The sequence below is a fragment of the Drosophila hydei genome, unplaced genomic scaffold (assembly GCF_003285905.1).
Source record: "Drosophila hydei strain 15085-1641.00,03,60 unplaced genomic scaffold, DhydRS2 tig00008124-arrow-arrow-pilon, whole genome shotgun sequence".
Lineage (NCBI taxonomy): Eukaryota > Metazoa > Arthropoda > Insecta > Diptera > Drosophilidae > Drosophila > Drosophila hydei.
In genome coordinates, this window is record NW_022045834.1 from 1,572,441 (window position 1) to 1,674,316 (window position 101,876).

Below are 101,876 nucleotides of genomic sequence, written 5' to 3' on the forward strand. Positions count from 1 at the left end.
CCAGCACAAAGGGCAAGTGCCACCAGAACAAGTGTAGACGTAGGCGTACTCGAAAGTAGACGACCAATAGATACCCTTTACTCAGCAGCAAGCTAACATAATTGACATAGATAAATGCTAAAAATATAGGAAATAGTTATAATACTGTGCTTATGCTATGAATATCTTAATCTATATTTTCGTATAACATACGCAGACACATAATTTATAGTTAATTGCTGAACTTGTTACATACTTCAACACAATTTCAGCTTACCCAATGCAAGACATAGAGGACATAACTAGGACCTTACATGTTAAGGGTCTTTGCTTGGTTGAGTTTTGCAGGCATTTGGGCTTTGCATGAAGTGCAAAATATTTACACACACTAAATCAGTTTTGAGTGTATGTGTGTGTTAGTGCATGTGTGGGCGTGGGATTGTTTGTGTATACGCGTGGGCTATGAATGCATAAAAACATTGACTTTTCCAGCAAATTACTTCAAATGAATACCTGAAGAGGTACTAAAAGCTATTACATAATCCCTAATTTACTTAGCAGCATTACCTTTTCACTGACTTTAGCGCCCATTTCTTTGCACTCCGACGATCGTTACACAAACCTTCGACACGTCCACCACCTTCAAAAATCCCACGACTACTAAAAATGTAGAGAAACGGAGAATGTCTAACCAAAGCGAGGGGTAGCATAAGCGCAACACTTTCTCTCTCGCTCTCTCACTGACATTCTAGTTGCTTATCTACTTTTCTCTTACTAATTGTTAAGTAAGCGACGCTGTGTTGAGTAGCGCTCGGTGTGGTGAGTAATTTAATTTGCCGGCAAATTGTTGAGAAAACATTTTGGTGGATCACAACAATAGCATAGAACACGAATTGCAGTTGAACACTTCTGAGAGAGCAGCTTAGTACAGCTCTGTGCTCACTCTCAGTTTTACAAGCTTTCATACATGTGGAATGCAAAATTTTTGTACAGTGTGGCAAGATGGCTCAATACGTAAAATGATGTGATATAACTGAGTAATATCAAGTAGAAGACATTTTTTAATAGTTTTAATTAACTCGTATTTGTGAAGGGCTTTACACTTAAGCACTGTTCAATTTTTGTAAATATTAGAGCTATTTTGAAACAATATTTGCAACTTTACTGTATGTACATATGTGCGACAAATGACTTTATCATAAGCTTAATAAGCGGCATGTACATACATCTCACACACACATATACCAACACTCTATCCACACTCATATACAAATTAAAGTTGACATTGCCGACCTACTTAGAAAACATCCCCCAAATCTTATTTTTGTAGGTTTCATCTGCTGGACATATCAATGGCATTCGTCTAGTGTACATGTGTGGGTCTGTGTGTATGTTCCTCACAAATAGCTGTGCCATGTGGAGCAAACTGTAACTAAAGACGATTCGACCACAAGTCGCACACAAAATTGCATGTCGAGTGCTGCATAAAACTCAAATTACACGAAAATTATAAGAGAAGAGCAGGAGGAAGGGCATATTGAAGTCTATAGAGAGTGCGAGAAAAACGACTTCTTTTATTTGAGACGTATTTTATGATCCTGCCAAAAGTCGACGAATGATATAAAGCAGAATCAAAATACATAAAAAAAAATGAGACTAAAGTTGAATGGAGACTAAAGTAATTGAAAGTATATAAACTATATAAGCTTGCTAGATCATGTAAGAGATGTGTATAAAATAATCAATTGTCACTAGAGAAATTTTAAATACAACAGCTATTTAGACTTGACAAATTTAATTAAAATACTTTTAAAATTCTATATACGAAACTGTTTAATTTCGATGCCTTTGGCAAACTTTAATCAGGAATTAATTGAGATTTTCTAGATTTTTGAATATATTCTTGACTTTTTTTGGAGCAATTGAAATGTAACTAAAGGATTCGATAGTATCTTTAATCTTAGCTTCATTTTACCTAAGTTAACTTTACCTGAACTAACTCAACTTAATCCAACTTAACCTAACTTATTAAAAATTTTTGACTTCATCTTTTCTTTCCATTTTCTTTCTTTCTTTCTCTACTTTCCCATTGCTTTCCTCAAACGCCTTTTGACACACAATTTAAGTGCACAATGCATTCATCCATCCGTCACATGCTGTTGACCACTGAGCTCTAGTGGAAATCAACTCCAAATGCTATCACTCCCCCACCCCTCCCCTTCCTGCAGAGCCCCCAAAACACACAAAAGCCAAACAAGTTCGCGCGCTGTCAAGCAGCAATTAAAAAGTGTAAAGCGATACGAACTTTGGCAACTGTCCTTGGCGCTCGTACTGTCCAGTGTTTATAACATTTCTGACATTTTAATTGCCCAGGACATGCATGTGTGTGTGTGTGTGTGTGTGTGTGGCACAAATGCAATAAGGATACTTTCCTCTCTCACAAGGACAGTCGCTTTAATTGCAATTCACACTTTGAACTAATATTATTTAAACAATTACGATAGCGAAGGGTAGCAAGAGCAGCTGCTGTATGTGTGCGTATGCGTGTGTGTGTATAACAGTACTTTAAGCTCAGCTACTGCTACTGCTGCTGCTGCATTCGCAGACGCCATAAAATGCAAATTCCTGTTGATCCTGTTTGCCAATGCCAATACATGTGCCTGGCCTGCCATTTAGACAAAGATGCGCTAGTTGCCACCGACAAGCCCAACATCCAGCCCCTGCCACCATCCTTGCTCGCTTGTCATGACTGTTGTGTGCCAATTTCTTGTACCACGTTCCGTGAGCGCTTTAGCACAAACCAATCTAAGGATATTGTCGCTGCAATCCCCAAAGCGCACTGCCACGCCTCCACAACCTCAACTAGTGACCTGCCCACTGAGCCGCAGCAAGCGCAAATATTTGATTTCAGTTTTTTCTGTTGTTGTCAGCACACTGAAAAAACTCAACTACAATAAAAAACATTTAAAACTTATAAATTATAATTTGAGACGTAATTAATTTAATATTAATATTATTTTATATGAAAAATATTTTAAAATATTTGTAAAAATTAATTTTATTTAAGTATATGTTAAATAAAATATTTTAAGCCTATTTCTTAACATTTTTATTAATTAATTGAGTTATTAAAAATTTTAAATAAACAACGACACTTATTTGTAAAAAAAATAACTTAAAAATCAAAATATAAATATTAACTATTTATTTTTAATTTCTTGCAGTGCATTTTTCTGTAATATTATTTAATTTTAATATTGCTTTTCTTTCCATTTCTGTTAATATTTAAAATATTTGCAAAGAAATCGTTATTTTTCAATCCTCCCACAAAAGAAATTTCTCTCAGTGTATTAACTGTTTAAATGCGCCGGTTCAGTTAGCAACTGCACGCAACTGGGCGCGACATAATCCACAACTATTTTCACGCTGCCAATGCACCTTTGGACTTTATAGATGCCACGCCCCCAGTCCCTCTCTTGTGCGCCTCATGAAACTGCGATTACTTTGGCCCCTTAAGCAAATCCGACATGGACTGTTCTGCTGTCAGCAGTTGCTTCTACTGCCTGCCTGCCTGCCTAACCGAGTTAAGGACATTAGATAAATATGCAAATAGAATGCGAGGCTTGGAACCAGGTCTCTGGCACATTAAGTATACGACATGTTATTTACGCCAACACACGCGTTCACAACTTGCGATTGGCCGCGTCCTTAAATTGACCAGTTTAATAGAGATATATATATATATATATATATATATATATATATATATATATATATATATATATATATATACATACATAAATGTATTCCTATGTACCTATATGACAGCTTAACATGCCAGTTCATAAATCATGTGGTGTTCCCTAAATGATTTTCAGTTTATTCATTAATTGCAGGGCTTAATGAACTCGACCACAACCACGCCCACGCCCAAGAACTTTTTGTATAGTTATATGTGCTAACCCTTTTTTATATCCTAGAAGTATAGCTTACCTAAGAGGGGTATACTATGTGGCTGTTCGTGTGCGGTGACTAAGTGAGAGCTACACAAAGAGAGATTGTAAGTATCTGAAAATTACAGAAATTATACTAGATGTTATAGTATTGTCTTGTCTCGCCTTATATATGAATACAAATGATTCCTCGCATATTGCTAAGAGTTCGCCCCATAAGCCCTTATCTGCTTTTCGAGCACCTCTCCAAAGGCAATATTTAATCTGGGTATCTTCCAGTCAGGCACATTCAACTAAGCCGCTCTTATTTTTTTTTCCTTACAATGCCTATCCAAACATAATTTTTATCAGCGTCCACTCGTGTCAACTTTAACCTCTCTCAGCTATAACATTCGCTTTTTGTTTTGTTTCAACTTTTATTTATTTATTTTTTCTCGTCTTTTTGTCTATATTTTAATTTAGTTGGCTTTTGGCAATTTGGGTTCGGCTCATAATTCAAAATGAAAATAAATAGAAAATTCTGTTTTGGGGCATGTGCAAAAGTCAGTTGGCATCGAGATAACTCTTAGAAATGCCCACAACATTTTACATATAAATTGCCTGCGAGTGCAAAAAGTGAAACTAGCAAAAGATTTATATTTAATCGGAAAACTGAAATCTGGGTCGGGCGCCTAAAATATATAGGTAGAATTTTGCCGCTAGGCATGACAGGAAAACAGCTTAAGAAAATTCTTTGCAAATATTGTCAAACAAATAACTATGAATAAGCATATTTCTTTCCAACTGAATTAGATGATGGAATAGAAAAACTTGTGGGAATAAAAACATGTGATAAATATTAATGGAATAAATTTTCGAATTTATAACTAAAAATTGGGACTTGAGAAACAAAAACTACGTTATGAAATGGAAATTAACAATAAATATATAAAATTATTCAAACATGCTTCAAAATATATAAAAAAATAAAAAAAAAATTTAATATTAAAATATATAATCTAATATGAAATTACTTAAAAATAAATAACAAATACAAATATTTAAAATAATTTAATAATATATGAACATTTAAGTATAAGAGAAATAAAATATTTTAAAAATATATAAATATATTTAAAACTTTTGTAAAATATTTCGGAACAATAATTTTAATATTTTAAAATATGCAAAACCAATTAATAATATTTAAAATAAATAAATAATTAAGTCTAAATAAATAAAATATTTTTGGTTTTAAGAAAAATTATATTTTTTTATATTAAAATTTTAAAATAAGTTAAATATTTTTGAGGTAAACAATTTCAAAAATACACAAATTTATACAAGCTCAAAAATTCATTTAAAGAACTAAACAATAATCCAGATCAATTATTTTATGCTTTTGTACAAATGATCTGAATAAATTATTGATAGCTTACTCGAGATGATGCCGCTTGATGCTGTTTGTGAGGAAAATTCAGTCAATTTTTAGTTGATTTCAAGTTAAATGTAGGTCCACAGCAGAAACTTGGCTATTCAGCATGTGGCTTGTGGCCCATTCTGGGAATCAAATGCTTAATGTGCTTCCTGTTGACCAGGCCAAGAGAACGTGTCCACAGTTTGTTCAGGCGGAATCGAATGACATGTCAAACACGCAACTGGGTGGGATTTTCGGTGGCAAGCCGTACACAAAGGTCAGAGTGCCTGCCGCTCTTCCTCCCACACCCAGTGACTGTCTATGTCTCCCCCTTTTGTCTCACTCTGCTGCTGCTTGGCTGTAGGAATATTGATTATTGTTGTTGCGGGCAGAGCTTTCCGCGGGATTTCGACCAGCTTAGAGCATTTTGGACAATTTTGTTTTCTTTGGTTTGCCCCTTGGCCATTGACCTTGTCCCAAGCCAAGCCAGAAAAAAAGCAAAAATGTTATGGCATTAAACCAAATGAGACCACATTTTTATCTTCCACTTCTACTTCTTCTTCTTGTCACTTCTGCGGCTTTCAAGTGCTACAAAAGGAGAGAGAGCAAAAACAAAATAAATAAGTCAGGTTAGGCGTTAATTTCGTGATAAATTTGCTCCACTTAAAGGTCGTCTCAAAAAAAAAGGAGGATCTTTAATTTAGGTAATGTGCCAAGGCCCCTTTGAGCCTATTATAACATTAAATTTGACACACTGATTATCTTCTATCTTAACTTAATTAATTTTAGTTAGAGAATCACTTCCAACAAACGAGGCTAACATTTTTTTTTAGTATATGATTTGAAGATATTTAGCAAGGACGAAATTTACTGAATCTGGGGAATAAGAAAATGAATAAAGCTCAAGTTTTTTTTATTCTGCATAAAAGAGAATAAAGTACAACTCAGATAAGTGTGGCTTAATTCGGTTTAAATGTATTAAATTAGAATTAAAAAATATTTTTAGTACTTGCCAAAGCTTAATCAATGTTAAGAAAGGGAATATAATTGAAGTCAAGTCAAAAACTTGTCTTAAAACTTGAAATATGTAATATATTGATATAACAATATTATCTATAAATATATATAAAGCTTAAAATACGTGTACATCTTAGAATCTATTACAATGTCAAATGGAATAAATTAAAGTGAGATTATATATGAAATAAAATTTTAATATAAGAGATATATGTATATGTATTTTTAAGATGTACTTAAACAACATAAAATACTGAATATACAAGCATTTTTCCAAAAAAAAGTGAGGTTAAATACAATCAGACACAGCTCTTTGATAAGTAAGGTTAAATATGAACAGTATTCTCTATAAATATATATACAAATATATATATATATATATATATATATATATTATATATATATATATAAATAAAAAAATTGAAATCGCAGCCTGTGCTGGCAATCAAAGGGTGCTCGCTCGCTCGCTGTCCGAACAATTTGCATAAAAAATCGCACAAATATTTATTCATATGCATTCACTTACATGCACTCAAAAAAAAGTAGAAGAAGAAGATGCATCGCATTTTTGGCATTCATTTTTTATTGACGGCAAAGAAAAAACAAACAAAAAATAGATGACAAAAATTTTGATTTTCTCTGTGAGTTTTTTTGGTAACTTTTTCTCAGCGATTTCGTGTTTTGTTTTGGATACGCTTCATAAAGAAAATCTCAACGATTTATCAATGCGAAATACGAAAATGAGCGAGAGACTGAAGAATAAAATTAATTCCGCTGCATGTTTGCTTTATGCAAAGCGTGTGGCACTGGCGACCCTATATCGTGTGAAATCAGCGCAAGATTTTATAAGAGCAAATGGAATGCCATCTATAATGTCTGTGTCTGTAAAAAATATGTGAAAATTCCTTTTGCAATTGATTAAGCGTCAATAATCTACAAAAATCTGTCAGTCCGCTGACATTACAGGGTATTTACTGGACTATCTTCAACCTTTTATAGTAAGAAACGTAGTTGAAATAGAATTAATTATAATTTTATAGTATATATGAAAATGCTGCTTAAATTACAGGGTGTTTTAGTCTATCATATGCATAGAAGCAGTATAGATCAAAGTAATTGAAATAGTCCGAGCATAGTTGACTAGGCCAAATATTTCTGAGGCACTGAAAAACGTCAAATCTAAAGTGTATTAATATTCTATAATCTATTATATGTATAGTATTGCAGAGTATTTTGTAACTCTATCATAAATATTTTAGATATAGAAACGTGATCTGCATAAACTCGCGGAATATGTAGCAAAACATAATTAATAAGAAAAACAAAATACCCTAGAAAAGTGTGCTACATAAGGTAGGCCTTGCAATATAACTTTCAGTAATTTGTTAAATTTTTTTTTTCGACTAGTTGTCACTGCATAAAAAAACTTCAAACTGAACGTATTGGATGAGTTAAAAAAAGTATAGCTTTTAATTTTTTATACAAGCAGCTTACACCAAAATTTTATGTTTGACTTAATAAAACACTAATTTTTTTTAAGCTCTCATCAAAGAAACAAAAAAATACTACAAATTCAGATTAAATATGGTTTCGGTATTTTATAGTCCCTCATATCATCAAATGATCATTTCGAACGGCATGCTCAAGCTCTGTACGATGCCCAATGAACAGATCGCAAGCCAATCATCCAATCTGCAAATGGCCACATCTTCGGCACTGCACAAGTGCGATTCGCACAATAATTGCAAACATTGGATGTTTACCAGGCAATCGACGCGATACTTGTGTAATCAGTCGCAGGTATTTGAAGACTTAATGACGGAACCGTGGAAATGCCCGAATCGAAATTGTTTAGGCTTGAATGAGACTTTGCCCATGCTGATGCGCAATCAGACAGCGTTTGCGCGCTTAAGTCCAAACATAGTGCTAAGACAAGGGATTCAAAACGAATCCAAATTCTCTCATCGAAACTTCTCAATCGAGACAGATCGAGTGCCGTTAAATAGGCAAATGAAGGATTTGCCCAAAACTGAACCGTCTGTGAAACAAATATCCGTTAAGACTCCAAAGAAGCTGCTGTCCAGAAATTACACATGGACAATGCTAAGCCAAATTTATCTGAAAGAATGTATGCAGAACTTTCTTGGCCTCGTGCAATACGTGGCAAACCTAATACTTGACATCGAGCCTATACAGCACTTGACGTGTGCATTTAGTTTTTTCAGTGCAATATTCGAATACTTTTCGATACGTATCACGTATGTGTTGCGTCATCAAGTTATGCCTGGGATTAGACGGTTTGTCGAGCGAATTTTCCAGCGGTTGGCGGATCTAAGCGAGTGCCTGGAGCACAGCCGTGTCCCGGACGGTTCACTTGGCAACGAAGTAGACACTACTCAAAAATCTATTTTTTTTATCAGGACAACAACGTGTCAGAATTGCCTGAAAATGTATCCGGGACAATATCCGTCGCTGGCCGATGCATTGCCACCGAAGCCGTTCATACCCCAACAATCGAGAGAACGTTTGCTGCCGGACTGCTCCTTTCGGCAACTGCTGGTACAAAAAATAATTAAAGTAATTCCCACAACGCATGTAAAATAAGTCAACTAAATTTGGAATTACAACAAGAAAACTTCGGCTAAAGTTGCACGATGATATGTGTTGGTCGAAATTTTATGTTAAATTTGATTCCGATTTATATATGAAATGGAATGTTTTGGAATGTTTTCTATTTTGTGTAGCGTGATTTAAAATGTTAGTCCTGGGAAATAATTTCACTTAAATCAACAATAAACTACTGAAATTGAGATTGGATCAGATTTCATATATTCTTATGCTGTTGTTGTAGATCTGATCTTTTAATACTATAAAAATAATAAATAATGTTAAACTTTTCTATAATGAAATATTTATTTAATTAATAAAATATTTAATTAATCAGATCAGTTTGCAGTTGGGTTTGCGCAGCATTTGCTTCTAAATTGTATCTCGAAGTTATAATTTCTTAACTCTTTAATATGAAAAAATAGTATCTTAAAGATATAATTTGCAAGAATGTGGCAGCATAAATACATACCCAAATACCAAATACCAAAGCTTAGAATCAACTTATATAAAATAAAGGATAAAACTTTTTGTAAAATTCATTAGAAATTAATCAAATATTTATGCTATATCTCTTATATTATATTTGACTATATAATAAATACTCTTCATATAAATTGAGTGAAATTTAACTACTTTTGATTTTGTTTAATAGCCATAAAATTCAACTAAGCCAACACACTTCGAAGTGGCCAAATGGTAATACTCCTCATATGTATCGCTATAGCTGTCAACCAATTCCAAATTCCCATTTCCATGCCCATTCCCATTTCCATTTCCATTCCGTTCCGTTCCACCCCTATTAATCTCGGCGTCAGCTGAGATACTTGTGATTAAATTTAATAACCCATGTGATGTTTGAGCTATTCGGTGGCTTTAATGCGCCTCGCTTATTCTGATGCCCAACCGCGAATGTTTATTGCATAATATACGAGAAAGGGGCAGTTGGGCTGCATGCCGTGTGGCTGTGTGGCTGTGGGCGTGGCGCCATAACAATTTACCTCGATGTCACCTCTGCGGCGTTCGCGACGAAGCTAAACTTTCGGGGAATGTTTTATAGGAGAAAACCAACGAGGCGCATTAAATAAACGCCACGAGACGAATCTCATTTAATTTTACGTTTACAATTTCAGAAATTCTCGAACAACAACAAAAAAATAACAAAAATAATAGTTACATGTAAGAGTAAAAAGAATGTTTGCTAGAGAACGAAAAGTATATGCACTATCTATGTGAGGAACCAGCTAAAAAAATTTAAATAATATACAAAATTTATGAAAAAAATATTTTAAGATTTTCAATATTCATTTAATTTTAATTTATGACTATGCTTAAAATTAAAAGAAAAAATATATACATATATTTAATGAAAAAGAAGACAAAAAAAAATTATATAAAATGTATTTTATATATATAAACATTTAAATTTATATATAAAAAAAATTAGTAAATAAAATAAATCAAATTTTAGCAGAGAAAAAGATTAAATGAATAATTAAATGTAAATTAATGAAACTAAATATAAAAATTCTTAAACTAATTTAAAAATATGATAAATTTATTTCAATAAAATATGATAATTAAAATTAGTATACTAAAAGAAAATAATAATAAAAATGTTCATTTTAATTTTAGCTTTAATAAAAATAAATAAATAAGAATAATGAAATAAATAAATTTTATAATAATATAATAAATAAATAAATATAAAATATTTCTATAATAAAATAATTAAATTTAAAACAAAAAATATACTTACCCCTAATAAGCAACATCGATAAAAAATACCTATCAAAATGTAATAAATCTGGAATGTTTCTAATTGATGAATATCCTCAACGCAATGATCAAGTGCATATACTCTAACTTGCTATGGCACTCCAGCAAGTGTTTAAGGGTTAGCCAAGAAGTGGAAAGTGTTTGGTGTTTGGTGTCTGGTCGTCTGTCGGTTGGTCGTCTCGGCTTATCGTTGACAGCTTCTGTCTGGACAGATTCGTGTGCTAAATTATTGAAATTTAACAAGTGAACTGAGAGATTGAGAGACCGAGAGACCAAAAGAGACAGAGTCAAGCTGAGGCATGCTGGTCAATTGGCCAGCAGCTGCAGTCAACTATTTTCAGTTTCGGTTTCAGTTTCGGTTTTGGTTTCGGTCTCGGTTGTGCGTTTGCAAATCCAATTAATTAGCTTTGACATTGCGACACTTTGTGGCATGAAATTAAAGTCAAGCGTTTGCCAGTTATCTACGCAAATGTTGCCTAATTTGTCAATTATCGATTATTGATTATGTTGCCCCACTATAGACGACGCATTTTTCTCGTATCTATTATTAGCCTCAATTGTGGGCAGCTATTGCGCATTATGGCATTTGAACTCTTGCAGCTAAAGCTGAAAGAGCAAAAGCTGGCAATTGAGTTTAGTCTATGCTTGGCTATAGAAAGGGTTGAACTTTAAAGCACAAATCTAAGACTTTATTTAGTTACATCAACTTAAAGGTAACATTATTTCGGTCTACTTTAAGCTCAAGCAAACCTTGACCTTAGTTACACCTATAATAGTTCTGAAAGATACTTTTTTTAACTGTTGAACATAGGCTGCACTCTAATCTAATATATATTAAGCTACCCTTTCTTTATTTTGTAAGAGCTTGGAGTCAAAGATTAAAGTGCTCAGCTAGGCAGCTGAGTGTTATTTACATGTAAATTGTATCCATAAGATACTTTTTTAAGTACTTTATAGAAAGTTGATTAAGAAAGGTTAAACTTAGTTAAGTAAATATAATTACACAAACTTTCAATCAACAAACAGCTTCTAATCAACCTGTTGCACTGCACGCTTGTATCTTTAAGATACTTTTACTTAAGCCATAACCTCTTGCCTCACAAATTAATCAAACACATTGTTGCGGCAAATGCCACAGTCAAATTGGCTCTGTCATTCATTTATCTCTCTCGTTGCGCTCTTTATCTGCCTCGTGCGCGCTCTCTCACTCTCAATCTCTCTCTTTTCCGGCATTTCTTGCTGCTGGGATTTGGCTTTCATTCCGTTTCTTGCTTTTATGGCCAATAGCATTTTATTAGAGCCAACAAACTATTTGCCGCAGTTAAAGCCAACTCACAACACATGCAAATGCAACTGTAGCTAAAATAGAAATAGCAATAGAAATTTCCAGCAAGTATTGCAAATTGCCAAGATAAATGCAAGGCTGCCAAAGGCTGGCACTAAAACAAAAGCCACTCTCAATGCCTGCTGCACGATGAGCTGCGCTCAATTTATGAGTCCACTAATTCTTTTGGCACAGCCAAAATCATAAAACTCTTTTTAAAAAGTAAATAAAAAAGAAAGAAAAAATGAATTTGCCAATTAGGTTCTACCGAGATTTGAACTCGGATCGCTGGATTCAGAGTCCAAAGTGCTAACCATTACACCATAGAACCGGTTGAAGATGGCAGCAAAATTGAAGTATTTGTATCTCTCTCAGATACACGTCGTATGGCCCTTCATTGTGAGTGTGAGAAATCACTTCGGGTGAATGTGTGTTCCACAGTGGCTATTTATAGATTTGATAATGTATTTTTAAGAGCGTCGTGCGTGTGTGGGTGTGTATAGCTGCGCGCGTGTGTTTCGGAATTTATTTCGCGGCGGTCAGCATAAAATTTGATGAGCAAACGTATTTAACATATATATATATTTATATACTTTTTGTTGAGAAATTCCATATTAAGTGTTATTTTCATTTTAAATATATACTGAAAAGATAAATTGTTTGGCGAGCGTTTGACACACGAAATATATTTTATAATAAATATTTATGCAATATATAAATTTCAATTAGTTTATTTATTTGATAATAAAAATAGTAGCAATAAATTAATTAATTAAATTATATATAATACACAAAATATAAATTTATGTATATATAGAAACATTTAAAAATGGCAGTTGATTAAAATATATCTATTTTAACACAATTATTATATTGTGCAGTATACAATAATGTTCATTACTTTATTTTGCATTACTTTTATTTGTGAAAATACTATTTCTCATGCTAATCAAATAAAAATAAATTGTTTTATAACTATATATGTATATGAAATGAATATATAAGATAATCTAGTAAAACATTAGTATTTCGATTAAATAAAATAAATCAAATTAAAAAGTTAATGAGTTAGAATATTTTAAACTAACAAATACAATACAATATTAGATATTTAAACATATATATAAACAAATATGAATTATAAATTATATAGAAAATAATTTTAATGCAATATAATAAATAAATAATTTTTTAAATTATATGCTATTATATTTAAAATATTTCTAAATTAAATTGGATTTTGTATTTAATCTGTCTCACTTAGACTCTCATCCCCTTTCTTCCCATTGTCTCTCTTAATTTCTCTCTGTATATATGTTTGTTTCTTTTTTTCTATGTCACTCTTTATTTTTCTGTCTCTCTCTCTCTCTCTCTCTCTCTCTCTTTTGCTCTCTCTCTATTTTTTTATGTAGCTTTCTTTCTTCAGCTCTCTTTCACGCTCTCTTTTCTCCCTTTCTTTCCCTCTCCTAACCTCTATTTATATATATCTCTTTCTGTCTCTCTCGCTTTTTACTTCACCTGCATCTTCCGCTCCCTCTCTCTATAGCTTTCTATGTAAATTGATCTCTCGTGGCCACAACACATCACATCCTCTCTCTCTCATCCCCATTCGATTTACAATTAAGCACAAGCTTTTCAAACACAATTTGAGCTGAGGATAATATCGAGTGCAATCATAGAAATCGCATAATAAATGCCACATTCGTAAGGGCCGTCAAGTGTGATCTTTTTATGGTCAATTCTAAACAGTTCAACTTTACACTTAACTCCTTTTGTTATCCTTGCTGGCTGGCTGCTTGCTAGAGAGTGGGCGTGGCAGAACAATTATCTGCAGTACAAAACGGTTCATTGTCTGGCTCAATTTCTCTGCATCAATGTGTGTGTGCGTGTGTGTGTGTTAATTAGCCAAAGACTTGTTATCCCAGCAGAATGCTGTTGTCCTGTAATTTGCCCCTTTGCGCCACGCCCCCAGCCCACGGGCTGCCCATTTTAAGCATCATGAACCTGCTCTAACCTGTGCTTAAACGATTTTCGCGTTTATTTTTAAGTCTTTCGCTTTTAGTCCTTGCGACACATCAGCACATCATTTGCATGTGCTTAGTGTGCGTGTGCGTGTGTGTGTGTGTGAGGGCGTATCCTGGGCGTTATGAACAGACAACTTTGTGACGCGTAATTTGATGCCGCTGACGACAATCTCATTAACATGACAACGCAATCGGAATCGGAATCTGAATCGGAATCGAGTTCAAAATAGTAGTTCGAATCAGTATTCATTTCGTCCTATTGACAGGACGTCCAACTGTCATATAAAACGCACTTAAGCCACAAACATATAAATGATGACTGTCACTGCAGTTGCTTGTAGTTTGCAGTTTATAGGGCAACTGTCTGCCTGCATTCGTTCAGCGTGGCTAAAATGTTAACCAGCAATTGGTAAATTGATAGCCCAGGAGATGTGCATGTACTTATGTATGTCAGTGTAAGTCGTCAATTTATAAATCTATATACATTTATGTATATATGTATATATATATATATATATATATATATATGTGTATATAGACGTAACTGTTATTAAGTTTAATTTGTCATGAACTTAGCAAAAGCTTTCACGCAACTAAGCTTTTGCCTGGTTGTAGTCTTTGATAAAAGCTGCAAGCTTCTTGGTAAGCTTTTACAGTCTGTTGGAAAAATGTTTGTACACGCCCAAGTTTAATTCTCTACAAATATTTTTATATGCAATAAGTTTGTATAAAAATAAAATAAAACATTATATAAATAAAAACTATCAATTAAAGTTATATAAAAATATTTTTCATAATATATTTAATAATAATATATATATACATTTATTTACATATTGATATATATGTTTTATATTATTTATTTATTATTATATATTTGATATTTATTTAATTGCTAATGCGTATATACAAAATGAATACAATTCATATTTCAACTGAAAGATTTTTGATAAAAGAGTTCAAAATTTTATTTTTATTTACATTTTTCGATTATTTTCTATTAATTTATTAAATGCTTACATGACCTTAATTAATTCTTAATTGAAGCTTTTATTTTTATTAAATGTATTTTTCTAGGCTCTTGACGTATTCTGCTTTTAATTAAAAATAAATAACGTTTCCTTTTTGGCTTGATATCTTAAAATAATTTTCAAAGTAATAAATTACTTTTGTTTGGCAATTTCTTGCAAATAAACCAAAATATATATATGCTACTTTATATATATTTTTGTTATTTAGTAGGAAAATATACTCTACTTAAAAAAAAATAAAATAAACTTTTAATCAAACTTAAAATATCTTCAACGTCGTACGAGATTCTAATTGGAATCCACTTGAGTTAGTCTAGGAACTTTCTATTTTATTGTCATCATGAGCTGATTATTGGGAATTAAAGTTATCTTTAAGAGAATTACCTGGTATTTGCAAAAAAACAACTACAATTAAGTAACATATGGTGGCCGACTTCAGGTAGAGCCCATGAGGCGCGCGAACTGAGTCAAAACTTGTTTGTCGTATAGACAAAAATCGCATCTAATCTGGTTTTCGGCATGGAACACTCGTGTTTGCGCACTGATAAGAGCTAAGAAAGCTACAAATTAAATACTTAGAAATTAATGCATATTATGTCAGCGAAAGAAATATATATAAGTGCTTTTATATAATATGTGTATGCAAATGAAATCTGTTTCTATTAAACTAATTCGTATCAAAAGCAAATCTCTGCGAGAGATGATCATGGATATCAGCCATATGATTTATATTAGCTATATAGATGTATATATATGTAATCTTATCGATTGTAGTGCGCCAGGGGCAGTTGCATGCGATTCCCAGCCGTGAATCAGTAGTGGTATCTTGCGGGTTTGAACCTTTGGCCTTTTACGGCAGGTTGATTTGCCTGATAAGATGGCCAAACGACGGAAGTGTGCCCAGGCTCAGGCATAAATTTTAAGGTATTTATATATATATATATATATATATATATATACATAAGTATGTGTATTATAAGTGCAGTTCAACTACTGAACATGTTTATCAGGTCATAAAACGTAGCTAATTTTTGATAAGACGCCAACTCAACAATTGGCAACAGTCAAAAATGTTTTTGGTATTTCATGAAATTTTCAGACACACATATATATAGACTATATATACTTAGAAATCAGCACGTATCTTAGTTATTTTTTCTATATTTTTCCGTCTTGTGATAAAAAATGTAAATTCCTTATTCATTTGAAATTTGATTCGATAATGATTCATGGGAGTTATTCAAATTGTTGCCAGATTAATGCAACAGGTGTTTGACTTTTGAACCAGATAAGCCAGGTTATTATCTTAGGATTTATTTTTAGCCGACTTTATTTATGGCGGAATACTTGGGGTTTTATCAGTTTCGACTTATTTATAAACAAATGGGCCAATTGAAATTAAAAAGAAAAAATATTTAATTTAATATTAGGAAATCTTATTAACAATTGCCAACTGAAGTTCATGACTCAAGATTATAAATAAAATAAAATGAGTAGAATAAAATATAATTATTATTAACTATTTAATCAAGAAGCATTACTTAGTCTTGTGCCGTGCCTAGCTTAGTCTAATCGGAACTCGCACATTATATATATATATTATAAATATATATAGAGCGTGTTTTTCTCACTTTCTAGTTTTACTCATTTGCTCAGAATACAAATTGCGTTTTATTTTAAATAAAAAACAGCTGTGTTGTTAATTCTTATGGAAGATTTGCCAATTTTATCTATTGCTTCCTTAGAATGGGCCTAAACTTTCAATGTGGCTTAGATCTTTTGAATCATGGAATCTCTATCCCATTTTTGATTACCAAAAATTTAATGGAAAATTTTTGTGCCTTTAAAGAAAATAGAATTTCAAATTCTTCTGCACAGAAAAAGTAAATTTATAAAAAAAATGTATATAAATAAAGAACCCATATTTTTGTCTATACATATATTATTCAAGTCATTATAAATAGTATTTGATTCCTCAGCAAAGCACAATAGAATGCCAAATATATATTATAAACTAATTTTAAAAATAATCTATATTAAATAAATGTAAATAAATAATAAGTTAACACAAAAGCCAACAAATTTCCGCATTTTAATTAGATACAACAAACAATTCAATTTCGAAGCGAAGACATTCAAATATTATACAGGAATTCCAACTGGAATATTAAATGTTCAAATAAGAAGTTAGAGGCAACAAGTCGAGCTTCTTGTAATTCGAATCAAGGTCCAGATTTCGATTTCGAAAAATGTATTCCAATTAGAATTGCAGTACTAGAATTCAAACTTATAACAGAAAAAAAGAAGTCGAGTTGGAATCCTAGCCATTCCAATGAGACTTAGCAGTTCGAAGTAAAAATTAAAAATTCGAACGCGAATTCTTAGAAAATACAAGTACAAGATCTTGACATAAAAACTTATGAAAACAAAACAATAATCTCTGCCCAAAACTTATGTAAATATTAAAAAGAACTTGAATTCATAAGCCAAGTATTTAATATAGAAACAAGATCCCGAATTCTATAAATAAAAAGCAAGAAGAAATCTATGAATTGAACTAAAAAACAATAATTCAAGAGTGATATACATATATATATATATATATATATATATATATATATATAAGATAGTGGAAAATTTCAAAAAAAAAACCAATATACCCTACGCAATTCAGAAATAGAATGGAGATAAGTGCAATAAATTTGACAATACAATGGCTAAATCTTCAGTATGACCCTTAACCCAATGAGATTAAATGAAAAATGAACCAGTATAGAAGAACCATTATGTAAAATACAATAAACAATAAGAAACAATTACACAAAAGAAAACGATTCAAGTACAAAAGTGCATCCAATAAGGGTGCTAACGCATACAGAGAGTCAGCTAACTGATAAGCAACAACTATTTGTTACAGTTGCTGGTGTTGTTGTTGTTGTTACATTGCATGATTTTGTACCCAAAGATCAAACAGATTTCGAACTCAACGTAAGTCCCGTTTCGAATTCGATTTCCATGTCTAATCAGCGTGCGAGCGAATGCGCAATGTGGGCGCCTCCCCAACTGATAAGAGCACAGCGAGCAGGTAGCTGGTATAAGTCGTGTTGCTTTAAACCGCTTTGAAGACTTATCGACAGCGACGTCGCGTCGAAAGCGGCAGCGCCAGCAACGCCAGCAGCGACGATCCAAACGATTTCTATAGCAACCGATCCTGTTCTGCTTTCAGTTTACGCTTTGGCTTCGCTGCGTGCGGTCGTTTTTACTTGGCTCGTGCTTCAAGTGAAAAGATATCCAACAAAATATTAAGAAAAACCAAATTCAAATTACGCAAAAAACATATTTTGTGTCGTGCTGAATAACCAAAATAAATTATAAAAAAAAACCATATAAATATATATAAATTATGTAAGTTTTTGGGCAAAGTTAATAATATTTAAAATAAATACAAACTGCCCGCGTCCACGCCCCCTTTTTGTAAACACGTGTTTTTTGCCGCATTTCACACGCTTGCCGGCAGTGTTTTTTTCGCATTGGCTCATTTCCCAGTTCGACCGGCCAGTACATTGTGTCTCTGTGGGTCAGTGCACTGTCCTCGCGAGTTCATTGTCACCCTTTAACTGACAGTTGTCGGTTGCCCCACTCTCTATCTCTCCACCTCTCGCTCTCTACCGCTTGCTCTTGCTGGTACTCTGTCTCTAGCTTTCGCTTGTCTTCTATTTTGTCTTCTTTTGCTTTGATCGCTTTTTAAAACAATCTCTCGCATTTGGCACATCTGTTGCTTTTATGCTCATTCCGCTTTCGAAAAAGATGCAAGAAAACCGCATTTCTTCAGTTATATGTGACATGGCATTCTCTTTTACTACCAACTGTTTCGAAAATAACAACACACACACGTGGACACGGACACATGCACGCACACATGCTCATACTGTAGGCGAATATTTTTAGAACTCTCAATTATCTGTTTTGTTTTCATACGCAGCTTCTTAGGTCGCCCTGTCAGCTCTTTGATATATATATTTATTTATATATTACACAGTTGCTCTCTGCAATTTACACTGCTGACAACGCTCATGCACCCATACACAGCCACACATTTATTTCAGCTATTGCTTGCTGGGATCGTACGACTGCCAAATGTCTAGACAACTAATTCTTATCAACGGCAAAGCCGGTTTCTACCAATGCCTATTTCGCTCGCATAGTTTCCATAATACTACGCAAATTCTATTGAGACAAACATACATCCACATAAACACAAACACATAAATAAAAAACATATGTACATACATATATTATTTTATGAAGTAATATTTCCTCAACTGGCAAACGTTTTTCTAGTTCTACGCATATATCAGCAACATATTTAAAGAAAATATATATATATATGTGCATATACGTATTCCAATTAGAATATACCAAAATTTTATTGTACAGTGCATGCTCGTTATATAAAACTTAAAAATTTCCTAAAAAACTTCAGTAAATTGTCTAATTAACGTAATTTAAAACTTCTTATATATTTATATAATAAATATATTTTGGCAATATTTTAAAAAAATAAATTTTACTTATTAATTTATAATATTTTTTTTTTTTTAATATTTGCCTATATATTTTTAATTTACAAATTCAATTTACAAAATATGTTTAGATTTATTTAAATTGTTTATCAGCTTTGTCATCTTAGCATCTTATTTAGCGAGTTTTTACTATACATTCCCAGAATAATTCACTATTTTTTTAAATGAACGCTCAGTAAATATTATCAAAATACTAACTGTAAACTTTGTTCTTATCACTTAAAAAAAACTACAACTTGTAGACTTTGCTACCAATTGTAATTAATAATTTCAATTACACATGTCCAATTATGATTGGATTTCCTACAATGATTTTCTATAATGATTTACTTTTTGATTAAACAGTTCAATTTATTTTGATGCCTTAATGATGATTGGGAAATTTCCAAAGGTCATATAACTATTGTTAGACGCACAACTATTAGTGAAGTAAACTACATTTTCACAGAAAAATTGCTATAAATATTATAGAATATTAATTTTGTCAATTTACATAATTCTCAAATGGGTATACCTGGTATTAAATGGGTAAAATTGTAAGAATTATGTAAATGATTTTGGTATTTATAGATTAATACATATGTAATATAACTAATAAATATTTTCTGATAAACGTGTTAGGCATAGTTGATAAAATTCATATTTCTTTCATTAAATATATTTTATGATAATCATATTACTAGGAGAAAAGCGTTTCAGTATTTAAAATCTAAAACATTATCTAACTTATCCTAAACATTATATAATATCATGTCATATGAATAAGGTCTATAATCATGTTATAAACAATATATAAAATCTAGCTGAAATTAATTTATAACAACAAAATACTTAGAAGTCATAATTGGAGTTTCAGAAAATAGGAATGTATATCAACTTCCAACTTTTTTCAATTTTATACCTACATATGTCTAATATCTATATTGTACCATTAACCATTAAATATCTCAAATATTCACCAAGAAAAAACCTTTTTATTATAATTTCTTCGCACAAAAGTGAACCTCAAAAGATTTGCTATTGCATTAAGCAACTGTCAATCATTCAATAATTTTTTTAATTACATAGTATTTGCGTTGGGGTGGGGGTATTGTTCGTGACAGGGAAGCCTTCATCCATCCATCAATCAGCGTTAATCATTGAGGTAAATTCAACTTGCTAAGTAACCAGGCAACAGGGAAAAATTAAAAAAAAGTTTTTCAACAAAACTTTGGACTTGTTTAGTAATATTTATTATGATTTGTGTTGTTGTACTTTATATTCTTTTCATTCTTAACTAACAAAAAAATTATTTGTTGTTTCTTTTAGTTTTTTTCTATGCTTTCTGTTGCTTTTTCTTATCAAACTTTTTGTCCGTTTATTGATTAATAAAAAACAAAAAGCAGCAAGAATTATGAACATTCTTCAGCGACATGCGTATACATAGATAGATATTGATAGCTAAACATGCCAAGTCGTAGCCCTTTGCACCCAAAAACAAAAAAGAAAGAGAAATACTTATAAAATCGAATGTTAACTAGTCGTAAGCTCAGACTTTTGTAGAAATATTGCGGCTTTATCATATCAGATGATAAGACTGAAAGAGAAAACTTAATACTTACTTAACTAATGGCAGGTAGAACGATATGATATGATATAATATGTATACTAGGCATTGCAGGAAATATAAAGCAATTATAAAGATATTTTAGTTGTTTTTTTTTCACTTTTATTTACCTAATGTTTAGTTTATATTGTTTATATAATATATTTAGTTTATATGATGCTTTCCCTATTCAATTCTTATCTCTATAGATTTAAAAACTACAGTTTGAAGTGTGATATACAGTCAGATATAGATGCTTATTTTACGGACCAAATTTGTGTTTTTTTTTACTCTTTTGGTATTATTTATATACTGTTCAAAAAGATTTTGTATATCTCGAAGATTATAAAAGTTAGAACTATGAAATTTGGTATATAAAATCCAATATCGAATATGCGAATATCCTTAACATTTGTTGTTAATCTTCTAAAGAAGCTCATTTTAATTTTATGCGACATTTCTCTGTTCTTGAAGCTATAACTTTGGGTACAATATTCTATACTTCTATGTATACATACCTCCATTCTGTAAAGTAGAGCTTTTAGCTATACTATAAAAGACAATCCACCTCCAACTCCAACCACTCATAAATTCGAAGCCATAAATAATTCTTGAATTATACGTAATATATAATACTCTGATTCGGCACTTTTTATTTAGTTGTTTTTACCGTTCTAATCCGCACGCTCTTAGCCATTTCTCTGACTCTGGTCATAAATTCAGATCTATACGTATTTATAATAAGCAGTTATATGAGTACCCCATGCCGCCTCTAATCAGGTGTTAGGTCATAATTCCAGCATTGTGATAAGAGTCGAAACACGAAAGCTTTAGCCTTGACCCTAGTGCTTGACTGCTTATCGCTACCAGGAAATCATGTACCCAAAAAAAAAAACTAAAATATTTAAACCAGCCCTGAACATGTAAAAATTGAAATCCGCTTCTATTTAAACTAATAACTTCTTCAATTCGATTACAGTCAAATGGCCGCGAACCCGAACGAAGCACTTTTCAATCGCCCAGGCCCCAACCGCCTGCGGCAATCGGAGGTCTATCGCACCACCGATCCCGAGGAGGCCGTCAAGATACGCATGAGCAAGGAGGGCCTCGGCGCCGAGGAGCCCATCTCGATACCCGGCCTACTGAAGCGCGCCGTCAACAATTTTCCCGACTATCCAGCGCTGCGCACCAAGAACGGCAAAAATGGCTACACCACAGTTACCTATAAGTGAGTTAAACGAGTGTTAATTGACGACCTTAAACAGAGATGAGCTAGATATGAACTAGTTACTTTAGTTGTCGACTAGCTCAAGCTTATAAATCACATCGAAGTTTAGTAAAAAGTAAAATACGAGCTTATGAAACGATTCATTCAGTGAGTAAATTTTAGCTCTGTTTAAAAAACACAACTAAAAAGTAATTTGTATGAAAGACCTTTTAGCCCGACCTACTACGCTATATAACACAAAGCGAATCAAGCTAATCAAGCTAAGTCGGATTCGAGCTTATACGATTTAACGCGACTAGAAAATACCCAAACCAACTTAAGAACTCAATCAAGCTCAACGAATTTAATACAATTCAACTAGAATCTACATGATGTTACCAAAGTTTATCTCAAATTGGCAAGATGTGAATGAATAATATATATAAATTTGCTTATGTATTGACATATTGTACATATATAAATATGTATAACAAGAAATAGAAATAGAAATGAAAAATAGAATTCTAAAATAATATATTTAGACTTTGTCTTCGGCAAAAGAATGATCCAAAACGATTCAAGTCGATCAATTACAATTGAATGGAATGTCAAAGAAACACATATATCAATATATTGATGACGATCGATACAGGTGAATCATTCATGGCCTGAATGAACACTTATCTGTAGCCCTTAAGCGCTAAGAACGAGCAAATACGAAGTCTTTAATGAAGTGAAAACAAAGAAGAAACTCATAATATCAAATACTCTTAAGAGGCCAGGCAAATGTATATATACTTCTTGAGATACTGTATAAAGAGATTACAAATATATAGACTAACGGTTGCGTATATCGTGTACATTAATCAATCACATACGATATCTGCTGCGATACTTGAAAATAATTTTAATGTAAAACTAGCAAGGAAGCTCGGAAATGTCCGGCTAGGAGATACCCTTTACTCCGCTCGTTTCGCTTTCATATATATCTGAACTATACTGTTTACTCTTGTGCTTCTACTCGTATTCAGCTCATCTCTATTCGAAAGCAATTTCTTTCGATTAGCGCGCTTCAGACTCAAAATGATACGCCTCAAATTGAGTTAGCTGAAAAGAAAAATCTCAACTCTAATTCCATTTTCGCAGGCAATACGAACAGAAGGTGCATCAGGCAGCGAAGGCGTTCATTAAACTCGGCCTGCAGGAACATCATTCGGTGGGCGTGCTGGCCTTCAACTGTGCCGAATGGTTCTACTCGGCAATGGGTGCCATTCATGCCAGGGGCATCATTGCTGGCATCTATACAACCAACTCGGCGGAGGCCGTGCAGCATGTGTTGGAGAACTCGCGTGCACAGATTGTCATCGTGGATGAAGCCAAGCAGATGGATAAAATCCGTGAGATACGCGACAAATTGCCCAATCTGAAGGCAGCCATCCAGATCCAGGAACCCTATGCGCCCTACTTGAAAAAGGAGGATGGCTACTACAGGGTAAAGATGGTCAATCATTTGAAATAACTCGATATTCATATTTGATTCATGTCCTTCTAGTGGTCAGAGATTGAGGCGATGACTGTGACCGACGTGGAGGAGGAGTACAAGCGTCGCCTGGAGAACATTGCGATCAATGAGTGCTGCTGTTTGGTCTACACCTCCGGCACGGTGGGCATGCCCAAGGGCGTCATGCTCTCCCATGATAATATTTCATACGATACGCGCGGCATTGGCAAGGGCTTGGAGAAAATTGTATATGGTGGCGAGAGTATGGTCTCCTATCTGCCGCTCTCGCATGTGGCGGCGCAGGTTGTCGACATTTACACCGTTGCCTCGATGGCCGGTTGCATTTGGTTTGCCGATAAGGACGCGCTGAAGGGAACGCTGGTTAAGACGCTGCAGGATGCACGTCCGACGCGCTTTATTGGCGTGCCGCGTGTCTTTGAGAAGTTCCAGGAGCGCATGGTTGCGGTTGCCAGCTCCAGTGGTAGCTTTAAGAAAATGCTCGCCGCCTGGGCCAAGGGCATTTCGCTGAAACACTATATGGAGGATCAGGGGTAAGTTCTGCCACTTTCCCAACTTGCCCACTTTCAACTTTTCGCCTGTGTGCGCATAAATTATGCAAAATGAATGCACAGTTAAAGTGGCTGCTGCCTAGACTCGACTCGCATCTGTGCTTCAGCTGCTGGCAATCCCTGCCAGGCATTCTACACAGTTCGTTTGTTAAATTATGCAAGCAGCCAGCGTCCGTCCAAAGGCAACAGCCAAAATCACAGCCAACACAACATTACTCATACGCCACGCTGTACACGAAGCAACTGAAGCTGTAGCTGTAGCTGTAGCTGTTGCCTGAAACTCTCCACCTGCATACGTGCACGTCCTTTGTCTGCGAAATAACGTGACATGCTCTGACTTTGCCAGCGATTAGCAGCTTTAAAACATGCTCGCCTGGTTGCTGTAGACAATTTTAGCTCGGCTTTTACTTTGCTCTCAAATGATGAGCAAAAGTCTTGTTATTTCTTTTTGATATGCCATAAGATCCACTGAACCTAGGCCTGTCCTCTTCAGACTAAATTTACTTGTAGATTGCTTTTATGATCTTAATTTATATGTGTTTGTCTTATGGACTAGCCTTATTGGAAATATTGATGGCTATTGGAATTATTCTTCTACCAAAAATTATCTTCTCCAGATGTTATAATTCAGAAATTCCCGTTCCAACTCCTCTTCTGTCAAGTATTCCTATACTACTAAGAATGCCTGTTTTACCAACTATGCCTGCTCTACTAGGATTTTCTCTACTATTAACTATTGCTCTAGGAATTCCTATTTGTTTTTATCAAAATAGGAACTCCTATTTTATTGTTACACATTGAATTCTCAGGAATTCCTTTTCTATAAGTACTTCAGCTTCTGTGCTTACTATTATTATGAAAAAATACTAGAGATCTATTTACCAGAAATACTTCTGCTTATAGGAAGTTACACTTTTGCTCATATAACAATAATTCATCAGCTTCCTCTTCTATCAAGCATTCCGGTACTACTAGGAACTCCTCTTCTACCAGAAGGTAAAACTTCTACCATCTCGTCTTCTAGCATCAAAGTCTCTTCTCTACTAGCAACAGGTGTTCCTGTTCTACTAGGACTTTCTCTTCAATTAAATATTTCTTTACTTTTAGGTATTACATATTCCTCTTCTACAAGGAATTACTCTTCTAGCAGCAATTTCTTTTCTAGAAGTAACTGTTATTAATGTTCTACTAGGACTTTCTGAAACTGGGCATTCCCATTTTAATTGGAGCTTTTCCTCTTAAACAATGAATTCTTATTCAATAAAAGTTCTTTTTCTTTTAGAAAATCCTTTTCTATAAGAAGGTCACTTTCTAAGCTAACTATAAATTGAAACAAATACCAGAAACTTCTTAATTTGCCAGAAAACATATCCACCAAAAGCAACGTTTACGCCTGCTCATCTATCAATAATTCATCAGGTGCCACCAGCAATTCCTCTTATCATCTCCTCTTCATGCTAAGAAGCAGTTTTCTGAGACTTCCTTTTTTGTGACTTGGCAATTAAGTTGGACTGTCGCCAAGTGCATTAGCTGCTGCTGCTGCTGCTGCAGTAACCCATTAGCTTTCCACACACATTCACAAAGTTTCCCCCTGGAGACTTCATCCCCAGCATTATCCTTGACCCATGTAATTAGCCCAACTTTGCAAGCTAATCAAAAATTCCAATTAAAAAACTTTTATAAACAATTTTTTGGTTTCTTTTTCTTTGCAGCAAGAGCAGCGGAGGCTTCCGCTACAAGATTGCCAAGTCGCTCATATTGTCCAAGGTGAAGGCTGCCCTGGGCTTTGATCGTGTGGTCAGCTTGGTGACCGCTGCAGCGCCCATGTCGCCGGAGACCAAGAAATACTTCCTTAGTCTGGACATGAAGATATTGGATGCGTTTGGCATGTCCGAATCCGGTGGCTGTCACACGCTCTGCCTGCCCGACTCACACCTGTTGAACTCGATTGGCAAAACGTTGCCGGGCTGTGAATCGAAGATAATCAATCAGGATGAGAATGGACATGGCGAGCTGTGTATACGCGGCCGTCACGTGTTCATGGGCTACATTTTCAACAAGGAGAAGACCGAAGAGTCCCTGGACGACGATTGCTGGCTGCACACCGGCGATCTGGGCTTTATCGATGACAAGGGCTACGTGATGCTGACGGGTCGATCCAAGGAGCTGATCATCACAGCTGGCGGTGAGAATATACCGCCCGTTCACATTGAGAATATTATCAAAAAGGAATTGGATGGCATTTCCAATGCCTTCCTGGTGGGCGAGCAGCGCAAATACTTAACTGTGCTCGTTTCAATCAAGGTAAGTCTCGATATTATCGAATTTATATCTAACCACATTGCTAAAGTCAAAGTTTCGAAATTGCAGACCGAGGTGGAGCGTGAGTCGGGCGCGCCCATGGATGAGCTCACACACGAATCGATTATGTGGATGAAATCTCTGGGCGTTGAGTACAAGACCCTTAGCGAAATTCTGAAGGCCGGCCCTTGTCCCAAGGTGTTGAAGTCCATCGAGGATGGCATTAAGCGCGCCAACAAACAGTCCATCTCGAATGCCCAGAAAGTGCAGAAATTCGCCATATTGCCACATGACTTCTCGATAGCCACCGGCGAGTTGGGACCCACTCTGAAGGTCAAGCGCAATGTGGTCAATAAAATGTACGCGGATCTGATCGAGACCCTATATGCCTAAGAACGATTCCGCGTTTGGCTGTGAAACCAAAAATCCAAAAACTACATAAAAAAACCTTATGAAAATGTTTCTAAAACTATGCGAGCTATGCAATTTGAGCTTTAACACAAAAATGATATGAAATGAATTTAAACGGACTCACAAGCCATTGCCAGCTTATACATATACAAACAAATATATATATATATAAACTATTTGTATAGGGAAATTTTTTAGATAACAAATCCTATCGTAACCCACCCGCTACTCAATTTGTATGAGTGCGATGTTGATAATGATGTTAATGATGTTGATAATAATGTTGATGATAATAATGATGATAACGATGATGATCTGGTTGATGTTAATGATTTACGACTATTCTTTTCCATCAAACTATATAGATATTTAGCATATAAGTCTTTGAAATTGTATGTTAATTTGTTTTATTTACTGAAACACACAAGCGCTAAGGAAATTATACGATCCTATTGTTTGAATTACAATAAAAAATATACAAGCTTTTTGCATATAGATTTATAGAGCATGTTCTATAGGAAATGCTTTTTCAAAGTGACTTGGAGAGTCAGACACTGACGAAAAAAACTGAATAAAAGTGTTGATCCTTAGTCTTAGATGCATTTTTTTTCGCTTGAATTATTTGTTATGGAAATTCCAACTTAAAAGTTCTTTAACCAATCTTGTTATAATACATTATTAGCTTCTGTCTTCTTCTCAGCCTGCTTTAAATATGCTTGGAATTCACTTATAAACTGTCATTGCTCTTCACTTTCTACATCAGTTTAGTCGACAATCTATTTTATTTTCTAGTTTTCTCCTTCATAGAACTTATCCACTTCGTTGTGCGCTTGACATTCCTAAGTCTCTAACTACCAAAAGCAGAGCTCAGCTTGTGACTAGACCTGGACTCTCAGCAAATAACTCTTTGACAAAATGTCTTCTTAAAGCAGCTAAATCTGAAGATGAGTTTTTAAGTAATTCACTTGAGTTCCATATCTCTACATGTTCACCTACTCTTATCCAGCTGCTTCCTAATAAGAGGACTGAACTGTCCATATAACTTCTCTTTTTCCCCTAAGGCATATTTCTCCTGCAGAAGACTTGATTACCATAGGAAAAATACTCCAAGACATTACATAGAACTTATCAGCTGCTGTACCCCTCTCTCTCTCTCTCTTTTTCTCGCTCCCTCTTTCCCACTTTCTCACTCTCTCTTTTTGGCACACATTCTACACCGTTACCCTTTACCCACCCATAGACATTCCTCGTCTTCCTAAAACTCTCCACAATTTATTGCATCCACAAATAGATTAGCTTAGATACACATTAGAACTTATCTTAAGCCTAGGTCAATCTCTGCTCTCCTCCAATGTCTCCTCGGTGGTCGGTTCTCCCTCACTCTGCTCCAGGCCTTTGGCCAGACGTTCGGCCACCCGCTGCATTAGCTCCTCCATGCTCATTTCGATTTTGATGCAGGCGCGACGCTGCAGATCGTAGCGCTGATCGTGGCCGCACTGAATGCGCACACAGCTGAGCGTCATGCTGAACCAGCTGCTGACATCCTTGAAGCCGGGCCGACACTCGCACTCATTGTGGCCCACACAGTGACTGTGCTCCGGACAGCCGCCCTGACAGATCGGCCGACAGATCAGCTGATGCTGTTTGTTCGGATGATGCGATGACTCGTAGCCGCGCATGCATTGGCATTTGTTCGGCTCCACGCAGTAGCTGTGCGCCGGACAAGGCTCCGTGCAGAGCGGCTCACAGAAGCCAAAGATAATCGTCCGATAGCCGGTACAGCACATACGCACCGTATCCCAGCGTATGCGCTCCTCGTACACGATATACTGTTCGCTGGCATTGTTGACCAGGCGTGTTCTGGTCAATGGCACCTGGTATTTAACGCTAATATTCTTCTGACAGTGGCCGCTCGTAATGGCCAGCGACTGGCTCTGGCCAAGGAGAAGCAGCAAAACCAATGACAGCATCCTCCACGACAGCTTCCAGTTTTGTACACGCCTCGAGATGCACTAAAGCTCAGCCACAGCGACAGCGACAGCTGAGAAAGGGAAAGTCAAGCAACCCAAATGCTCTTTGTGTGACCACGATAACTCACTCCGACTCTGAGGCTGTTTTGCACGACCTTATCGCCGGAATGGAAAATGGAAGCTTGTCTGGAAGCGGGCACATATACACAAGCGTCCATATATATTCGATAAGAGCCAGACTTGATCTTCTCAAAGAGCGACAAACGGCAGTGATTAATAATTGTAACAATATCCGTTATTCAATAACCATGATTATATATCTATATGTATTCAGTTGACTTTAGACTGACCGTCTGTGTACGCTCTCGCTCTCGTTTTTCCTTCGAAACTATTCGTACTTTTATCCATGGAGAGGTCTGCAAACCAACGGCATTACGTAATGAAAGCAATTCTTAATACATTATATCAGAGTCCAAGCTACCCGCTAAATATATATTCCATTCCATTCCAAACACAAACATATGCACATATAGCTACCGTTTAAAAGAAGGACTAGCTAGGACTTTTGGCAGACATCAATTGAAGTCGGGCTTAAGTTGGGTGCCTATACGATTTCCTAGCAGCTTCTATATATATAATTATATTAAAATAATAATTTCTCCTTCAAAAATCATTGGGGTTTAACATACCGAACTTTTAGAGCAAGACCTACATAAGCATCTCTCGGAAACATCAATTACACCTTAAATTTAGTTGGTGCCTAGGTTAGCTCAAATGATAAAGAGTATTTTTAAAGCTGCTTACAACTCGAATAAAAAAAATAAATATATATGTAGATATATTTATATATATATATATATATATATAAATATATAAATTTGTGTATATTTATTTTTTTATATATATATATATTCAACCAAGCGCATATATAGAAACCCACAACGCGTATGAAACCGCTATGACTAACGCCTACGACCCTTATAAAAACGCCAGATGCATCGAAAATTGCTCAGTTGTCGACGAAGCAGAGAACGTGAATGTTAAACATCGATACTAAATGGATACCGGTTGGAGCCTACTGTACCTATGCTTAGGAGTAGTAGAATGCATGCACTTGAGTCAGGAGACATTATCGAATCAAGTGAGCATAACTAAATAAGTGAGACTTTCGGATTCGTCTTCTTTTCCACTCTTTACAGAGTAACGAGATCTTCGACTATTGTCAACCGGATGAGGTGTGGTATGCAGAACTGGATAAGTGTTGTCCTCCGTGTTATCCGAAATGTTTCGTGCTTACCTCTAGCATATCAAATAATACCTGCACATGCAGACGTGGCTACGAGGACGTGAATGGCCATTGCAAACTTAGCTGTTACCCCAAATGCTCTAAGAATAGTATCTGTACGGAGTACAATACCTGCGTCTGCAAGCCTGGCTACGAGTGGAACCGAAGTAAAAGGAACTGTCAACCAATATGTATGCCCCCGTGTGGTCCGCACGCCAGCTGCCTCGAAGCCGATCAATGTCAATGCAATGCTGGATATTCATCTGTGAATGGCACTTGCCTGCCAGTGTGCACACACGACTGTGGAAAACACGGTAAATGTGTGAAGCCTGGGAAGTGTGAATGCGATGCGGGCTATGAATACGATTATATGAAGCTAACATGCCAGCCAAGATGTAAACCTCCGTGTGGTACTCATGCCAGCTGCCTCGATGTCGATCTATGTGAATGCGATGCTGGATATTCATCTGTGAATGGCACTTGCTTGCCAGTGTGTACACCTGACTGTGGAAAACACGGTAAATGTGTGAAGCCTGGGAAGTGTGAATGTGATGCGGGCTATGAATACGATTATATGAAGCTAACATGCCAGCCAAGATGTAAACCTCCGTGTGGTCCACACGCCAGCTGCCTCGAAGCCGATCTATGTGAATGCGATGCTGGATATTCAACTGTGAATGGCACTTGCCTACCAGTGTGCACACACGACTGTGGACCGCATGGACATTGCTTGGCACCTGAGAAATGTGTCTGCTTACCAGGCTACGAATGGCAGCAGTCGAGGTGCGTGCCCAAGTGTGAGCCGCGATGTGGACTGCACAGCTACTGTGCGACTAGCAATCGCTGTAAGTGCAAGAAGGGCTATAAGCCGGACAATATTCAAAGTCTCACGTGTCACGTGGAGCTCAATTGGTATATCTATCTAATAATCGCATGTGTTATACTCATAATACTCTGCAGCTTCGGCGGTCTCATAACGTGCTATGTGAAGCGCCATAGTAATGTCAGCTACTATCCGAATACCAATTTCTCGGATAGAGATCGAATCGTATCAAATTAAACTAGAAACATAAATGTATATATATATATATTTATATTTATGCATTGTACTTTATTAATTTTATATTATACTTAACCACAACTGATAAAAACATGGTAAATGTGATTTCATATTTAAGAAAATGAACTTATTATTGATGAATAAGCATATAGCTATGTCCAGTCGAACCTCATTGTATATTAGAAAACATTTGGTTTATTCTTCAATCAATAAATACCAGATATAATATTTCCTGATTTGCCACGCTCTAGGGGACATATCGTGACGCCTTACCCACGAGTATATCTTCCATATTTCAGTCTCTAGTCTCTAGATTCAATAGCTGCGAAATGGTTTATGTTCATACGGACGAACGGACGGTCGGACGGATGAAGGAAAAGACGAACGCTTCGACGTATGGTCGGACGAACTCTTTCACTTCATGATTGAGTGTAAAAACAGGGAAGAGTCTCTAGTCGGGAATGCCTAAAAGTATAATAGAGAAGCCTACGTATAGCCTGCGTGCTTTGCTCCCTTAATTTAAGAGATCGAAGTATTCATGCAAAGGGCTAGCTCGACTCGCCTTTCACTCCTTCCTTGGCTACACTTTCACAGAGCAAGGATACTCCGAAAACCCCTATTCCTTATTCCTTTTCTGTACACCCACTGATAGCTCTAAGTTCTTTCACAACGATGAAGTCTTTTCGAAAAATGTCTATGGCATTTGTTTTACTAAATAGTAAAAATAAAAAACAAAAAATAATTTGTAGGAAAGCAAAAGAAAACAACCTTTTGGCGGCAATGGCTAGTCTTAAGTTAAGATCGCGGCAAGTTTTGCTTATAAATTTGAAGTGACAAACCCTTTTTTTGTAATTGGAATTGGAATTCATGCGTCATTCATGGCTGACGTTAGGCCTAAGCCTTGTCTTGCTTCCAGGGCTGGGGGCACAAAAGGGAGCCGTGTGCCTGAAGCGAGTGCCCAATCGAACCAACAAAACGGATGAAGAGGTGGTAGGTAGCATCGAAAAGGAAAGCGCTTCGACCTAATCACAAGCTCCTCTGACAGAGTTGGAGTCTACGCGAGGTGTGCTGCAAGGGTTATGAGGGCACACCGGGTCAGTGTCGACCCTGGTGCGATCCCGCCTGCGTGCACGCCCAGTGCACCGCTCCACAGCAATGCACCTGCGATTTGGGGTACGAAACGATGGGCGGCATCGAGTACAGCTACGCCGGCTGCCAGCCGAAATGCCACGCCTGTCGCTATGGCGATTGCATTTCACCTGGCAGCTGCCGTTGTTGGCCCGGCTACGCGATGCAGCGCAAATCGCTGAGCTGCCAACCGGTGCAGCATCAATTGCTGCCTGCCGAGCAGTGCGTGCCACCTTGTCGGAGCAATTGCTGGCAAAAGCTCTTCAGCTGGGGTCGCCAGTTCACTGCGCCAACCACGTGCCTCGACATTTGTGGCCAGAATCAGTCGGAGCCTTGTCTGCAGCTCGATCAATGCGTCTGCAATGGCCTCAATCAGCGTCTGATCTGCCAGGATCCTCAGCAGTCGTTGCCGCAGCAATATGTGTGCAGTGATCCAACTGATCAGACAGATCAGACCTATCATGGGCTTCCGATGGAGCTTAGCTTAGCCAGAGGAAACCCGACCGATCGAACATATTCATACTGGAAACACAAAACTGAACCTGCTTCGGATCACTTAACTCAAACAGATCACATAGATCAATCAATCAATTGGCATCAGAAGGATAAACAGAATTGGATTGAGCCAACAGCGCCATTCGATTTGGATCCAACATATGACTCAATTGAAGCTGATGGAAATTCGATAAATCAGTTACGCAATGCTCGACTTGTAGATGCCAGAGATCATACGATTGCAATCCATCATTTGGCGCCTACTGATCAGACTGATCAATTAGCTTCAACTTCGACTTCAGCTCATGCCATTAGAGATTATATGGAGCAATTAAACTGGACAGATCATAAAGACGAGATAGAGCGACCGGACTTCGCCCTAACAGAAATGACATCCACCGATTCAATATTTTCATATGAAAGGTCTGTGTCGGAACAATTAGATAGAAGGCTGCCGAGAATGGAAACAAATCGAACACTTCAAGAAGATCGACCGGATCTAATTTCTCTGGCTCATGATTATCAATGGATAGCTGATGCCCTTCTAGAGCAACGACGTCAAGATATTAATCAAACATATCTCATGGATTACAATGATATGATGCTAAATAGAAGCAAAGATATCGGGCAGCGTGCACTCGTATCGCACCTCGTCGATCGCATAGAGCCGCCAATGCTTACCGATTGGTTGGACTCGGACAGACGCATTCAGCCAATGCAATCGCATCATAAATATAGCGCTGCATCAACTACGAGTGCAGACGATGTACAGATAAAGGATGAGCTTCACAAGGCTACTCTCATAGTGGGTCTAGTCGTATTTGGTTGTATTCTGCTATGTATTATTATTATTATCGGTATGTGTGCGATGCATAAGAAAATCAAAGCGCCCATCGGCAGATGGTACGAAGAATATTTTGTTTAACAACAGTAAAAATAGAAATCGAATTTCAAATCTCTGCTTGCTTAAGTTCAATTTAAGATAACATTATTTACAGCGAGCAGAGAGAGGAAATGCGGCTTCAAAAAATTAATAAATAATCGTTCGAGTAACTACAAAAACAATTTTTTTTTCTTTTATATGCCTTCTTTAAGTTAAAACTTAACAGCGATTTCATTTCAGCAAGATTCTTAACAGTTAAGTTGAAAACGAAAAGTCACGCTTAACGATGTTTTCCGATGTTACTCAATTTTAACGTTGCGTCTTCTTTCTAAGAGAATGTAGCTCAAATTTGACGTAACATCGCCCGTGTAGCATATCCCGCAGAGTCGCAAATGTAAATGTGTGTGTAAGCAAATTGAGTGAAACGCAAAATCAAAGCAAATATACCGTTACGTGCGAGTGAAAATAAAAAGTCTTAAATATTTTAAGCCATCCAGGCAAAGTCCTGGTTAGATGAACGGTTTAAATAAACTAAAAAAATTCCAACCTTACGTGTTGTGTTGCGAGTTCTGTGAATATGTAGCCACATCAGACGCTGCTTTAACGTAACGAAACTTACCGTTACGTCGCGAGTGTAAATGTATGCGAGTGTGTATAATCTCTAAGCAAGCCGAGTCTCGGCTCAACAGACAACAACAAATAGAAAATATGTAAGTACTCACACAGACACACAATCACGTTTGTAATTGAGCGCTTACTCTGTTGTATCGCACATACTATCTAACTGCATAAATATATGTATGCTCAAGTGTATGAAGCGGATTTTATTTATTTTATTTTTTTGCATATGTGTTTTGTGCGTTTGTGTTGCTCGATATATACAAATAAACATGAGCACAAAGCAGGCGCACAGAAATGATTAGCAGGCGCACGTAGACACATGTAGGCAAAATGTATATTTAATGTTGTTGTTGGTACGTACATATGTAGTGCAAGTAGAAGTAGCTTTTGCTGCCGCAGCTAAAACGGTAACAGCGACGTTGGCGTCGCCGTCAACGTTCTCAAATTGTGTTTATGTTTGTATGTTTGTATATATCATGCATATGTAGCCGGTATATGTTAATGCATATACACAGATACATAAGTACGTACGCTTGTAATGAGTAAGCCAAAACCAGAAATGGCATGAAAACGAACCGTAATGGGCAACAACAGCTAAACACGTGAAGAGCGACAACATTTAAAGATATACATACTTAGAAACATATACATACATATATTTACACACATATGCATGCATTCGTGCGTGCGTGAGTGTGAGTGTATATGTTTGTTACTGTATGTTGGGCTTAGGTTGAGTTTCTTGTTTGATGACGTCGCAAAGCCCGTGAGCGTCTTCAGACTCGACTTCGTCGTTGATGTAAACGTCAGTCTCACTAACAACAACAACAACGACAACTTAATTTGAGCGATTATTGGCTCTACAACAACAAGTGATTGCTTTACACTGTCGGTCAGACAAATATGCAGGCTTCGACACAAACAGTGACAGTCAGAAAAATGAGCAAGCATACAAATTATATGGATATAAGAACATACATTCATTCTTCGATTTTTGAAAACTAATATCAAATAGTTTAATGTAGTAAAAATTAAACATATAAAGTATCAACATATATACTTAAGCCTGGACGTGCTTATTAGACTTATTTTAAATATAACGATTAGGTCAATTATTCATGTCGGGGCAAAAGGCTATCAAAAATTGACAGCAATGAAAAGGCCGTGCCTTGAGATTTTTCCACTGCTCGTTGGTCAACGGAAAAATAAACTGAGCTCAATGTCTGTCTGCCGGAAAACTGATAAGCTCTATGAGAATTATTGACCGCAGGGTGAGCAATTTACAATAATTACTCTCATGGAAATGAGCTCAAACGATTAAGTGTTGCTTGTGACGTCACACTGATGTTTTGCATTGTAGTGTAAGGGGGATCGACCTTCTTAGCTGCTGCCTATTCAATTGCATTTTCGCTTTTGAATCATATACCTCATTCGCTAGCTCTTGTTCTCACTCGCTTATTATGACGCACACCCAACAAATGTCACCGAAGTCAGTTAGCGTAGCTAATAAATTTTCGAAATGCTTTCTGTTAAATAAAATTATAAAAAAAATCATTATAACCAGCAAGTGCCTTGGCTTGTGAGATATATGTTATAATAATATATACATGACGACATTTCACATAGGCTTATTTTTCCTGTTCAACTTCAACGCTTTTGACATTTTTGATGGTTGTTGTTTTGCTTTGTTTGTGTCGTTCGTGTTTTAATGATGGGAGGATTAAAAACAGTTTTTAATACCGGTTGTTTATTGTAATTGCCATTTATGTGGCCGAGTGAGCGAACGTGACGAGAGACAATAGAGAGAGCACAGCCAAGAGAGAAACGCCAGCTAATAATATAAGTATGCAGGTATGTAGGAATATGTTGTTGTTATCGTTTATATGCTCGTTTCCCTCTCCATTTACCGCTGCGACCCACGTAACAACTCTGCTGCTGAGGCTGGTGCTGCTGTCGATATGCTACTGCTACGTTGGCGTCGCTGTTCTCAGGAGCGTAGAAATGAGTTTGAATGAGTTGCCAATATAGACGAAGAGAGGGAAGAGAGCTGAGCGCAAAGTGCGGTGGATGAATCGTGCCAGTGCAATGTATGTACATATGTACATACTGACATACTCATGTGTATGTTTATATGCACATACATGTGTTCACTTGTTTGTCAATATGTACATACATATGTTATTTGATTTTCGTTTTTTTGTTTTTGTTTTGCTTCTTTTATGTTTGTGTGCGTTTGTGTACGCCACACTTCTTGCGTTGTTGTTGTTCTTGTTACTGCCGGGTACATGAATATAAATGTTGTTTATCTGTCGACGTCGCCGTCGTCGTCGTCATCACCATCGTCGTCGTCGTCGTCGTCGTCGTCGAAGACGACGCCGTCTCGGGTGTCCGTCGGCCTCATCTCTGCCTCTTTTAGTAGTTTTGTGTGTGTATCGTTTTGTGTGCTGTTGCCACTGGCTTTGTTGTTGCTGTGACTGTTGTATATGAATATGTGTTTCTTTATTGTTGTGTGTACTTGTTGCTGTTGTTGTTATTGTTGCCTGGCTGGCTACTCACTCACTCACTCACTCATTCACTTTACTCGCATGAACTTTTTGCTTTGACTTTGCTTCGCTTGCTAATCAATGCTGTGCGCCTGGTTATTTTGCTATATCTATATGTACACAAACAAATCTACAAAAGTCACAGACATGCATATGTGTACACCCCCAACCTCTCCTCACGGACAATACATTAGCGTCACGAATCGTGCGTGTAAATATATACAACACACATTACTTACACATACGATTACGATGAAGAAGCCGAAGAGTGGGTGGGGTAAACGATAGCATGCATATCGGTTCCGTTATAGTGAATATAACAAATGACACTTGGGATGAGAATGTGTCCATATCTAGTTCTTTGTATTTACAAACACATATATATTTGTTTGTGTGTGCGTGCATGTGTATGTGATTTTGTGTGCACACTGAGCAATTGAAGAGTTTATTGTCGACACATTTTTATTTGAAGGTGGGGTAAACTGTCTTTCAGTTCCGCTTTAGAAGATATAAATATATATATATATATATATATATATATATATATAATATAAATAAAAACATATGTATGGATGTGTGTCGTACTAAATACTTTTTATGAGCTGCAGATGTTTAGAGTGAACCACCTGTGCATAGATTTTTTTATATATTGATATTGATAATGTTTTCTCTTTATATATATAAGAATATATACTTTTAAAATTGATGTATATTAATGTATAGTATATTTGTACTATATAAATGGTAGCCTTTTTGGCTAACCCTAATTAATTGTAAGCGACTACAATTACTACTACAGAAGATATATGCCACTTTATAAATTTTCTAAGCTTAATAGATTCAGGTCCACCCTAATGCGCTTGCTGACACGCTGGGCATATCGCAATTGTTGATTTGATTGTTGTTATAGCCAAAGCGTAGGTAAGTGATTTTTTATATACACATATAAATATATATATATATATAGGGACACATATTTTTTATGCCAGCACATATAATACATAAGGGACCACTGTGGCCCGCTGTTTGTCTACTGCCTTTTATATTTTTGCTTTGTTAGACCGTTATATATCAGATACTTTCCTATGTGCGAGCAGAGCAGAGTATGCCGACTCTTGTTTACTTTTTGTGTACAAATACAAAAGAAATACACAAACGCAATATGCAACTATTTGTGTTGTAGTTTTAACGCCAAGCCCCATCTACCATCATCCCTTCTCCCTCGCACAACCCACCATTGACCATGCTCATGGAAGCGGCAATGTTTACACTTGTTTGACATTCATGGGCTGCTGTTCATTGGTAAATAATTTCATAATAATGTTGTTGTTGCGCCCGTGACAAATGATAAGCCGTCTGCTACAAATTGCAACAATTACAATTGGGTTAATAATACATCATAGTTGTCATTGTTGTTGTTGTTGCGGTTCTTTTTGCTATGCTACAAGCATAATTGCACATATTCCTATCTCTATTTGAATACATTCTCCTGTATGTGTTTGGTGTCTGTATGTGGCAAAACTGTTTGACATTTTGCAATAAAATAAATTAAACAATAAATTATAAATTTGTACAAAAAATGACTGTTGGGCGAACAGGCGCACATCAATGCACAGCTAGCGCCTCTGCTGACGGCGACTTTGCTTGCTGCTGTTGCTGCTTCTGCTTCTTCTGCTTTGTTGTTATTTGCCAGCTGAGGCGAGCCCACAGTATTTGAGTTTTTTCTGCTTCTATTTCACTGCCTCGCACATACATACGCCCATACAAACACACTCACACATGAATGTACTTATGCATGCGCCGCCGCGTGAGTGTGTGCGTACGTATTATGTTTGGGCTCGTGTAATGCGAGAGCGTAGCTGACCAGCCTATAGGTGTGTGTGCGTGTGTGTCGAAAGGGGAGTGGTAGCTGGGCAAGGCAAAGAAGAACCGTTACATGTTTTATGTATGGCCGCAGCAGCAGCAGCCACAATAGCTTGTATTGCTTTTTTGTGTGTGTGCCTCTTCTACCTAACCCGCTCATTTACTCGCTCTCACTCTTACTCTCTATGATTGACCGAGCCATGCAGTTTGCTGTTGTTTTTGTGGCCTGCTGCGCTGCTCAGCTGTGCTTTTCGATCGGTCGCAGGTGTTTGTCGCAGGTCAGTTATGCACGTTTACGCCTGTATGCGTGCGTGTGTGTGTGTCTGTTTGCAAGTGCTTGTGTGTGTGTATATTTGCATGTGCTTGTTTGTGTTTATGCTATGCTCAGGAGCAATTGAGAGATGGCTACAAAGCATAATGGTTAAATTTTGAATATGAAATATAAAAGCAAATATAATGTGTTTGTTGATAGGGGCGATGCCTATGTTTATGTGCATATACTTACATATGTATGAATATATGTTTATGATACATACATATACATGGGTTCTTATTGCCAAAGGCATGGCGACTTAACAGATTATGAGAGGTCAGACATGCATATGTATGCATGTACGTATGTGATGTATGTGTGTACTTATTTAAAAATTAAAGATAACGAACGCCGTTATTTTGAAATATGAATTCTCAACCCAAGAGCTCTTATCTATATACTATAAAAATGCATATGTATGTATACATTTATGTATTTGATTGAGTTAGATGAAGCCAATATGAATGAACTTCATACATACGTTCATATAGACTATATATTTATATAGATTAAATACATATATATATATATAATATATATATATATATTGATATACATGCATATGTATATCTGTTCAATAAAACATTATCTTATTATTATTGCAGCCTTTAGTACCTCGTTCGATAACGTATTGTCCACCTATGACCATTTCTTAAAAAAAAGAAAAGAACAGCTTACTGTACAGTATAATATACCTAATTTGGACACTGTCTAATCAAGTCAAATGCTATTTCGCTCAGTACACGAGTTTTTAATATCTTTCACAAGTTTTTTTTTCAACTGTGCATCGAGAGTTCAGAATCTATGGGTCCCTACTAGGGGTTTTCACTGTACATATTATTTTTCTATATTAGTTTTTTAGTACAGATTTAAAATTTAGGTGTATTGACTCATTTATGCGCTCGTCTGGTACTACAAATATTATTGAGCTCAGAATTTATGGACTTTGAAATCTTGAAATGCCGTAAAATTTAACCTTTTTAGGAATAGATTATATTTGGAACCATTCAAAAGGGAAGAACATTGAAAAGTCATAGCTTGACTATTCTAAAGAAAGTTGAATCTTGAAAATTAAATATAATATTTATATTTTTGTATCTACATTAGTGTATCTACATTAGACTCCATTGTAACTGCCCGCTGTTCAGATTACGTACTATTGGAAAACTCTTTTTTTAAAGATTTCTTTTAAGATAATGCAAACAGAAGTCTTTGTTCTTATTTGCGTCATTCGACATGGATTATTTTTCTGTAATATAAAAAGAAGAAAAAAGGCTTACAACTGGAAGTAATATTAAGCATGACTGGACAGAAAAATCCAGAGTTACATATTGGAAAAAGATCTGTAAGTGTTGCTATATAAATAAATATTACAACTGATAGGGTGTGCAGACGTCTCAAGTTCCTTCTTTTTCTGCTCTTTTCGGAAATTCTATCGCCGCCCAGCGACTGATTCCCAATTAAGAAGCGGATTTAGATTGTACATACAAATGATGTATACATAAATGTATGCTGGTCTCGAGGCGATTAGGATGTCAGCAGGGTCATGCATAGAACCAGGTCAGGCACGAGTATGCGCATACCCTATGAGAGACGGTTTTTTTATCAACTAATTGCTACGTCATCTATGGCTGTCTGCCTGCCTGCCTGCTGCCAGTCTTATCAGGCCGCAGAGCAGTGTATTGAGCCCAGACAGTGAGAGAGTTTCTGCTTTAAATATCGCTTGATCGTCGGTCTCAACATTTATTCAACATGGCGAAGCTGAGGACAGCGAACAGCTACACGAGCAACTCGCTACACGAGCCAGTCCTGCTGAGGAAGGACGAAGAGGACACCATTGGCGTGTTTACGGTGCCGGAATTGTTTCGTCAGAGTTGTCAGACATTCGCAAAGCTGCCCGCCCTGGTCTGGGAGCGACCCGAGCAACAGGATTGGATAACGCTCAGCTATGAGGAATACGAACAGCAAGTGGAGCAGGCAGCAAGGATGCTGCTGCATGTTGGGCTGGAGGCGCGCAGCTCGCTGGGCATTTTGGCCTTCAATTGCCCAGAATGGTTCATAGCCGAGTTGGGCGCTCTGCGTGCCGGCGGAGTCTTGGCTGGCATCTATCCCAGCAACTCGGCTGAGGCATGTTTCCATGCCCTGGAGACGAGCGAGGCGACAGTCTGCGTGGTCGATGACGACAAGCAGATGGCTAAGCTGCGTTCCATCAAGCATCGGCTGCCACGACTGAAGGCTGTCATTCAGCTGCACGGTCCATACGAGGCCTTTGTCAATCAGGAGCAGGGCTACTTTAGCTGGCAGCATCTGATGGCACTGGACACGGCGCAACTGCAGCCGGAATTGCTGAGGAGGGAAAGTGAAGTCTATGCCAATGATTGCGCCATGCTCGTGTTCACCTCTGGCACAGTTGGCATGCCCAAGGCTGTGATGCTCTCCCACGACAGCTTGGTCTTCGAGACGAAAGTTATTGGAGCAACGCTGAAGAATACAGTGCTGGGGGGCGAGCGAATTGTCAGCTATTTGCCACTAAGTCACATTGCTGCCCAGGTCTTTGACGTCTTGGTGGCCTTGGAGCATGGCGGCTGTGTTTACTTTGCCGATAAGGATGCGCTCAAGGGTACGCTGGTGCGCACCTTCCAGAAGGCCAGGCCGACACGAATGTTCGGTGTGCCACGCGTCTTTGAGAAGTTCCAGGAGAGTCTCGTTGCGGCGGAGGTCAAGGCAAATCCGTATTCACGTTTTCTGTTGGCGAAGGCGCGTGATGCCGTAGAACAGCATCAGCTGGCTACGATTGCCGGGTAAGTTACTAAGTGAATTGGCTGCTAAGTCGTGGAAGGGTCTTACCTAATCGATGGTATTTTGAGTAAGGCTTCTGCTGCTCAGTCTGAAAGTTTTCAGGTTCAGTTAAAGATCCCTTAAAGAACTTATCAAAAGGAATCTTTTGCTGACCCTTCCACCTTCAGCAGTCTTACGTCGTGCTTTCCTTTGGTTAACTCCTTATTAATCTTAATTTCCATTTAATTTCGCAGTGAGAAAATCTCGTTATATGGCCAAGCCAAATACTATCTAGCCTTGCGGCTTATTCGATCCATACGGCAGATGTTGGGCCTGGAGCAATGCAAAACTTTTCTAACAGGCGCAGCGCCAGTTTCCTCCGAGCTCAAGCATTACTTTTTGGGTCTGGACATGCCCTTGGGCGATATCTATGGCATGTCCGAGTCGGGCGGCGCCATTACGCTGCACGAAAACATGACTAATCTGTATAGCTCGGGTATTCCACTTGTGGGTATCGAGGTGAAGATCCATGAGCCCGATGCAAATGGCCAAGGCGAGATTGTGACGCGTGGACGTCATAATTTCATGGGCTATCTGGGCCAGCCACTGAAAACGGAGGAGGCCATCAAGCCCGATGGCTGGATGCACAGCGGCGACGTGGGATATATGGACGAGCACGGCAATCTCGTAATCTGCGGCAGAATTAAGGAGCTTATTATCACGGCGGGTGGCGAGAATATACCGCCCGTGCACATTGAGGAGCTGATCAAGGAGGAGTTGCCCTGTGTTAGCAATGCTCTCCTGGTTGGCGATCACCGCAAATATCTGACGATCTTGCTATCCTTGAAAACGAAATCTGATCCGAACACGGGTCTACCTCTCGACGAGTTGCGTGGAGATACCATTGCTTGGCTGAAAGAGCTGGGCCTGAACCAAACGCATCTGTCGCAGCTACTGAATATACCCGCTGATCTACAACTACCCAACGATGAGAAGTCGCTGGCTGCTGCGCTGGATATCAATGCCGAGCCAAAGCTGTACGAGGCCATCGATGCGGGCATCAAGCGTGCCAATCTAAAGGCCATCTCATCAGCGCAGCGTGTCCAAAAGTTTGCTCTACTGCCGCACGAGTTCTCCGTGCCAACGGGCGAGCTGGGACCCACGCTCAAGACCAGGCGCAACATAGTGCATGCAAAGTATGCCCCCCTAATCGAGCGACTCTACAAATAATTTACTATATATATATTACTTTTATTATTAATTAACTCTAAGACATTGTTTATGAAGCTTTGCTTAGTTATAGTTTGCTTATACTTATATAAAATGTAGTTGTTAACTTTTGTTGTTTTCCTACGATCTTCTGCGATCACCTCGAGCTTAGGCTTCCACTCTGATCAGCTGCTGCTAGAAAAGAAAATTGATACTTTATACTTTAGCTGAAAGAATTTAATTAGAGTTCAAAGTTTCCAAAGTTCAATTTTGGTTTCAATCGCGCCTTATCTCCATCCTATTTTGAAGTGAATACACATATAAGCATACGAATGTACAGACAGTATATTTAGAATTCATTGAACCTTATAAGAACCTGATTATCACTGATCTATACGTTTTTGTTGGAGAAGTAAGCGCACATGACTTTGGTTTGGTAGAAGCTTTTTTTACTTTATCAGGTATATGTAGGGCTGCGGAATTTCTTGTCTATAATATAAATAAATCTTTCATAGCTCTATTATGTGTCCTTCATGAATTCTATAAGGATTTCTTTTACATTTTTAATTTAAGTCTTTTTCTCTCATAGATCAATCATAGATCTCTGATAGATCTCTTATAGATCTCTCCTAGATCTCACATAGATCTCTCCTAGATCTTTCATAGATCTCTCATAGATCTCTCCTAGATCTCTCATAGATCTTTCATAGATCTCTCATAGATCTTTCATAGATCTCTCATAGATCTCTCATAGATCTCACATAAATCTCTGATAGATCTCTCATAGATCTCTCATAGATCTCTCATAGATCTCACATAAATCTCTGATAGATCTCTCATAGATCTCTCATAGATCTTTCATAGATCTCTCATAGATCTTTCATAGATCTCTCATAGATCTCTCATAGATCTCACATAAATCTCTGATAGATCTCTCATAGATCTCTCATAGATCTCTCATAGATCTCTCATAGATCTTTCATAGATCTCTCATAGATCTCTCCTAGATTTCTCATAGATCTCTTATAGATCTCTCGTAGATCTTTCATAGATCTCTCCTAGATCTCTCATAGATCTCTCATAGATCTCTCATAGATCTCTCCTAGATCTCTCATAGATCTTTCATAGATCTCTCATAGATCTCTCATAGATCTCTCATAGATCTCTCAACGATCTCTCATAGATCCCTCAACGACCACTCATAGATCTCTCTTAGATCTATCAAGGACCACTCACCTTATCCTGAATTTCTTTTAACTTTTTGCTTCTCTCCTTGCGATCCATGTAACGCTGACCCCAGCGCAATCCCGCAAAGGCCAACGCAATGGCCGCCAGCATCCAGATGATTACCGAGCGTGAATCGAAGCGATCTGTGCGAATTCTGGGCCAGGTCAAAGGGGGCGTTAGAGTATACAGCTCGATGTTGGACTCTTGCGAGGACTTAATAGAAAGAATAATTGGTTGATTAATAGTTGATTATTTGTATCTCCATCAGAGACTTACCTTGCAGTCACAATCCGGCGGCGTCTGTTGCCTAGCCGCGCTCACATCGAGCAGCACAATGGAGCGATTCTGTTGACCATCAAAGCAATCGATGCCACGTATATTTAACAATTGCTGAACGCTCCAGGCGCTCAGCATGGGCCAGGAGCGGGCAAAGTTGAGTGCAGTGGGCGGTGTTCTAAGCATATGCTTGACCAGCCAGGAGCAGTTCCAGCGATTGTCCGACAGCTGGACTTGCTCAAAGAAGAGCAGACTGCTCAGATTGAGCGACTGCAGCCGATTCGAGCTAAGATCCACACGCAAAGCCAAACGGTTTAGACCAGGCGCCAATCGCTGCAACCAGCTAGCCTCATTCAGCAGATTTCTAGCCAGATTTAGCTGAGTTAAGTGTGTCAACTGCTGTAGCAGGCCAGGATGTAGTTGACTCAGTTGATTGTTCGATATGTCAATGTGCTTCAGCTGTCTGTTGCCATGCAGAAGATTCTCAGGCAGAGTTTTGAGCCGATTGTAGCTCAAATCAAGTTGGAATACGGCGCTCAGTGGGTGTAGAGCATCCACAGCGATGTGTTCTAAGCTGTTGTGGCTGACATTGATGCGCTGTGGGTTGAAGATAATATGAGATAAGATAAAATTTGTTATCTTTTAGGTTATATGGTAATATTGAATGCCTTTTATGGCTTCAATATATACTCTTCGGAGCTGTTGAAGCTGCTATCAAATGAGTGTGCTGGACAATCCTTGACTATCTTCCTTCAAAGAGGATCAGATAGATAGTCTGCCACCTGACGGCTGTAACATACAACAGGAAGCAAAAGATTGTGCGACGAAAAAAGATTTCCGAGGGGCGCAAAGGAGATTTCAAAAGTGATCTCCTTTGGTCGAACAATTCGTTTTTTCTGATGTATCTAAGAACTGTCCAGAAGTTCATCTAAATCTAAATCATAGAATCCTTGGATACTTTTATGGTCTCAGAACGTATACTTCCATTCATTATAGCCGTTGAGTTTATTCTGCCTTCGCTGATATCTAAGCATTCTTTGACACCTCCAAGGCCTTTAGAATACCACTAGGTCTCCCTCTCGGCTCTCACATCATCCACTGCTCACTTAACTCACCTCCAATGACTCCAGTCCTATGAAGCTATTGTTTTGAAGTTCCTTTAGCTTATTATAGCTCAAATCCAGAGCTTGCAATTCAAAGTTCTTGGAGAATCCTGAGGGTTGCAGCTGCTCCAGCGAATTCCTAGATAGATTGAGATGCACCAAGCGCGTTAGGCCAGCGTCTTTGAGGAATTTCAAATCAGCTAGGAGATTCTGTTCCAAGTGCAGCGAGCGCAAATGCGTGTTGCTCTCAAAGGAGGCAGCTTCCACTTGCTTAAGCTGATTGTGTTGCAAGCCCAAGCCCGAGAGCCGATGAAGACCATGAAAGTAGCTGGCTGCAATTAGTTGCAAATGATTATTATGCAACTGCAAGTGCTTGAGATGCGACAGATTATGAAAGCAATCCGGTTCCAGATGCTCGATACGATTGTGGCTTAAATTCAGCAGCTGCAAATTGGGATATTGCTCGAAGCCATGAGCTGGCAGGCGAATCAAAGCATTGAAGCTGATGTCGAGTGAGGTTAAGGCGGCCAACGGCTGCTCGGACCAGGCTTTAATCAGGCTCAAATTGTTGTTAGCCAACGAGAGGTGCTGCAAACGTGCCAAGCCATGCAGCGCATAGTCCTCCAAGGAATTTAGCTGGCTGTGCTCCAACTCGAGGCTGAGCAGCTGATTGAAACGCAAAAAGATCGCATTCTTCAGCTGCTGCTGCTCCAGCCTGCAGTTGTGCAGACGCAAGGTTGTTAGGCTTGTCACATTCCTCACTGCCTGCAGCTGGGTTGCATTGCAGTTGATCAACTGCAAGGATTGCGTGTGGCATGCCGCACAGTACAGCAGCAACAGCAACAGCAACGGCTTGGCCAACATTCCGCTTAAGACTGAAAAGTTGGATGCTGTAAGTGTCGCCGGCGTTGCCTTATCTCAATGCAGCTGCTCAGGTTGGCTGTCAGCGCGCATCAAGATTAGATTAATCAGCTAACCGACGGGCGAAGCTTAGTTACACATATTAATATATGGTTCAAATATTTGGACAGGTCAAACACAGCAGACGCGACTAGTCGCTTGAACACTAGAGACATGTGCTTCAGCAAATACAACCACTTGGATGCTCATACTACGCTCTAAAAATTGTAAAATTGTTGGAATGGACCATCTGTGCGGGATTCAGGGTATCTTCTAGTCGGACACTCTCCAGCTTTGATTGTAAATTGTGAAAGGGCTTAATACTCCAAATTGCATAGCATACATTGCTCGATTATATTTTATATATATGTTTCACATAGATATATATATAGATATAGATATATATATAGATATAGATATAGATATAGATATAGATATAGATATAGATATAGATATAGATATAGATATAGATATAGATATAGATATAGATATAGATATAGATATAGATATAGATATAGATATAGATATAGATATAGATATAGATATAGATATAGATATAGATATAGATATAGATATAGATATAGATATAGATATAGATATAGATATAGATATAGATATAGATATAGATATAGATATAGATATAGATATAGATATAGATATAGATATAGATATAGATATAGATATAGATATAGATATAGATATAGATATAGATATAGAGATATAGATATAGATATAGATATAGATATAGATATAGATATAGATATAGATATAGATATAGATAGATATAGATATAGATATAGATATAGATATAGATATAGATATAGATATAGATATAGATATAGATATAGATATAGATATAGATATAGCTCTCGCTCTCGCTCCTCGCTCTCGCTCTCGCTCTCGCTCTCGCTCTCGCTCTCGCTCTCGCTCTCGCTCTCGCTCTCGCTCTCGCTCTCGCTCTCGCTCTCGCTCTCTCTCTCGCTCTCGCTCTCGCTCTCGCTCTCGCTCTCGCCTCTCGCTCTCGCTCTCGCTCTCGCTCTCGCTCTCGCTCTCGCTCTCGCTCTCGCTCTCGCTCTCGCTCTCGCTCTCGCTCTCGCTCTCGCTCTCGCTCTCGCTCTCGGCTCTCGCTCTCGCTCTCGCTCTCGCTCTCGCTCTCGCTCTCGCTCTCGCTCTCGCTCTAGCTCTCGCTCTCGCTCTCGCTCTCGCTCGCTCGCGCTCGCTCATCGCTCTCGCTCTCTGCTCTCGCTCCTCGCTCTCGCTAGCTCTCGCTCTCGCTTCTCGCTCTCGCTCTCTCTTCGCTCTCGCTCTCGCTCTCGCTCTCGCTCTCCTTCGCTCTCGCTCCTCGCATCTCGCTCTCGACTCTCGCTCTCCGCTCTCGCTCTCGCTCTCGCTCTCGCCTCTCGCCTCGCTCTCGCTCTCGCTCTCGCTCTCGCTCTCGCTCTCGCTCTCGCTCTCGCTCTCGCTCTCGCTCTCGCTCTCGCTCTCGCTCTCGCTCTCCCGCCTGCTCCCCTCCGCCTACGCGGCTCGACTAGTAGATACCCTGAGCCCTGCGAAGAGCTGATATTTCAATGTATGAGCTCTGCTAGGCTTAAGCTGCAGACTGCAGTATGGGAACTTAATTGTGGAATAACTTCCTTTCTAGCTAGACTTTCTTACTTGCCAAAGCAAAGTCTCTAATATTTTTGGGAAGAAGGCAGATATACAAAATCTCTGTAAACATTACAGAAACCTCCACAGTAAATCTGAAGTCTCTAGTATTTGCAGTATCTAAGCTACACTTAAAAAACGAAGCTAAATGATCTATTCTTATCGATAATTATGAAATAAGCTGGTTTATCGAAAAACAAAATTTTAATCTCGAACGTGACATAACATTTCAAATATTAAGTCTCTAGCTTCCAAGAAATTCTCAGACTCAGCTCGCTCTATAGTTACTGTCAAGCCTTCCTTTGCCAAATAAATACATTTTCACAAAACAAACAGACCCCAAATTCCCTTAAACAATGTGTTCAGGGTATACAAGTGCAAGTAGAAGCTATAGAGGCATGAATAAGTGAACAATTGTATGTTGAGCCTTAGGGAACCCTAATAGGTTATAATTGCCTTTCGGTTGAGCTGAGTCAACTGCTGTAAGCTCACACGATTTGAATAGCTCATATTTATTACTCGTAATATTATATCAACTTTATAATATGCAAAAGTACTTAGTGGTTGCGATCGTGCCACTGTGTGGGCTTATCTACACTGAAAAAAAAAATCAATTAAATATAATTAAATATTTATTATGTGCCTGATGCGCACTGAGAGTTTTCTTTGAGTGTAAATGATTTATGAAATTTTAATGCGAATAATTATGCATAAAATTATTTAGTTTAGTTCTCAAGTGAATGCTCAGTGAAGCAATTGCCATATTTTGTATAATTATGCTTAACCAAAGTAAAGAGATTTATAAGTGCCTGTATTTAGTTTTGCTTCTGTTGGTTTTACGAAATACTAACGGTACAAGTATATGTACCACATGGCAATATGCATCGGCGGTAGGTGAAATTCATAAATAAAATCAAAGAGGATATAAAATATCTCTATCTAACTTGATTTAGGAAGCAAACTATATGCCCGTTCTGATTGCAAGCCGTTGTCCCGACACGACTTCCAGCCGAAGTGCACGCAAATGCAATATGGATTGTCCGCCAAATAGCAATTGCTCAATTCTGGAAATATGCGACTTGGATATCGATAATCAGACAGATAAGCCCCAAACTAAAGATAAACTGGAAGCTATGATAAGCGCTGAGGAAGTGGAAACTGAATTCGATTCACTTGGCATAGTCTTATATGTCACAGCCGGCCTAGCTTTGGTCGCACTCATTATTATTTTGATAGTTTATTTAAAGATGTTGCGTTCTAGACGAAGCAGTGAAAAAACAACACATGTTGAACACACAGGTTGAATATATATTACAGATAAATTTATAATTTATATTTATTCTAAAATATTTCTCATAATTGTTATGGCATTTTGTATGTGTCATGAGCTGATATCAATATGGTTTAAATTCTTTTGAATGACAATAGAATATTATATTTTTGAATAGTAAAACTTTTTTTTATAACTTATAGTGTTTCTTAACGGAGTGTAAAAAATATTGAGGATCTTTTAATTATGTAAACTAAAGAGCTGCCTATTTAAAGAACTAAAACATAATTATAATGAATATAATTTTAAAATTTTCAAAGAAATAAAAGCAAGTAGCCAGTAAATTGAGATCTTCGTTGATCTATTTAAATGTTTGGTAAATAAAGTTAGCTATAATTCTTATATATATACGAGCATTGTCAGCCGCTATAATTATGAATATATATATAGCTACCACAAGCATTTATTACATAGTCTAGATTGTTAGTTAGGCTTATCGAATTTTTATTATTATCAAGTTATCGATTTTTATCGAAAATTTCGTCATTCTAATCATTCATCTATTCCCATTTAAAGTGTATTCAGGGTATACAATATATATATTTATATTTATATATAAAAACAGAAGTAAAAATAAATATATGCGGTTGTCGTTTAGTTAGCAATGCTTTGTAATAATTTAGTTCTTTGTTGGCCTTTGCATCTGCAAGTCGCAAAAGAAGTGTAAAGTCTGGTAAACAAAAGTAAAAATGAGAATGCTTAACTCTCTAAGCAAAATACTTTTACTCATGGCCATTTGCGAGGCAATGAGTGAGGTACAGCAAAATGAATGCATAACCAGTGTATATTCGGTGCGTATCAAGCTGTCTCATATATATACGTATATCTACATAAGTCACTTTTCTTAGTTAAGTGCTTCGAGAGTAGTTCTCAAGTGCAGCGAAGGTTGCGTGGGCGTCGTCCCAGACTGTGTGCCCCACTGTATTAACGGTTGCCCGCCGCACAGCGTATGCCAGCGACCGAATTTCTGTGCATGTAATCCGGGCTATATTATCAATGAGACGAATCCCGATGTCTGGCCCAGTCTGATGAGTTGCAAATCCGCCTGTGAGCCGAATTGCCCAGATCATAGCCATTGCGTGGCCCATAATCAATGTAAATGTGACAAGGGCTTCAGGGCGAACGCCGTCGATCCAAATGCCGTGCCCAGTTTGCAGAGCTGCAAAGCGCAAACGACGCAACTACAGCTGCTTGTCTATGCACTCTTGGGATGCTGCTTCCTATTTATCACAATTGCTGTTATTTCGATAATTGTAAAAAGGATTAAGGTCAACAAACTTGCGATATCTACGGATGCCTCACGAAGTTCTTGGTAGTCTTCATTTGCCTCGTATTCAGAAAATAACCATTGGTAAATTAAATTTCTATACTATTCTATACTATACTATATTTTACTATATTATTATTATGGATTTCAGAAATTCCAATTAGTTATTAACATGCGCAATTCTTATTGAATTTATCGTTCTTAAAATATTTATGCGTCATCTAAAAAATATTTTAAAAATAAATTTAAAAAATTTTAAGAAGCATTTAATATTCAAAGTATTTTCCAAGCATATTTATCAGCTTATAGTAATATTCAGAATATTTCAAAATATTTAAAATATTTTATATATATATAAATATCTTTAATTATATATAGACAAATATTTATGATATTTATTTATTAAAAGAATTTATTAAAAATATTTCTGCTAATTGTATATCTTTACTGAAAGAATTTGTTACAAATATTTCTCAAATTAAACCATGAATACTTAACACAATAAAATAATGAATACTTAACATATTTTCCAAGCCTTTTATCGCTTATGAATTTATATAATATATTAAAAAAGGTCTCAAAATATAAACGAACTATCGCTCCTTTTTTTTCAAATTATTTATGATTTTCTCCACTTCAAAGTAATCCCTATCAGCTATTATGCACTTGTGCCAACGTCTTTTTCAATTCCAGAAATACGTCAAAAACTCATTGCTTGTAATCTTACTCAGCTTCGCTTCCGTCGCCGTCTTTATCTACTCAAGCATAGCGCAGCTTAACTTTAGTTTCGGGAGCAGCAAAAAGTCACTGGGAGTCAATTCTGCGGAATACGATGGCTGCTGAGTTATCAGTATTTTGTTTTTGGCCAACAAATTTGATACAGAATCTTTGGTCCACTTTTTTGACTAGGCCAAAAGTGAAGTCGAGCCAAAACACGTCCAAGCAAAAGAGATGCCAAAAAATAACTGAGTATTCACAATGGCATAAGTGGGGAAAAGAAAAAAAAAAAAAAAAAAAAAAAAAAAATATATATATATATATATATATATATATATATATATATATATATATATATATATTTTTTTTTTTTTTTTTTTTTTTTTAAATATATTTTTAAAATAAAGAAATATTATATAGAAATATTATATATATATATATATATATATATATATTATTTAAATTAAATTAATATAAGTATATATATATATATATATATATACTTATATTAATTTAATTTAAATAATAAATAAAGTTATTTTCTCTTCTTTGTAGATATATATAAATATAAATAAAATTAATAAAATTAAAATATTCTTTATTAAGAAAACTATATACATTTTTAAAAAATCTTTGAAAGTCAAAAAAACACCAACTCACTCGCTTGAACAACGTTTGCCAATTATTCAGATGAAGTTAAACGTATTTAATATTAATATATCAATATAATTTGCATGCGAAATGACTTTATTTAATTTTAAAAATAAAATATTCACCAACATTCATGTTAAAAGAGAGTTGCAAATGTAATATATAAAAATATATATAAAAATATATAAATATGTAAATATATGCAAAATTTACTTCAATTAAAATATATGCAACCAGTTTAATTCCTCTCGTGTTCAGCTCGTTCAACGTTTTATTTGTTGTTGTGTGTATGTATTATGGGTTTTACCTGCATTCAGCTTAACGTATTTGCCAAATGCGGCTTCCGTTTGAAAAGCCGCAGGTTCAAATGCACTTAGCCAACACTGGTTGGCAGACTGGCAGGCAGGCAAAATGGGAAGCAGACAGATTGAAGCGATTATGACTATACAAATTTGCTTGTTGCCGCAATTGTAATGTTTATTAATTTGGATTTTGAGCCAGTGCCAAGTTTTGGCCAGCATAGCGAACGAGAGAGATAGAGAGAGAGCATGGCTGGCAAAAAGTACGCCACAAACTAATTGAAATTGATATAAATGGGCCAGGCAAAAACAAGAGCCCTCCTTAGCACAGCGCCAGATATATACGTATGCAACATGCAGTGTGCCCTGTGGCTGTAAACCATAAGCTGGCAAGCACATACACACATGTTACATATGCGGCTTTTAAGTGATGTATAGATAATTGCATAAGCAAAAATTTGTTTGCAATATTTCATTGAGCGTTTAGTCGAACTAAATCAGTTGCAGATTAGACGGCTTAAGATTTAAATGAACTGTATTTGATGGATGTATTTTACCTTGAATTGCAGTCATCTGAAGAATATGTGTATACACGCTCAGTCTCAGCTACGAGCTGAACATGATTTCATATATATTCTCAAGGTAATCTTGCCTTCTTCTCCCAAGTATATCTTTAAGAGGTAGTAATATGAAACTTGCCTTCAATTCGTCATAGGACAATAAAGTTTAAAAAAAAAACCAATGATTTCTATCAATTTCTATATCATATATTTGAGTCGGTTCAAATTTATGTATGTCTATATCTTGGCATTGATCTAGAAAATGCCTAGAAAAAAGACGCTCGACAATCGAAGTAGCTCTTGTCCTCCGATAGGCCCTTTCCTCTAAGTTTTTTACTTGACTCATCGTTGGCTTCCAGCCAGAGCTTCAGTTCATCGGGTATATCTGGTCGCTGGGCGGTGTCTTTAAACATGGGCACTAAATCGAAAACGTTGTAATTGATGAATAAATGCTTGGAGAGAGCAATGGCATGCACAAATCCAGTGAAAAGCGAGACAAACTGTTGCTCGAAGTACATGGCCTTGTCGTCCCACCAGATGAGCCTTGTGTCTACTTTGTACGGTTGGAAGAGAGGTAAGAAGCGTCGATATCTGATAGTCGTAGCGCTAATTATTATAGAGCCGCCACTCTGACACACAATGTTGTACACATCGGTTGTTATATAGTAGTGAATATTCGCGAAATTCAGATCGCGCAGATATCGTGCGTTGTTCATGTGCCGCAAATAGATGTCCACATCTTGTGTCGTACAAATGCCATAGATGGTTGTCTTATCAGTTATCGTGTGCCTTGTGTTGAACAGACGCACCATCAGCAGTGTGAGCCCACAGCGTATAAAGTAGTTCATATCCAGGATGGCGTACAGAAACAACAGCAGGATAATGGCGTCATATTGCAGTAGATGCCTCTTCTCGCTAAGCGCGACAGAACTTCAAGTGGCTATAGAACCATATTTGAACAGAACGTTTGAAAAACAAATTTTAAAAAAGTGTTAGTGTGTTGAGCTTTGTATGCTCCGTTTTGAAAAAAATATCTTTGAGGTAAAAAGTTTATCTTGATTAACTTGGTTACTGAAAACATTTGACAGACAAAACAAAATAAAAAACATTAAATATAAAAATCCAAAACTTCATAAATGTGAAGAAAACCAAAATATACAAATATAAAATATACATATATATATTACTATATAAAAATACAAAATATATAGATATAGAAATAAAAAAATACAAAAATGTAGATTTAGTTAATTTATTTAATAGAATAAAACAAAATAATTCAGACAACATTTTATTATGTAATTATATAATTAAAGTAAATATTATTATAAAATTAAAATAAATGTGATTTCCAAATGCCAAACTTACCCCACTTTAGTTCTAGTATATTTCTTGAATAATTTAAATTAAATATTTTACGCATTCACGTCCGCAATTCGATTTATCAACTTGAAAGCTTTTTTATTGTGCAACTATTAAAAACCTGATTGCAAAGTGAAGTCAACAAATACACGCGCACACACACTTTGTCAGGCTCAGATTGGGCACAAATTACGCATACGCTGCGTTGGCCAACTCGTGCACGCGTGCAGTCAGCGTATTGTCAAACGTGGTTATATGTGACAGAGTTGCTGTTGTAGCTTTTGCTGCCGCTGCTGTTGACTGTTGCTTAATAATATTTTGCTGCAGCAGTTGCTGTCCGCAATATATATATATATATATATATATATTTGGTCTGTTGCGCTGTTTTTGATGCGTCGCGGCGAAAGATAATTCAATTTTCATGGCCAGCGAATGCGAAATGGATTTTTAAATTGCGCTGCAATTGGACAGGCAACAGGGTGCAGCTAACAGCAAGAACAACAACACCAACAACAACTAAAAGGATGAGCTGACCACGCCCACAGTTTGACTTCGAAATGACAAATTTAATATGCAGTCCTTGATGCTAACGTTTTGTTTGTTTGCTCGCCTCAACTGCAGTTGGTTGAGGATAAAAAAATGGAATAAGAAGGGAACTTGGCAAATGCCAGACTCAACGTCAGGCAGCATACAACTAGACAACTTAAAGGGGGCAAGCTACAGGGTATGAAGGGGGCTCAACTCCTTTTTTATTTGTACACTTTATATGGCTGTGCAGAGTGGTGCCTGTCTGTGTGTTGGCTCCATATGTCTGCGGATCAGAGTGCCAGACGGAGGCGGGCAGAGACTGAGAAAGAGATAGATGGAACTATGCAGCTCGTATTAAAATATTTTTGTGCATATTTCAGCTGCCAAAATTATTACAATTTAGTTCCGCAAAATAAATTTGCCTTTGCCTGCTTATTTGCTTCCATATTATACATATATTTTACCATATTTTTCTCTCTCACATTTTTACTTGAGCGTTTTTCTGTTGCCTTGGAATGAGCATAGAGTGCCAAAAAAAAAATAAATAAATATGTACTCATTTTGTGTTATTTAGCTTGAAGTTGTTTAAAGTTAAACTCGCAGCAAAGTGAATTTTGATTGGCATTCAATTTGGGCACTAGGAAGTTAGTTGTTGAAATAGAAATAAGAATTTACTGAATTAGTGAGAGAGAAAGAGAGAGAGAGAGAGATAGAGAGATAAAGAAAGCGAGTGAGAGAGAGATGCAGAGAGAGGCAGAGACCTAGAGATATATATATACAGAGAGAGAGAGAGAGAGAGAGCGACAGAAAGAGAGAGAGCGAAGAGAGAGAGAGGGGGACAGAGAGAGTCACAGAGAGATAGAGAGGGAGAGAGAAAGGCGAACAGAGACAGATATAGCGATAGATAGAGAGAGACAAAGAAAGTGGGGGAGAAAGAGCGCGAGAGAAAAAGAGCCAGAGCCAGAGGAAGAGCCAAAGAGAGAAAGAAAGAGAGGGACAGAGATAGAGTGAAAGAGCTAAAAGAGATATAAGGACAGAGAAAGAGTGTAACAGAGAGAAAGACACACTGAGTGTCAGAGAGAGAGAGAGTCAATGGAAATGTCAGAGAGACAGATAAAGTCAGATAAAGAGTCGGAGAGAGATAGATAAAGAAAAAATCAAAAGAGAGAGAAAAAGATACGAAGATAAAGAAAGTGGAGAGAGAGAGAAACATTAAACTAATTGTTTCTCTTTGTCTATATTTTTATAACGTTATACATTATTTTCTCTACAGATTTTCTTGCTACAGCGCATATTTCCATTCATTTGTCAGCTATAGAAAAACTGCTAGCTTTAGAGTTTAGTACAATTGGCTTAATGAATTATTCAGTTTATGAATTGTGCTTTTCTTTGGCTGAGATCCTGCTGCTGCTGATGCTGCTCGTGTTTGTATTATGTAACGTGTTGCTTTAACCTCTAATTGCAGTGCTGGCCAAGTGGGCCCTTGGCGAATCCAGCACGAAATATATATATAGAACTCGAGACTGCTTTTCCGTATAGGATCTTCTGCTCCGTTTTGGCTTTTCAATTTTAATAGAATTTTTGCCTGCCTATTGCAACAATGGCTAAAAAAATAAAAAGCAGCAGTAACTGTGGCTGAGCATAACATACAACTTTAATTGTATTTTGAGCGTAGCTTCAAGCTAAAGGGGTATATTAGTTTGTCGAAAAATTTACCAAATTAAACTTTGATGCCTTTAAACTTATTTTATTCAAGTTATATATGCATTTGCCTTTTGCTTTACTTAAAGATTTTTTGATTTCAAAAATAATATTTAAGATAAATTTTTTTCTAAAACTTCTGTTTGGTGCAATTTTTTTAGTTTATTCCATTTTAAATTTATTATCACATCATATTAATCACTTGTGAATGCACTAGTCGGAAAGCTTTTAAAAATCAATTTACAGGGTATCTTATAGTCAATAAGCTTTAATTAAGCTTATAGAACTAACGTCTTTTTACTTATAACGTATTTAGGTATATTAATTTTCTACTAGTACGTTATATCTTTTTCCAAAATGTACTGGGTATTTACTAGTCGAATATCTTTTATATAGATATATGCAAAAATTAGTCTCTGTTTCATATCAATCTTAGTTTTAAAGAACCTTAAGTTCCAGCTAGCTTAATCACCTCTTCTCTTTTTTTACAGGGTATCTGAAAGTCAAATGTATGACCAGAAAATCTTTCTTTAAAGTTTCATTTTCTATTTTTGGCTTTTCAGTGCTTCTTTGACGTCTTGCAGCAACAAAAAATGTCTAAAGTTTTCATTACAGGAAACACTGGACTGCGTTTAGTTTGTGTTTCCTTTTGCCAGTCAGCCTTGTATGTGAGTGTGTGTTTGGTATTGTGTGTGTGCGTGTGTGTGTGCTTATTTATTTGGTGTGCAACAAAAATTCGGCATTGTGAACAATGAAAGAGAAATGTGAATGTAAAACGAAACATAGACGTGGACGAGTGAAAGAGTGAAAGAGTTTAGGGGCGATGGCACATGGCATGCAGCATGGCTAGTCCGGATGGACGCCTGACTTTACCGTTATGCTACATAGAGCCAAACTGTTGAGCGACTAACGCTTTTCCGCCTGCCGCACGCATCTCATACACTTGCCGGCAGGCGCTATGCTGGCAAATGTGTGTGGCAGATGCAATCGGCTCAGCTCTTAGGATGCTTGGAGAGCTGGTTTCACATATATTTATAGGAAAGAAATCTATAAATTATATATATATATTTGTATATAATATAATTAAATTAAATTTATGTTTAGAGAAAGAAAAGTCAGAAAATTAATTTTTAGTCTTAAATTTATCTTTTTTATATTTTGTTTTATTTTGAGAAATACATTTTGTTTATTTTTTCTTAAATTTACTTACTTTACTTACTCAACTTTAAACCCATAACACAAAATTTGACAATAATTAGCCTTCCTTTATTTATTTGCCAATAAAGAAGTTAATGTATGGAAAATGTGTTGGAATTTTAAGGTTTTCTGATATCATGAATAAACGAGACAATTAATTAAGCTTTATTCTGCTCTCAAATTGATTAAAAATATATTACCAATATGGGATTTCAATACATTATTGAAGTATTTAACCAAAAAATAAACCAAGAAATACTTTCAAACAGTATGACATTAATGCAAATACCCTAAAATACCCGGGCTGGCAAATAACAGTTGCATGGAATATATAGATTTTTCTATATTATTTAATGATTTCTGTTTTCATTTTGTAATTTACATTCGATATTTTTAATGGATGGAAATCTTTGAATTATAGCAAAATGCTTCCATTGGTCAAAGGTTTTCTTGTGCAGTGTATTCAAACGTCGGCGTACAGCTTAGCCAACTGTTTCTTGTTGCATTTAATTTAATTTTTGCTGCTCTTCGGCTGCAGGATTTCGCTGCCTTTTTGCTCTCTTTTTTGGCTGTGTGGCCAGGCTTCATTTCGCTTTTGGGTTTTGTATTTCAATTTCTTGCTGTTGCTGCTACTGCTGCTCTGCTGTTGCTGCAATTCGTGTGCACTTTTTGGGCGTTGTTTTAATTGCTGCTGACAACGAAACTTTCAACGCAAAATCAGAGTCATGTTTCGCTCGTCCAATGTTGGGGTGCATTTAAATTCGTGTTGGCCAAAAAAGAACTGATTGAATAATCGACGTAATTTTCATGGCTTAACGTGGCCGAAAAATGGAAATTAAATTGAGTGCAACTAGAGTCAGTTAGCTGGTCGTTCACATGCCTTATTCAGACAATCTCCTATGCAAATCCTCATCAAAGCTCACTAAAGCATTTCACTTTATTTATTTACTGTCGGTTTGTTTGATTTGCGGCTAGAAACATGTGAGAAAGGCAGCTTAATTTATTTACCTGAGCTACTGCTGCTCCTGTTGCTGCTATTGAAGTTTTGTTAACATGCAATTTGAATTTAAAATACGTTTCTAATTGAAGTTTTGCATTATAGTAATTAAGATATTACGAATTTATACACTCACTTAAAGTGAAGGAATAAAATCAAAGGCTAAGAAATATTCACAGAATTTTTTTTTCATTTGTTTTAGTGCAAGTTCTGATATTTTTAATATTAATTAAAATACATCTGCATTTACGTTTATTTATTTAAATCATTTTCACACTCCCTCCCCATCTGTACCTATATCTATATCTATATCTATATCTATATCTATATCTATATCTATATCTATATCTATATCTATATCTATATCTATATCTATATCTATATCTATATCTATATCTATATCTATATCTATATCTATATCGAATTCTATATCTCAGTATCTGAGTATCTATGTATCTAAGTATCTAAGTATCTGAGTATCTAAGTATGTAAGTATCTAAGTATCTAAGTATCTATCTCAATATTTATATGTGTTTGTGTCTTCTCCTGCATAAGTATATATATCTTAGTAGCCATATCGAAGTATCTATATCTCTATGTATTTCAATCTTATCTCTATCTTTAACTCATATATGTCTCTTCAAGAGGTGTATTCAGGTGAATCAAAAATCTTTTATTGCATGTCAATAGGCGTTACACTTATACAGAGCGGCTTCAACCGCAGTTCAGCAAATTGTTCACGTCTGTCAGTTGGCTCATTTGTGGAATTAATTGCGATACGTTTGCTGTGCGTATTTCACTCAATGTGAAATGTAAAATGCGATAAGCAACGTTTGGCATAATTTTTATGCCGAAACACGTATTTTTTTTGTTGCATTGGCTGCTTGATTCAATGTATGCTGTCGATAAGCCCGCTGCCATGTAGACAGGACGACAAGGCAAGGACGAAGAACAGACGCACATTGTAGCGCCACACTTTGTCGACTTTAATCCGCAGCTCACGTCGAGTCAGGCAGGCGAGCGAAGTGGTTTGAGTGGGCCAGGAAGTGCAGCTCGCTGTGCTGTCATGTAATAAGTGCCAGCTTCCATTCAGTGGGCGTGGCACCTGAACATTTTCCATTACGCGCCAACTTTAATGCAATAATCCTCAACGTCGAACGCACGGACGAGTTGATAACAATTTCAATTTTTATGACAAGTCAACTTGCAACGGAACAAGGCGAAACGAACTCTCCTCCTCGGCTTACTCGCACTGCGGCCAAGCAATGGCCGCCACTGCCCGTGGCAGTAATACCAACTGCAACAGCAACAGCTACAGCTAACGTAAAATGCTCGCATAGCCACAGAACAAATACTCTAGCTGCTAAATGAGTCGTTTCTATATGGCTATTGGAAACTGTGAAGGCATTAGAAGACAACGCAATGCTGATAGTCTGATTGGTTGATTTCTTATTATTAAAATAATTATAAATTTATTGCTTATTGTCAAGTGAGTGCTACGTCTAAGCGAAAACTGCATTATTTATTATTTAATATCTAGCTTGAGCTATGAGAACAACTGTGAGAAGAAATTAAATAGTTTGAGTACAAACAAATTTAGTCACTTGAACAGTTCCTTTGAGAGCTGTGAGAGTAGCTTAAATATATTGTATAATTAAGTCTATAGCTTTGACTTTTAGCTCAATTTGCTTTATAAAATTCCTAATTATTGAACTGATATTCAAGAATCTTTTCATACTTAGCCAAAAGCTGCAAGATTCTACATATGCTTGGCCCAAGCCTCTGAACTCAACTCAGCTCATCAGGCAAATAAATAATAAATAAAATAAATCAACTTTAGTATTTGTATTGTCAACTTGAATAGCAGCATCCATGTACTCCCACTGTTAGTGTATATTTATGGACAACAAGAACAACAACAAATAATAACATGACCGATTGCACCATTACCGTTGCCGTTGCCAACACTCGTCTCAACTGCATGGTTCGTCTGACTGAGCCATCGCGTTATGATTTATTGGCGTGCAACACGAGCTTTCTGTGTCTGTGTGTGTGTGTGTGTGCACTCAGCCATTTTTATGTGTGCAGCGAATGGCGAGGGAAGCAGCAGGGCAGCGACTGCAGCTGCTGGTATATCATTCGCACGGCTGTCAACAATTTTTGGGCTACGGCCAGGATTCAATGCATACGAGATACATTCATGGCCTGGTCCTTACGGAGGGGACGCACTTAATTGCTAGAGAAAAACCGAATGCGGCTAGTGTAGCTAACATAAATTGGCCAAATGGTGTTTTCGAGCAGTCGCATCGGTGACTGTGATGCTGATATAGGTAGATATTAGTTGATGAATATAATATTTGATTTCTAACAGAAGATTTGTATTTATTCTTATATGTTTCTCTATATATATTTGGTAATGTGTATCTATATTTCCATATAGCAGATATATATATTTATGTTCATTTTTTTTCAATTTTTTATACCCAATAAAATAGGAATTCAATTTAATTGCTGTAAGTTTTCTAAAAGACTATATATTATATTAATATATTGAATATATTAATCATATGCTCCGTTTACAAATATTCTTGTCTTCAGAACGTCAACTTCTAAGCGTTTCCATTTCAGTAGTCAAACTAGAATAATTTAATATTGATTTGCATAGAGTTATATCAGCTTTAGAGATATTTGTGTTAAATATTACGCATACGTCCAGTAGTATAGACTTTTTCAAACTGTAAATAAACGAATTTTAAGCGATTTTTTCAACTGCATAATATTCTACCACTCCCAAAAGAAAATCAAATATTTTATTTAAAATTTAAAGAAAGCTCTCTTTTTCTCTCTTTCATATAAAATAAATATATCAAGCATACGCCAGGGAGTGCGCGCTAGAAATTGCAAGAAAAAATTTGTACAAATTATTTTAAGCTCTTTAGACTCTTTCGGTGCTTTTTTCGTAGTTCACTTACAATTTGCTGACCATGGCTGCTGCTGTTAATTTTAGGCATCCGTGTCCTCGACACACATTTCAGCCGTGATTTCGGGTCGAGAGTCACGAAATCAATTGGCAAAGTGAATAAGCAAAAGTGAGAGCGCAGCCAAAGCAAATTGTTTGCAATTTGCATAAATTATCAGCCTGGCAAATTGGAACCGAGCGCCACCAAATGCACCAAATTGAAACAATGAAGCCGCCATTTGTATTGCACTGAAAGGCAAATAGCGGCGGAAGAGTTACAAGAACTGCCTCCCCTTTTGGCGTGTCGGCGTGCTTCAATAAAATGTCGCCGACTTTGCTTCAATTTGCGACAATTTTCGCGTCTTCAGCCATGCTGGCAGCCTGGCTGCAGTTGCAGCATTTTGTGTGAAGGACTCTTGCAAATGGCTCGTGAAATCAGGCAGAGTTACGCCCACTGCCCCTGCTTGGCGGCATATTGACAAAAAGACCCAAACGAACGTTCTAAAAATAAAGCGAAAAGTCTTTTGCGTTAGATTTTTCGCTTTATTTTTTTCTATTTTCTTTGCCTGTTTTATTTATTTTCTTTCCGTTTCTTTTTTTTTTTTGTTGGCTGTGCCGGAGTCTGCTCTAAATTGCACTTTATTTGCGGTTTGTTGATTTTATTGCACAACTTTGTTTACAATTCTGCTTAAATTTCATTACACGATCCCAGTGAAACGAACCAAACGAATCGAGCAGCGAGAGAGAGAGAGAGAAGCGCAAGGCTTGCTTGGCGGACATTCAAAATGAATGACGAAACCTTGATATGAATTAATATTTGAGCAGTGGCCAATCCAAATGCCAAGTGGACCAGATTTTGGCACATAGACAGGCGCATAGAGAAGATATATATGCGATATATACACATATATATATATCGATATATATATAGACTCAAAATGGGTCAATTGTGCACGAGTGACAAATCGGGTTAGCTGAATTGTTGTGTTCAAATGGGAAGAAGTAAATTACTGAAGCAAGCTTTTAGTAGTGCAGATAGTTGGCAGTTGAGGAAGGGAATTTGTTTGGAGTAAAATAAAAATAAAATGATGAAGGCAGAAATTAGGAATTAGGAATTATTCATAATAAAGAGAGCTCAGATGAATCCCTTGCTTTCGAATAGCAATATAGATCTTCATTGATGCTGCTAGAAACTTTGATGAGATTAGAACAAAAGAGAGATGTTTTGCTGTTTGAATAATAGTTCTAATTTATATAACTATTAGACAGGTTCTAAAGATGCATTAAATATGCTCCTAACATATTCTATAACAACGAAGTAGTTCTTTGCTTTTATACAGCTTTTAAATTCGCTTCCTGGAATCGTTTAATCTCTTTGCTTGCTGTATATAGCATTACCCAGTCGCAAGCTACTTAAATGCTTAATTTTATTTTCGTAGCTGTATCTACCTTGTGCCTGCATCCGTTTATCTGTTATATTATTAACGGCCCTTGGCATCCTCAACTTCTTCTCCTCCTTCTCATTCACCTTGCGTGCATTTTATTTAATTTGCTTCGTATTTTGTTTACTTGCCTGTTTGCATATTTGTTTTGATTTTTCATGCTTCACTCTCTGTTTGCTTCTGTTTTCCCGCTCCTTCTTCGACTGCGTTTTTTCTTATTAAGAACTGGGAGTCGGTTAAAGTAAATTTTATTTCCGTGCCTTTTTTGGTTGGGAGACCGCAAATCTATTCAGTGAAGTCGACAAGTGTTTTTGACCTTTGCCTTGCTGCCTTTGACCGATGGCGTGTTTCCCATATATAACGACCAAATCACAAAGTTATCAAAACCAACTGCAAGCATTTACTGCATTTGGAAAGGGTACAATGAACATGCCTTATCTGTATAACTGCATAACTGTATAACTGTATAACTGTATAACTGTATAACTGTTTAACTATTTAACTGTATAACTGTATAACTGTATAACTGTATAACTGTATAACTGTATAACTGTATAACTGTATAACTGTATAACTGTATAACTGTATAACTGTATAACAGTATAACTGTATAACTGTATAACAGTATAACAGTATAACTGTATAACTGTATAACTGTATAACTGTATAACTGTATAACTGTATAACTGTATAACTGTATAACTGTATAACTGTATAACTGTATAACTGTATAACTGTATAACTGTATAACTGTATAACTGTATAACTGTATAACTGTATAACTGTATAACATAACTGTATAACTGTATAACTGTATAACTGTATAACTGTATAACTGTATAACTGTATAACTGTATAACTGTATAACTGTATAACTGTATAACTGTATAACTGTATAACTGTATAACTGTATAACTGTATAACTGTATAACTGTATAACTGTATAACTGTATAACTGTATAACTGTATAACTGTATAACTGTATAACTGTATAACTGTATAACTGTATAACTGTATAACTGTATAACTGTATAACTGTATAACTGTATAACTGTATAACTGTATAACTGTATAACTGTATAACTGTATAACTGTATAACTGTATAACTGTATAACTGTATAACTGTATAACTGTATAACTGTATAACTGTATAACTGTATAACTGTATAACTGTATAACTGTATAACTGTATAACTGTATAACTGTATAACTGTATAACTGTATAACTGTATAACTGTATAACTGTATAACTGTATAACTGTATAACTGTATAACTGTATAACTGTATAACTGTATAACTGTATAACTGTATAACTGTATAACTGTATAACTGTATAACTGTATAACTGTATGACTGTATAACTGTATAACTGTTTAACTGTATAGCTGTATAACTGTTGTAAATTTGTGTTCTACGAAATATAATTATTTCCTTTTATTTGCCATGCATTTATATGTATGCAGATCCCTAGACTCTGGAAGCTTAAGAATGTTATTGACTCATCCCATGTGGCTCTATGAACAAGTTCATAAAATAACCAAACACAAATCAGCGCAGAAAGTAAGAAACAAGCGTTGCAAACTATGCAACGAAAAAAAAGCACAAAAGTTGGCGAAATGCGTGCGAGTGCGTGGAGGAGCGTGAAAGAAAGGGAGAGAGAGAGAGCGAGAGAGAAAGAGAGTGGCAGAGCATGACCAAGGACACGAGCTAGCCTGGCTAGCGGGATAATCAAAAATGTTAATTTAGCAAAAACAAAAGCAGCAAATGAGAAATGTTTGCAAAAAAGCCGACGCACAGCCGAACAGAGTCCGTGCGATGTGAACTGCGCTGTTTGCCAGGCGCAAATGACCCGCGCCAGCTGCCATTATCAGCCTTCATTCATGGATACCAACGGCAGGCCACAGCGGCGAACCCGAAGCCGAAGCCATAGCCGAGGCGAGTCGTACACGACCGGGCAGCAGCTGGAGCAGCCTCCCGTGGCCTTCGTTTCGTATTGGTGTGTGTGCGAGAAAAAAGTTTGAGGAGCACTGGAAGCGCAAACAGGGATAAGCACAATGGAAGTCGCAGCAGCTGAGAGACCCACAGAGAGAGAGAGAGAGATAGAGAGAGAGCTTTAAGGTGGTGTTAAGAGCGAGCGCAGCACCTACAAGTGGCATGTTTAAGAGAGTAGCAACAGCAGCAGCCATAGCTACGGACTCTCTTAAGTTTGCCTTTCGACTTGACGCTCTTTGTGTGGGCGCCCTGTAGTTTTCCCGTTTGTAAAAGCCATTTTTCATTCATGCGAATTTACTTTAAATTAATTTTTTTGAGGGGTCATAAATCATTTTTGGCTCTGGACCTACGCAGCGAGAGCGTGTGCGTGTGCGTGCGCGTGTGAGCGTGCATGTGTGTATGTGTGTGTGTGAGAGAAAGTGTGTATATACGTGTGCGTGCGTGTGTGCATGGGGTCTTGTGCATGAATGAACGTGCGTGAAATTTGAAATATTTTGAATTAGTTGCGTTTGCATTGAAGGATTTGAGTCAAGTGAGCAAACGGCCTATCGTTCCCTCTGTAACTGTTCTCATTTTGAACGACATCGATGAATGGAACTAAACTTAAGGAACTACATCGGGAGCTTTTTAATTGTAAAGTGTTTCGTAAAATTTGGGAAATATTCGATTTTGTTTAAAACATACTTGTATTCCAACAATTTAAATGCCGTAAATATTTTGATTTTTAATCAAATAACTGAGCATAAAGTCTTAAAAAAAATTTCGGACAAAAAATATTTTTTATGATTATTTGAACTTATAAATAAAAAAAAATAAAATTTAAAAAAAATTAAATTAATTAAATTAATTAATTAATTAACTTAATAGGTATGTTCAAAAAACTATCCAACTTATTTTTAAAATATTTCAACATCTTTTACAAAAAATCTAAAAAAAACATTATTTAAAACCTTTATAAATTCTAAATTTATTAAGAAATAAAATAAATACTTAATTTAATTATGTACAAAATTGTTAATAACTAAGAAAAGCCAAGTCTTAAAAACTTCAATTCTAAAATCAAGTTAAACTCAAGAACCAACTCAATATTCAATTGAGTGAGCCGCCAAGCAGAGCTTTCAGCACTCACACCCTGTATGTCTCACACACACACATACACACATGCCGCTGCGTAACTACCTCAAGCAAAGCTCAATGGTGCTGCTGCTGCTCTCTCTTACGCAGTCAGCCTCCCGCACATTATTTCTTGAGACTGTTGGTTGAGCTAACAGGAGAACTCGTTAAGCTGATTCGCTCTCTTTAGGCTGTCGCTCTTCCAGGCGAACGCTCGCGCTGGCTGGCTTCCAGGCACGAGCATCGATGTGTCGGGACGCGCGACTTCCAGTCACGTTTTTAGCATCCCCACGCCGTTTGGGGGCATCCAATCCGTCTGCTGCAAGAGATGTGCGTTCGTGTGCGAGCGAGCTTAACGAAGTTCTACGATTCGCCTGCTGCTGCTGCTGCTGCTACTGCTGCTGCAGTGTTCACTTCCAGCGTCGCCTGGCTGGCAATTGCGGGCTAGCAGCCTATTCAGTTGGTGTTCCGGTTTCGGGTTGTGCTGTTAGTTGCCTTTTCCCTGCACAGCCAAAGCAGAGCCAAGCGGAGTCGCGTCGCGGTCGTGCCTGTGTCTGTGTCTGCGTTTTGTGACTGTGACTGTGACTGTGCGTGCGTGTGTGTTTGCTGGTATGTGTGCGTGTGTGTGTTGTGTTGTCTGTCGTCGCTTAACACTGCGCGCGCGTTTTGTCAGTGTATGTGTGCGTGCGTGTGTGTGTGAGTGAGTGTGTGTGCGTGTGCGTGTGCTCGTGATTGCTCGAAACAGTGTGACCATATATATATACATATATATGTATATATTTATATATACGTACATACATACATACACTAATACATAAGCACACACGTACATGGCAACATTTGAGCGCTCAGCAGGATGCTCCAGCAGCAACAGCAGCTAAAAAATAATAATAATAAAATAAAATACATACAGCACTAACAGGTAAATCGGGCAACTAGTCAGCCAGCTATATAGCTATATAATTTATTTTGTATATATACATATACATATATATATTTGTGTATATGTATATGTGTGCGTGCATGTGCGTGTGCGTGGAATTGAACATTTTTGCCTTGCGCTTTCCAACAGGAGGAAATTGATATTCTTATTTCTTGTGCTTTTTTGCAAAAAAAAAAGAAACAGAAAAAAATAACGACACGAGGCTTGCTCTCTGCACTGTGTGCGTGTACGTGTGTGTGTGTTTGTGAAAATTCCATCATCATCATCGTCATCATCATCGAGGCTGGCAACATTGTTGTACACACATTTCTTCTTCTTACACATCAGGCATCTCCTGCTCCAACCCCAGCTGCTTCTTCCTGCCCAGCTCTATCTCATCATCTATGTATTTTATTTACTGGTTGCTTTGGCCTCTTCATCTGCTTCAGCTGCTGCTTCTTCAACATTTTTATTGCTGCGGAAAAACGAAATGCGAAAAACGAATTGCAAATGGCAGGCAAATTTCTAATTGACCATCAAATAAATGTTTCAAATTGCAGTAGCCAAAAAAAGAAGCAAAAAAAGAAAAGTATCTTTCAGATACATGTCAAGTGCAAGGCTAACTGTGTGTGGGTAGCCTTTACTCTCTCACTGTCTGCGTATTTATGTCTCTGTGTGTGTGTGTATAACAGGTGCCAAAAATATATATATACATATATATAAATGGAATTGGCAACCTTTTATGCTCACATTGTGCTTCTCCTTCTCCTTATATTACAGCATTTTTTTGGGTGGCAAAATTGGCTATAAAATAAAATCATAAGAAATTGTTTGCGACATTGTCAACAAGTGAACAACTTGTTTATATTGTTTATGGATAGTGTGAATATGTGATTGGATAGTGCATGTGCCCAATAGGCAGCTGAATAGCTAAATTCATTGAAATTCTCAAATTGTTTAGGCATATGCTGAGCTCTTAACTGGGCTTTAGATTAAAGTCTCATTTTTTAAGGGAATACTTGAATGTAATTAAGATCTCATTATATTGCATATCTTTATTAAATATATATATCATTTTGAAGAATTAATTGTTGTATGGGTTATAGGATATAATCTTTCTATAACAAATTAACTTTTGCTCCATACTTTTTAGTTACAACCTATAAAAGAAATTTAAAATGTTTTACATATTTTATTTTCTTAATTTAAATCTATTTTTATAAGAAATATTTCATATACTTTGTAACGACTTTTTTCTTATTAAATATCTAATCTAATCTCTATTCCATTTTCTCTTCTAGTCTTCAAGGCAACAACAGCAAACAATGGATGTTAGAACTAAATAAAAAAACAAAAATACTTACAAAAATATAAAATATAAAAAATAAATATAAAAAAATACAAATTTAATTAAACTAAAATACTGTTTTAATATACTAAGCAATATTTTAATGATCGAGTGAGAGGCACAGGAAAAAAATATATACCAAAAATTTTAAGTGGGTGTGCAAGAAAATTTCTATCAAGAGAAAAGTGTGTGAAAAATATCAGAGAAAAAAAAAAAAACTGAGACAAAAATTTAAATTCTTAATGAAGCAATTAAAAAAGGCTTAATAACCCAACAAATTTATAGTTAAAAATACAATTTAAAACAAATAGCACAAACTTAAAATGTTGAAAGCAACAAAGAGAAAAAGGAAATTTAGAGATTTATTGTAAATATTGAAAGAAATCTGCAAAGGAACTCTTTACATTACAAAGCATATACATATATATACAAGAAAATACCAAAAGAAGAAGAAGAAACAGATGATGAAGATGGCTACTTTTTTCGCTGAATGATTTTTAATATTAATTGTAATAACCAAAATCAATTTGAATACAAGATTTTCTATTATATAGAAAAGTAAAACAATTATACATAAATATTATAAAAATTAACTCAAACAAACGCGAATCTCAACAGAAACTCAATAAGCAACTGAAACACGCACAAGATTGATCGAGAACATTTTTATATATATATAGGTATATATGTATATATGTATGTGTATATATTCATTAAATTGGCGACAGTTTGACATATTGAAACTAGTTTATATGACAACCGATATCCAATGCAAATTTATTCATAATTCAAATATATAAAAAAACCAAAAAAAAAAGAAGCAAACAAAAAAGGTCAGCAAATTTTCAATCATTGACATTCGTGACGTAACATATGCATATTCGATAATCGCAACTAACTAAAAATAATACAAATAATAATAATAATAATAATAGCTATAATAATCGCAATTGAACTACAATTAAAACTCATTAGCTCACCTATGAATACATCAATATTCATGCTCATCATAATTACATCTAATATATGACACTGCGCAAACTTTGATAAACTATTTAATATAATATTAATAATAATAACAAACAATAAATGGAATATTTATAGTATTCAGCTAGTTCAACTAAATCTTTATAACATATACACGACGACAACCAACTAATTGGAAAGCGACAACTTTTGACCTAATTAATACGAAAAGTTAAGGTGAGTTCAATTTAGCTGGAATTGCAGAATTTAAGTTCCAATATATAAAAAGATTTATTGGAAAAGGACAATGAACGACATAAATATACAATAAATTTATTGTCGGCTATTTTTTTAAACAAAACTAAGAAAAATTTGGAATTAATAAATATATTTAAATGTCTATTTAAATTAAGACTCTGTAGATGAATACTAATATGATAGATATATTATATATATTTTTTCATTTTTCTTATGTTTTCCTGGTCTTAACTGGGTATGCAATTTAATTTACAACTTTATTTACTTGAGTAACATACACATAAATTATTGAAATAAGAATAAGGAAATTAATAAGTAAATAAATAAATTTATAAACAAAATTTTAAATAAATATATGAATAAAAATAAAAACAAATGAATAACTTAATAAATAAATAAGTGCATATATATAAATAAGTTAATCAAAAAAAAAATAACAATAAATGAGCACTAACAAAGAAAATTATAAAAATTGTTTTGGCGTTAAAAAAATTATTTTCATTTTTTATTTGTAAAAAATTGCATATGATATGGTATTACGAGATTTATTTAAAAAAAGTATAATCTTGAAATGAAAAAAAGTTAAGGCAATTAAAAATTCACATTGTTTTATTTTTATTTTATTATTATATATGACTTGTTTGTCAATTTTATTTTTATGACTGCATTTGAATTTATTTTCTACAAAAATATAAAAAAAATATTAAACATATTGCTATGTTTATTTCAAAATTTTTTAAATGTTGTATACATATATAATTATTATTTATTTATTAATTATTAAATTGGTTTTATCTAGAAATTGGTAAAAATAAAATGTTGAAATTATCGTTCTGATTTTGTATTTATAAAGCAGGTACACAGCATCATAACTACAGGCACATAATAATATAATTTGCCCAAATGTCCCAGGCTCCTGCCACGTCCGCCCTCCTTGGCTTCTGCCCCTTGTGCTACTATATATTGCCCCCAGGTGCAACGTGTCCCCAAGTAGCCGCAGCTCGACTTTGGTGTTTGGTTTTTTTTTTTGGGTCTTTGCTTCGAATTCTACGAAGCATTTGAAAATTGTTCCATTGACCTTTGACGACTACGCACTGGGGAAACCCATACTTACACACACACGCAGCCACATACATATAACTGGGATGTGGGTGACTGTGGTTGGGTGGTCTTTGGTGGGGCAATGCCCATAAGCAAACAGCACAGCCACCGCAACTCTGACGACAATAAAAAGCAGCAGAACAATTGCCAAATAAATAACTTGACGCTCGCTCAGCGCGTTTATTTGCTTTTGTGCCGTGGCCTGGGCTTGATTTTCATTTTCATTTCGCAAAACACATACATAGACATACTGACAAACCTACACACACACACACAGCATAAGCTCCAGACTGTTGCATATTAAAAGTGCCTCAGCTTCCTGTTTTCCTTTCCTTTTCTATTTTTTGTGCTCTCTGCTTCTGCAGCCACTGCTCATTTGCCTCTGTCTAAAAATCTGAATCTGAAACTACGTCGGCCCCTCTTCCTCGCGCTGGCATTTTTTCTTGGGTTTTTCATTAATAATATGACACAATTCCTTCAGCATTGTCCTGGCCAGCTGCGCCTGAGAGCACTTTTGGCTTTGACGCCTCCTTATGCTCATTATGCTCATTTGAGGCTTTGTCTTCTAGAGCCTGGCCGCTTGCTCCCTCGCTCGTGCTCACGCCTACTCTCATTTGCCAGCCAACGTCTTTTTGCTTTTTCTTTCATCATTCATTCATGCAGCATACACACACATCAGCACACACACACACATGTATTGAGTTACATCTGCAAATCCAAATGCAAACACAGCGGCAGCAGCGAAGGAAACCCACAAAACAAAAGTGCAATATTCACGTGTGTGTAACTGTGTCTGTGTGTGTGAGAGTGTATGTGTTTGTGTGCTTGTGTATGTGTGCATTTGCATTACACTTTATAATAGAAGGTAGGCTTGGTTTTTCGTCTATTTTGGTCTTACATAAAATATTTAACTAAAGCTATATATTTATATATGATCATATATAAATATAATTACAAAAATATTGAAAGTATAAATATAAATGTGAATAAATTTAGAACAATCAATGTATTTTAGTCTAGTCTAAAATTCGTTGATTGCATCTATTATAAAAGTAAATATTCTAGCAATAATTTTTCTACGAATCGAATAAGCATACACATACATGTCTTTATGTACAACTCTGAATATATAACCAATTGCTGAAGTCAGCTCTGAAAATCTCTCAAATAGAAATAGATAAATATATAACATATATAATATTCTACTTGATATTTAAAGTTTACATATAAAACCCAATATTTATCGATTTCGGAAACACCTAGTTGATGTTCTTATTATTCGACTAATTAAATAGTTGAATCAGGAGTCAAAAGCATTACATAAGTTGCCTTTATAAAGTTCTACAAATTGTTAGGGTATTCATGCATGCGACATTTGCATATACAAATTTCTTTTCGGTTAACTTTCATTTGTTGACTGCTCTTGTTGTTGTTGCTGTTGGGCGACGTCCTTAATTATGTGCCAGAGCCCATGACTGACTGCCACAGTGGCACACTGGCAAAAAGGACACACACGCAGGCAAACGCGAATAGGCGCGACTTGTGCTCGTCGTCCTTCGTCCTAGCTGTTGTCCTGATGTGTCATGTTGGCCAAGTGCGACAGAGCGAGAGAGTAAGAGAGAGATAGATAGAGCGAGAGGCAGAGAGCAGAACTCGAGACTCAAGTCCTTGTTGCGCTTGTTTTTATCGCTCGTGTTTGGCCGTTCTTGATGAGTGTTGTCGCCTCGTCGTTCATGTTGCTGCTGCTGTTGTTGTTGTTGTTGTTGCTGTTGCTGTTGGTCGCTTTTGAAGAGCGCCGTTGTAGTGGGTGTCATGTCCGTTTAGCTGTTGTTGCTGTTGCTGCTGTTTGCCTCGCACTTTGAGGCGACGCCGCCTGCTTACTGCTTATTTATGTATGAAGGACCTTAAACTTTAGCTGCAAATGAAAATGGCTGCGCGTAGCACACACACACATAGAGCGAAAATCAGTTGATGAACGCTAGTTCAAAAATTTACAAAGCTCAGTTAGTCGCTCCATGTGACTGAGATTAAATACCCTTTTGGAAAGGGTTTCAAATTAAAAGGAGCTTAATATTTAATATATAATAATATTATGGATATATCATAGAATTAGATGATTAATATTTCAATATTTATATACTCTGTTGAAGATAACAAATTATATAACGAATTTTTAAGCTTTATAAAGTGCAAAGAGTAGAACATTGACTTTTTTTATAATATATACGAATATATATAGAATAATATGATATTTTACTATAGATATTTGTTAGGGTTAGAAACATCAAATTATGCCTCAATAAGTGCTCAACCAGAAGATGTTAAAAAACTGCGAAATTAGCTTAAATCGAAGCAAATAGTTAGACTTATGGAATATAGGCATATATAGTTCTACAATTCATTCAAATTCCTTACAAATTCCTTCCTAAAAAAACCTGCTTCAATAGAAGTATAAACTATAGCAGTAGCAGACATAAATCCAGCTTTAAATTTACATATAAATTCATTTGATTTTCACACTTAAAGATAATCTGCCTCACTCATCTTAATCATTTATAGAGTATATAAAACAAGTGCCAGAATAAAATGTTGTAGCTGCTTTTTAATCACAGACGGCGACACAACTTTTCCTGCCTGCCATTTGTGCAGTTTCTCACGTGTGCCAGCATCCGTATTGTCGTTGTAGTAGCTGCCGTTGAAACAATGCCCACATTTTTCTAGCTTGGCTGCGTTTTCATAACCTTCACTAACACGCAAATAAGTGGAAAGGGTAAGGAGAAGAATCTAAAAAAAATTTAAGGTTAAAAAATTTGGTTTTATTATTGTTTGTGCCACTTAATTTGAAACTAGGCCAACGCAAAGGTTGTGCCCCCAGCAACTGAAATAAAAGCGAAAAGGTCACAGTTTGGCTCGTATCTCAAAGCGTTCGTTCGTTGGGCATTTTTCAAAAGGCTTTTTATCAATCCAGAAAAAGGGGTTGGAGAGTTTATATGGGTGTATGTTTGAGCTTATAAATGCCTGAAAACAGTTAGATTACAGATACAGCTGCGATTTATTAAATCTAATTATAGCAATCATTTTTGTCAGATTTTAATTTTTTTTAACAAAATGTTAGTGTTAGAGCTCATTAATAGTTTATTATTTCAGCATGATTAAATTTTAATTTGAAGTAAATTTTTATATTAATATTTGGAATTTTATTGTTTTTTGTTTGCTTGACTTAATTTAATTTAATTGTAGTTTTTTATTTATTTTATTTTAATTTTTTGTTGGTTTTTCATTTATTTTATTTTTTTTAATGAATTCATTTTTTTAAGCATTTATATATATTGATAGATCTATATTGAAATATTACAAATAATATATTATATTTTAATTAATTTTTATCTATATAGATAAATTAGTTGAAATGTAATTATAATTAAAATTTCTTTGTCATAAAAAAGTATATTAATATCTGTGAAATGTATTTTATTTAATGTTTTTTAATACAATAGCTTTTTTGTAGAATATTCCATCATTGATTACAACAATTTACATTTAAATTATTCTATTTTAAATTATTATATATATTATATATATTTTCTTGTATGTATGAAATCTCTTCAGAAGTCCTTAATAAAATAATTTATATATTATAATTTTATATATATATAATTTTTTATTATACTTTTTAATAGTGCACTAAAAGTCTCGTTGATTAATATTTTATATGCTCAACAACATTTTCATAGCATACTTTTGCGCTGTTTGTTAAATTGTTGGTATTATTTGTGCAGTATTTTTTCCGGCCCAATTTTAGGCATATTTTCGTTGAAGCTAATCACGCATTGATATAATTTATTAATAACATATACTTATCTTTGAGTTTTTACTGCTCAACCGAGAGTTGAGCGCAAATTCATAATTAAAACGATTGTCTAATCATTTGGGACACAATGTGCTCTCACTCTCGCTCGCTCTCTCGGCAGTAAGTTGGCGAAGACCGTGAGATGGCTCAACACTTTGCTAGTTAAACTGTCTGTTCACATACAGAGCCACCCACGCCCCCTGCTATGCCCAACCGCTATTCCTATCCCTAGAACGTTACGTGTCTGTGCATTGAGCAGCAGATGTCACATGGGGTTGCTAAAAGTTTTCGCCGTTCGCAACTTGGATAATTTAACAGTTAAGCAGCGGGACGAGCACGCTGTGTTAGTGTATCTCTGTATGTGTGTAAAGGATGTACCTTTCGTTCTACGTGAGATAATGCAAATTTATGGCTGGCAATTAGCGGGTCGTGAATCGCAACCAAAGCCAAGGCAATAACTCAAGCGTACGAACTTCGGCTAGGCCCAAAGTTTTTACCCTAATTGCAGTTGGCGAAATCTCGTACAGGCACAGCGGGTAGCTTGTTCCCTTTGTGAATGGCTAAACCAAAATTCAGTTAGCGAGTGCGCTGAACATTAATTAACACGCGACGCATATGTGTGCATAAAGGAACCAAATGAAGTTACAGCTACAAATGCAGAGCGGCGGCAAGAGCTGGCTGCAAAGCAAAGCCAAGCAAAACAAAGCTTGTGCCTGAACACGTATCCAGCGAACACACTTTTTACGCGCACCCAACATATGTAGCTGTAGCTGTATCTCTAGCTGGGAATGTATCGGTATCTGCAACTGAAAATGTATCCCTTGCTATACAGTCAGCGAAAAAGTCGAACAGTTTGCTTGAAATATAATAAATTTGACAACTAAAAAATATTTTAAAATATCAAAGAAAGTAATTTGAATTTTTAGGTATTTTAAATATAATTTTCGCTGAGTGTATATTTATATAAATTATGAATACAGATTTTCTGAAATATGCACTCTCATAATTTTCATAATTCATAATATTCATAACTTTATATGTAATATTTTATTATTACTTAGGCATATTTATATCTCTCTAAAATACAATATGATTATATATTTCTCTGAGTGTATCTCTAAAAATATTTAAAAAAATGACTAACATTTTCAAGATTTTTTACATTCTTGTAAATTGTGTAACATTTTCCAGTTGAGCTAGAAGTTGACTTAGTTTGTCTCTTTTTAAAACAACTATTTCCTTGTATATTTTTCTCAGTGTATACACATATATCTGAGTCTGTTTCTGCTCGCTACAAGAGCGCAAAGCATCAGTTGCAATCTGACTTCAATTCAATTATTTTAGATTAGAATGTGACTGTGTCACAAGCACACACAACAGACACAGACACACACAAGCACACACGCGCCCACATACACAGTTTTGTTTCTCTATGTCAGCTGTCATTCAAGCGTTCATATGTTCATTTTGTTTGGCTCGCAGGAGCGACATGCTGGATTGGAAGACAGAAAGCAGGATACGTGCTCCGTGACGCCAGCTTTTGCATTGACAGTTGCGTCGTTGTTGTTGCTCTGGTCTGTGTATATGTAGCTCACTATGTGTTCTGCAAAGAAAAGAAACCCAAAGGCAAAAAAAAATAAAATCTGACATCTGTGACGTCAGAACTATTGTATTTTTGGCTTGACCGCAACTAACTGTCAAGCTAAATATAAAAATCTTAAGCTAGATATTTGCCTTGCTCGAAGTCTTATTTCCCCTAAGTCCATACAAAGTATGATTGCTTTAAGCCCTATTTTAAATTCTTGCTAATTGATGGTATTATTAACATTTATCTCATGATTTTCTCACACTATTGAAGCAACATGTTCCAAGGAAACTACCTGCTCTGCCTGTTCTGACCTTCTTATGGAATATATTTGCTTTAACAGGTAGATGTCACGGCTCTAGGTAGATAGGCAGCCAAGCCGTAAGACTAAAGTGCATTTTTATGTAAGAGTTCAGAGTGAAGCTAGTTTCTTTCAGACTAAAAACCTTCGGAATCTATGAGTCAAGTCACATTGTCGTATTTCCTTTTGATAAGAGTAGGAAAAATGATATCATTTCCGAAAACCTTCTATATATTTGTATATAAATCTAGGCAATGACAAATCTGCGAGGCAATTCATTTGGTTCCGCTCGAACGCCTCTTTGTGATTCATAAACAAATGTATCTCTTGTACTGAGTGGCAATTGCAGCTATTTTCCAGCCTATCGGCATCGTTTTATGCGGGCGACTTAAGCGAGTGATTAAGCGGGTATTATGATAAAGTCAGACACATCGAATCAACTGACAACGAGCACCAGCATCCACATAGCAGCAACAGCTGACTGCACATTGCCAGCATCTCAAACAACACTAGACAACAGCATTTTTGAAACACTTGTAGGTAATAAATAATACTAAATGTTTAATTATTTTGTTAAATAATCATATAATAATATACGAATTTAAGTTAAAGAAATATTATTTATGCAAATTAAAAATTAAAAAATATAAAAAAGAAAATATTAAAATATAATATATATATATATATAATCTAAAATACTATATTTAAAATATCAATCAATCGCGATCAGTCGTTCGACCTGTAAAGACGTGAATTCGAACAGCCTTCGCTTAAGCTCTACTGCTGCAGAGTTCTAAAAATAGAACTTTGCGGTGCATTCTTCAACGCAACAGCAACAAAAACCGCACACGCAGCGTTTTCTTATCGCTTGCTTCCGCGTAACTCAATTGCTTTAATTGCAATTTACGAAATTTCGTCGCTTGGCGCGAGTGCGCCTGCACTCAAAAGCACAATCCGCGATGACATCTAATGTCAATGACCGCGCTACAGCTGTAAAGGTAAATGCAGAAATGCAAGCCCAGCTTAACGTTGTGATGGCAAATAGGCAAGCCTCCATCATGCCAATAAACTCAAAAATAGATATCGCCTCCGTGCAAGGCATCACTAACAACAAAAACACGAAACGTAAACAGCCAAATTCACCAAAAACCATCAAGAAAAGGCTCATCTTCGACGAACCAAGCACCAGCAATGCAGCATTAATATCAGAAAATCGATTTTCACTGCTCGTAGAAGAAGATGAAGACTACAGCGAATCACCTGTAGCTCCAGAAGCCCCAGTATTGACCGACCAGCAAACTACACCGAAACCTCGTCCGCCCCCCATATGGTGTCCAAACATCAAGTCTGTGGCCCTACTTCAACAGATAATAGATAAAGTAATTGATGCTAAATCATACGTAATTAAGCCAAAGAAGAATAACATAGGTGTATTAACCCAATGCAGTGAGGACTATCGCAGAGTTATAGACCACTTTACTAAGCTGGAATTGGAGTTCCACTGCTACCAGCTTAAGGAGGACAAACCATATAGAGTCGTGTTCAAAGGGCTTCACTCCAGCACTGATACAACACTAATTAAAAAGGAATTGGAAACCAAAGGCCACACAATTACAAATGTGCACAACCCACTGAGCCGTATGGACAAAACACCGCTAAATATATTTTTTGTTGACGTGGCTCAGGCCCCCAACAACAAAGAAATTTTGGACATTCGAGTTGTCTGCAGGCAACGCTGCACAGTGGAACTGCCAAGAAGATACAACGACCTGACACAATGCCATCGCTGTCAAGAATTTGGACACACACAACGCTACTGCCACAAAGCTCCCAGGTGTGTGCGTTGCGCCGGGAAACACGCATCCAAAGACTGCACCCGCGAAAAGGACCAGGCACCAACTTGTGTGCACTGTGAGTTACAGCACCCAGCCAACTATAAGGGCTGCCAAGTATACAAGCGGTTGCGCAAATTGCAATCCCCAGCACAAAAAAGGAGTCCCACACAAACACCGTCTACGGGTCCGAGTACTGCTTCCGAAATTACAAGGCCCCGGAGCATTACCCAAGCCACGAGCTTTGCAACGCCTATTAGTGGTGTTTCTTACGCACAGGCCGCTAGAGGTGGACCGTCAAATAAGAATACCACAAGTGACACTTTGTTCACTGAAATGCTTCAGCAACAACAACGTCAGTTTGACGCAATTAATGCCGAGCTCAAAGCGATGCGAGAAGTACAATCCCAACAAGCAACCATGCTAAACAGTTTAATGGCCATCATAACCAAGCTTGCCTACAAATAATGGCTTTACGTGTGGGTATCTGGAACGCCAATGGCCTGAGAAACAAGACTCAGGAACTGGCTGCGTTTCTCTCACAAGAAAACATAGATATAATGTTAATAACAGAAACTCATGAGTGCCCCACTACACAAATTTTCGGATACGAACACTATCAGGCTCATGGTGAAGGAGCAAACTGCTTTGGTGGATCCTCAATCCTCATACGAGCAACAATACCGCATACACCTTTACTGTCAATTTGCAACGCAACAATGCAGGTCTCAGCCATCACCCTGCCTACGTCTATTGGAGCGATCGAAGTTGCGTCAATTTATCTTCCGCCAAACACTGGTCTGTGTGATCATCACATGGAACAGGTTCTAGGCCAAAGGTTGAATAAGACCCTCATCGGCGGCGACTGGAATGGATGGCACCCATTTTGGGGAAGCAATAGTGCGAATCGTCGCGGAGAAGTCATATTTGAGGCGATTCAAAACTTACAATTCAGCATATTGGCGACTGGAGCCCCCACCCGTTACCCAATTAATGGACACAGGCCCTCGGCAATCGACTTCGCTGTCTACAAAGGCATCTGTGACCGGCAATTGACCATTGAAGAATCCTTGGACCTATCCTCTGACCACCTGCCACTAATAGTCACAATCCACGCGCAGCCACAGCCCTTGCCCATTAGGAAACAACTACTGCCAGCAGGATCAGATTTAGGAGTCTTTAGGCGCGAGCTCCATTACTCTTTGCACATAGAAATGGAACTTAACACTCCTGAAGACGTGGACTACGCAGCAAACAAACTGCAGGAAGAAATAGTCAAAGCTGCGCACCAAGCCGCCCCACCATCTTGCCAAACAAGACAACAGTCTCCGTACAACATCCCCCTCACCTTGGAGGCCCAACACCTACTAATACACAAAAGATGGGCCAGGAGACGCTGGTTAAGATTACGCACGCCTGATGCCAAATCCACGTACAACGAAGCCACGAGGCATCTTAAAGCTGCTCTCGCCCTGCTTCAAAAGAGGTGTATCAGCGATGCGCTGGTACGAGCTGAATCGCCCACTGACGCAGAGTTTCAATTATGGAAATTTACAAGAAAGCTCAAACGGCAGCCAATACGTCGACATCCCATTCGGAGCATTTCTGGTTCCTGGCACATTGGTGACGAAGCTCAAGCTGAGGCTTTTGCAAACCACCTTCAAGACCAATTCACGCCGGTGATTACCGCAGAGGCCTCAGAAATCGAAGCAACAGAAGACATCGTTCTCTCGCCCCTCCCAGCTGAAGACCAGATAACTGGATGTACAAAAGAAGAGGTTCTTGAACACATCAGAAGAGTGAAGGCAAAAAAATCCCCTGGATATGATCTAATAAACGGCAGAGTCCTTAGAGCACTGCCTGACTCCACCATAGACTACATAACTATGGTGTACAACGCCATGCTCCGCATCCGGCACTTTCCAGCCTGCTGGAAGCGCGCCGTGATTGTGATGATTCCTAAGCCTGGCAAACCCGTGGGAGAAATTGAGTCGTACAGACCAATTAGCCTGTTGCCAGTACTCTCCAAAATATTCGAAAGAATATTTCTGGAACGAGTACTGACACATCTGGGACGCCAGGAGGCCATTCCAAACCATCAGTTTGGCTTCAGGAGACAGCATGGAACACCGGAACAGGTTCACAGAGTTGTGCACCATATCCTTGGAGCCTTTGAAGAAAAGATGTACTGCTCTGCCGTCTTTTTAGACATCAAACAGGCGTTTGATCGAGTTTGGCACCTGGGACTGCTGCAGAAAGTGAGGACCACCCTTCCAGCCCCATTTTTCGCGTTGCTATCCTCATACCTTATTGGAAGAACCTTCCAAGTGTCAAGGGGGCAAGCAGTATCCTTGACTAGACCAATTATGGCTGGAGTACCACAGGGTAGTGTTCTAGGCCCAACACTTTATACTTTATTCACAGGAGATATGCCAACTCCCGAGCCAAATATAGGAAGTACAGATGCAGTACTCATAGCGACCTATGCAGATGACACCGCCATCTTATCACGTCACGTATCTGCGCAAGAAGCTTCAGACTCACTACAAAAATATCTGGACTCTTTCGGACGCTGGGCAAAACGGTGGTGTATCACCATTAATGCACAAAAGTCTGTACATACTACCTTCGCCACTAGAAGAGGAGATTGCCCAAGCGTTGCATTGGGGCCCACTATTCCCAAAGCCTCAAAAGTAAAGTACCTTGGTATCACTCTTGACAGAAGGCTGACTTTTAAAGCGCACATAAGTCAAGTAACCTCAAAATGCAAAAGCAAGCTAAAAACCCTCGACTGGATGCTGAGAGCTTCAAGCAAGTTGTCTTACAGCAGCAAGGCCGCCATCTACAAGGCAATAGTTGTCCCAACCTTCGTATATGGTATCTCTCTATGGGGCTCCTCGGCGAAGACTACAAGGAACAAAATTCAGACCCTGCAGAATAAAGCACTACGCAGATGGACTGGAGCCAGCTGGTTTGTAAGAAACTCAGTCTTACATAGGGATTTAGCAATTCCCACAGTTGCTGAACTCATTGGGCGACACAGTTCAAGATACGCGGACAGACTTGCAGCGCATCCTAACCATCTCGCAAGCAACCTGGCTATAAACAACAATAGGCGAAGACTGAAGAGATTGCATCCTCTAGACAATATTAGAACTAATTAAGATAGTAGCTACAAGTGCAGAATAATTGGCATATCTGCCCTCCCATTAGTTAAGGTTTAGAGCTAAATGCGCTATAGAGTCTAAGACAATAAGCTGCAACAAAATAAAGAAAAAAAAAAAAAAAAAAAAAAAAAAAAAAAAAAAAAATATTTAAAATATGTATACTATATAATAATCTACTTAAAATATAAATTTTAAATAAATATAATAATAAATAAAAAAATATATTCAAATAAAAAATACAAAATTAGAGATTTAAATAAATATTTATTAAAAGACATTTACTTCACATTTAATTTTCATTATTATTTTATTTAAGTGAAATAAGTTCACACTCTTGTTGTCTAGTGTAATTTACGATATGCATTCTACATCGGGCTGCTCTGTCCTGTCTTGGCTTGTCGCTCTATCGATGCATTGCAACCCTCCGCTCCGACTTATCAGAGAGACGCTTCGTCAGATAGAGAGAGAGAGAGAATGATGTGTGTGGAACAGGAATAGAGCAAGGGTCGAAAATTATCTAGCGGATGTTTTTGTTATTATTATACTCGATTTTCGGATTCTCGAGCTCTCCAGCTAAGCATCGTTTGGCCCTTGGAAATCAGTGCTGAATTGAGACTCAACACGATCGGTTGATAGAATGAGAAACTCTTGTGTAGCTCTCTGCCTGTGGCTCTGCGTGCTAGGCACAAGTCTGGCTGTAAGGGAAAACTATTGCGAACGGAATGTGACAACGAAGACTTTGATGCCGGTCACTAAGCAACGGACTGTGATCAAACAGCCTCCCAAGTGGAAGTTGTGGAAGAAGGCGGAGAAGATTACCGAATTCTACAATACGCACGAGGAGCAGATTAGCTACAAGCTCGTTTCGGAATGTTGCCCGGGCTATTTGCAGGTGGAGTCCGAACTGTGTGAGCCCGTGTGTGAGCGTGGCTGCCCCGCTTTTGCAAGCTGTGTAGCTCCACAGCGCTGTCAATGCACCACCGGCTATATCTCGGCCGTTGCACATCGCGATGGCAGCCACTACTGTGAACCCATCTGCGAGCGCAGCTGTCCAACGGGCTCACATTGTGTGGCTCCAAATACATGCGAGTGTAAGCCAGGCCATCAGCCTTTGCCGCCCACCGGAGATGGAGTTAGTGCGCCCTGTGCACCTGTTTGCCAGGTGGGCGATGGCTGTGCCAATGGCCAGTGCGTCGATGTGGAAGTCTGTGCGTGTAATCGTGGCTATTTCTGGAATGCCGAGAGCAGCAGCTGCCAGCCGCGCAACAACGAGATGATGATGTTGACCAGCGATGATGTCACCGAGCTGGAGGAGCACCTAAACAAATCACCATCCACCCCATCGGCCTTCATTGCCGCCGACTGTGAAGTGGGCTTCATACTCTATGCGGGCGAATGTCGCGCCGAGTTCTTTGAGAGCAGCGATGGCAAAGCAAAGGAAAGCCATTGTACTCCAACGAGCTGTGGGCAACATCAGACCTGTAATGCTGAGGGCAAGTGTGCCTGCAATGCGGGCTATGTGGAGGAGGAGCGAGAGGATGTGAATGCAAAACTCTCGTGTCGTCGTGGCCTGCTGGAGCAACTGTTGAGCATCGATCAGGCTGCCGATGATGACAATGAATTAAACACTCTAACTATACCCATTGTGGGCGTGGCATCGGGTGCACTGTTAGTGATTGTGATTGTGGGCCTGGTCACTAAAGTGAGTCGGCGACGCAAGCATGAACCGAACGAATCACTGCCCGAGGAGCCGGTGCTACAGTGTGAATATACGCAGAAGTCATACGATGTGGATGAGTGGGTGCCATAGAAAGAGGAAGAGAAGCCCAAGGAGCCGAAGGAGCAGATGCAGCCGCTAGAGGGCATTGGCTGTGTGTGTTGAACTTTTAAATAGTTATCGCTTAAGTTTATGTCATAAATAAATGTTTTAGATTGTTTTTTAGAGCAAAATTTTCTTCTACATTTGATCGAAGAACGAATTGTTAGAATTTGAATTTAATTCCCACAGAATTTCGTTTGGGCTGCTCCGAAAGCAGACTAAAGAAAGAAAGAAAGGGAATTATTGAATGAATAGAGATCAAAGTCAATTTTATGGAAAAGGGCAAACCGAACACATGGGAGAATAGGGAAAGGCTCACATAGAGCTATTCTATTCTTTGAGAGTGACTGGTAAAGAGGGAATCATACAGAGAGAGACAAACAAAGAGAGGGCGAGACTGGGACTGAGCGAGGCCATATGTAAACAAGCTCTACATACCTCTTCAAAGGCCCACGTTGGTCTCATCCACAATTCCTCACTCAACTAAGGATCGTTCTCATGCTAAGCAGGTAGTTTTATATATTATATTTAGCTATTTTTAACAATTTTATAGCTAAAAGCAAGCTGCATTGGTCGAATTGCGAGCCAGTTTTTGGCTCTTTATGACATTGTAGTATGGTTAGGTACTCAAAAGAAACAATGCATATAAAATTAATGTTAATTTGTAGACCAAATTATGAGACTTAACCAGGGAATACGGCATATAAATATCCCAAACAAAACAAATTGATTTATTTTTCATAATATTAAATGTCGTAGCAGGCTCCATTGCACTCTTATTTTAACTATAAAAACTCATCATTATTAATAACAATTGTTTATCAAATCTCACATTTCTCTCATTATTCAATTGTATAAGCTGCATATCTTAAAGGAAAACTGATTCATGATTTTGCTGCACTTTGACTTTTGCTCTTCGACTTTCTTGCACACACACACTCTCTCTTGTTGTCATTGCTCTCAGATATAAATGTTTACTCAAGGACAAGTTGATAAGCGACATAAATTAAAGAGATTTATCAGCGGACATACAAAGACAATAACAATTCTTTTCTTCTTTTTACCAAGAGTAATTAAAATAAAATAAGAGTTTTATCAGCAGCTCAGCCAGCTGACAGCAGAATATTAATTGTCATATATAGTCGAAGATAAATGATCTGCCAGCTTGCTGCTAGACACCGATTTTATTCTAGCAGAATTTTAAATTTGATTTAGAAACTATTTTAGAGGTTTTGGAACTTGTCAGACTATGAGACTGTTGTATAATATAATGGATATTAGTTCATGAACAAAAAGCTAAAAATAAATATAAGAAACATATATTTAAAATGTGCTTAAAAATGTTTGAAAGATGTATTAAATTATTAAAGGAAATATATAAACTAATTAAATTATTTAAAAAAATAAGTATAAAAAAGTATAAAACAAAATGAAAGAATAAAAAATATTTTAAAATAAAATACAAATTTTGAAAAATATTTTAAAAATGAAAAATACTAAAAATATGAAAAATATTTAATTAAAATTTTAATTTTAAAAAATTTGTTTAGTTCAGACCAAGTTTTTCCATATTTCATTCTCCATCATTCTCTTCTCTTATCAAGTTATATATGCTTTTATCTTTAATCAATTTCAATTTCAAGATCTTTCTAGCGAAATCAAGAATTTGTTGCATTTTTTCTGATTTTGACACGAATTGCATTTAACTGCCTTGCAGCACTTTCTTTTTAAGTTTACCTTAGTTTATTTTTAGCATTTCGAATTGAAACAATTTGTCAACATTTAAATGAGACACATAATAATATGCTACATCATATCAAATGAACATATGTAACCGCAAATATCGTGCATTTATCGCTCGAAACGGGCCAAGCGAATTGGTTCCCCAAGCAGTCATATATGCACTCATCTGCCGATTACGGGCACATATATATATAAATAAAAAATTCATAAAAAAGAAAAGAAAAAAATTGAAAATGGCTAAAAATACGCACGCACACACAGAGGCCTGCTGTCACTCTCACTAATGTAGCTGAGAGTTTTTTCTTCTTTTTTGTAGTCATCGCTTTAATATCCATAGCAATTTTTTATCAGCTTCAGATATACATACATGCAAGCCATATGCGTTTGCGTGTGTGTGTGCGTATCTGTATCTGCAGTTGTATTCGTATCAGTAGCCTGTGTATCTGTAGCTGTGACAGCAGCACACAGATCTTTTAGCCATAATCGCTGCACATTTATATATTTTTCGCACTAACCCACACACATAAACAAAGATACGCACACACTGGCTGAAGCTTTAAGGTGCGCAATAGACAGTGAGTGCGAGAGCAAAGCGCGTGAGATGAGAGCGAATGCGTGAGAGTGCGTGAGAGCGCGTAAACTTTGGCAGGCAAAATCTTGAGCAGAAAAAAAAAACTGAAAACACACAAAAAAAAGACAACCAACAAGCAATTTCTGACAGCAGCAGCAGCAGCCAGTCAAGCAACTACCCTAACCTAACCTTAGCCCTCAGTTCCCTCTCCCGCATGCCCATATTTCCTTTGGCGTTGGCGTTGGCTCTTGCAGCAGCAACAAGGATACTTAAAGCTTCTTTAATTTTTATGTTGATTTTTTTTTATTTTTTTTGTTTTCTCTTCTTTTTGTCGGCGCACGTTGAGTGCGTCTGTGCCCCACTGTGCGAGTGTGTTTGTGTGTGTCTCAACCATTCTCTTTGATTGCTTTTGTGCGTGTGTATTTGTATTGGTAACCTTTGCTGGCTGTGCCAACATTTTTGCGTGGGACGTTGCCCAAGGACATGGACTCGTTTGCCTCGTTTGCCATTTGCTTTACTATTCCTGCTGCTGCTACTGCTGCTGCTACCGCTGCTTCTACTTAGTCTAACTGCTCTCTTATATGTACATGTCTATGTATATATATTTCTCTCTTTTTTTATTTTCGTTGCATACCTACTTTCTTATTTATTTATTATTTGTTGTTTGCAACATTTATTTTTGGCCAAGCACTAAAAACGTGGCAGGTACTGCATTTTAATTGAATGGAGACTTGACAAAAGGCTAAGGTTGGCACGTTTTACATTTAAATATGAAATTTGCTCTTAAAATAGAACTGTTGGCAATCCATCTACAATAGGAGGAGAAAGAGAGACATTTTATGGTTTAAGAATTTTAGAAAAGTCTGTCTAACAAGTGCAATAGAATCGAATCAGAGTTGCTTTAGACAGTTGCTTAAAGTTCTTTTTAAGCTTTGTGTAAAACAAGGCAATTTTTTATTGTCTGCGATTACTATGCCAATCTCAGCTTGGTAGTCAAATTAACTTGAATATTTCAATTAAGAAACTCTAAAGCCAACTCTTTTCACTGTTTATATTTTGTTTGTCTTGGCTTATAAGAAACATTTTTATATCTATATAGTGCAGGTTTTATATGAATATTATTAAAAAAAAGACAAAACAATATGTATGAAAAATTTAAAGAATATTTAAAAATAAATAAAATAAATCAGTAAATCAATAAAATAAATAAATTTAATTAATAATTTAAAAATATATAATTTATAAATAATAAATAAAAAGTAAATGAATATAAAATACAAAGCAAAATATATACATGTCTTAATAATATATAATAAATATATTAAAAAAATAAAATAATTCTAAACAATTAAAACACAAAAAATATAAAAAAATATTACTTAAATTTTAATTTATATTTATTAAATTTATAAAATATAAAAACAAAGTAGAAATAATATTTATATAAATTAATTATTTGCCACATTCGATCTATCAAAAAAATGAAATATTAAGCTAAAAGCGAATTCTTTTAAAGTTAATTTTTGCAACTGATATGGATTTTTAACCTATTTGCGGCTTAATTATAATTAATTATATAATTATAAAGTCTTAATGTTATATAATTGGATACATATAACATTAAACATTGACCATAGACAAAGATAGAGTTTAAGAACAACATTTTTTTATTGGGTCCCTCGAAACTATTCATCGTATGATATTCATTTAGGAACACTTTAGTTCGATATACTAGACGACGATTTGAACCCAGCTATACTTTTTATATTTTCTGTTAAAGAAATCATATTCAAATAAATAAAAGCTGCTCTAGCAAAAACTTTAAGCCCTCCACATGTCCAATGCTTTATATCCCGATTCGTTTTTGTTTCCTTGCACTTTTTTCACTTGTGCAGCTCTGAGAGCATTTCGTAGCTTATTGGTATTTTATGACGCTCAAATTGATTTATTAAGCGCAACAAGCAACATAAAAGAGAAGAAAGCATGGAAACTTCCGAGCGTAGCAATTCCCCAAAGTTGCAGCTTAGCTGTTGCTTCTCACTTTTCTTATTCCATTTTATTTATTCATATTTTGCTTATATTTTTTGACAGCGTCTTGTATATGCTGTTGCAGCTGCAGCTGATAAAGCTGAAGAATAATGGGGCGTGCTGCTGCGTATTTTGCTATATACTTGTTGATGCCACACACACACACCCGTACAGAGAGCACCAGCGTCTGTTGCAGCTGCAAAAATGCATTGTCAGAAACTAGGTCGCTGCTCTTGCAGCTGCCCCTCTCTCTCTCTCTCTTCCTCTCTCTCTGTGCATGCAAAGCAGTTATCAAATATTAACCACTAGTTGCGCCCTGGTATAGAGCTGCCTGTTTGACTGTCAGCCTGCCACGCCCACCAGCGCCCAATTAACTGGCGACTTTTCGGTTAGCTACTTTATGGCCAGAAGTTTGCCTTTTTCGCCTCGTCTCTATTTCGTTGGAGCTGCAACTTTAGCTTTTGCCACTTTTGCTGTCACGCCCAGTTTAACAGCAGCAACATACAGCTGACCTATTTTTACCAGCCTCACACACACATACGCAGATTTTCACATTACTTACAGCTAAAGCAGGCGAGCGATACAGACACAGCCATGCTAGCTCACAGCTACACGTTGCGTATACGCCACGTTTGCATATGTATATGCCAGCTGCATAGCTGCACACGTGCGTGTGTGTGTGAGCAGGTGTGTGCGTATATCAAAATGCAACGGATTTCAATAACCGTTGCGCTGGCGTTGCGAGCGGTTTTCTGTTTTTCTTTTTTCATAATTTGCAGGCCCAATGTTTCCAGCATTTTATTGTCAAGTTGTGGCAAGGCCACGCCCACCTGGGCGCTGCTGCAATTAAATACACAGCCATGCACATATATGCACTCCTAATGCACGCTGCCCTGAAGTATGTTAATAAGTTTCGCATTACAGCAGCGCGCGTGAGCTGTGTTTTAGTTTTAATATACCCTCTCTGAATTAGAGCGCAAGAGAAGTGCTTTAAAGCGCTGCGAGTTATGTGACAGGTAAAGACAAATCTTTAAGTGTTGCCTTAAACTGAAACTAACGAAATGTGTGTCTTTTTGCTTAGATTCAAGGGAAGGCAAGCGCTATATGTGGGAGAGAGTGCAATGTGCTTGGCTACAGCTTAATAGGTCTGCTGAAGAGGAACTAGATTAAAAATATATAAAGTTTTTAAAGAAGAAGATGCCTGTTCAAATTAGCTGATAAAGTATATAAGCTAATGCATAGGATTTTATGAATAGTAAAATACAGCAATTCCTGAATATTATACAATAGCTCAGCAGCTGGCAGGAATGCTTACAGGGTATCTGCTAATCGGATACGCACTCACTCGGGAGTACTTTGAGTTGGTTTTCCGTTGCTTTCTACAAGAAATGCTCATAAACTGCACTTTATATTAGGCTCTCTGTGACTTTCGCGTGTGTGTGTGTTAGCTGACATTCATAAACTGCTGCCAGCCAAGTTAGAGAAATATATTCACATTTTTATGCTAAAATATTTTGCAGTCTCTGACCTAAAAAAATCGTTAAATGTTTGAAAAGCGGTTTCGCCGTTTTTTTCCTTTTACAGAGTAAAGTGCCCAACCCACAAAAGCATTTAAGTTAATGCACGTGGCACTCACAAACACACACACACACACACATATACTATTTGGAAATGTGGTTTGACAGGTTAAAATGTTGTTGTTTTTTTTCAGGGTGGTTGGGTGGTTAGGTGACTGGGTGGTGCTGCTTGTGGTATCTTGTTTGAGTTGCGAAACTGAAACTTTGCGGTTGCCTCAACATTTTGCTGCAAAACACACATTTTTCATAAATACTTCAGGTTTGAATATGTTTCATTGCTTCACTTTGTTTATTCTAATAACTAACTAAAATAATTACTAAAAACTTTAAAAACAATTTAAGTTGCTGGCATACTTAATTAGGGCTAATCCAATATTTTATTTAAACTTTTTAATTAAAATTAGTTAAAATTTTATTAGAACATTTTTGGAAATTTAGTAAGGCTAAGCAGATGAAACTTTAATGTGCAAGGAGAGCAAACATGGAATAGAAAGAAAGTAGAACAGAGGACGCAGAAAAGTATAAGAAGAAAATTACATAGATTAAGTAGAATAGTACAAAGAGATTGAAAGGCAGCCAAGGAAGGAAAACATAGGAGGAGTGGATAAGAAGCAGAACAAATGACGAAGAAAAGTATAAAAAGATTCTCGAAAGTAACAAATATTAAGAAAAAAATGATAATAAAAAATTCAACGATTATTGAGAGAGCTTCCGTGATATATATATATAAAGGAAATCTATAACAAAATAGAAGAAGAACAAAGCCTAAGAGAATAAGCTCAATATTTTCTGTATTTTTATATACTATTTATATGATTCTCAATTAAATAAATGTGCCACTTTGGTAAGGCCGAGTAGATCTCAGACTCAAAACATGAACTTGTTGAGAGAAGAATAAAATAGTATAAAATATATAAAATATAAAATGATGAATTAAAGAAAGAACATATAAAAATATATAAGTTTATTTTGAAAGTAAGTAAGGCTTTGAAGAAAATGATAAGATAAACTAAAAGTATAAAAGTAAATTTATATCAGAAATTGTCCAAGTACGGCTAAAGTCTTGTACTTATTATTATTATTATTATAGAAGTTCATTGCGAATAGCAAATAGATTAAAAATCGAAGTAAAATTAGCAGAGGCAAGAAAATCAAAGAGAATTATAAGTATATAAGTAATATAATTTCTGGAATCAGTTGAAGTTTCATAAACTTCAATAAACTTTATATAAATTCACTTTTCGCTTTGTATATGCAAGTGAAACTATGCAGTGCTCGCTATAAGCAACAGCAAATTGGCTTTTAGCAACTCGTCCCGTTGAGGAAAGCAGAGGATAAGAAAGAAACTATTTTTTATTATTTTTTTTTAAGATTCCCCAATGCAAGCCACATCTAATATGCTTAAGCAAAATGAAAATAAGAATGAAAATCCTTTAAGATATTTTCATGTTATGAATGTAGTTAAATAGTTGCTTCAGGTCTCACAGCTTGTTAGCCAAGGCTCAATGGAATGTGACCCTGTTAGTGGGCCATTCCGTCGAATGATTTTATTTGCCATTGCAATTCCCAAATGAGACATGACACGAAATAGAGAGGACAAGTGAGGGAGACGGTGAGAAAGAGAGAGAGAGAGATAGAGAGAGAGATGCTGTTAAGTGAATGTTTAATGCGCTCATAATGGTTGAATGTGTGGTCGTTAACACCTGTCATAAAGTTAAAGCTCAACTGCATTTGCAGTGCGACAGACAAAAGGAGGTGGCGGCGTCGCCTCCTCGACCCGCTTGCCTCCCTTATATAATGCGTCCCCGCACTCAAATTAACAATTTGCCGCCTCAATTAGAAGATAAATGTTTGTGTATACCAAGAAGCTGGCGAAAAAGGTTAACGAGTCCCACACACACACACGCTCACAGGCACACACACGTGCGCACACACATGCATATAAAATTATGCTGCAATATTTTGCAGGGGTTAAGGGGCCGTTGGTAAAGCAGGATATTTCCGGGGCTTTGGCCAACAGCTGCGCGTCAAATAACTCAACTGTGCGTCGAGGCGAAACTAGGGAAGGGGGCAGCTAGTCTCTGTGTGTGTGTGTGTGTTTGTGTGTGTTGGCTCTGTAAATGTTTGTGCAGCTAGCGGTAAGGATATGGAGCAGCCAGCTAGCCCAGCCAGCGCGCATTTGCACGGCAGGGCAGCATCCACGTCGTCGTCGTCGTCGTAATGTTGCCTGATTATTGGAGCAAAAATTAATTGAAAATGTTGGTCAATTGCCTTGCAGAAAACAAACCCAAACCCCGTCTCAGTCAGCCACCCTATCTCTCCTTCTCTTTCGCTCTTTCTCTTGGTTAGCCTTCCAGCAGAGCAGTTACGCAGCTGCCTTTGGCTTTGTAAACGCCGTGTTCATCATAAAGTTGGTTATTATTTAATTTTACTCTCAGCCCGCGGTCTTTGCTGCACTGCTCCTGTTGCAACTATTTATAAATCGGCTACAGCCAGCCGCAACTCCCGCCTCCCGTCTCCGTCCAGCCAGCGTTAATTAGTTTTAATGGAGTTTGCGGCCAGCCGGCGTAATCTTGTTCAAAAAATAAATAAAAAAGAATACAAAAATAAATATTGATAAACGTGGCTTGTGGCATGTGCAGCAAGCGCACAGGCAGCTGTGGCAGCTGTCGGTTCCTTTTTGCTGCTGCAACTGGGAACTGCTTAACGTTAAACGTCCTTAAATGCATTTTACAGGTGCAACAGGATATCGGTTTATTGACGAAATCCTTGTGCTTGACTTTGCGAACACTCGAGGCGGACTCTTAAGTGCTTTTCCTTTTGTTGTATTGTTTAGCTCAAGAGATTGTTCAGTTTATTGTGCTAACGCAGAGCAGAGCGCCTGTGTATGCAGTATGTTTAGTGTGTAGGGCATATGTTCAATTAAGGAAGCAGCTGTGCTTCCTCTTGTTATCGTGATTAAGTTTGCAAATGGCTTAGATTTAATAATTTGTTAATGAGATGAAATTGTTGAAGGGTTTTGTGAAGCTTTTGCTTTTGTTGTGGAGATTGTATGAAAATCTAGACGAATTATTAGACATCTCTCGGTTCTATAAGCTCTAAGTTGGGTATTTTAAGGATTACTATTGATTTTCTAGAAATTGTGGCTTTTGTGTTAAATGTTTACAATAGGCAGACGAAGGCTAGGCCAGCATGCTGTAAATATATATATGCTTAATGAGTTGGATTATCGCAGTTCCAACTAGTCATGCTCGTCTGTCCATTGAACCATTGAACCCTGCCTAGCCCTATGAACGCTGCTCGCAGCTACCACGTTAACTTAAAGAGATAAGGCTTTATGTATATTCTTGTATCCTAATTTTTCGATAACTCATTTTATTTCCCCACTATCGACTTTCTCCCCCATGTGAATATTTCCCTTGGATTTTGAAGCATAAATTCAAAATCCTCAAAACTAGAGCCAACAAATATTGTCTGTAATCTCTTGAACTAAATCTTAGAAATGTACAGGTTACCTATTAAGATTTTGTATAGCTCTGCATATATCCTTGTAAATAATATAATATATATATATATATATATATATATATATATATATATATATATATATATATATGGAAATGTAACAGAAACAAAGTTCAGGGTATTTGTTAGCTGAGTGTACTCTACCATAAAATGTGAAGTTGCTTTTAGCTTTGGCTTATATATATATATATATATATATTTAGTATAATAGACGACTTCTCATAATTTTAGCTGCTTACTTGACCTAGTTGCTGTACAGTATAAACAATCTATATAAAATAACAAAAGTTCTGAAATATTTTATGTGCGTAGCACGTTGGCCTGCAATAACATGGGCAATACAATGTATTGCAATATAATGAGTGCAGAACGTGAAATAGAAACTATATATATACACGTATATATACAGATGAGTATATATATATAAATATACATAAATATATGTTGCAAATATACCCTATAATGTTTGTTTGTTAAACCACAACTACAAAAGCAATCAAAATCAAAATGAAACTGCGTGCAGCTTCCAGCAACAATACACCAATACACCAATACACACATACACACACACACGCACCCGGAGAGATGTTTACACGCAGTTGCCCTCGAAACTGAACATGGAGGACAAACATTAACATTTCTATGCGTGCCACAAGGCCTATAAGTAGGCAACAGCAAAAAAAAAGCAACGAAAAAAATGAGGGAAAAACAGCAAAAGGAATTTCCAGCAGCATCCAGGGATAAATTCTGTAGCGAGCTTTTTGCCAGACTCGTGACACTGTGAACGAGAGCGAGAGAGAGTGTGTGACTGAGTGAACTTGCGAGCGTAAGAGTAGAGTGCGCGCTCTCTTTGCTGTGGCAAAGGCAACAAAACTAATTCGATTTGTTGTCAGCTGTGCCTCTGTGTGTGCGTGTGTGTGCCGCTCGCTCTTTAACTGTTTGTTTATGCGTGTATATTTTCTTGCTTGTATTTGTTTGTGTTTTTTTTTTTTTGGGTACCCCAGCCTAATAAAACTCATTAAAAAAGCAGCGCAACGCCCACGCGGCGTATGTGTTATATTTTTTTGCTGCTGCTTTCGGTTTTCTAGGCGACTGCTCTTAGTTTTGCCTTTGCCAGCGTTGCTGTTGCTGTTGTTGCCGTATTTTTCGCATCGTGACATTTATTTTTACTTAATTTATTTTGTGCGCCGCCGCTTTGCAAATTTCCACACAGTCGTTTTCCCATTTTCTGCGCATCTTTCCGTTCCCCCACTACTAACGCTGCTCCAGCTCCTACTTCTACTCCAACTCCAGCTGGTGCTGCTGCCTTCCTGCCGTTTGCCTTGTATCTTGTGCTGGCTTTTTCGGCACTCGTTTTGCCGTTCGTTTCGTTTATTTGTGTACATACATATTTATTTTGCAGCACCCATGCTCTAGCGGCTGCCCTTCCTCTCGTTTCATTTCGATACACGCTTCCAGCTCATTTGCCGCTTCGACGACAAAAATTTCAGTTTTCAGCTTTGGCTAACATGGCGAGCGAGCGAGCGCTATGGGGGCTTGGCTGCTGAGGTGCACAAATTTACTGCTTGGGGAAGGTGGCGCGGGCAGCGGTAGGGGTAGAGTGTTTGGCAACTGAAGTGTTTGTATGTGAGTCGCTTTAAGTGGCAGGCAGCGGTGTGTGTGTCGGAATGGAGGCGGGGTGGGCATTGGAAATATGGGTCAAGTTGTTGCCGCCTGTGCTAAAAATTAAGTCGTCGCTGTCGCAGCTGACGTCGCTGTTGACGCCGCTGCTAACGTTGCCGTCATGGCAATTATTGCTGTTGCGCATTAAGGGTTAATCCTATTGCCTTATAGAGTGTACAGAAATAAATTTCAGACGCTGTGAATGTGTGTATGTGTGAGAGTGTGAGTGTGGCTGTGGATGTGCATATGTTGTGGCAATAGGCAAATGGCTGCCAGTCTTGACCATGTTGTTGGCTTGCTTCTTTGGGCCTCTTTTTTTGCTGTTGTTGTTATTGTTGGCTATTTTGCGGCTGGTTAATCGGTAACAAAATATGTTTATTTATGACTGCAGCTGCTAAATTTTATTCATACACTTATATATATATAAGTATATATGCCTGGCTTCGTAGCCATTGGCCATTGGAAATGAAATTCTGGTCGTATTTAGGCTTTGGCTATTTGCTTTTAGGACCATGCTTCAATATTGCCAATCAAAATGAGCTATAACTATTTTTATATACATTCAATTTCATTTGGCCAGCTAATGGAAATATTCTAGGCGAGAATATAAAAAGTTGATTGTAGTTTGTATTTGAACTTCTAGAAGGAACAAAATGTTCTTGTGAGATGCTTACTTTATATATGGTTATGTGGTTTTATGTAAACATCATAAAGTAATGATCCGCCTGCTAATTAATTTATCTGTTCTTAGTTTACTTTATCAACAAAATTTTAGATAAAGACTCTCATAATTCTCGTAACGTTTTGTCTTAGCTCTTTCTTATTATTAACAGTTTAAAGCTGTTGGCTGCATCGCAAGTATTTTCTATATATATTTATTATATTTTAAATATTGAGTTTAAAATAATAAATGCTTTTTTGAGCCAAAATATTTCATTATAAATATTTATTAAAAATCAATATTCACATAAAATTCAATAAAATTGAGATATTTAATAATGTATATTTTATATTGAGAGAAAAGTGTTTATTAAATTTATTTATAATATTATAATATGAAATAATTTATATTTAATAAGTGTCAAATTTTATCTTAAATAAATTTCTTTATTTAATAAATATCAATTTTCAAAATTATTAGCTTAATGAATACAAAAATTTTATAAGCCTGAAAATGTGATTTGTAAAATTGATTTGAATATAAAAAGAATAAAATGAAAGCTGCTTTAGACATTTTGCTCTTCGAATACTTTTCTTACAATTGTTCAGCAATTGCAACTCACTTTTTTTTTTGTAATATTTTTATCAGTTCATCGATGTAGTTTTATTGTTTCTTTTATATGCAACCAATTTGTGTGTGAAGTGACCTTAATTAACAGCCTGACTGTTGCTTAATAATGGGCAAAAATATCTTTTGGCATTCTTGACACCCGTATCTGGCAGTTGCAGCCGTGACAGGGCATATGCCATAAATAATTGTCAAGTAAATTGGAAAGAAATGTGAGAAAATAATGCAACAAGAACTGAGGCCGGGTCGAACGAGAGCAAGAGAGTGTGAATGTTAATGTAATTCAGGCATATGCATTATTTAAGCAGGATTTATGAGGGAGTATATACCATATACCACATACATATATGCTATATATCTGAAGGAAAAGGACAACAGAGAGCGTGGCCGTAAGGGCATTGCGGTTGGAAAAAGTGTTGCCCGTTTTTAATATATGCATGCAGGCATGCAGCAATGTATCTGCTGAAGGCTGTCAGGCAAAAGCAACCGCAGCCTGCACAGCAGGAGCATCAAATAGACAGTGAACAACCAACAGGCAAGCAAACAAACAAACAAACAAGAACAATCAACAAACAGCTTGACAGAAATTCCATGCGAACATCGACAGCGACAACTGGCAAATATTCATGAGACATGTTTGTCATGTTTGTTGCATTGCCATTGCCTCATAGATGATGATGACACACGCCCCCCTCGCTGGCTGTCTCATGCTGTCCGGTCATAAATTTCGTTTCCTTCTAAAGCCATGTGCGTTCGACAAAAATAATTTATTTGCATTTAAAATGCAAAATGCGACGCCAAACAATTGTTTTATGACCCAAGCGATAGAACGTGAACGTGTTTTATTGGCGTCTCGTACGCCAGCGTTCAATGCACCCGTTGCCCAGCCAAGAGCAATACCCTGTAATCTAGTCGGAGCGTGAAACAGACATCTTCAAATCAAGAGCAGCCGGCGAAATTGAAATGCAGTTCAAGTAGCTGCTGCATTGACCCTGGCAACGAGTTGATTAAAGGCGCCTCCAAGTAGTGGGAAACACAACACAATGCCGAACAGCTTTTATTACCTAGACAACATCAATTGATGTGCGCAATTAGAGAGTGTCACGCTAAGAGATTAGCAAGAAGAATTGAAACAGAGACAAATACTTGCACATTTGTCAAGTAGCTAAGAAAAATAGGTTGAGGAACTATTTACAGAAAAAAAGCTGTAAAATTTAATTAAAAATAAATTTAATGAAAAATAATTTAAGTTCAGCTAGACATACGTACTTTTAGCAGCAAGAAAATTCAAACAATTCAAACTATTCTCTAGAGTCAACTTAAAGCTGAAAGTAAAATCTAAGCTCTGCAATTTGTTTCATATGAAATTTCTATACAGCTTTTTATATACGCATATAAGCTGCTCATTGTTCGATACGTTCAACTATATACTTAAGGGCGGTTCCAAAATGTGGCCAGCGTATAAGCTTCCAGCTCATTGATCAGTATCGAGCGGTTGGGGGAGGCGAACGGTTCGCGCGTTGCGGCGCTTGTTTATGCGCAAAAATATGGCCAATTTAATGGACCAGGCCATGCACATAAAATGACACGCTGCCAAAACTAAAAACGAGAGAGGGAGAGAGCAGAAGGAGAGAGGAGAGCATTGCAAAAGCAGCTAAAAAGCTTATGACTCAGTTGCCTTTTGCCAAACTAGCTTCAACAGAAGAAAACAAATAATAATAAAAACCCCTTTCAGTGCAGCTGAGTGGGAAAAGTTGAAGAAAAAGGGGAAAAGCGACTCTCGCGCCAGTCAAAAACCAAGTGAATATCATAAAAACGCTGACTGCTAGCGAAAAAATCAAATGCCAAATATAAATAGGCGACTATGTGATACCCTGTAAATAATTTAATTAGCAAACTTGATCAGACTTAGAATTTACTTGGTGTATTTATACGATAAAGCATTGTCAATTAGTATTTATGATTGCCCCGAGGCAAAGAACAAAGATACAATGCACGCGTAGTTGAAGGAATAATACCCTGTAATTGCACTTTATTTATTTAGATCAAAACGTATTATTAATAGTAGTAGGCTTAGTAGTTTCAAATATATCACGATATAAATAAGAAGAAAAATTGTAATTATATAACACTAAGCAATACCCTATAATAATAGTTTTTTGAATAATAAAAATTATTATATAAGGTATTTAATTTTAAAATTTATTTCAGCAGAAAACAGAAGATAATTTGAAAATACAAGTAGTCAATAAATAATATACGAATGATACCCAATAGACAGAAATTATTTTAAAAATCTCTTCAAAGAAGTAATATCAAAAATGACTCGTATTACTCGAATGATACCCTGGAACTGTAATATGTAAACTATTTTGAAGCTGATATATTTCACTGGAAAATAGAAAATATAATAAAATACATATCGGATATATGTGAACGGCAGAAAGATACCCCGTAAAATCTATACAGGAATTAATATTAGAAATTGATATCATTTATATCTAATCTAAATCAAAGTTGCCAAAGATATACGAGACTTAAATGCCCTGTAAAGATAATAATATTTCAGCTGGATATTTAGCAAAAACAAATCCCTTTCCCATAGAAATACTGCTTAGTACATACAGAAATAAATTACATGCCATAATGGCCAGAGTCCGACTTCTCAGATACACCCACCCACGCACACACACACACACGCACATGCATATATCTACACTTCCCATACACACCCGCACATGCCAACTGACACACTGTCGCATTTGTTGGCTGTGGCAAGATGTTATCAGTACATTGGGGCACACGAGGACTGCGGCACAGAGGCCTGCGTGGGACACGTCGCTTTGTTCCATGTCAATTGGCTGCCCGCACGCAGAAAATTTAGTGGAGGGCCGTTAAGAAATCACATAAAATATTGCTAATATAATCCTTTATAGTTAATTCGACAGGACGATAGCAAAGGCAACAGCAAAGGCAAAGGAAAAAGGGTTCGTTTGTTGTTCTTATTGTTATTTGGTTTGCCTTTGTGCAAACTTTTCAGCACGTTGACATTTTTTCTCTCCTGCTGTTCCTGCTGCTGCCGCCTGCTGGGTAAATGGGTCAATAGCAGTTCTATGTGGACAGAAGAGTGTTAACAGTTGAGCAACAAAGGACATGGCGTTAATCTTACCAGAACTTGGCAGCTTAAATGTATTGAAAATTTACTAGCTCGAGCTCGTGGTTGTGGTTGTGGTTGCCATAGCCTGGCTCATGCTTAAGTGAAGTGATAAATATTTTGGCATAAATCAGGTAAATTATTTCAATTATTATTGCGAAATTGAATTTTGCAGACAGTGAGCTGAAAAGAGCAGAGGAAGCGCTCATTTGATCTAAACGATGCTGCTCTAAGGTTTACTTAAGGCATTTTAAATTGAGTGAGGTTGGAGTTAGAACTTTTTTATTTTTATATAGTTTTATATATAAGTACAAGAGTTAGTTAGCTCTGAGTTACTTATAAATCAGACTGCTATAGTTGTAGAGAATTTTGTTGGTTTGAGGCCGCAAGAGACCACATCGCGGTAATCCATTGATATGCTCTTCTATCTATCTAACAACTATTCAGCAGAGCACAAAATTCTAATTGAAATATAACAGAAATTTAATTTATTCTGTTCATACTTAAGCTCTAATCATACATATCCATAGCAAACTATATTTTTCTATCTAAATCAAAATATTATTCCATTTAAGTTCAAGTCTAAAGCAGAGCCAAGGCTGCCCTACCGTTCCACTAAACAGTTTTGCCGCACAACTTAATAAACATGTTTGTTCAACAAATTGCAGCTTGCAAAATGCCTTCAGGGCTTTGGGCAGCAGGTGACAGTCGGACTTTTAGAATGCCACAGAAAGATAAGAAGAGCGCACAGAGCAACGTTTAAACTGCAATTGAACTTGGCCAAAATAGAAGAGGTTGTTAAGTTGCACAAAAGAGACGCGTCCACGGGGCAGGTGAAATTGTTGGCTGGACGGAGAGACAGACAATTTGATGGTTCACTTGGCGGCCAGACAAATTTATATATATAAAGATATTTAATTTTGTACCTGTGCACAGGTGCAAAAGGCTAAAACTGGGTGTCGCGTTTTATAGCTATTTCTTTTGGCTGTTTGCCAAGTAGAGCAAAAAATTATTGCGCATACGCCGCGTGTTGCAATGCAGCTGCAAATTATTTGATTGCATTTTTGTGCGGGTTGACGCTTTCTCTCCTGTTCTTCTTCCCTACACTCACTTCTCTTGTTTGCCTAATCAGCTGAAGTGCACGCCGCCGGCCCTTTATGTCCATATATAAAGATATTCGGTGGCCCTATTGGCCCCTATTCGAATCGTTATATTGATGTATGGAATTTCATGAAATTTTATGAAATTTATGCGCTGGCCGCCGCACGAGTTGTGTGTGCATAAAATGGACGCCATTTTCGCACATTTCACAGCAATAAAGGGAGCCGAATGGGGAGGTGCAGGGTGCGGTTGAAATTGTGGACGCTGCGGCTAAGCGAACCGCGTCGCATTGCAGATGAAACCAATTTTTTGAGCGGCAACGACTGTTAGGCGACTCTCTCGACTGGCGTGTGAGCAAATTAATTTTCATCATGTTGAAAAGTAAAAAAAATATGAAACAGAAAAAAGAAATTATGAAGTTACAGAGAGACTAAAAGTTACCCTAGATAAATTTAGAGAAATATTTAATTGTTTGCTTTTGTTAACTCAATTTTACGTTGATCTTTTCTTTGTGTTTTCGATTGTGTATCAAAATGTCTTCGTTTTATGTTTGTTTTAAGTTTGAATCGAAGTTTTTTTTTGAAGTTTGGCAAAAGCATTTCTTATCAAGCTAGCATATATTCAAGGGCCTATCTCTTACATACCCCTGCTATTTCTTTACAGGGTATACTTTCGCCCACACACACACCGGCTCACTTAAGGGCTGCATGGCATAAATGATATGGTGGACAGTAGAAGAACTCTTAGCTGAGGTCCCAGGCCCTGAGGCCCATTTCTCTGTGCCCTTTCTTTCCCTTTCGTTACTTGCTGCGTCTCGCTCAATGAATTATGAATTCGTTTTGTGTGCAGCAAAAGTTTTTTCCAGCCATTGCCAGCAGCCTCTTTCCCTTTTTTTGCTCTTAAGTTGGTTTTTTTTTTTTATTATTTTGCGGCTGGAAAGAATTATGTGCAAAATGTTCTTAGCCATGTTTTGGGCTAGCGCTGCGGTTGTTGTTAGAGAGCTGGCGACAGTGGCGCGCGCAAAATTAATATTTGTACAAGTGGATTTCGGGGCAGCATTCGGTTTTAAGTGCAGAAAAAAAGTTGAGACCTGATGACAAACTGCGCGAACTGCGCTTGGTTTTATTCACAGCCATTTGTCTAGCGGGCTTTCAAGTTGTTCTTTTGCATGTGACAAGAATTTAGTGTACGCAAGTTAAGTGCGATGATAAATTGTGAGAAATAGAGCAGCTAATTTGACAACAATTTGTTTCGACGCTCCGTTTCAATTCATGAATATGCATTTTATGCCAAATTTGTATCAATAGATTGTTCTACCGGCAAATGCAAATTATTCAAAGCCGAAATTGAATGCACTCGTTTATTGGCCAACAAAGGATTTGCATACAAAACG

General features: G+C 36.8%; 8 protein-coding genes and 1 non-coding gene across 9 annotated transcripts; 5 read left to right on the plus strand and 4 right to left on the minus strand.

The window, feature by feature from the left end:
* Nucleotides 1-12,314: 12,314 nt before the first annotated feature.
* Trnaq-cug lies at nucleotides 12,315-12,386 on the minus strand. The gene has a single exon. It is a non-coding gene; the product is annotated as a tRNA-Gln (tRNA).
* A 6,092-nt stretch (nucleotides 12,387-18,478) lies between these two features.
* LOC111600427 (very long-chain-fatty-acid--CoA ligase bubblegum) lies at nucleotides 18,479-27,708 on the plus strand. The gene is made up of 6 exons (XM_023316513.2): nucleotides 18,479-18,515; nucleotides 22,258-22,506; nucleotides 23,632-23,977; nucleotides 24,038-24,537; nucleotides 26,268-26,859; nucleotides 26,926-27,708. Exons 2-6 carry the CDS (start codon nucleotides 22,262-22,264, stop codon nucleotides 27,247-27,249), a joined length of 2,007 nt encoding a protein of 668 aa, XP_023172281.1. The 5' UTR covers nucleotides 18,479-18,515; nucleotides 22,258-22,261; the 3' UTR covers nucleotides 27,250-27,708.
* Nucleotides 27,709-28,523: 815 nt separating this feature from the next.
* Nucleotides 28,524-29,322, minus strand: LOC111600432. Its single transcript, XM_023316525.2, has one exon. The coding sequence runs from the start codon at nucleotides 29,235-29,237 to the stop codon at nucleotides 28,599-28,601; it is 639 nt and encodes a 212-aa protein (XP_023172293.2). The 5' UTR covers nucleotides 29,238-29,322; the 3' UTR covers nucleotides 28,524-28,598.
* Nucleotides 29,323-30,275: 953 nt separating this feature from the next.
* Nucleotides 30,276-34,168, plus strand: LOC111600339 (fibrillin-3-like). Its single transcript, XM_030225174.1, has 4 exons — nucleotides 30,276-30,378; nucleotides 30,437-31,579; nucleotides 32,435-32,572; nucleotides 32,628-34,168. The coding sequence occupies exons 1-4, from the start codon at nucleotides 30,295-30,297 to the stop codon at nucleotides 34,128-34,130; spliced, it is 2,868 nt and encodes a 955-aa protein (XP_030081034.1). The 5' UTR covers nucleotides 30,276-30,294; the 3' UTR covers nucleotides 34,131-34,168.
* Nucleotides 34,169-40,941: 6,773 nt separating this feature from the next.
* LOC111600415 (long-chain-fatty-acid--CoA ligase heimdall) lies at nucleotides 40,942-43,436 on the plus strand. Its single transcript, XM_023316495.2, has 2 exons — nucleotides 40,942-42,229; nucleotides 42,461-43,436. The coding sequence occupies exons 1-2, from the start codon at nucleotides 41,181-41,183 to the stop codon at nucleotides 43,434-43,436; spliced, it is 2,025 nt and encodes a 674-aa protein (XP_023172263.2). The 5' UTR covers nucleotides 40,942-41,180.
* A 53-nt stretch (nucleotides 43,437-43,489) lies between these two features.
* Nucleotides 43,490-46,885, minus strand: LOC111600389 (insulin-like growth factor-binding protein complex acid labile subunit). Its single transcript, XM_023316465.2, has 4 exons — nucleotides 46,034-46,885; nucleotides 44,919-45,515; nucleotides 44,652-44,855; nucleotides 43,490-43,610 (listed from the first exon to the last, which is right to left on the minus strand). Exons 1-4 carry the CDS (start codon nucleotides 46,883-46,885, stop codon nucleotides 43,584-43,586), a joined length of 1,680 nt encoding a protein of 559 aa, XP_023172233.2. The 3' UTR covers nucleotides 43,490-43,583.
* A 3,714-nt stretch (nucleotides 46,886-50,599) lies between these two features.
* Nucleotides 50,600-51,214, plus strand: LOC115483395 (protein kinase C-binding protein NELL2-like). The gene is made up of 2 exons (XM_030225175.1): nucleotides 50,600-50,689; nucleotides 50,747-51,214. Exons 1-2 carry the CDS (start codon nucleotides 50,627-50,629, stop codon nucleotides 51,212-51,214), a joined length of 531 nt encoding a protein of 176 aa, XP_030081035.1. The 5' UTR covers nucleotides 50,600-50,626.
* A 2,444-nt stretch (nucleotides 51,215-53,658) lies between these two features.
* On the minus strand, nucleotides 53,659-54,240 carry LOC111600340 (protein THEM6-like). Its single transcript, XM_023316404.2, has one exon. It carries the CDS (start codon nucleotides 54,238-54,240, stop codon nucleotides 53,659-53,661), a length of 582 nt encoding a protein of 193 aa, XP_023172172.2.
* Nucleotides 54,241-82,631: 28,391 nt separating this feature from the next.
* LOC111600382 (von Willebrand factor D and EGF domain-containing protein) lies at nucleotides 82,632-83,896 on the plus strand. Its single transcript, XM_030225192.1, has one exon. It carries the CDS (start codon nucleotides 82,653-82,655, stop codon nucleotides 83,823-83,825), a length of 1,173 nt encoding a protein of 390 aa, XP_030081052.1. The 5' UTR covers nucleotides 82,632-82,652; the 3' UTR covers nucleotides 83,826-83,896.
* The last annotated feature ends 17,980 nt before the right edge of the window (nucleotides 83,897-101,876 follow it).

What these genes read in the sequence shown, in the direction of transcription:
- LOC111600382 (XM_030225192.1), top strand. Translation starts at nt 82,653, where the DNA reads ATGAGAAACTCTTGTGTAGCTCTCTGCCTGTGGCTCTGCGTGCTAGGC.
- LOC111600427 (XM_023316513.2), top strand. Translation starts at nt 22,262, where the DNA reads ATGGCCGCGAACCCGAACGAAGCACTTTTCAATCGCCCAGGCCCCAAC. An exon ending in AGGAGGATGGCTACTACAGG is followed by an intron (nt 23,978 to 24,037) that starts GTAAAGATGGTC and finishes ATGTCCTTCTAG; the next exon opens with TGGTCAGAGATTGAGGCGAT. An exon ending in CTGTGCTCGTTTCAATCAAG is followed by an intron (nt 26,860 to 26,925) that starts GTAAGTCTCGAT and finishes TCGAAATTGCAG; the next exon opens with ACCGAGGTGGAGCGTGAGTC.
- LOC111600415 (XM_023316495.2), top strand. Translation starts at nt 41,181, where the DNA reads ATGGCGAAGCTGAGGACAGCGAACAGCTACACGAGCAACTCGCTACAC. An exon ending in CAGCTGGCTACGATTGCCGG is followed by an intron (nt 42,230 to 42,460) that starts GTAAGTTACTAA and finishes TTAATTTCGCAG; the next exon opens with TGAGAAAATCTCGTTATATG.
- LOC111600340 (XM_023316404.2), bottom strand. Translation starts at nt 54,240, where the DNA reads ATGAACTACTTTATACGCTGTGGGCTCACACTGCTGATGGTGCGTCTG.
- LOC115483395 (XM_030225175.1), top strand. Translation starts at nt 50,627, where the DNA reads ATGGCCATTTGCGAGGCAATGAGTGAGGTACAGCAAAATGAATGCATA. An exon ending in GCATAACCAGTGTATATTCG is followed by an intron (nt 50,690 to 50,746) that starts GTGCGTATCAAG and finishes CACTTTTCTTAG; the next exon opens with TTAAGTGCTTCGAGAGTAGT.
- LOC111600339 (XM_030225174.1), top strand. Translation starts at nt 30,295, where the DNA reads ATGGATACCGGTTGGAGCCTACTGTACCTATGCTTAGGAGTAGTAGAA. An exon ending in AGGAGACATTATCGAATCAA is followed by an intron (nt 30,379 to 30,436) that starts GTGAGCATAACT and finishes CACTCTTTACAG; the next exon opens with AGTAACGAGATCTTCGACTA. An exon ending in ACAAAACGGATGAAGAGGTG is followed by an intron (nt 32,573 to 32,627) that starts GTAGGTAGCATC and finishes CTCCTCTGACAG; the next exon opens with AGTTGGAGTCTACGCGAGGT.
- LOC111600432 (XM_023316525.2), bottom strand. Translation starts at nt 29,237, where the DNA reads ATGCTGTCATTGGTTTTGCTGCTTCTCCTTGGCCAGAGCCAGTCGCTG.
- LOC111600389 (XM_023316465.2), bottom strand. Translation starts at nt 46,885, where the DNA reads ATGTTGGCCAAGCCGTTGCTGTTGCTGTTGCTGCTGTACTGTGCGGCA. An exon ending in CGCCGGATTGTGACTGCAAG is followed by an intron (nt 44,856 to 44,918) that starts GTAAGTCTCTGA and finishes CTTTCTATTAAG; the next exon opens with TCCTCGCAAGAGTCCAACAT. An exon ending in TAAAAGAAATTCAGGATAAG is followed by an intron (nt 43,611 to 44,651) that starts GTGAGTGGTCCT and finishes TTTCTTTTCTAG; the next exon opens with CAGCAGCTGATCAGAGTGGA.